The sequence below is a fragment of the Desmodus rotundus genome, unplaced genomic scaffold (assembly GCF_022682495.2).
Source record: "Desmodus rotundus isolate HL8 unplaced genomic scaffold, HLdesRot8A.1 manual_scaffold_15, whole genome shotgun sequence".
Lineage (NCBI taxonomy): Eukaryota > Metazoa > Chordata > Mammalia > Chiroptera > Phyllostomidae > Desmodus > Desmodus rotundus.
The window spans coordinates 1,216,549-1,360,727 of record NW_026527203.1 but is presented as its reverse complement, the minus strand read 5'-3'; positions in this window follow the sequence as shown (position 1 = coordinate 1,360,727).

Sequence of the window (144,179 nt, the reverse complement as noted above, 5' to 3'; positions counted from 1 at the left end):
ACACACGTCATTCTAGAATGCAGTATCCAAGGCAACCGTATACTTGGAAACCGTATCCTAGGAAACCGATTATCTCAGGAGGCCATTGTGCTCAGAACCCGCACCACAAGATTCTAGATCCCGACACACCGCATTCTAGAATGCAGTAACCAAGGCAACCGTATCCTTGGAAACCGTATCCTAGGAAACCGCTTATCTCAGGAGGCCATTGTGCTCAGAAGCCGCACCACAAGATTCTAGATCCCGACACACCGCATTCTAGAATGCAGTAACCAAGGCAACCGTATCCTTGGAAACCTTATCCTAGGAAACCGCTTATCTCAGGAGGCCGTTGTGCTCAGAACCAGCACCACAAGATTCTAGATCCCGACACACCGCATTCTAGAATGCAGTAACCAAGGCAACCGTATCCTTGGAAACCGTATCCTAGGAAACGGCTTACTCTGGAGGCTATTGTGCTCAGAACCCGCACCACAAGATTCTAGATCCTGACACACCGCATTCTAGAATGCAGTATCTAAGGCAACCGTATCCTTGGAAACGGTATCCTAGGAAACCGGTTATCTCTGGAGGCCATTGTGCTCAGAACCCGCACCACAAGATTCTAGATCCTGACACACCGCATTCTGGAATGCAGTAACCAAGGCAACCATATCCTTGTAAACCTTATCCTAGGAAACCGCTTATCTCAGGAGGCCATTGTGCTCAGAACCCGCACCACAAGATTCAGGATCCTAACACACGTCATTCTAGAATGCAGTATCCAAGGCAACCGTATCCTTGGAAACCGTATCCTAGGAAACCGCTTATCTCAGGAGGCCATTGTGCTCAGAACCCGCACCACAAGATTCTAGATCCCGACACACCGCATTCTAGAATGCAGTAACCAAGGCAACCGTATCCTTGGAAACCGTATCCTAGGAAACCGCTTATCTCAGGAGGCCATTGTGCTCAGAAGCCGCACCACAAGATTCTAGATCCCGACACACCGCATTCTAGAATGCAGTAACCAAGGCAACCGTATCCTTGGAAACCTTATCCTAGGAAACCGCTTATCTCAGGAGGCCGTTGTGCTCAGAACCAGCACCACAAGATTCTAGATCCCGACACACCGCATTCTAGAATGCAGTAACCAAGGCAACCGTATCCTTGGAAACCGTATCCTAGGAAACCGCTTATCTCAGGAGGCCGTTGTGCTCAGAACCCGCACCACAAGATTCTAGATCCCGACACACCGCATTCTAGAATGCAGTAACCAAGGCAACCGTATCCTTGGAAACCGTATCCTAGGAAACCGCTTATCTCAGGCGGCCATTGTGCTCAGAACCAGCACCATAAGATTGTAGATCCTGACACACCGCATTCTAGAATGCAGTAACCAAGGCAACCGTATCCTTGGAAACCGTATCCTAGGAAACAGCTTATCTCAGGAGGCCATTGTGCTCAGAACCCGCACCACAAGATTCTAGATCCCGACACACCGCATTCTAGAATGCAGTAACCAAGGCAACCGTATCCTTGGAAACCGTATCCTAGGAAACCGCTTATCTCAGGAGGCCATTGTGCTCAGAACCCGCACCACAAGATTCTAGATCCCGACACACCGCATTCTAGAATGCAGTAACCAAGGCAACCGTATCCTTGGAAACCGTATCCTAGAAAACCGCTTATCTCAGGAGGCCATTGTGCACAGAACCCGCACCACAAGATTCTAGATCCTGACACACCGCATTCTAGAATGCAGTATCCAAGGCAACCGTATCCTTGGAAACCTTATCCTAGGAAACCGCTTATCTCAGGAGGCCATTGTGCTCAGAACCCGCACCACAAGATTATAGATCCCGACACACCGCATTCTAGAATGCAGTATCCAAGGCAACCGTATCCTTGGAAACCGTATCCTAGGAAACCGCTTATCTCAGGAGGCCATAGTGCTCAGAACCCGCACCACAAGATTCTAGATCCCGACACACCGCATTCTAGAATGCAGTAACCAAGGCAACCGTATCCTTGGAAACCGTATCCTAGGAAACCGCTTATCTCAGGAGGCCATTGTGCTCAGAACCAGCACCACAAGATTCTAGATCCCGACACACCGCATTCTAGAATGCAGTAACCAAGGCAACCGTATCCTTGGAAACCGTATCCTAGGAAACCGCTTATCTCAGGAGGCCATTGTGCTCAGAACCCGCACCACAAGATTCTAGATCCCGACACACCGCATTCTAGAATGCAGTAACCAAGGCAACCGTATCCTTGGAAACCGTATCCTAGGAAACCGCTTATCTCAGGCGGCCATTGTGCTCAGAACCAGGACCATAAGATTGTAGATCCTGACACACCGCATTCTAGAATGCAGTAACCAAGGCAACCGTATCCTTGGAAACCGTATCCTAGGAAACAGCTTATCTCAGGAGGCCATTGTGCTCAGAACCCGCACCACAAGATTCTAGATCCCGACACACCGCATTCTAGAATGCAGTAACCAAGGCAACCGTATCCTTGGAAACCGTATCCTAGGAAACCGCTTATCTCAGGAGGCCATTGTGCTCAGAACCCGCACCACAAGATTCTAGATCCCGACACACCGCATTCTAGAATGCAGTAACCAAGGCAACCGTATCCTTGGAAACCGTATCCTAGGAAACCGCTTATCTCAGGAGGCCATTGTGCACAGAACCCGCACCACAAGATTCTAGATCCTGACACACCGCATTCTAGAATGCAGTAACCAAGGCAACCGTATCCTTGGAAACCGTATCCTAGGAAACCGCTTATCTCAGGGGGCCATTGTGCTCAGAACCCGCACCACAAGATTCTAGATCCCGACACACCGCATTCTAGAATGCAGTAACCAAGGCAACCGTATGCTTGGAAACCGTATCCTAGGAAACCGCTTATCTCAGGAGGCCATTGTGCTCAGAACCCGCACCACAAGATTCTAGATCCCGACACACCGCATTCTTGAATGTAGTAAACAAGGCAACCGTATCCTTGGAAACCGTATCCTAGGAAACCGCTTATCTCAGGAGGCCATTGTGCTCAGAACCCGCACCACAAGATTCTAGATCCCGACACACCGCATTCTAGAATGCAGTAACCAAGGCAACCGTATCCTTGGAAACCGTATCCTAGGAAACCGCTTATCTCAGGAGGCCATTGTGCTCAGAACCAGCACCACAAGATTCTACATCCTGACACACCGCATTCTAGAATGCAGTAACCAAGGCAACCGTATCCTTGGAAACCGTATCCTAGGAAACGGCTTACTCTGGAGGCCATTGTGCTCAGAACCCACACCACAAGGTTCTAGATCCTGACTCACCGCATTCTAGAATGCAGTAACCAAGGCAACCGTATCCTTGGAAACCGTATCCTAGGAAACCGCTTATCTCAGGAGGCCATTGTGCTCAGAACCAGCACCACAAGATTCTAGATCCCGACACACCGCATTCTAGAATGCAGTAACCAAGGCAACCGTATCCTTGGAAACCCTATCTAGGAAACCGCTTATCTCAGGAGGCCATTGTGCTCAGAACCCGCACCACAAGATTCTAGATCCCGACACACCGCATTCTAGAATGCAGTAACCAAGGCAACCGTATCCTTGGAAACCGTATCCTAGGAAACCGCTTATCTCAGGAGGCCATTGTGCTCAGAACCCGCACCACAAGATTCTAGATCCCGACACACCGCATTCTAGAATGCAGTATCCAAGGCAACCGTATCCTTGGAAACCTTATCCTAGGAAACCTCTTATCTCAGGAGGCTATTGTGCTCAGAACCCGCACCACAAGATTCTAGATCCCGACACACCGCATTCTAGAATGCAGTATCCAAGGCAACCGTATCCTTGGAAACCGTATACTAGGAAACCGCTTATCTCAGGAGGCCATTGTGCTCAGAACGCGAACCACAAGATTCTAGATCCCGACACACCGCATTCTAGAATGCAGTATCCAAGGCAACCGTATCCTTGGAAACCGTATCCTAGGAAACCGCTTATCTCAGGAGGCCATTGTGCTCAGAACCCGCACCACAAGATTCTAGATCCTGACACACCGCATTCTAGAATGCAGTAACCAAGGCAACCGTATCCTTGGAAACCGTATCCTAGGAAACCGCTTATCTCAGGAGGCCGTTGTGCTCAGAACCCGCACCACAAGATTCTAGATCCCGACACACCGCATTCTAGAATGCAGTAACCAAGGCAACCGTATCCTTGGAAACCGTATCCTAGGAAACCGCTTATCTCAGGAGGCCATTGTGCTCAGAACCCGCACCACAAGATTCTAGATCCCGACACACCGCATTCTAGAATGCAGTATCCAAGGCAACCGTATCCTTGGAAACCGTATCCTAGGAAACCGCTTATCTCAGGAGGCCATTGTGCTCAGTACCCGCACCACAAGATTCCAGATCCTGACACACCGCATTCTAGAATGCAGTAACCAAGGCAACCGTATCCTTGGAAACCGTATCATAGGAAACCGCTTATCTCAGGAGGCCATTGTGCTCAGAACCCGCAACACAAGATTCTAGATCCTGACACACCGCATTCTAGAATGCAGTATCGAAGGCAACCGTATCCTTGGAAACCGTATCCTAGGAAACCGCTTACTCTGGAGACGATTGTGCTCAGAACCAGTCCCACAAGATTCTAAATCCTGTTACACCATATTCTAGAACACCGTATCCAAGGCAACCGTATCCTTGGAAACCGCTTATCTCAGGAGGCTGATGTACTCAGAACCCGCACCACAAGATTCTAGATCCTGACACACCGCATTCTACAATGCAGTAACCAAGGCAACCGTATCCTTGGAAACCGTATCCTAGGAAACCGCTTATCTCAGGAGGCCGTTGTGCTCAGAACCCGCACCACAAGATTCTAGATCCTCACACACCGCATTCTAGAACGCCGTATCCAAGGCAACCGTATCCTTGGAAACCGTATCATAGGAACCGCTTATCTCAGGAGGCCATTGTGCTCAGAACCCGCACCACAAGATTCTAGATCCTGACACACCGAATTCTAGAATGCAGTATCCAAGGCAAACGTATCCTTGGAAAACGTATCCTAGGAAACCGCTTATCTCAGGAGGCCGTTGTGCTCAGAACCGGCACCACGAGATTCTAGATCCTGACACACCGCATTCTAGAATGCAGTAACCAAGGCAACCGTATCCTTGGAAACCTTATCCTAGGAAACCGCTTATCTCAGGAGGCCGTTGTGCTCAGAACCGGCACCACGAGATTCTAGATCTTGACACACCGCATTCTAGAATGCAGTAACCAAGGCAACCGTATCCTTGGAAACCTTATCCTAGGAAACCGCTTATCTCAGGAGGCCATTGTGCTCAGAACCCGCACCACAAGATTCTAGATCCTGACACACCGCATTCTAGAATGCAGTATCCAAGGCAACCGTATCCTTGGAAACCGTATCCTAGGAAACCGCTTATCTCAGTTGGCAGTTGTGCTCAGAACCCGCACCTCAAGATTCTAGATCCTGACACACCGCATTCTAGAATGCAGTAACCAAGGCAACCGTATCCTTGGAAACGGAATCCTAGGAACCCGCTTATATCTGTAGACCATTGTCCTTAGAACCCATCTCTCAAGATTCTAGATTCTGACACACCACATTCTAGAATGCAGTAACCAAGGCACCGTATCCTTGGAAACAGTATCCTAGGAAGCGGCTTACTCTGGAGGCCATTGTGCTCAGAACCCGCAACACAAGATTCTAGATCCTGACACACCGCATTCTAGAATGCAGTATCCAAGGCAACCGTATCCTTGGAAACCGTATCCTAGGAAACCGCTTATCTCAGGAGGCCGTTGTGCTCAGAACCCGCACCACAAGATTCTCGATCCTGACACACCGCATTCTAGAATGCAGTAACCAAGGCAACCGTATCCTTGGAAACCGTATCCTAGGAAACCGCTTATCTCAGGAGGCCATTGTGCTCAGAACCCGCACCACAGATTCTAGATCCTGACACACCGCATTCTAGAATGCAGTAACCAAGGCAACCGTATCCTTGGAAACCGTATCCTAGGAAACCGCTTATCTCAGGAGGCCGTTGTGCTCAGAACCCGCACCACAAGATTCTAGATCCTGACACAACGCATTCTAGAATGCAGTATCCAAGGCAACCGTATCCTTGGAAACCGTATCCTAGGAAACCGCTTATCTCAGGAGGCCGTTGTGCTCAGAACCCGCACCACAAGATTCTCGATCCTGACACACCGCATTCTAGAATGCAGTAACCAAGGCAACCGTATCCTTGGAAACCGTATCCTAGGAAACCGCTTATCTCAGGAGGCCATTGTGCTCAGAACCCGCACCACAGATTCTAGATCCTGACACACCGCATTCTTGAATGCAGTAACCAAGGCAACCGTATCATTGGAAACCGTATCCTAGGAAACCGCTTATCTCAGGAGGCCGTTGTGCTCAGAACCCGCACCACAAGATTCTAGATCCTGACACACCGCATTCTAGAATGCAGTATCCAAGGCAACCGTATCCTTGGAAACCGTATCCTAGTAAACCGCTTATCTCAGTTGGCAGTTGTGCTCAGAACCCGCACCTCAAGATTCTAGATCCTGACACACCGCATTCTAGAATGCAGTAACCAAGGCAACCGTATCCTTGGAAACGGAATCCTAGGAACCCGCTTATATCTGTAGACCTTTGTCCTTAGAACCCATCTCTCAATATTCTAGATTCTGACACACCACATTCTAGAATGCAGTAACCAAGGCACCGTATCCTTGGAAACAGTATCCTAGGAAGCGGCTTACTCTGGATGCCATTGTGCTCAGAAACCGCAACACAAGATTCTAGATCCCGACACACCGCATTCTAGAATGCAGTATCCAAGGCAACCGTATCCTTGGAAACCGTATCCTAGGAAACCGCTTATCTCAGGAGGCCATTGTGCTCAGAACCAGCACCACAAGATTCTAGATCCCGACACACCGCATTCTAGAATGCAGTAACCAAGGCAACCGTATCCTTGGAAACCGTATCCTAGGAAACCGCTTATCTCAGGAGGCCATTGTGCTCAGAACCAACAACACAAGATTCTAGATCCCGACACACCGCATTCTAGAATGCAGTAACCAAGGCAACCGTATCCTTGGAAACCGTATCCTAGGAAACCGCTTATCTCAGGAGGCCATTGTGCTCAGAACCAGCACCACAAGATTCTAGATCCCGACACACTGCATTCTAGAATGCAGTAACCAAGGCAACCGTATCCTTGGAAACCGTATCCTAGGAAACCGCTTATCTCAGGAGGCCATTGTGCTCAGAACCCGCACCACAAGATTCTAGATCCCGACACACCGCATTCTAGAATGCAGTAACCAAGGCAACCGTATCCTTGGAAACCGTATCCTAGGAAACCGCTTATCTCAGGAGGCCATTGTGCTCAGAACCCGCACCACAAGATTCTAGATCCCGACACACCGCATTCTAGAATGCAGTAACCAAGGCAACCGTATCCTTGGAAACCGTATCCTAGGAAACCGCTTATCTCAGGCGGCCATTGTGCTCAGAACCAGCACCATAAGATTGTAGATCCTGACACACCGCATTCTAGAATGCAGTAACCAAGGCAACCGTATCCTTGGAAACCGTATCCTAGGAAACCGCTTATCTCAGGAGGCCACTGTGCTCAGAACCCGCACCACAAGATTCTAGATCCCGACACACCGCATTCTAGAATGCAGTAACCAAGGCAACCGTATCCTTGGAAACCGTATCCTAGGAAACCGCTTATCTCAGGAGGCCATTGTGCTCAGAACCCGCACCACAAGATTCTAGATCCCGACACACCGCATTCTAGAATGCAGTAACCAAGGCAACCGTATCCTTGGAAACCGTATCCTAGGAAACCGCTTATCTCAGGAGGCCATTGTGCACAGAACCCGCACCACAAGATTCTAGATCCTGACACACCGCATTCTAGAATGCAGTAACCAAGGCAACCGTATCCTTGGAAACAGTATCCTAGGAAACCGCTTATCTCAGGGGGCCATTGTGCTCAGAACCCGCACCACAAGATTCTAGATCCCGACACACCGCATTCTAGAATGCAGTAACCAAGGCAACCGTATGCTTGGAAACCGTATCCTAGGAAACCGCTTATCTCAGGAGGCCATTGTGCTCAGAACCCGCACCACAAGATTCTAGATCCCGACACACCGCATTCTAGAATGTAGTAAACAAGGCAACCGTATCCTTGGAAACCGTATCCTAGGAAACCGCTTATCTCAGGAGGCCATTGTGCTCAGAACCCGCACCACAAGATTCTAGATCCAGACACACCGCATTCTAGAATGCAGTAACCAAGGCAACCGTATCCTTGGAAACCGTATCCTAGGAAACCGCTTATCTCAGGAGGCCATTGTGCTCAGAACCAGCACCACAAGATTCTACATCCTGACACACCGCATTCTAGAATGCAGTAACCAAGGCAACCGTATCCTTGGAAACCGTATCCTAGGAAACGGCTTACTCTGGAGGCCATTGTGCTCAGAACCCACACCACAAGGTTCTAGATCCTGACTCACCGCATTCTAGAATGCAGTAACCAAGGCAACCGTATCCTTGGAAACCGTATCCTAGGAAACCGCTTATCTCAGGAGGCCATTGTGCTCAGAACCAGCACCACAAGATTCTAGATCCCGACACACCGCATTCTAGAATGCAGTAACCAAGGCAACCGTATCCTTGGAAACCCTATCTAGGAAACCGCTTATCTCAGGAGGCCATTGTGCTCAGAACCCGCACCACAAGATTCTAGATCCCGACACACCGCATTCTAGAATGCAGTAACCAAGGCAACCGTATCCTTGGAAACCGTATCCTAGGAAACCGCTTATCTCAGGAGGCCATTGTGCTCAGCACCCGCACCACAAGATTCTAGATCCTGACACACCGCATTCTAGAACGCAGTATCCAAGGCAACCGTATCCTTGGAAACCGTATCCAGGGAACCGCTTATCTCAGGAGGCTATTGTGCTCAGAACCCGCACCACAAGATTCTAGATCCTGACACACCGAATTCTAGAATGCAGTAACCAAGGCACCGTATCCTTGGAAACCGTATCCTTGGAAACCGCTTATCTCAGGAGGCCATTGTGCTCAGAACCCGCACCACAAGATTCTAGATCCCGACACACCGCATTCTAGAATGCCGTATCCAAGGCAACCGTATCCTTGGAAACCTTATCCTAGGAAACCGCTTATCTCAGGAGGCCATTGTGCTCAGAACCCGCACCACAAGATTCTAGATCCCGACACACCGCATTCTAGAATGCAGTATCCAAGGCAACCATATCCTTGGAAACCGTATACTAGGAAACCGCTTATCTCAGGAGGTCATTGTGCTCAGCACCCGCACCACAAGATTCTAGATCCTGACACACCGCATTCTAGAACGCAGTATCCAAGGCAACCGTATCCTTGGAAACCGTATCCAGGGAACCGCTTATCTCAGGAGGCTATTGTGCTCAGAACCCGCACCACAAGATTCTAGATCCTGACACACCGAATTCTAGAATGCAGTAACCAAGGCACCGTATCCTTGGAAACCGTATCCTAGGAAACGGCTTACCCTGGAGGCCATTGTGCTCAGAACCCGCAACACAAGATTCTAGATCCTGACACACCGCATTCTAGAATGCAGTATCCAAGGCAACCGTATCCTTGGAAACCGTATCCTAGGAAACCGCATATCTCAGGAGGCCGTTGTGCTAAGAACCCGCACCACAAGATTCTAGATCCCGACACACCGCATTCTAGAATGCAGTATCCAAGGCAACCATATCCTTGGAAACCGTATACTAGGAAACCGCTTATCTCAGGAGGCCATTGTGCTCAGAACGCGAACCACAAGATTCTAGATCCCGACACACCGCATTCTAGAATGCAGTATCCAAGGCAACCGTATCCTTGGAAACCATATCCTAGGAAACCGCTTATCTCAGGAGGCCATTGTGCTCAGAACCCGCACCACAAGATTCTAGATCCCGACACACCGCATTCTAGAATGCAGTAACCAAGGCAACCGTATCCTTGGAAACCGTATCCTAGGAAACCGCTTATCTCAGGAGGCCATTGTGCTCAGAACCAGCACCACAAGATTCTAGATCCCGACAACCGCATTCTAGAATGCAGTAACCAAGGCAACCGTATCCTTGGAAACCGTATCCTAGGAAACCGCTTATCTCAGGAGGCCATTGTGCTCAGAACCCGCACCACAAGATTCTAGATCCCGACACACCGCATTCTAGAATGCAGTAACCAAGGCAACCGTATCCTTGGAAACCGTATCCTAGGAAACCGCTTATCTCAGGAGGCCATTGTGCTCAGAACCCGCACCACAAGATTCTAGATCCCGACACACCGCATTCTAGAATGCAGTAACCAAGGCAAACGTATCCTTGGAAACCGTATCCTAGGAAACCGCTTATCTCAGGAGGCCATTGTGCTCAGAACCCGCACCACAAGATTCTAGATCCCGACACACCGCATTCTAGAATGCAGTAACCAAGGCAACCGTATCCTTGGAAACCGTATCCTAGGAAACCGCTTATCTCAGGAGGCCATTGTGCTCAGAACCCGCACCACAAGATTCTAGATCCCGACACACCGCATTCTAGAATGCAGTAACCAAGGCAACCGTATCCTTGGAAACCGTATCCTAGGAAACCGCTTATCTCAGGAGGCCATTGTGCACAGAACCCGCACCACAAGATTCTAGATCCTGACACACCGCATTCTAGAATGCAGTAACCAAGGCAACCGTATCCTTGGAAACCGTATCCTAGGAAACCGCTTATCTCAGGAGGCCATTGTGCTCAGAACCCGCACCACAAGATTCAAGATCCCGACACACCGCATTCTAGAATGGTGTAACCAAGGCAACCGTATCCTTGGAAACCGTATCCTAGGAAACCGCTTATCTCAGGAGGCCATTGTGCTCAGAACCAGCACCACAAGATTCTAGATCCCGACACACCGCATTCTAGAATGCAGTAACCAAGGCAACCGTATGCTTGGAAACCGTATCCTAGGAAACCGCTTATCTCAGGAGGGCATTGTGCTCAGAACCCGCACCACAAGATTCTAGATCCCGACACACCGCATTCTAGAATGCAGTAAACAAGGCAACCGTATCCTTGGAAACCGTATCCTAGGAAACCGCTTATCTCAGGAGGCCATTGTGCTCAGAACCCGCACCACAAGATTCTAGATCCATACACACCGCATTCTAGAATGCAGTACCCACGGCAACCGTATCCTTGGAAACCGTATCCTAGGAAACCGCTTATCTCAGGAGGCCATTGTGCTCAGAACCAGCACCACAAGATTCTACATCCTGACACACCGCATTCTAGAATGCAGTAACCAAGGCAACCGTATCCTTGGAAACCGTATCCTAGGAAACGGCTTACTCTGGAGGCCATTGTGCTCAGAACCCACACCACAAGGTTCTAGATCCTGACTCACCGCATTCTAGAATACAGTAACCAAGGCAACCGTATCCTTGGAAACCGTATCCTAGGAAACCGCTTATCTCAGGAGGCCATTGTGCTCAGAACCAGCACCACAAGATTCTAGATCCCGACACACCGCATTCTAGAATGCAGTAACCAAGGCAACCGTATCCTTGGAAACCCTATCTAGGAAACCGCTTATCTCAGGAGGCCATTGTGCTCAGAACCCGCACCACAAGATTCTAGATCCCGACACACCGCATTCTAGAATGCAGTAACCAAGGCAACCGTATCCTTGGAAACCGTATCCTAGGAAACCGCTTATCTCAGGAGGCCGTTGTGCTCAGAACCCGCACCACAAGATTCTAGATCCTGACAAACCGCATTCTAGAATGCAGTAACCAAGGCAACCGTATCCTTGGAAACCGTATCCTAGGAAACGGCTTACTCTGTAGGCTATTGTGCTCAGAACCCGCACCACAAGATTCTAGATCCTGACACACCGCATTCTAGAATGCAGTATCTAAGGCAACCGTATCCTTGGAAACGGTATCCTAGGAAACCGGTTATCTCAGGAGGCCATTGTGCTCAGAACCCGCACCACAAGATTCTAGATCCTGACACACCGCATTCTGGAATGCAGTAACCAAGGCAACCGTATCCTTGGAAACCTTATCCTAGGAAACCGCTTATCTCATGAGGCCATTGTGCTCAGAACCCGCACCACAAGATTCAGGATCCTAACACACGTCATTCTAGAATGCAGTATCCAAGGCAACCGTATCCTTGGAAACCGTATCCTAGGAAACCGCTTATCTCAGGAGGCCATTGTGCTCAGAACCAGCACCACAAGATTCTAGATCCCGACACACCGCATTCTAGAATGCAGTAACCAAGGCAACCGTATCCTTGGAAACCCTATCTAGGAAACCGCTTATCTCAGGAGGCCATTGTGCTCAGAACCCGCACCACAAGATTCTAGATCCCGACACACCGCATTCTAGAATGCAGTAACCAAGGCAACCGTATCCTTGGAAACCGTATCCTAGGAAACCGCTTATCTCAGGAGGCCGTTGTGCTCAGAACCCGCACCACAAGATTCTAGATCCTGACAAACCGCATTCTAGAATGCAGTAACCAAGGCAACCGTATCCTTGGAAACCGTATCCTAGGAAACGGCTTACTCTGTAGGCTATTGTGCTCAGAACCCGCACCACAAGATTCTAGATCCTGACACACCGCATTCTAGAATGCAGTATCTAAGGCAACCGTATCCTTGGAAACGGTATCCTAGGACACCGGTTATCTCAGGAGGCCATTGTGCTCAGAACCCGCACCACAAGATTCTAGATCCTGACACACCGCATTCTGGAATGCAGTAACCAAGGCAACCGTATCCTTGGAAACCTTATCCTAGGAAACCGCTTATCTCATGAGGCCATTGTGCTCAGAACCCGCACCACAAGATTCAGGATCCTAACACACGTCATTCTAGAATGCAGTATCCAAGGCAACCGTATCCTTGGAAACCGTATCCTAGGAAACCGCTTATCTCAGGAGGCCATTGTGCTCAGAACCCGCACCACAAGATTCTAGATCCCGACACACCGCATTCTAGAATGCAGTAACCAAGGCAACCGTATCCTTGGAAACCGTATCCTAGGAAACCGCTTATCTCAGGAGGCCATTGTGCTCAGAAGCCGCACCACAAGATTCTAGATCCCGACACACCGCATTCTAGAATGCAGTAACCAAGGCAACCGTATCCTTGGAAACCGTATCCTAGGAAACCGCTTATCTCAGGAGGCCGTTGTGCTCAAACCCGCACCACAAGATTCTAGATCCCGACACACCGCATTCTAGAATGCAGTAACCAAGGCAACCGTATCCTTGGAAACCGTATCCTAGGAAACCGCTTATCTCAGGAGGCCATTGTGCTCAGAACCCGCACCACAAGATTCTAGATCCCGACACACCGCATTCTAGAATGCAGTATCCAAGGCAACCGTATCCTTGGAAACCTTATCCTAGGAATCCGCTTATCTCAGGAGGCCATTGTGCTCAGAACCCGCACCACAAGATTCTAGATCCCGACACACCGCATTCTAGAATGCAGTATCCAAGGCAACCGTATCCTTGGAAACCGTATACTAGGAAACCGCTTATCTCAGGAGGCCATTGTGCTCAGAACGCGAACCACAAGATTCTAGATCCCGACACACCGCATTCTAGAATGCAGTAACCAAGGCAACCGTATCCTTGGAAACCTTATCCTAGGAAACCGCTTATCTCAGGAGGCCATTGTGCTCAGAACCCGCACCACAAGATTCTAGATCCCGACACACCGCATTCTAGAATGCAGTATCCAAGGCAACCGTATCCTTGGAAACCTTATCCTAGGAAACCGCTTATCTCAGGAGGCCATTGTGCTCAGAACCCGCACCACAAGATTCTAGATCCCGACACACCGCATTCTAGAATGCAGTATCCAAGGCAACCGTATCCTTGGAAACCGTATCCTAGGAAACCGCTTATCTCAGGAGGCCATTGTGCTCAGAACCCGCACCACAAGATTCTAGATCCCGACACACCGCATTCTAGAATGCAGTAACCAAGGCAACCGTATCCTTGGAAACCGTAATCTAGGAAACCGCTTATCTCAGGAGGCCATTGTGCTCAGAACCAGCACCACAAGATTCTAGATCCCGACACACCGCATTCTAGAATGCAGTAACCAAGGCAACCGTATCCTTGGAAACCGTATCCTAGGAAACCGCTTATCTCAGGAGGCCATTGTGCTCAGAACCAGCACCACAAGATTCTAGATCCCGACACACCGCATTCTAGAATGCAGTAACCAAGGCAACCGTATCCTTGGAAACCGTATCCTAGGAAACCGCTTATCTCAGGAGGCCATTGTGCTCAGAACCAGCACCACAAGATTCTAGATCCCGACACACCGCATTCTAGAATGCAGTAACCAAGGCAACCGTATCCTTGGAAACCGTATCCTAGGAAACCGCTTATCTCAGGAGGCCATTGTGCTCAGAACCCGCACCACAAGATTCTAGATCCCGACACACCGCATTCTAGAATGCAGTAACCAAGGCAACCGTATCCTTGGAAACCGTATCCTAGGAAACCGCTTATCTCAGGAGGCCATTGTGCTCAGAACCCGCACCACAAGATTCTAGATCCCGACACACCGCATTCTAGAATGCAGTAACCAAGGCAACCGTATCCTTGGAAACCGTATCCTAGGAAACCGCTTATCTCAGGAGGCCATTGTGCTCAGAACCCGCACCACAAGATTCTAGATCCCGACACACCGCATTCTAGAATGCAGTAACCAAGGCAACCGTATCCTTGGAAACCGTATCCTAGGAAACCGCTTATCTCAGGAGGCCATTGTGCACAGAACCCGCACCACAAGATTCTAGATCCTGACACACCGCATTCTAGAATGCAGTAACCAAGGCAACCGTATCCTTGGAAACCGTATCCTAGGAAACCGCTTATCTCAGGGGGCCATTGTGCTCAGAACCCGCACCACAAGATTCTAGATCCCGACACACCGCATTCTAGAATGCAGTAACCAAGGCAACCGTATGCTTGGAAACCGTATCCTAGGAAACCGCTTATCTCAGGAGGCCATTGTGCTCAGAACCCGCACCACAAGATTCTAGATCCCGACACACCGCATTCTAGAATGTAGTAAACAAGGCAACCGTATCCTTGGTAACCGTATCCTAGGAAACCGCTTATCTCAGGAGGCCATTGTGCTCAGAACCCGCACCACAAGATTCTAGATCCAGACACACCGCATTCTAGAATGCAGTAACCAAGGCAACCGTATCCTTGGAAACCGTATCCTAGGAAACCGCTTATCTCAGGAGGCCATTGTGCTCAGAACCAGCACCACAAGATTCTACATCCTGACACACCGCATTCTAGAATGCAGTAACCAAGGCAACCGTATCCTTGGAAACCGTATCCTAGGAAACGGCTTACTCTGGAGGCCATTGTGCTCAGAACCCACACCACAAGGTTCTAGATCCTGACTCACCGCATTCTAGAATGCAGTAACCAAGGCAACCGTATCCTTGGAAACCGTATCCTAGGAAACCGCTTATCTCAGGAGGCCATTGTGCTCAGAACCAGCACCACAAGATTCTAGATCCCGACACACCGCATTCTAGAATGCAGAAACCAAGGCAACCGTATCCTTGGAAACCCTATCTAGGAAACCGCTTATCTCAGGAGGCCATTGTGCTCAGAACCCGCACCACAAGATTCTAGATCCCGACACACCGCATTCTAGAATGCAGTAACCAAGGCAACCGTATCCTTGGAAACCGTATCCTAGGAAACCGCTTATCTCAGGAGGCCATTGTGCTCAGAACCCGCACCACAAGATTCTAGATCCCGACACACCGCATTCTAGAATGCAGTATCCAAGGCAACCGTATCCTTGGAAACCTTATCCTAGGAAACCTCTTATCTCAGGAGGCTATTGTGCTCAGAACCCGCACCACAAGATTCTAGATCCCGACACACCGCATTCTAGAATGCAGTATCCAAGGCAACCGTATCCTTGGAAACCGTATACTAGGAAACCGCTTATCTCAGGAGGCCATTGTGCTCAGAACCCGCACCACAAGATTCTAGATCCCGACACACCGCATTCTAGAATGCAGTAACCAAGGCAACCGTATCCTTGGAAACCGTATCCTAGGAAACCGCTTATCTCAGGAGGCCATTGTGCTCAGAACCCGCACCACAAGATTCTAGATCCCGACACACCGCATTCTAGAATGCAGTAACCAAGGCAACCGTATCCTTGGAAACCGTATCCTAGGAAACCGCTTATCTCAGGAGGCCATTGTGCTCAGAACCAGCACCACAAGATTCTAGATCCCGACACACCGCATTCTAGAATGCAGTAACCAAGGCAACCGTATCCTTGGAAACCGTATCCTAGGAAACCGCTTATCTCAGGAGGCCATTGTGCTCAGAACCCGCACCACAAGATTCTAGATCCCGACACACCGCATTCTAGAATGCAGTATCCAAGGCAACCGTATCCTTGGAAACCGTATCCTAGGAAACCGCTTATCTCTGGAGGCCATTGTGCTCAGAACGCGAACCACAAGATTCTAGATCCCAACACACCGCATTCTAGAATGCAGTAACCAAGGCAACCGTATCCTTGGAAACCGTATCCTAGGAAACCGCTTATCTCAGGAGGCCATTGTGCTCAGAACCCGCACCACAAGATTCTAGATCCCGACACACCGCATTCTAGAATGCAGTAACCAAGGCAACCGTATCCTTGGAAACCGTATCCTAGGAAACCGCTTATCTCAGGAGGCCATTGTGCTCAGAACCCGCACCACAAGATTCTAGAGCCCGACACACCGCATTCTAGAATGCAGTAACCAAGGCAACCGTATCCTTGGAAACCGTATCCTAGGAAACCGCTTATCTCAGGAGGCCATTGTGCTCAGAACCCGCACCACAAGATTCTAGATCCCGACACACCGCATTCTAGAATGCAGTAACCAAGGCAACCGTATCCTTGGAAACCGTATCCTAAAACCGCTTATCTCAGGAGGCCATTGTGCTCAGAACCAGCACCACAAGATTCTAGATCCCGACACACCGCATTCTAGAATGCAGTAACCAAGGCAACCGTATGCTTGGAAACCGTATCCTAGGAAACCGCTTATCTCAGGAGGCCATTGTGCTCAGAACCCGCACCACAAGATTCTAGATCCCGACACACCGATTCTAGAATGCAGTAACCAAGGCAACCGTATCCTTGGAAACCGTATCCTAGGAAACCGCTTATCTCAGGAGGCCATTGTGCTCAGAACCCGCACCACAAGATTCTAGATCCCGACACACCGCATTCTAGAATGCAGTAACCAAGGCAACCGTATCCTTGGAAACCGTATCCTAGGAAACCGCTTATCTCAGGAGGCCATTGTGCTCAGAACCCGCACCACAAGATTCTAGATCCCGACACACCGCATTCTAGAATGCAGTAACCAAGGCAACCGTATCCTTGGAAACCGTATCCTAGGAAACCGCTTATCTCAGGAGGCCATTGTGCTCAGAACCAGCACCACAAAATTCTAGATCCCGACACACCGCATTCTAGAATGCAGTAACCAAGGCAACCGTATCCTTGGAAACCGTATCCTAGGAAACCGCTTATCTCAGGAGGCCATTGTGCTCAGAACCCGCACCACAAGATTCTAGATCCTGACACACCGCATTCTAGAATGCAGTATCCAAGGCAACCGTATCCTTGGAAACCGTATCCTGGGAAACCGCTTATCTCTGGAGGCCATTGTGCTCAGAACGCGAACCACAAGATTCTAGATCCTGACACACCGCATTCTAGAATGCAGTATCCAAGGCAACCGTATCCTTGGACACCGTATCCTAGGAAACCGCTTATCTCAGGAGGACATTGTGCTCAGAACCCGCACCACAAGATTCTAGATCCTGACACACCGCATTCTAGAATGCAGTAACCAAGGCAACCGTATCCTTGGAAACCTTATCCTAGGAAACCGCTTATCTCAGGAGGCCGTTGTGCTCAGAACCCGCACCACAAGATTCTAGATCCTGACAAACCGCATTCTAGAATGCAGTAACCAAGGCAACCGTATCCTTGGAAACCGTATCCTAGGCAACGGCTTACTCTGGAGGCTATTGTGCTCAGAACCGGCACCACAAGATTCTAGATCCTGACACACCGCATTCTAGAATGCAGTATCTAAGGCAACCGTATCCTTGGAAACGGTATCCTAGGAAACCGGTTATCTCAGGAGGCCATTTTGCTCAGAACCCGCACCACAAGATTCTAGATCCTGACACACCGCATTCTGGAATGCAGTAACCAAGGCAACCGTATCCTTGGAAACCTTATCCTAGGAAACCGCTTATCTCAGGAGGCCACTGTGCTCAGAACCCGCACCACAAGATTCAGGATCCTGACACACGTCATTCTAGAATGCAGTATCCAAGGCAACCGTATCCTTGGAAACCGTATCCTAGGACACCGCTTATCTCAGGAGGCCATTGTGCTCAGAACCCGCACCACAAGATTCTAGATCCTGACACACCGCATTCTAGAATGCAGTATCCAAGGCAACCGTATCCTTGGAAACCGTATCCTAGGAAACCGCTTATCTCTGGAGGCCATTGTGCTCAGAACGCGAACCACAAGATTCTAGATCCTGACACACCGCATTCTAGAATGCAGTATCCAAGGCAACCGTATCCTTGGACACCGTATCCTAGGAAACTGCTTATCTCAGGAGGACATTGTGCTCAGAACCCGCACCACAAGATTCTAGATCCTGACACACCGCATTCTAGAATGCAGTAACCAAGGCAACCGTATCCTTGGAAACCTTATCCTAGGAAACCGCTTATCTCAGGAGGCCGTTGTGCTCAGAACCCGCACCACAAGATTCTAGATCCTGACAAACCGCATTCTAGAATGCAGTAACCAAGGCAACCGTATCCTTGGAAACCGTATCCTAGGCAACGGCTTACTCTGGAGGCTATTGTGCTCAGAACCGGCACCACAAGATTCTAGATCCTGACACACCGCATTCTAGAATGCAGTATCTAAGGCAACCGTATCCTTGGAAACGGTATCCTAGGAAACCGGTTATCTCAGGAGGCCATTTTGCTCAGAACCCGCACCACAAGATTCTAGATCCTGACACACCGCATTCTGGAATGCAGTAACCAAGGCAACCGTATCCTTGGAAACCTTATCCTAGGAAACCGCTTATCTCAGGAGGCCACTGTGCTCAGAACCCGCACCACAAGATTCAGGATCCTGACACACGTCATTCTAGAATGCAGTATCCAAGGCAACCGTATCCTTGGAAACCGTATCCTAGGAAACCGCTTATCTCAGGAGGCCGTTGTGCTCAGAACCAGCACCACAAGATTCTAGATCCCGACACACCGCATTCTAGAATGCAGTAACCAAGGCAACCGTATCCTTGGAAACCGTATCCTAGGAAACCGCTTATCTCAGGAGGCCGTTGTGCTCAGAACCCGCACCACAAGATTCTAGATCCCGACACACCGCATTCTAGAATGCAGTAACCAAGGCAACCGTATCCTTGGAAACCGTATCCTTGGAAACCGCTTATCTCAGGAGGCCATTGTGCTCAGAACCCGCACCACAAGATTCTAGATCCCGACACACCGCATTCTAGAATGCCGTATCCAAGGCAACCGTATCCTTGGAAACCTTATCCTAGGAAACCGCTTATCTCAGGAGGCCATTGTGCTCAGAACCCGCACCACAAGATTCTAGATCCCGACACACCGCATTCTAGAATGCAGTATCCAAGGCAACCGTATCCTTGGAAACCGTATACTAGGAAACCGCTTATCTCAGGAGGCCATTGTGCTCAGAACGCGAACCACAAGATTCTAGATCCCGACACACCGCATTCTAGAATGCCGTATCCAAGGCAACCGTATCCTTGGAAACCGTATCCTAGGAAACCGCTTATCTCCGGAGGCCATTGTGCTCAGAACCCGCACCACAAGATTCTAGATCCCGACACACCGCATTCTAGAATGCAGTAACCAAGGCAACCGTATCCTTGGAAACCGTATCCTAGGAAACCGCTTATCTCAGGAGGCCATTGTGCTCAGAACCAGCACCACAAGATTCTAGATCCCGACACACCGCATTCTAGAATGCAGTAACCAAGGCAACCGTATCCTTGGAAACCGTATCCTAGGAAACCGCTTATCTCAGGAGGCCATTGTGCTCAGAACCCGCACCACAAGATTCTAGATCCCGACACACCGCATTCTAGAATGCAGTATCCAAGGCAACCGTATCCTTGGAAACCTTATCCTAGGAATCCGCTTATCTCAGGAGGCCATTGTGCTCAGAACCCGCACCACAAGATTCTAGATCCCGACACACCGCATTCTAGAATGCAGTATCCAAGGCAACCGTATCCTTGGAAACCGTATACTAGGAAACCGCTTATCTCAGGAGGCCATTGTGCTCAGAACGCGAACCACAAGATTCTAGATCCCGACACACCGCATTCTAGAATGCAGTAACCAAGGCAACCGTATCCTTGGAAACCTTATCCTAGGAAACCGCTTATCTCAGGAGGCCATTGTGCTCAGAACCCGCACCACAAGATTCTAGATCCCGACACACCGCATTCTAGAATGCAGTATCCAAGGCAACCGTATCCTTGGAAACCTTATCCTAGGAAACCGCTTATCTCAGGAGGCCATTGTGCTCAGAACCCGCACCACAAGATTCTAGATCCCGACACACCGCATTCTAGAATGCAGTATCCAAGGCAACCGTATCCTTGGAAACCGTATCCTAGGAAACCGCTTATCTCAGGAGGCCATTGTGCTCAGAACCCGCACCACAAGATTCTAGATCCCGACACACCGCATTCTAGAATGCAGTAACCAAGGCAACCGTATCCTTGGAAACCGTAATCTAGGAAACCGCTTATCTCAGGAGGCCATTGTGCTCAGAACCAGCACCACAAGATTCTAGATCCCGACACACCGCATTCTAGAATGCAGTAACCAAGGCAACCGTATCCTTGGAAACCGTATCCTAGGAAACCGCTTATCTCAGGAGGCCATTGTGCTCAGAACCAGCACCACAAGATTCTAGATCCCGACACACCGCATTCTAGAATGCAGTAACCAAGGCAACCGTATCCTTGGAAACCGTATCCTAGGAAACCGCTTATCTCAGGAGGCCATTGTGCTCAGAACCAGCACCACAAGATTCTAGATCCCGACACACCGCATTCTAGAATGCAGTAACCAAGGCAACCGTATCCTTGGAAACCGTATCCTAGGAAACCGCTTATCTCAGGAGGCCATTGTGCTCAGAACCCGCACCACAAGATTCTAGATCCCGACACACCGCATTCTAGAATGCAGTAACCAAGGCAACCGTATCCTTGGAAACCGTATCCTAGGAAACCGCTTATCTCAGGAGGCCATTGTGCTCAGAACCCGCACCACAAGATTCTAGATCCCGACACACCGCATTCTAGAATGCAGTAACCAAGGCAACCGTATCCTTGGAAACCGTATCCTAGGAAACCGCTTATCTCAGGAGGCCATTGTGCTCAGAACCCGCACCACAAGATTCTAGATCCCGACACACCGCATTCTAGAATGCAGTAACCAAGGCAACCGTATCCTTGGAAACCGTATCCTAGGAAACCGCTTATCTCAGGAGGCCATTGTGCACAGAACCCGCATCACAAGATTCTAGATCCTGACACACCGCATTCTAGAATGCAGTAACCAAGGCAACCGTATCCTTGGAAACCGTATCCTAGGAAACCGCTTATCTCAGGGGGCCATTGTGCTCAGAACCCGCACCACAAGATTCTAGATCCCGACACACCGCATTCTAGAATGCAGTAACCAAGGCAACCGTATGCTTGGAAACCGTATCCTAGGAAACCGCTTATCTCAGGAGGCCATTGTGCTCAGAACCCGCACCACAAGATTCTAGATCCCGACACACCGCATTCTAGAATGTAGTAAACAAGGCAACCGTATCCTTGGAAACCGTATCCTAGGAAACCGCTTATCTCAGGAGGCCATTGTGCTCAGAACCCGCACCACAAGAATCTAGATCCAGACACACCGCATTCTAGAATGCAGTAACCAAGGCAACCGTATCCTTGGAAACCGTATCCTAGGAAACGGCTTACTCTGGAGGCCATTGTGCTCAGAACCCACACCACAAGGTTCTAGATCCTGACTCACCGCATTCTAGAATGCAGTAACCAAGGCAACCGTATCCTTGGAAACCGTATCCTAGGAAACCGCTTATCTCAGGAGGCCATTGTGCTCAGAACCAGCACCACAAGATTCTAGATCCCGACACACCGCATTCTAGAATGCAGTAACCAAGGCAACCGTATCCTTGGAAACCCTATCTAGGAAACCGCTTATCTCAGGAGGCCATTGTGCTCAGAACCCGCACCACAAGATTCTAGATCCCGACACACCGCATTCTAGAATGCAGTAACCAAGGCAACCGTATCCTTGGAAACCGTATCCTAGGAAACCGCTTATCTCAGGAGGCCATTGTGCTCAGAACCCGCACCACAAGATTCTAGATCCCGACACACCGCATTCTAGAATGCAGTATCCAAGGCAACCGTATCCTTGGAAACCTTATCCTAGGAAACCTCTTATCTCAGGAGGCTATTGTGCTCAGAACCCGCACCACAAGATTCTAGATCCCGACACACCGCATTCTAGAATGCAGTATCCAAGGCAACCGTATCCTTGGAAACCGTATACTAGGAAACCGCTTATCTCAGGAGGCCATTGTGCTCAGAACCCGCACCACAAGATTCTAGATCCCGACACACCGCATTCTAGAATGCAGTAACCAAGGCAACCGTATCCTTGGAAACCGTATCCTAGGAAACCGCTTATCTCAGGAGGCCATTGTGCTCAGAACCCGCACCACAAGATTCTAGATCCCGACACACCGCATTCTAGAATGCAGTAACCAAGGCAACCGTATCCTTGGAAACCGTATCCTAGGAAACCGCTTATCTCAGGAGGCCATTGTGCTCAGAACCAGCACCACAAGATTCTAGATCCCGACACACCGCATTCTAGAATGCAGTAACCAAGGCAACCGTATCCTTGGAAACCGTATCCTAGGAAACCGCTTATCTCAGGAGGCCATTGTGCTCAGAACCCGCACCACAAGATTCTAGATCCCGACACACCGCATTCTAGAATGCAGTATCCAAGGCAACCGTATCCTTGGAAACCGTATCCTAGGAAACCGCTTATCTCTGGAGGCCATTGTGCTCAGAACGCGAACCACAAGATTCTAGATCCCGACACACCGCATTCTAGAATGCAGTAACCAAGGCAACCGTATCCTTGGAAACCGTATCCTAGGAAACCGCTTATCTCAGGAGGCCATTGTGCTCAGAACCCGCACCACAAGATTCTAGATCCCGACACACCGCATTCTAGAATGCAGTAACCAAGGCAACCGTATCCTTGGAAACCGTATCCTAGGAAACCGCTTATCTCAGGAGGCCATTGTGCTCAGAACCCGCACCACAAGATTCTAGAGCCCGACACACCGCATTCTAGAATGCAGTAACCAAGGCAACCGTATCCTTGGAAACCGTATCCTAGGAAACCGCTTATCTCAGGAGGCCATTGTGCTCAGAACCCGCACCACAAGATTCTAGATCCCGACACACCGCATTCTAGAATGCAGTAACCAAGGCAACCGTATCCTTGGAAACCGTATCCTAAAACCGCTTATCTCAGGAGGCCATTGTGCTCAGAACCAGCACCACAAGATTCTAGATCCCGACACACCGCATTCTAGAATGCAGTAACCAAGGCAACCGTATGCTTGGAAACCGTATCCTAGGAAACCGCTTATCTCAGGAGGCCATTGTGCTCAGAACCCGCACCACAAGATTCTAGATCCCGACACACCGCATTCTAGAATGCAGTAACCAAGGCAACCGTATCCTTGGAAACCGTATCCTAGGAAACCGCTTATCTCAGGAGGCCATTGTGCTCAGAACCCGCACCACAAGATTCTAGATCCCGACACACCGCATTCTAGAATGCAGTAACCAAGGCAACCGTATCCTTGGAAACCGTATCCTAGGAAACCGCTTATCTCAGGAGGCCATTGTGCTCAGAACCCGCACCACAAGATTCTAGATCCCGACACACCGCATTCTAGAATGCAGTAACCAAGGCAACCGTATCCTTGGAAACCGTATCCTAGGAAACCGCTTATCTCAGGAGGCCATTGGGCTCAGAACCAGCACCACAAGATTCTAGATCCCGACACACCGCATTCTAGAATGCAGTAACCAAGGCAACCGTATCCTTGGAAACCGTATCCTAGGAAACCGCTTATCTCAGGAGGCCATTGTGCTCAGAACCCGCACCACAAGATTCTAGATCCTGACACACCGCATTCTAGAATGCAGTATCCAAGGCAACCGTATCCTTGGAAACCGTATCCTGGGAAACCGCTTATCTCTGGAGGCCATTGTGCTCAGAACGCGAACCACAAGATTCTAGATCCTGACACACCGCATTCTAGAATGCAGTATCCAAGGCAACCGTATCCTTGGACACCGTATCCTAGGAAACCGCTTATCTCAGGAGGACATTGTGCTCAGAACCCGCACCACAAGATTCTAGATCCTGACACACCGCATTCTAGAATGCAGTAACCAAGGCAACCGTATCCTTGGAAACCTTATCCTAGGAAACCGCTTATCTCAGGAGGCCGTTGTGCTCAGAACCCGCACCACAAGATTCTAGATCCTGACAAACCGCATTCTAGAATGCAGTAACCAAGGCAACCGTATCCTTGGAAACCGTATCCTAGGCAACGGCTTACTCTGGAGGCTATTGTGCTCAGAACCGGCACCACAAGATTCTAGATCCTGACACACCGCATTCTAGAATGCAGTATCTAAGGCAACCGTATCCTTGGAAACGGTATCCTAGGAAACCGGTTATCTCAGGAGGCCATTTTGCTCAGAACCCGCACCACAAGATTCTAGATCCTGACACACCGCATTCTGGAATGCAGTAACCAAGGCAACCGTATCCTTGGAAACCTTATCCTAGGAAACCGCTTATCTCAGGAGGCCACTGTGCTCAGAACCCGCACCACAAGATTCAGGATCCTGACACACGTCATTCTAGAATGCAGTATCCAAGGCAACCGTATCCTTGGAAACCGTATCCTAGGACACCGCTTATCTCAGGAGGCCATTGTGCTCAGAACCCGCACCACAAGATTCTAGATCCTGACACACCGCATTCTAGAATGCAGTATCCAAGGCAACCGTATCCTTCGAAACCGTATCCTAGGAAACCGCTTATCTCTGGAGGCCATTGTGCTCAGAACGCGAACCACAAGATTCTAGATCCTGACACACCGCATTCTAGAATGCAGTATCCAAGGCAACCGTATCCTTGGACACCGTATCCTAGGAAACTGCTTATCTCAGGAGGACATTGTGCTCAGAACCCGCACCACAAGATTCTAGATCCTGACACACCGCATTCTAGAATGCAGTAACCAAGGCAACCGTATCCTTGGAAACCTTATCCTAGGAAACCGCTTATCTCAGGAGGCCGTTGTGCTCAGAACCCGCACCACAAGATTCTAGATCCTGACAAACCGCATTCTAGAATGCAGTAACCAAGGCAACCGTATCCTTGGAAACCGTATCCTAGGCAACGGCTTACTCTGGAGGCTATTGTGCTCAGAACCGGCACCACAAGATTCTAGATCCTGACACACCGCATTCTAGAATGCAGTATCTAAGGCAACCGTATCCTTGGAAACGGTATCCTAGGAAACCGGTTATCTCAGGAGGCCATTTTGCTCAGAACCCGCACCACAAGATTCTAGATCCTGACACACCGCATTCTGGAATGCAGTAACCAAGGCAACCGTATCCTTGGAAACCTTATCCTAGGAAACCGCTTATCTCAGGAGGCCACTGTGCTCAGAACCCGCACCACAAGATTCAGGATCCTGACACACGTCATTCTAGAATGCAGTATCCAAGGCAACCGTATCCTTGGAAACCGTATCCTAGGAAACCGCTTATCTCAGGAGGCCGTTGTGCTCAGAACCAGCACCACAAGATTCTAGATCCCGACACACCGCATTCTAGAATGCAGTAACCAAGGCAACCGTATCCTTGGAAACCGTATCCTAGGAAACCGCTTATCTCAGGAGGCCGTTGTGCTCAGAACCCGCACCACAAGATTCTAGATCCCGACACACCGCATTCTAGAATGCAGTAACGAAGGCAACCGTATCCTTGGAAACCGTATCCTTGGAAACCGCTTATCTCAGGAGGCCATTGTGCTCAGAACCCGCACCACAAGATTCTAGATCCCGACACACCGCATTCTAGAATGCCGTATCCAAGGCAACCGTATCCTTGGAAACCTTATCCTAGGAAACCGCTTATCTCAGGAGGCCATTGTGCTCAGAACCCGCACCACAAGATTCTAGATCCCGACACACCGCATTCTAGAATGCAGTATCCAAGGCAACCGTATCCTTGGAAACCGTATACTAGGAAACCGCTTATCTCAGGAGGCCATTGTGCTCAGAACGCGAACCACAAGATTCTAGATCCCGACACACCGCATTCTAGAATGCCGTATCCAAGGCAACCGTATCCTTGGAAACCGTATCCTAGGAAACCGCTTATCTCCGGAGGCCATTGTGCTCAGAACCCGCACCACAAGATTCTAGATCCCGACACACCGCATTCTAGAATGCAGTAACCAAGGCAACCGTATCCTTGGAAACCGTATCCTAGGAAACCGCTTATCTCAGGAGGCCATTGTGCTCAGAACCAGCACCACAAGATTCTAGATCCCGACACACCGCATTCTAGAATGCAGTAACCAAGGCAACCGTATCCTTGGAAACCGTATCCTAGGAAACCGCTTATCTCAGGAGGCCATTGTGCTCAGAACCCGCACCACAAGATTCTAGATCCCGACACACCGCATTCTAGAATGCAGTAACCAAGGCAACCGTATCCTTGGAAACCGTATCCTAGGAAACCGCTTATCTCAGGAGGCCATTGTGCTCAGAACCCGCACCACAAGATTCTAGATCCCGACACACCGCATTCTAGAATGCAGTAACCAAGGCAAACGTATCCTTGGAAACCGTATCCTAGGAAACCGCTTATCTCAGGAGGCCATTGTGCTCAGAACCAGCACCACAAGATTCTAGATCCCGACACACCGCATTCTAGAATGCAGTAACCAAGGCAACCGTATCCTTGGAAACCTTATCCTAGGAAACCGCTTATCTCAGGAGGCCGTTGTGCTCAGAACCCGCACCACAAGATTCTAGATCCTGACAAACCGCATTCTAGAATGCAGTAACCAAGGCAACCGTATCCTTGGAAACCGTATCCTAGGCAACGGCTTACTCTGGAGGCTATTGTGCTCAGAACCGGCACCACAAGATTCTAGATCCTGACACACCGCATTCTAGAATGCAGTATCTAAGGCAACCGTATCCTTGGAAACGGTATCCTAGGAAACCGGTTATCTCAGGAGGCCATTTTGCTCAGAACCCGCACCACAAGATTCTAGATCCTGACACACCGCATTCTGGAATGCAGTAACCAAGGCAACCGTATCCTTGGAAACCTTATCCTAGGAAACCGCTTATCTCAGGAGGCCACTGTGCTCAGAACCCGCACCACAAGATTCAGGATCCTGACACACGTCATTCTAGAATGCAGTATCCAAGGCAACCGTATCCTTGGAAACCGTATCCTAGGAAACCGCTTATCTCAGGAGGCCATTGTGCTCAGAACCCGCACCACAAGATTCTAGATCCTGACACACCGCATTCTAGAATGCAGTATCCAAGGCAACCGTATCCTTGGAAACCGTATCCTAGGAAACCGCTTATCTCTGGAGGCCATTGTGCTCAGAACGCGAACCACAAGATTCTAGATCCTGACACACCGCATTCTAGAATGCAGTATCCAAGGCAACCGTATCCTTGGACACCGTATCCTAGGAAACTGCTTATCTCAGGAGGACATTGTGCTCAGAACCCGCACCACAAGATTCTAGATCCTGACACACCGCATTCTAGAATGCAGTAACCAAGGCAACCGTATCCTTGGAAACCTTATCCTAGGAAACCGCTTATCTCAGGAGGCCGTTGTGCTCAGAACCCGCACCACAAGATTCTAGATCCTGACAAACCGCATTCTAGAATGCAGTAACCAAGGCAACCGTATCCTTGGAAACCGTATCCTAGGCAACGGCTTACTCTGGAGGCTATTGTGCTCAGAACCGGCACCACAAGATTCTAGATCCTGACACACCGCATTCTAGAATGCAGTATCTAAGGCAACCGTATCCTTGGAAACGGTATCCTAGGAAACCGGTTATCTCAGGAGGCCATTTTGCTCAGAACCCGCACCACAAGATTCTAGATCCTGACACACCGCATTCTGGAATGCAGTAACCAAGGCAACCGTATCCTTGGAAACCTTATCCTAGGAAACCGCTTATCTCAGGAGGCCACTGTGCTCAGAACCCGCACCACAAGATTCAGGATCCTGACACACGTCATTCTAGAATGCAGTATCCAAGGCAACCGTATCCTTGGAAACCGTATCCTAGGAAACCGCTTATCTCAGGAGGCCGTTGTGCTCAGAACCAGCACCACAAGATTCTAGATCCCGACACACCGCATTCTAGAATGCAGTAACCAAGGCAACCGTATCCTTGGAAACCGTATCCTAGGAAACCGCTTATCTCAGGAGGCCGTTGTGCTCAGAACCCGCACCACAAGATTCTAGATCCCGACACACCGCATTCTAGAATGCAGTAACCAAGGCAACCGTATCCTTGGAAACCGTATCCTTGGAAACCGCTTATCTCAGGAGGCCATTGTGCTCAGAACCCGCACCACAAGATTCTAGATCCCGACACACCGCATTCTAGAATGCCGTATCCAAGGCAACCGTATCCTTGGAAACCTTATCCTAGGAAACCGCTTATCTCAGGAGGCCATTGTGCTCAGAACCCGCACCACAAGATTCTAGATCCCGACACACCGCATTCTAGAATGCAGTATCCAAGGCAACCGTATCCTTGGAAACCGTATACTAGGAAACCGCTTATCTCAGGAGGCCATTGTGCTCAGAACGCGAACCACAAGATTCTAGATCCCGACACACCGCATTCTAGAATGCAGTATCCAAGGCAACCGTATCCTTGGAAACCGTATCCTAGGAAACCGCTTATCTCAGGAGGCCATTGTGCTCAGAACCCGCACCACAAGATTCTAGATCCCGACACACCGCATTCTAGAATGCAGTAACCAAGGCAACCGTATCCTTGGAAACCGTATCCTAGGAAACCGCTTATCTCAGGAGGCCATTGTGCTCAGAACCAGCACCACAAGATTCTAGATCCCGACACACCGCATTCTAGAATGCAGTAACCAAGGCAACCGTATCCTTGGAAACCGTATCCTAGGAAACCGCTTATCTCAGGAGGCCATTGTGCTCAGAACCCGCACCACAAGATTCTAGATCCCGACACACCGCATTCTAGAATGCAGTAACCAAGGCAACCGTATCCTTGGAAACCGTATCCTAGGAAACCGCTTATCTCAGGAGGCCATTGTGCTCCGAACCCGCACCACAAGATTCTAGATCCCGACACACCGCATTCTAGAATGCAGTAACCAAGGCAAACGTATCCTTGGAAACCGTATCCTAGGAAACCGCTTATCTCAGGAGGCCATAGTGCTCCGAACCAGCACCACAAGATTCTAGATCCCGACACACTGCATTCTAGAATGCAGTAACCAAGGCAACCGTATCCTTGGAAACCATATCCTAGGAAACCGCTTATCTCAGGAGGCCATTGTGCTCAGACCCCGCACCACAAGATTCTAGATCCCGACACACCGCATTCTAGAATGCAGTAACCAAGGCAACCGTATCCTTGGAAACCGTATCCTAGGAAACCGCTTATCTCAGGAGGCCATTGTGCTCAGAACCAGCACCACAAGATTCTAGATCCCGACACACCGCATTCTAGAATGCAGTAACCAAGGCAACCGTATCCTTGGAAACCGTATCCTAGGAAACCGCTTATCTCAGGAGGCCATTGTGCTCAGAACCAACACCACAAGATTGTAGATCCTGACACACCGCATTCTAGAATGCAGTAACCAAGGCAACCGTATCCTTGGAAACCGTATCCTAGGAAACCGCTTATCTCAGGAGGCCATTGTGCTCAGAACCCGCACCACAAGATTCTAGATCCCGACACACCGCATTCTAGAATGCAGTAACCAAGGCAACCGTATCCTTGGAAACCGTATCCTAGGAAACCGCTTATCTCAGGAGGCCATTGTGCACAGAACCCGCACCACAAGATTCTAGATCCTGACACACCGCATTCTAGAATGCAGTAACCAAGGCAACCGTATCCTTGGAAACCGTATCCTAGGAAACCGCTTATCTCAGGAGGCCATTGTGCTCAGAACCCGCACCACAAGATTCAAGATCCCGACACACCGCATTCTAGAATGCAGTAACCAAGGCAACCGTATCCTTGGAAACCGTATCCTAGGAAACCGCTTATCTCAGGAGGCCATTGTGCTCAGAACCAGCACCACAAGATTCTAGATCCCGACACACCGCATTCTAGAATGCAGTAACCAAGGCAACTGTATGCTTGGAAACCGTATCCTAGGAAACCGCTTATCTCAGGAGGCCATTGTGCTCAGAACCCGCACCACAAGATTCTAGATCCCGACACACCGCATTCTAGAATGCAGTAAACAAGGCAACCGTATCCTTGGAAACCGTATCCTAGGAAACCGCTTATCTCAGGAGGCCATTGTGCTCAGAACCCGCACCACAAGATTCTAGATCCAGACACACCGCATTCTAGAATGCAGTAACCACGGCAACCGTATCCTTGGAAACCGTATCCTAGGAAACCGCTTATCTCTGGAGGCCATTGTGCTCAGAACCAGCACCACAAGATTCTAGATCCCGACACACCGCATTCTAGAATGCAGTAACCACGGCAACCGTATCCTTGGAAACCGTATCCTAGGAAACCGCTTATCTCTGGAGGCCATTGTGCTCAGAACCAGCACCACAAGATTCTACATCCTGACACACCGCATTCTAGAATGCAGTAACCAAGGCAACCGTATCCTTGGAAACCGTATCCTAGGAAACGGCTTACTCTGGAGGCCATTGTGCTCAGAACCCACACCACAAGGTTCTAGATCCTGACTCACCGCATTCTAGAATGCAGTAAGCAAGGCAACCGTATCCTTGGAAACCGTATCCTAGGAAACCGATTATCTCAGGAGGCCATTGTGCTCAGAACCCGCACCACAAGATTCTAGATCCAGACACACCGCATTCTAGAATGCAGTAACCAAGGCAACCGTATCCTTGGAAACCCTATCTAGGAAACCGCTTATCTCAGGAGGCCATTGTGCTCAGAACCCGCACCACAAGATTCTAGATCCCGACACACCGCATTCTAGAATGCAGTAACCAAGGCAACCGTATCCTTGGAAACCGTATCCTAGGAAACCGCTTATCTCAGGAGGCCATTGTGCTCAGAACCCGCACCACAAGATTCAAGATCCCGACACACCGCATTCTAGAATGCAGTAACCAAGGCAACCGTATCCTTGGAAACCGTATCCTAGGAAACCGCTTATCTCAGGAGGCCATTGTGCTCAGAACCAGCACCACAAGATTCTAGATCCCGACACACCGCATTCTAGAATGCAGTAACCAAGGCAACTGTATGCTTGGAAACCGTATCCTAGGAAACCGCTTATCTCAGGAGGCCATTGTGCTCAGAACCCGCACCACAAGATTCTAGATCCAGACACACCGCATTCTAGAATGCAGTAACCACGGCAACCGTATCCTTGGAAACCGTATCCTAGGAAACCGCTTATCTCTGGAGGCCATTGTGCTCAGAACCCACACCACAAGGTTCTAGATCCTGACTCACCGCATTCTAGAATGCAGTAACCAAGGCAACCGTATCCTTGGAAACCGTATCCTAGGAAACCGCTTATCTCAGGAGGCCATTGTGCTCAGAACCAGCACCACAAGATTCTAGATCCCGACACACCGCATTCTAGAATGCAGTAACCAAGGCAACCGTATCCTTGGAAACCCTATCTAGGAAACCGCTTATCTCAGGAGGCCATTGTGCTCAGAACCCGCACCACAAGATTCTAGATCCCGACACACCGCATTCTAGAATGCAGTAACCAAGGCAACCGTATCCTTGGAAACCGTATCCTAGGAAACCGCTTATCTCAGGAGGCCGTTGTGCTCAGAACCCGCACCACAAGATTCTAGATCCTGACAAAACGCATTCTAGAATGCAGTAACCAAGGCAACCGTATCCTTGGAAACCGTATCCTAGGAAACGGCTTACTCTGGAGGCTATTGTGCTCAGAACCCGCACCACAAGATACTAGATCCTGACACACCGCATTCTGGAATGCAGTAACCAAGGCAACCGTATCCTTGTAAACCTTATCCTAGGAAACCGCTTATCTCAGGAGGCCATTGTGCTCAGAACCCGCACCACAAGATTCAGGATCCTAACACACGTCATTCTAGAATGCAGTATCCAAGGCAACCGTATCCTTGGAAACCGTATCCTAGGAAACCGCTTATCTCAGGAGGCCATTGTGCTCAGAACCCGCACCACAAGATTCTAGATCCCGACACACCGCATTCTAGAATGCAGTAACCAAGGCAACCGTATCCTTGGAAACCGTATCCTAGGAAACCGCTTATCTCAGGAGGCCATTGTGCTCAGAAGCCGCACCACAAGATTCTAGATCCCGACACACCGCATTCTAGAATGCAGTAACCAATGCAACCGTATCCTTGGAAACCTTATCCTAGGAAACCGCTTATCTCAGGAGGCCGTTGTGCTCAGAACCAGCACCACAAGATTCTAGATCCCGACACACCGCATTCTAGAATGCAGTAACCAAGGCAACCGTATCCTTGGAAACCGTATCCTAGGAAACCGCTTATCTCAGGAGGCCGTTGTGCTCAGAACCCGCACCACAAGATTCTAGATCCCGACACACCGCATTCTAGAATGCAGTAACCAAGGCAACCGTATCCTTGGAAACCGTATCCTAGGAAACCGCTTATCTCAGGAGGCCATTGTGCTCAGAACCCGCACCACAAGATTCTAGATCCCGACACACCGCATTCTAGAATGCAGTAACCAAGGCAACCGTATCCTTGGAAACCTTATCCTAGGAAACCGCTTATCTCAGGAGGCCATTGTGCTCAGAACCCGCACCACAAGATTCTAGATCCCGACACACCGCATTCTAGAAAGCAGTATCCAAGGCAACCGTATCATTGGAAACCGTATACTAGGAAACCGCTTATCTCAGGAGGCCATTGTGCTCAGAACGCGAACCACAAGATTCTAGATCCCGACACACCGCATTCTAGAATGCAGTAACCAAGGCAACCGTATCCTTGGAATCCGTATCCTAGGCAACGGCTTACTCTGGAGGCTATTGTGCTCAGAACCGGCACCACAAGATTCTAGATCCTGACACACCGCATTCTAGAATGCAGTATCTAAGGCAACCGTATCCTTGGAAACGGTATCCTAGGAAACCGCTTATCTCAGGAGGCCACTGTGCTCAGAACCCGCACCACAAGATTCAGGATCCTGACACACGTCATTCTAGAATGCAGTATCCAAGGCAACCGTATCCTTGGAAACCGTATCCTAGGAAACCGCTTATCTCAGGAGGCCATTGTGCTCAGAACCCGCACCACAAGATTCTAGATCCCGACACACCGCATTCTAGAATGCAGTAACCAAGGCAACCGTATCCTTGGAAACCGTATCCTAGGAAACCGCTTATCTCAGGAGGCCATTGTGCTCAGAAGCCGCACCACAAGATTCTAGACCCCGACACACCGCATTCTAGAATGCAGTAACCAAGGCAACCGTATCCTTGGAAACCGTATCCTAGAAAACCGCTTATCTCAGGAGGCCGTTGTGCTCAGAACCAGCACCACAAGATTCTAGATCCCGACACACCGCATTCTAGAATGCAGTAACCAAGGCAACCGTATCCTTGGAAACCGTATCCTAGGAAACCGCTTATCTCAGGAGGCCGTTGTGCTCAGAACCCGCACCACAAGATTCTAGATCCCCACACACCGCATTCTAGAATGCAGTAACCAAGGCAACCGTATCCTTGGAAACCGTATCCTTGGAAACCGCTTATCTCAGGAGGCCATTGTGCTCAGAACCCGCACCACAAGATTCTAGATCCCGACACACCGCATTCTAGAATGCCGTATCCAAGGCAACCGTATCCTTGGAAACCTTATCCTAGGAAACCGCTTATCTCAGGAGGCCATTGTGCTCAGAACCCGCACCACAAGATTCTAGATCCCGACACACCGCATTCTAGAATGCAGTAACCAAGGCAACCGTATCCTTGGAAACCGTATCCTAGGAAACCGCTTATCTCAGGAGGCCATTGTGCTCAGAACCAACACCACAAGATTGTAGATCCTGACACACCGCATTCTAGAATGCAGTAACCAAGGCAACCGTATCCTTGGAAACCGTATCCTAGGAAACCGCTTATCTCAGGAGGCCATTGTGCTCAGAACCCGCACCACAAGATTCTAGATCCCGACACACCGCATTCTAGAATGCAGTAACCAAGGCAACCGTATCCTTGGAAACCGTATCCTAGGAAACCGCTTATCTCAGGAGGCCATTGTGCACAGAACCCGCACCACAAGATTCTAGATCCTGACACACCGCATTCTAGAATGCAGTAACCAAGGCAACCGTATCCTTGGAAACCGTATCCTAGGAAACCGCTTATCTCAGGAGGCCATTGTGCTCAGAACCCGCACCACAAGATTCAAGATCCCGACACACCGCATTCTAGAATGCAGTAACCAAGGCAACCGTATCCTTGGAAACCGTATCCTAGGAAACCGCTTATCTCAGGAGGCCATTGTGCTCAGAACCAGCACCACAAGATTCTAGATCCCGACACACCGCATTCTAGAATGCAGTAACCAAGGCAACTGTATGCTTGGAAACCGTATCCTAGGAAACCGCTTATCTCAGGAGGCCATTGTGCTCAGAACCCGCACCACAAGATTCTAGATCCCGACACACCGCATTCTAGAATGCAGTAAACAAGGCAACCGTATCCTTGGAAACCGTATCCTAGGAAACCGCTTATCTCAGGAGGCCATTGTGCTCAGAACCCGCACCACAAGATTCTAGATCCAGACACACCGCATTCTAGAATGCAGTAACCACGGCAACCGTATCCTTGGAAACCGTATCCTAGGAAACCGCTTATCTCTGGAGGCCATTGTGCTCAGAACCAGCACCACAAGATTCTACATCCTGACACACCGCATTCTAGAATGCAGTAACCAAGGCAACCGTATCCTTGGAAACCGTATCCTAGGAAACGGCTTACTCTGGAGGCCATTGTGCTCAGAACCCACACCACAAGGTTCTAGATCCTGACTCACCGCATTCTAGAATGCAGTAACCAAGGCAACCGTATCCTTGGAAACCGTATCCTAGGAAACCGCTTATCTCAGGAGGCCATTGTGCTCAGAACCAGCACCACAAGATTCTAGATCCCGACACACCGCATTCTAGAATGCAGTAACCAAGGCAACCGTATCCTTGGAAACCCTATCTAGGAAACCGCTTATCTCAGGAGGCCATTGTGCTCAGAACCCGCACCACAAGATTCTAGATCCCGACACACCGCATTCTAGAATGCAGTAACCAAGGCAACCGTATCCTTGGAAACCGTATCCTAGGAAACCGCTTATCTCAGGAGGCCGTTGTGCTCAGAACCCGCACCACAAGATTCTAGATCCTGACAAACCGCATTCTAGAATGCAGTAACCAAGGCAACCGTATCCTTGGAAACCGTATCCTAGGAAACGGCTTACTCTGGAGGCTATTGTGCTCAGAACCCGCACCACAAGATTCTAGATCCTGACACACCGCATTCTAGAATGCAGTATCTAAGGCAACCGTATCCTTGGAAACGGTATCCTAGGAAACCGGTTATCTCAGGAGGCCATTGTGCTCAGAACCCGCACCACAAGATTCTAGATCCTGACACACCGCATTCTGGAATGCAGTAACCAAGGCAACCATATCCTTGTAAACCTTATCCTAGGAAACCGCTTAGCTCAGGAGGCCATTGTGCTCAGAACCCGCACCACAAGATTCAGGATCCTAACACACGTCATTCTAGAATGCAGTATCCAAGGCAACCGTATACTTGGAAACCGTATCCTAGGAAACCGATTATCTCAGGAGGCCATTGTGCTCAGAACCCGCACCACAAGATTCTAGATCCCGACACACCGCATTCTAGAATGCAGTAACCAAGGCAACCGTATCCTTGGAAACCGTATCCTAGGAAACCGCTTATCTCAGGAGGCCATTGTGCTCAGAAGCCGCACCACAAGATTCTAGATCCCGACACACCGCATTCTAGAATGCAGTAACCAAGGCAACCGTATCCTTGGAAACCTTATCCTAGGAAACCGCTTATCTCAGGAGGCCGTTGTGCTCAGAACCAGCACCACAAGATTCTAGATCCCGACACACCGCATTCTAGAATGCAGTAACCAAGGCAACCGTATCCTTGGAAACCGTATCCTAGGAAACGGCTTACTCTGGAGGCTATTGTGCTCAGAACCCGCACCACAAGATTCTAGATCCTGACACACCGCATTCTAGAATGCAGTATCTAAGGCAACCGTATCCTTGGAAACGGTATCCTAGGAAACCGGTTATCTCTGGAGGCCATTGTGCTCAGAACCCGCACCACAAGATTCTAGATCCTGACACACCGCATTCTGGAATGCAGTAACCAAGGCAACCATATCCTTGTAAACCTTATCCTAGGAAACCGCTTATCTCAGGAGGCCATTGTGCTCAGAACCCGCACCACAAGATTCAGGATCCTAACACACGTCATTCTAGAATGCAGTATCCAAGGCAACCGTATCCTTGGAAACCGTATCCTAGGAAACCGCTTATCTCAGGAGGCCATTGTGCTCAGAACCCGCACCACAAGATTCTAGATCCCGACACACCGCATTCTAGAATGCAGTAACCAAGGCAACCGTATCCTTGGAAACCGTATCCTAGGAAACCGCTTATCTCAGGAGGCCATTGTGCTCAGAAGCCGCACCACAAGATTCTAGATCCCGACACACCGCATTCTAGAATGCAGTAACCAAGGCAACCGTATCCTTGGAAACCTTATCCTAGGAAACCGCTTATCTCAGGAGGCCGTTGTGCTCAGAACCAGCACCACAAGATTCTAGATCCCGACACACCGCATTCTAGAATGCAGTAACCAAGGCAACCGTATCCTTGGAAACCGTATCCTAGGAAACCGCTTATCTCAGGAGGCCGTTGTGCTCAGAACCCGCACCACAAGATTCTAGATCCCGACACACCGCATTCTAGAATGCAGTAACCAAGGCAACCGTATCCTTGGAAACCGTATCCTAGGAAACCGCTTATCTCAGGCGGCCATTGTGCTCAGAACCAGCACCATAAGATTGTAGATCCTGACACACCGCATTCTAGAATGCAGTAACCAAGGCAACCGTATCCTTGGAAACCGTATCCTAGGAAACAGCTTATCTCAGGAGGCCATTGTGCTCAGAACCCGCACCACAAGATTCTAGATCCCGACACACCGCATTCTAGAATGCAGTAACCAAGGCAACCGTATCCTTGGAAACCGTATCCTAGGAAACCGCTTATCTCAGGAGGCCATTGTGCTCAGAACCCGCACCACAAGATTCTAGATCCCGACACACCGCATTCTAGAATGCAGTAACCAAGGCAACCGTATCCTTGGAAACCGTATCCTAGAAAACCGCTTATCTCAGGAGGCCATTGTGCACAGAACCCGCACCACAAGATTCTAGATCCTGACACACCGCATTCTAGAATGCAGTATCCAAGGCAACCGTATCCTTGGAAACCTTATCCTAGGAAACCGCTTATCTCAGGAGGCCATTGTGCTCAGAACCCGCACCACAAGATTATAGATCCCGACACACCGCATTCTAGAATGCAGTATCCAAGGCAACCGTATCCTTGGAAACCGTATCCTAGGAAACCGCTTATCTCAGGAGGCCATAGTGCTCAGAACCCGCACCACAAGATTCTAGATCCCGACACACCGCATTCTAGAATGCAGTAACCAAGGCAACCGTATCCTTGGAAACCGTATCCTAGGAAACCGCTTATCTCAGGAGGCCATTGTGCTCAGAACCAGCACCACAAGATTCTAGATCCCGACACACCGCATTCTAGAATGCAGTAACCAAGGCAACCGTATCCTTGGAAACCGTATCCTAGGAAACCGCTTATCTCAGGAGGCCATTGTGCTCAGAACCCGCACCACAAGATTCTAGATCCCGACACACCGCATTCTAGAATGCAGTAACCAAGGCAACCGTATCCTTGGAAACCGTATCCTAGGAAACCGCTTATCTCAGGAGGCCATTGTGCTCAGAACCAGCACCACAAGATTCTAGATCCCGACACACCGCATTCTAGAATGCAGTAACCAAGGCAACCGTATCCTTGGAAACCGTATCCTAGGAAACCGCTTATCTCAGGAGGCCATTGTGCTCAGAACCCGCACCACAAGATTCTAGATCCCGACACACCGCATTCTAGAATGCAGTAACCAAGGCAACCGTATCCTTGGAAACCGTATCCTAGGAAACCGCTTATCTCAGGAGGCCATTGTGCTCAGAACCCGCACCACAAGATTCTAGATCCCGACACACCGCATTCTAGAATGCAGTAACCAAGGCAACCGTATCCTTGGAAACCGTATCCTAGGAAACCGCTTATCTCAGGAGGCCATTGTGCACAGAACCCGCACCACAAGATTCTAGATCCTGACACACCGCATTCTAGAATGCAGTAACCAAGGCAACCGTATCCTTGGAAACCGTATCCTAGGAAACCGCTTATCTCAGGGGGCCATTGTGCTCAGAACCCGCACCACAAGATTCTAGATCCCGACACACCGCATTCTAGAATGCAGTAACCAAGGCAACCGTATGCTTGGAAACCGTATCCTAGGAAACCGCTTATCTCAGGAGGCCATTGTGCTCAGAACCCGCACCACAAGATTCTAGATCCCGACACACCGCATTCTTGAATGTAGTAAACAAGGCAACCGTATCCTTGGAAACCGTATCCTAGGAAACCGCTTATCTCAGGAGGCCATTGTGCTCAGAACCCGCACCACAAGATTCTAGATCCCGACACACCGCATTCTAGAATGCAGTAACCAAGGCAACCGTATCCTTGGAAACCGTATCCTAGGAAACCGCTTATCTCAGGAGGCCATTGTGCTCAGAACCAGCACCACAAGATTCTACATCCTGACACACCGCATTCTAGAATGCAGTAACCAAGGCAACCGTATCCTTGGAAACCGTATCCTAGGAAACGGCTTACTCTGGAGGCCATTGTGCTCAGAACCCACACCACAAGGTTCTAGATCCTGACTCACCGCATTCTAGAATGCAGTAACCAAGGCAACCGTATCCTTGGAAACCGTATCCTAGGAAACCGCTTATCTCAGGAGGCCATTGTGCTCAGAACCAGCACCACAAGATTCTAGATCCCGACACACCGCATTCTAGAATGCAGTAACCAAGGCAACCGTATCCTTGGAAACCCTATCTAGGAAACCGCTTATCTCAGGAGGCCATTGTGCTCAGAACCCGCACCACAAGATTCTAGATCCCGACACACCGCATTCTAGAATGCAGTAACCAAGGCAACCGTATCCTTGGAAACCGTATCCTAGGAAACCGCTTATCTCAGGAGGCCATTGTGCTCAGAACCCGCACCACAAGATTCTAGATCCCGACACACCGCATTCTAGAATGCAGTATCCAAGGCAACCGTATCCTTGGAAACCTTATCCTAGGAAACCTCTTATCTCAGGAGGCTATTGTGCTCAGAACCCGCACCACAAGATTCTAGATCCCGACACACCGCATTCTAGAATGCAGTATCCAAGGCAACCGTATCCTTGGAAACCGTATACTAGGAAACCGCTTATCTCAGGAGGCCATTGTGCTCAGAACGCGAACCACAAGATTCTAGATCCCGACACACCGCATTCTAGAATGCAGTATCCAAGGCAACCGTATCCTTGGAAACCGTATCCTAGGAAACCGCTTATCTCAGGAGGCCATTGTGCTCAGAACCCGCACCACAAGATTCTAGATCCTGACACACCGCATTCTAGAATGCAGTAACCAAGGCAACCGTATCCTTGGAAACCGTATCCTAGGAAACCGCTTATCTCAGGAGGCCGTTGTGCTCAGAACCCGCACCACAAGATTCTAGATCCCGACACACCGCATTCTAGAATGCAGTAACCAAGGCAACCGTATCCTTGGAAACCGTATCCTAGGAAACCGCTTATCTCAGGAGGCCATTGTGCTCAGAACCCGCACCACAAGATTCTAGATCCCGACACACCGCATTCTAGAATGCAGTATCCAAGGCAACCGTATCCTTGGAAACCGTATCCTAGGAAACCGCTTATCTCAGGAGGCCATTGTGCTCAGTACCCGCACCACAAGATTCCAGATCCTGACACACCGCATTCTAGAATGCAGTAACCAAGGCAACCGTATCCTTGGAAACCGTATCATAGGAAACCGCTTATCTCAGGAGGCCATTGTGCTCAGAACCCGCAACACAAGATTCTAGATCCTGACACACCGCATTCTAGAATGCAGTATCGAAGGCAACCGTATCCTTGGAAACCGTATCCTAGGAAACCGCTTACTCTGGAGACGATTGTGCTCAGAACCAGTCCTACAAGATTCTAAATCCTGTTACACCATATTCTAGAACACCGTATCCAAGGCAACCGTATCCTTGGAAACCGCTTATCTCAGGAGGCTGATGTACTCAGAACCCGCACCACAAGATTCTAGATCCTGACACACCGCATTCTACAATGCAGTAACCAAGGCAACCGTATCCTTGGAAACCGTATCCTAGGAAACCGCTTATCTCAGGAGGCCGTTGTGCTCAGAACCCGCACCACAAGATTCTAGATCCTCACACACCGCATTCTAGAACGCCGTATCCAAGGCAACCGTATCCTTGGAAACCGTATCATAGGAACCGCTTATCTCAGGAGGCCATTGTGCTCAGAACCCGCACCACAAGATTCTAGATCCTGACACACCGAATTCTAGAATGCAGTATCCAAGGCAAACGTATCCTTGGAAAACGTATCCTAGGAAACCGCTTATCTCAGGAGGCCGTTGTGCTCAGAACCGGCACCACGAGATTCTAGATCCTGACACACCGCATTCTAGAATGCAGTAACCAAGGCAACCGTATCCTTGGAAACCTTATCCTAGGAAACCGCTTATCTCAGGAGGCCGTTGTGCTCAGAACCGGCACCACGAGATTCTAGATCTTGACACACCGCATTCTAGAATGCAGTAACCAAGGCAACCGTATCCTTGGAAACCTTATCCTAGGAAACCGCTTATCTCAGGAGGCCATTGTGCTCAGAACCCGCACCACAAGATTCTAGATCCTGACACACCGCATTCTAGAATGCAGTATCCAAGGCAACCGTATCCTTGGAAACCGTATCCTAGGAAACCGCTTATCTCAGTTGGCAGTTGTGCTCAGAACCCGCACCTCAAGATTCTAGATCCTGACACACCGCATTCTAGAATGCAGTAACCAAGGCAACCGTATCCTTGGAAACGGAATCCTAGGAACCCGCTTATATCTGTAGACCATTGTCCTTAGAACCCATCTCTCAAGATTCTAGATTCTGACACACCACATTCTAGAATGCAGTAACCAAGGCACCGTATCCTTGGAAACAGTATCCTAGGAAGCGGCTTACTCTGGAGGCCATTGTGCTCAGAACCCGCAACACAAGATTCTAGATCCTGACACACCGCATTCTAGAATGCAGTATCCAAGGCAACCGTATCCTTGGAAACCGTATCCTAGGAAACCGCTTATCTCAGGAGGCCGTTGTGCTCAGAACCCGCACCACAAGATTCTCGATCCTGACACACCGCATTCTAGAATGCAGTAACCAAGGCAACCGTATCCTTGGAAACCGTATCCTAGGAAACCGCTTATCTCAGGAGGCCATTGTGCTCAGAACCCGCACCACAGATTCTAGATCCTGACACACCGCATTCTAGAATGCAGTAACCAAGGCAACCGTATCCTTGGAAACCGTATCCTAGGAAACCGCTTATCTCAGGAGGCCGTTGTGCTCAGAACCCGCACCACAAGATTCTAGATCCTGACACAACGCATTCTAGAATGCAGTATCCAAGGCAACCGTATCCTTGGAAACCGTATCCTAGGAAACCGCTTATCTCAGGAGGCCGTTGTGCTCAGAACCCGCACCACAAGATTCTCGATCCTGACACACCGCATTCTAGAATGCAGTAACCAAGGCAACCGTATCCTTGGAAACCGTATCCTAGGAAACCGCTTATCTCAGGAGGCCATTGTGCTCAGAACCCGCACCACAGATTCTAGATCCTGACACACCGCATTCTTGAATGCAGTAACCAAGGCAACCGTATCATTGGAAACCGTATCCTAGGAAACCGCTTATCTCAGGAGGCCGTTGTGCTCAGAACCCGCACCACAAGATTCTAGATCCTGACACACCGCATTCTAGAATGCAGTATCCAAGGCAACCGTATCCTTGGAAACCGTATCCTAGTAAACCGCTTATCTCAGTTGGCAGTTGTGCTCAGAACCCGCACCTCAAGATTCTAGATCCTGACACACCGCATTCTAGAATGCAGTAACCAAGGCAACCGTATCCTTGGAAACGGAATCCTAGGAACCCGCTTATATCTGTAGACCTTTGTCCTTAGAACCCATCTCTCAATATTCTAGATTCTGACACACCACATTCTAGAATGCAGTAACCAAGGCACCGTATCCTTGGAAACAGTATCCTAGGAAGCGGCTTACTCTGGATGCCATTGTGCTCAGAAACCGCAACACAAGATTCTAGATCCCGACACACCGCATTCTAGAATGCAGTATCCAAGGCAACCGTATCCTTGGAAACCGTATCCTAGGAAACCGCTTATCTCAGGAGGCCATTGTGCTCAGAACCAGCACCACAAGATTCTAGATCCCGACACACCGCATTCTAGAATGCAGTAACCAAGGCAACCGTATCCTTGGAAACCGTATCCTAGGAAACCGCTTATCTCAGGAGGCCATTGTGCTCAGAACCAACAACACAAGATTCTAGATCCCGACACACCGCATTCTAGAATGCAGTAACCAAGGCAACCGTATCCTTGGAAACCGTATCCTAGGAAACCGCTTATCTCAGGAGGCCATTGTGCTCAGAACCAGCACCACAAGATTCTAGATCCCGACACACTGCATTCTAGAATGCAGTAACCAAGGCAACCGTATCCTTGGAAACCGTATCCTAGGAAACCGCTTATCTCAGGAGGCCATTGTGCTCAGAACCCGCACCACAAGATTCTAGATCCCGACACACCGCATTCTAGAATGCAGTAACCAAGGCAACCGTATCCTTGGAAACCGTATCCTAGGAAACCGCTTATCTCAGGAGGCCATTGTGCTCAGAACCCGCACCACAAGATTCTAGATCCCGACACACCGCATTCTAGAATGCAGTAACCAAGGCAACCGTATCCTTGGAAACCGTATCCTAGGAAACCGCTTATCTCAGGCGGCCATTGTGCTCAGAACCAGCACCATAAGATTGTAGATCCTGACACACCGCATTCTAGAATGCAGTAACCAAGGCAACCGTATCCTTGGAAACCGTATCCTAGGAAACCGCTTATCTCAGGAGGCCACTGTGCTCAGAACCCGCACCACAAGATTCTAGATCCCGACACACCGCATTCTAGAATGCAGTAACCAAGGCAACCGTATCCTTGGAAACCGTATCCTAGGAAACCGCTTATCTCAGGAGGCCATTGTGCTCAGAACCCGCACCACAAGATTCTAGATCCCGACACACCGCATTCTAGAATGCAGTAACCAAGGCAACCGTATCCTTGGAAACCGTATCCTAGGAAACCGCTTATCTCAGGAGGCCATTGTGCACAGAACCCGCACCACAAGATTCTAGATCCTGACACACCGCATTCTAGAATGCAGTAACCAAGGCAACCGTATCCTTGGAAACAGTATCCTAGGAAACCGCTTATCTCAGGGGGCCATTGTGCTCAGAACCCGCACCACAAGATTCTAGATCCCGACACACCGCATTCTAGAATGCAGTAACCAAGGCAACCGTATGCTTGGAAACCGTATCCTAGGAAACCGCTTATCTCAGGAGGCCATTGTGCTCAGAACCCGCACCACAAGATTCTAGATCCCGACACACCGCATTCTAGAATGTAGTAAACAAGGCAACCGTATCCTTGGAAACCGTATCCTAGGAAACCGCTTATCTCAGGAGGCCATTGTGCTCAGAACCCGCACCACAAGATTCTAGATCCAGACACACCGCATTCTAGAATGCAGTAACCAAGGCAACCGTATCCTTGGAAACCGTATCCTAGGAAACCGCTTATCTCAGGAGGCCATTGTGCTCAGAACCAGCACCACAAGATTCTACATCCTGACACACCGCATTCTAGAATGCAGTAACCAAGGCAACCGTATCCTTGGAAACCGTATCCTAGGAAACGGCTTACTCTGGAGGCCATTGTGCTCAGAACCCACACCACAAGGTTCTAGATCCTGACTCACCGCATTCTAGAATGCAGTAACCAAGGCAACCGTATCCTTGGAAACCGTATCCTAGGAAACCGCTTATCTCAGGAGGCCATTGTGCTCAGAACCAGCACCACAAGATTCTAGATCCCGACACACCGCATTCTAGAATGCAGTAACCAAGGCAACCGTATCCTTGGAAACCCTATCTAGGAAACCGCTTATCTCAGGAGGCCATTGTGCTCAGAACCCGCACCACAAGATTCTAGATCCCGACACACCGCATTCTAGAATGCAGTAACCAAGGCAACCGTATCCTTGGAAACCGTATCCTAGGAAACCGCTTATCTCAGGAGGCCATTGTGCTCAGCACCCGCACCACAAGATTCTAGATCCTGACACACCGCATTCTAGAACGCAGTATCCAAGGCAACCGTATCCTTGGAAACCGTATCCAGGGAACCGCTTATCTCAGGAGGCTATTGTGCTCAGAACCCGCACCACAAGATTCTAGATCCTGACACACCGAATTCTAGAATGCAGTAACCAAGGCACCGTATCCTTGGAAACCGTATCCTTGGAAACCGCTTATCTCAGGAGGCCATTGTGCTCAGAACCCGCACCACAAGATTCTAGATCCCGACACACCGCATTCTAGAATGCCGTATCCAAGGCAACCGTATCCTTGGAAACCTTATCCTAGGAAACCGCTTATCTCAGGAGGCCATTGTGCTCAGAACCCGCACCACAAGATTCTAGATCCCGACACACCGCATTCTAGAATGCAGTATCCAAGGCAACCATATCCTTGGAAACCGTATACTAGGAAACCGCTTATCTCAGGAGGTCATTGTGCTCAGCACCCGCACCACAAGATTCTAGATCCTGACACACCGCATTCTAGAACGCAGTATCCAAGGCAACCGTATCCTTGGAAACCGTATCCAGGGAACCGCTTATCTCAGGAGGCTATTGTGCTCAGAACCCGCACCACAAGATTCTAGATCCTGACACACCGAATTCTAGAATGCAGTAACCAAGGCACCGTATCCTTGGAAACCGTATCCTAGGAAACGGCTTACCCTGGAGGCCATTGTGCTCAGAACCCGCAACACAAGATTCTAGATCCTGACACACCGCATTCTAGAATGCAGTATCCAAGGCAACCGTATCCTTGGAAACCGTATCCTAGGAAACCGCATATCTCAGGAGGCCGTTGTGCTAAGAACCCGCACCACAAGATTCTAGATCCCGACACACCGCATTCTAGAATGCAGTATCCAAGGCAACCATATCCTTGGAAACCGTATACTAGGAAACCGCTTATCTCAGGAGGCCATTGTGCTCAGAACGCGAACCACAAGATTCTAGATCCCGACACACCGCATTCTAGAATGCAGTATCCAAGGCAACCGTATCCTTGGAAACCATATCCTAGGAAACCGCTTATCTCAGGAGGCCATTGTGCTCAGAACCCGCACCACAAGATTCTAGATCCCGACACACCGCATTCTAGAATGCAGTAACCAAGGCAACCGTATCCTTGGAAACCGTATCCTAGGAAACCGCTTATCTCAGGAGGCCATTGTGCTCAGAACCAGCACCACAAGATTCTAGATCCCGACAACCGCATTCTAGAATGCAGTAACCAAGGCAACCGTATCCTTGGAAACCGTATCCTAGGAAACCGCTTATCTCAGGAGGCCATTGTGCTCAGAACCCGCACCACAAGATTCTAGATCCCGACACACCGCATTCTAGAATGCAGTAACCAAGGCAACCGTATCCTTGGAAACCGTATCCTAGGAAACCGCTTATCTCAGGAGGCCATTGTGCTCAGAACCCGCACCACAAGATTCTAGATCCCGACACACCGCATTCTAGAATGCAGTAACCAAGGCAAACGTATCCTTGGAAACCGTATCCTAGGAAACCGCTTATCTCAGGAGGCCATTGTGCTCAGAACCCGCACCACAAGATTCTAGATCCCGACACACCGCATTCTAGAATGCAGTAACCAAGGCAACCGTATCCTTGGAAACCGTATCCTAGGAAACCGCTTATCTCAGGAGGCCATTGTGCTCAGAACCCGCACCACAAGATTCTAGATCCCGACACACCGCATTCTAGAATGCAGTAACCAAGGCAACCGTATCCTTGGAAACCGTATCCTAGGAAACCGCTTATCTCAGGAGGCCATTGTGCACAGAACCCGCACCACAAGATTCTAGATCCTGACACACCGCATTCTAGAATGCAGTAACCAAGGCAACCGTATCCTTGGAAACCGTATCCTAGGAAACCGCTTATCTCAGGAGGCCATTGTGCTCAGAACCCGCACCACAAGATTCAAGATCCCGACACACCGCATTCTAGAATGGTGTAACCAAGGCAACCGTATCCTTGGAAACCGTATCCTAGGAAACCGCTTATCTCAGGAGGCCATTGTGCTCAGAACCAGCACCACAAGATTCTAGATCCCGACACACCGCATTCTAGAATGCAGTAACCAAGGCAACCGTATGCTTGGAAACCGTATCCTAGGAAACCGCTTATCTCAGGAGGGCATTGTGCTCAGAACCCGCACCACAAGATTCTAGATCCCGACACACCGCATTCTAGAATGCAGTAAACAAGGCAACCGTATCCTTGGAAACCGTATCCTAGGAAACCGCTTATCTCAGGAGGCCATTGTGCTCAGAACCCGCACCACAAGATTCTAGATCCATACACACCGCATTCTAGAATGCAGTACCCACGGCAACCGTATCCTTGGAAACCGTATCCTAGGAAACCGCTTATCTCAGGAGGCCATTGTGCTCAGAACCAGCACCACAAGATTCTACATCCTGACACACCGCATTCTAGAATGCAGTAACCAAGGCAACCGTATCCTTGGAAACCGTATCCTAGGAAACGGCTTACTCTGGAGGCCATTGTGCTCAGAACCCACACCACAAGGTTCTAGATCCTGACTCACCGCATTCTAGAATACAGTAACCAAGGCAACCGTATCCTTGGAAACCGTATCCTAGGAAACCGCTTATCTCAGGAGGCCATTGTGCTCAGAACCAGCACCACAAGATTCTAGATCCCGACACACCGCATTCTAGAATGCAGTAACCAAGGCAACCGTATCCTTGGAAACCCTATCTAGGAAACCGCTTATCTCAGGAGGCCATTGTGCTCAGAACCCGCACCACAAGATTCTAGATCCCGACACACCGCATTCTAGAATGCAGTAACCAAGGCAACCGTATCCTTGGAAACCGTATCCTAGGAAACCGCTTATCTCAGGAGGCCGTTGTGCTCAGAACCCGCACCACAAGATTCTAGATCCTGACAAACCGCATTCTAGAATGCAGTAACCAAGGCAACCGTATCCTTGGAAACCGTATCCTAGGAAACGGCTTACTCTGTAGGCTATTGTGCTCAGAACCCGCACCACAAGATTCTAGATCCTGACACACCGCATTCTAGAATGCAGTATCTAAGGCAACCGTATCCTTGGAAACGGTATCCTAGGAAACCGGTTATCTCAGGAGGCCATTGTGCTCAGAACCCGCACCACAAGATTCTAGATCCTGACACACCGCATTCTGGAATGCAGTAACCAAGGCAACCGTATCCTTGGAAACCTTATCCTAGGAAACCGCTTATCTCATGAGGCCATTGTGCTCAGAACCCGCACCACAAGATTCAGGATCCTAACACACGTCATTCTAGAATGCAGTATCCAAGGCAACCGTATCCTTGGAAACCGTATCCTAGGAAACCGCTTATCTCAGGAGGCCATTGTGCTCAGAACCAGCACCACAAGATTCTAGATCCCGACACACCGCATTCTAGAATGCAGTAACCAAGGCAACCGTATCCTTGGAAACCCTATCTAGGAAACCGCTTATCTCAGGAGGCCATTGTGCTCAGAACCCGCACCACAAGATTCTAGATCCCGACACACCGCATTCTAGAATGCAGTAACCAAGGCAACCGTATCCTTGGAAACCGTATCCTAGGAAACCGCTTATCTCAGGAGGCCGTTGTGCTCAGAACCCGCACCACAAGATTCTAGATCCTGACAAACCGCATTCTAGAATGCAGTAACCAAGGCAACCGTATCCTTGGAAACCGTATCCTAGGAAACGGCTTACTCTGTAGGCTATTGTGCTCAGAACCCGCACCACAAGATTCTAGATCCTGACACACCGCATTCTAGAATGCAGTATCTAAGGCAACCGTATCCTTGGAAACGGTATCCTAGGACACCGGTTATCTCAGGAGGCCATTGTGCTCAGAACCCGCACCACAAGATTCTAGATCCTGACACACCGCATTCTGGAATGCAGTAACCAAGGCAACCGTATCCTTGGAAACCTTATCCTAGGAAACCGCTTATCTCATGAGGCCATTGTGCTCAGAACCCGCACCACAAGATTCAGGATCCTAACACACGTCATTCTAGAATGCAGTATCCAAGGCAACCGTATCCTTGGAAACCGTATCCTAGGAAACCGCTTATCTCAGGAGGCCATTGTGCTCAGAACCCGCACCACAAGATTCTAGATCCCGACACACCGCATTCTAGAATGCAGTAACCAAGGCAACCGTATCCTTGGAAACCGTATCCTAGGAAACCGCTTATCTCAGGAGGCCATTGTGCTCAGAAGCCGCACCACAAGATTCTAGATCCCGACACACCGCATTCTAGAATGCAGTAACCAAGGCAACCGTATCCTTGGAAACCGTATCCTAGGAAACCGCTTATCTCAGGAGGCCGTTGTGCTCAAACCCGCACCACAAGATTCTAGATCCCGACACACCGCATTCTAGAATGCAGTAACCAAGGCAACCGTATCCTTGGAAACCGTATCCTAGGAAACCGCTTATCTCAGGAGGCCATTGTGCTCAGAACCCGCACCACAAGATTCTAGATCCCGACACACCGCATTCTAGAATGCAGTATCCAAGGCAACCGTATCCTTGGAAACCTTATCCTAGGAATCCGCTTATCTCAGGAGGCCATTGTGCTCAGAACCCGCACCACAAGATTCTAGATCCCGACACACCGCATTCTAGAATGCAGTATCCAAGGCAACCGTATCCTTGGAAACCGTATACTAGGAAACCGCTTATCTCAGGAGGCCATTGTGCTCAGAACGCGAACCACAAGATTCTAGATCCCGACACACCGCATTCTAGAATGCAGTAACCAAGGCAACCGTATCCTTGGAAACCTTATCCTAGGAAACCGCTTATCTCAGGAGGCCATTGTGCTCAGAACCCGCACCACAAGATTCTAGATCCCGACACACCGCATTCTAGAATGCAGTATCCAAGGCAACCGTATCCTTGGAAACCTTATCCTAGGAAACCGCTTATCTCAGGAGGCCATTGTGCTCAGAACCCGCACCACAAGATTCTAGATCCCGACACACCGCATTCTAGAATGCAGTATCCAAGGCAACCGTATCCTTGGAAACCGTATCCTAGGAAACCGCTTATCTCAGGAGGCCATTGTGCTCAGAACCCGCACCACAAGATTCTAGATCCCGACACACCGCATTCTAGAATGCAGTAACCAAGGCAACCGTATCCTTGGAAACCGTAATCTAGGAAACCGCTTATCTCAGGAGGCCATTGTGCTCAGAACCAGCACCACAAGATTCTAGATCCCGACACACCGCATTCTAGAATGCAGTAACCAAGGCAACCGTATCCTTGGAAACCGTATCCTAGGAAACCGCTTATCTCAGGAGGCCATTGTGCTCAGAACCAGCACCACAAGATTCTAGATCCCGACACACCGCATTCTAGAATGCAGTAACCAAGGCAACCGTATCCTTGGAAACCGTATCCTAGGAAACCGCTTATCTCAGGAGGCCATTGTGCTCAGAACCAGCACCACAAGATTCTAGATCCCGACACACCGCATTCTAGAATGCAGTAACCAAGGCAACCGTATCCTTGGAAACCGTATCCTAGGAAACCGCTTATCTCAGGAGGCCATTGTGCTCAGAACCCGCACCACAAGATTCTAGATCCCGACACACCGCATTCTAGAATGCAGTAACCAAGGCAACCGTATCCTTGGAAACCGTATCCTAGGAAACCGCTTATCTCAGGAGGCCATTGTGCTCAGAACCCGCACCACAAGATTCTAGATCCCGACACACCGCATTCTAGAATGCAGTAACCAAGGCAACCGTATCCTTGGAAACCGTATCCTAGGAAACCGCTTATCTCAGGAGGCCATTGTGCTCAGAACCCGCACCACAAGATTCTAGATCCCGACACACCGCATTCTAGAATGCAGTAACCAAGGCAACCGTATCCTTGGAAACCGTATCCTAGGAAACCGCTTATCTCAGGAGGCCATTGTGCACAGAACCCGCACCACAAGATTCTAGATCCTGACACACCGCATTCTAGAATGCAGTAACCAAGGCAACCGTATCCTTGGAAACCGTATCCTAGGAAACCGCTTATCTCAGGGGGCCATTGTGCTCAGAACCCGCACCACAAGATTCTAGATCCCGACACACCGCATTCTAGAATGCAGTAACCAAGGCAACCGTATGCTTGGAAACCGTATCCTAGGAAACCGCTTATCTCAGGAGGCCATTGTGCTCAGAACCCGCACCACAAGATTCTAGATCCCGACACACCGCATTCTAGAATGTAGTAAACAAGGCAACCGTATCCTTGGTAACCGTATCCTAGGAAACCGCTTATCTCAGGAGGCCATTGTGCTCAGAACCCGCACCACAAGATTCTAGATCCAGACACACCGCATTCTAGAATGCAGTAACCAAGGCAACCGTATCCTTGGAAACCGTATCCTAGGAAACCGCTTATCTCAGGAGGCCATTGTGCTCAGAACCAGCACCACAAGATTCTACATCCTGACACACCGCATTCTAGAATGCAGTAACCAAGGCAACCGTATCCTTGGAAACCGTATCCTAGGAAACGGCTTACTCTGGAGGCCATTGTGCTCAGAACCCACACCACAAGGTTCTAGATCCTGACTCACCGCATTCTAGAATGCAGTAACCAAGGCAACCGTATCCTTGGAAACCGTATCCTAGGAAACCGCTTATCTCAGGAGGCCATTGTGCTCAGAACCAGCACCACAAGATTCTAGATCCCGACACACCGCATTCTAGAATGCAGAAACCAAGGCAACCGTATCCTTGGAAACCCTATCTAGGAAACCGCTTATCTCAGGAGGCCATTGTGCTCAGAACCCGCACCACAAGATTCTAGATCCCGACACACCGCATTCTAGAATGCAGTAACCAAGGCAACCGTATCCTTGGAAACCGTATCCTAGGAAACCGCTTATCTCAGGAGGCCATTGTGCTCAGAACCCGCACCACAAGATTCTAGATCCCGACACACCGCATTCTAGAATGCAGTATCCAAGGCAACCGTATCCTTGGAAACCTTATCCTAGGAAACCTCTTATCTCAGGAGGCTATTGTGCTCAGAACCCGCACCACAAGATTCTAGATCCCGACACACCGCATTCTAGAATGCAGTATCCAAGGCAACCGTATCCTTGGAAACCGTATACTAGGAAACCGCTTATCTCAGGAGGCCATTGTGCTCAGAACCCGCACCACAAGATTCTAGATCCCGACACACCGCATTCTAGAATGCAGTAACCAAGGCAACCGTATCCTTGGAAACCGTATCCTAGGAAACCGCTTATCTCAGGAGGCCATTGTGCTCAGAACCCGCACCACAAGATTCTAGATCCCGACACACCGCATTCTAGAATGCAGTAACCAAGGCAACCGTATCCTTGGAAACCGTATCCTAGGAAACCGCTTATCTCAGGAGGCCATTGTGCTCAGAACCAGCACCACAAGATTCTAGATCCCGACACACCGCATTCTAGAATGCAGTAACCAAGGCAACCGTATCCTTGGAAACCGTATCCTAGGAAACCGCTTATCTCAGGAGGCCATTGTGCTCAGAACCCGCACCACAAGATTCTAGATCCCGACACACCGCATTCTAGAATGCAGTATCCAAGGCAACCGTATCCTTGGAAACCGTATCCTAGGAAACCGCTTATCTCTGGAGGCCATTGTGCTCAGAACGCGAACCACAAGATTCTAGATCCCAACACACCGCATTCTAGAATGCAGTAACCAAGGCAACCGTATCCTTGGAAACCGTATCCTAGGAAACCGCTTATCTCAGGAGGCCATTGTGCTCAGAACCCGCACCACAAGATTCTAGATCCCGACACACCGCATTCTAGAATGCAGTAACCAAGGCAACCGTATCCTTGGAAACCGTATCCTAGGAAACCGCTTATCTCAGGAGGCCATTGTGCTCAGAACCCGCACCACAAGATTCTAGAGCCCGACACACCGCATTCTAGAATGCAGTAACCAAGGCAACCGTATCCTTGGAAACCGTATCCTAGGAAACCGCTTATCTCAGGAGGCCATTGTGCTCAGAACCCGCACCACAAGATTCTAGATCCCGACACACCGCATTCTAGAATGCAGTAACCAAGGCAACCGTATCCTTGGAAACCGTATCCTAAAACCGCTTATCTCAGGAGGCCATTGTGCTCAGAACCAGCACCACAAGATTCTAGATCCCGACACACCGCATTCTAGAATGCAGTAACCAAGGCAACCGTATGCTTGGAAACCGTATCCTAGGAAACCGCTTATCTCAGGAGGCCATTGTGCTCAGAACCCGCACCACAAGATTCTAGATCCCGACACACCGATTCTAGAATGCAGTAACCAAGGCAACCGTATCCTTGGAAACCGTATCCTAGGAAACCGCTTATCTCAGGAGGCCATTGTGCTCAGAACCCGCACCACAAGATTCTAGATCCCGACACACCGCATTCTAGAATGCAGTAACCAAGGCAACCGTATCCTTGGAAACCGTATCCTAGGAAACCGCTTATCTCAGGAGGCCATTGTGCTCAGAACCCGCACCACAAGATTCTAGATCCCGACACACCGCATTCTAGAATGCAGTAACCAAGGCAACCGTATCCTTGGAAACCGTATCCTAGGAAACCGCTTATCTCAGGAGGCCATTGTGCTCAGAACCAGCACCACAAAATTCTAGATCCCGACACACCGCATTCTAGAATGCAGTAACCAAGGCAACCGTATCCTTGGAAACCGTATCCTAGGAAACCGCTTATCTCAGGAGGCCATTGTGCTCAGAACCCGCACCACAAGATTCTAGATCCTGACACACCGCATTCTAGAATGCAGTATCCAAGGCAACCGTATCCTTGGAAACCGTATCCTGGGAAACCGCTTATCTCTGGAGGCCATTGTGCTCAGAACGCGAACCACAAGATTCTAGATCCTGACACACCGCATTCTAGAATGCAGTATCCAAGGCAACCGTATCCTTGGACACCGTATCCTAGGAAACCGCTTATCTCAGGAGGACATTGTGCTCAGAACCCGCACCACAAGATTCTAGATCCTGACACACCGCATTCTAGAATGCAGTAACCAAGGCAACCGTATCCTTGGAAACCTTATCCTAGGAAACCGCTTATCTCAGGAGGCCGTTGTGCTCAGAACCCGCACCACAAGATTCTAGATCCTGACAAACCGCATTCTAGAATGCAGTAACCAAGGCAACCGTATCCTTGGAAACCGTATCCTAGGCAACGGCTTACTCTGGAGGCTATTGTGCTCAGAACCGGCACCACAAGATTCTAGATCCTGACACACCGCATTCTAGAATGCAGTATCTAAGGCAACCGTATCCTTGGAAACGGTATCCTAGGAAACCGGTTATCTCAGGAGGCCATTTTGCTCAGAACCCGCACCACAAGATTCTAGATCCTGACACACCGCATTCTGGAATGCAGTAACCAAGGCAACCGTATCCTTGGAAACCTTATCCTAGGAAACCGCTTATCTCAGGAGGCCACTGTGCTCAGAACCCGCACCACAAGATTCAGGATCCTGACACACGTCATTCTAGAATGCAGTATCCAAGGCAACCGTATCCTTGGAAACCGTATCCTAGGACACCGCTTATCTCAGGAGGCCATTGTGCTCAGAACCCGCACCACAAGATTCTAGATCCTGACACACCGCATTCTAGAATGCAGTATCCAAGGCAACCGTATCCTTGGAAACCGTATCCTAGGAAACCGCTTATCTCTGGAGGCCATTGTGCTCAGAACGCGAACCACAAGATTCTAGATCCTGACACACCGCATTCTAGAATGCAGTATCCAAGGCAACCGTATCCTTGGACACCGTATCCTAGGAAACTGCTTATCTCAGGAGGACATTGTGCTCAGAACCCGCACCACAAGATTCTAGATCCTGACACACCGCATTCTAGAATGCAGTAACCAAGGCAACCGTATCCTTGGAAACCTTATCCTAGGAAACCGCTTATCTCAGGAGGCCGTTGTGCTCAGAACCCGCACCACAAGATTCTAGATCCTGACAAACCGCATTCTAGAATGCAGTAACCAAGGCAACCGTATCCTTGGAAACCGTATCCTAGGCAACGGCTTACTCTGGAGGCTATTGTGCTCAGAACCGGCACCACAAGATTCTAGATCCTGACACACCGCATTCTAGAATGCAGTATCTAAGGCAACCGTATCCTTGGAAACGGTATCCTAGGAAACCGGTTATCTCAGGAGGCCATTTTGCTCAGAACCCGCACCACAAGATTCTAGATCCTGACACACCGCATTCTGGAATGCAGTAACCAAGGCAACCGTATCCTTGGAAACCTTATCCTAGGAAACCGCTTATCTCAGGAGGCCACTGTGCTCAGAACCCGCACCACAAGATTCAGGATCCTGACACACGTCATTCTAGAATGCAGTATCCAAGGCAACCGTATCCTTGGAAACCGTATCCTAGGAAACCGCTTATCTCAGGAGGCCGTTGTGCTCAGAACCAGCACCACAAGATTCTAGATCCCGACACACCGCATTCTAGAATGCAGTAACCAAGGCAACCGTATCCTTGGAAACCGTATCCTAGGAAACCGCTTATCTCAGGAGGCCGTTGTGCTCAGAACCCGCACCACAAGATTCTAGATCCCGACACACCGCATTCTAGAATGCAGTAACCAAGGCAACCGTATCCTTGGAAACCGTATCCTTGGAAACCGCTTATCTCAGGAGGCCATTGTGCTCAGAACCCGCACCACAAGATTCTAGATCCCGACACACCGCATTCTAGAATGCCGTATCCAAGGCAACCGTATCCTTGGAAACCTTATCCTAGGAAACCGCTTATCTCAGGAGGCCATTGTGCTCAGAACCCGCACCACAAGATTCTAGATCCCGACACACCGCATTCTAGAATGCAGTATCCAAGGCAACCGTATCCTTGGAAACCGTATACTAGGAAACCGCTTATCTCAGGAGGCCATTGTGCTCAGAACGCGAACCACAAGATTCTAGATCCCGACACACCGCATTCTAGAATGCCGTATCCAAGGCAACCGTATCCTTGGAAACCGTATCCTAGGAAACCGCTTATCTCCGGAGGCCATTGTGCTCAGAACCCGCACCACAAGATTCTAGATCCCGACACACCGCATTCTAGAATGCAGTAACCAAGGCAACCGTATCCTTGGAAACCGTATCCTAGGAAACCGCTTATCTCAGGAGGCCATTGTGCTCAGAACCAGCACCACAAGATTCTAGATCCCGACACACCGCATTCTAGAATGCAGTAACCAAGGCAACCGTATCCTTGGAAACCGTATCCTAGGAAACCGCTTATCTCAGGAGGCCATTGTGCTCAGAACCCGCACCACAAGATTCTAGATCCCGACACACCGCATTCTAGAATGCAGTATCCAAGGCAACCGTATCCTTGGAAACCTTATCCTAGGAATCCGCTTATCTCAGGAGGCCATTGTGCTCAGAACCCGCACCACAAGATTCTAGATCCCGACACACCGCATTCTAGAATGCAGTATCCAAGGCAACCGTATCCTTGGAAACCGTATACTAGGAAACCGCTTATCTCAGGAGGCCATTGTGCTCAGAACGCGAACCACAAGATTCTAGATCCCGACACACCGCATTCTAGAATGCAGTAACCAAGGCAACCGTATCCTTGGAAACCTTATCCTAGGAAACCGCTTATCTCAGGAGGCCATTGTGCTCAGAACCCGCACCACAAGATTCTAGATCCCGACACACCGCATTCTAGAATGCAGTATCCAAGGCAACCGTATCCTTGGAAACCTTATCCTAGGAAACCGCTTATCTCAGGAGGCCATTGTGCTCAGAACCCGCACCACAAGATTCTAGATCCCGACACACCGCATTCTAGAATGCAGTATCCAAGGCAACCGTATCCTTGGAAACCGTATCCTAGGAAACCGCTTATCTCAGGAGGCCATTGTGCTCAGAACCCGCACCACAAGATTCTAGATCCCGACACACCGCATTCTAGAATGCAGTAACCAAGGCAACCGTATCCTTGGAAACCGTAATCTAGGAAACCGCTTATCTCAGGAGGCCATTGTGCTCAGAACCAGCACCACAAGATTCTAGATCCCGACACACCGCATTCTAGAATGCAGTAACCAAGGCAACCGTATCCTTGGAAACCGTATCCTAGGAAACCGCTTATCTCAGGAGGCCATTGTGCTCAGAACCAGCACCACAAGATTCTAGATCCCGACACACCGCATTCTAGAATGCAGTAACCAAGGCAACCGTATCCTTGGAAACCGTATCCTAGGAAACCGCTTATCTCAGGAGGCCATTGTGCTCAGAACCAGCACCACAAGATTCTAGATCCCGACACACCGCATTCTAGAATGCAGTAACCAAGGCAACCGTATCCTTGGAAACCGTATCCTAGGAAACCGCTTATCTCAGGAGGCCATTGTGCTCAGAACCCGCACCACAAGATTCTAGATCCCGACACACCGCATTCTAGAATGCAGTAACCAAGGCAACCGTATCCTTGGAAACCGTATCCTAGGAAACCGCTTATCTCAGGAGGCCATTGTGCTCAGAACCCGCACCACAAGATTCTAGATCCCGACACACCGCATTCTAGAATGCAGTAACCAAGGCAACCGTATCCTTGGAAACCGTATCCTAGGAAACCGCTTATCTCAGGAGGCCATTGTGCTCAGAACCCGCACCACAAGATTCTAGATCCCGACACACCGCATTCTAGAATGCAGTAACCAAGGCAACCGTATCCTTGGAAACCGTATCCTAGGAAACCGCTTATCTCAGGAGGCCATTGTGCACAGAACCCGCATCACAAGATTCTAGATCCTGACACACCGCATTCTAGAATGCAGTAACCAAGGCAACCGTATCCTTGGAAACCGTATCCTAGGAAACCGCTTATCTCAGGGGGCCATTGTGCTCAGAACCCGCACCACAAGATTCTAGATCCCGACACACCGCATTCTAGAATGCAGTAACCAAGGCAACCGTATGCTTGGAAACCGTATCCTAGGAAACCGCTTATCTCAGGAGGCCATTGTGCTCAGAACCCGCACCACAAGATTCTAGATCCCGACACACCGCATTCTAGAATGTAGTAAACAAGGCAACCGTATCCTTGGAAACCGTATCCTAGGAAACCGCTTATCTCAGGAGGCCATTGTGCTCAGAACCCGCACCACAAGAATCTAGATCCAGACACACCGCATTCTAGAATGCAGTAACCAAGGCAACCGTATCCTTGGAAACCGTATCCTAGGAAACGGCTTACTCTGGAGGCCATTGTGCTCAGAACCCACACCACAAGGTTCTAGATCCTGACTCACCGCATTCTAGAATGCAGTAACCAAGGCAACCGTATCCTTGGAAACCGTATCCTAGGAAACCGCTTATCTCAGGAGGCCATTGTGCTCAGAACCAGCACCACAAGATTCTAGATCCCGACACACCGCATTCTAGAATGCAGTAACCAAGGCAACCGTATCCTTGGAAACCCTATCTAGGAAACCGCTTATCTCAGGAGGCCATTGTGCTCAGAACCCGCACCACAAGATTCTAGATCCCGACACACCGCATTCTAGAATGCAGTAACCAAGGCAACCGTATCCTTGGAAACCGTATCCTAGGAAACCGCTTATCTCAGGAGGCCATTGTGCTCAGAACCCGCACCACAAGATTCTAGATCCCGACACACCGCATTCTAGAATGCAGTATCCAAGGCAACCGTATCCTTGGAAACCTTATCCTAGGAAACCTCTTATCTCAGGAGGCTATTGTGCTCAGAACCCGCACCACAAGATTCTAGATCCCGACACACCGCATTCTAGAATGCAGTATCCAAGGCAACCGTATCCTTGGAAACCGTATACTAGGAAACCGCTTATCTCAGGAGGCCATTGTGCTCAGAACCCGCACCACAAGATTCTAGATCCCGACACACCGCATTCTAGAATGCAGTAACCAAGGCAACCGTATCCTTGGAAACCGTATCCTAGGAAACCGCTTATCTCAGGAGGCCATTGTGCTCAGAACCCGCACCACAAGATTCTAGATCCCGACACACCGCATTCTAGAATGCAGTAACCAAGGCAACCGTATCCTTGGAAACCGTATCCTAGGAAACCGCTTATCTCAGGAGGCCATTGTGCTCAGAACCAGCACCACAAGATTCTAGATCCCGACACACCGCATTCTAGAATGCAGTAACCAAGGCAACCGTATCCTTGGAAACCGTATCCTAGGAAACCGCTTATCTCAGGAGGCCATTGTGCTCAGAACCCGCACCACAAGATTCTAGATCCCGACACACCGCATTCTAGAATGCAGTATCCAAGGCAACCGTATCCTTGGAAACCGTATCCTAGGAAACCGCTTATCTCTGGAGGCCATTGTGCTCAGAACGCGAACCACAAGATTCTAGATCCCGACACACCGCATTCTAGAATGCAGTAACCAAGGCAACCGTATCCTTGGAAACCGTATCCTAGGAAACCGCTTATCTCAGGAGGCCATTGTGCTCAGAACCCGCACCACAAGATTCTAGATCCCGACACACCGCATTCTAGAATGCAGTAACCAAGGCAACCGTATCCTTGGAAACCGTATCCTAGGAAACCGCTTATCTCAGGAGGCCATTGTGCTCAGAACCCGCACCACAAGATTCTAGAGCCCGACACACCGCATTCTAGAATGCAGTAACCAAGGCAACCGTATCCTTGGAAACCGTATCCTAGGAAACCGCTTATCTCAGGAGGCCATTGTGCTCAGAACCCGCACCACAAGATTCTAGATCCCGACACACCGCATTCTAGAATGCAGTAACCAAGGCAACCGTATCCTTGGAAACCGTATCCTAAAACCGCTTATCTCAGGAGGCCATTGTGCTCAGAACCAGCACCACAAGATTCTAGATCCCGACACACCGCATTCTAGAATGCAGTAACCAAGGCAACCGTATGCTTGGAAACCGTATCCTAGGAAACCGCTTATCTCAGGAGGCCATTGTGCTCAGAACCCGCACCACAAGATTCTAGATCCCGACACACCGCATTCTAGAATGCAGTAACCAAGGCAACCGTATCCTTGGAAACCGTATCCTAGGAAACCGCTTATCTCAGGAGGCCATTGTGCTCAGAACCCGCACCACAAGATTCTAGATCCCGACACACCGCATTCTAGAATGCAGTAACCAAGGCAACCGTATCCTTGGAAACCGTATCCTAGGAAACCGCTTATCTCAGGAGGCCATTGTGCTCAGAACCCGCACCACAAGATTCTAGATCCCGACACACCGCATTCTAGAATGCAGTAACCAAGGCAACCGTATCCTTGGAAACCGTATCCTAGGAAACCGCTTATCTCAGGAGGCCATTGGGCTCAGAACCAGCACCACAAGATTCTAGATCCCGACACACCGCATTCTAGAATGCAGTAACCAAGGCAACCGTATCCTTGGAAACCGTATCCTAGGAAACCGCTTATCTCAGGAGGCCATTGTGCTCAGAACCCGCACCACAAGATTCTAGATCCTGACACACCGCATTCTAGAATGCAGTATCCAAGGCAACCGTATCCTTGGAAACCGTATCCTGGGAAACCGCTTATCTCTGGAGGCCATTGTGCTCAGAACGCGAACCACAAGATTCTAGATCCTGACACACCGCATTCTAGAATGCAGTATCCAAGGCAACCGTATCCTTGGACACCGTATCCTAGGAAACCGCTTATCTCAGGAGGACATTGTGCTCAGAACCCGCACCACAAGATTCTAGATCCTGACACACCGCATTCTAGAATGCAGTAACCAAGGCAACCGTATCCTTGGAAACCTTATCCTAGGAAACCGCTTATCTCAGGAGGCCGTTGTGCTCAGAACCCGCACCACAAGATTCTAGATCCTGACAAACCGCATTCTAGAATGCAGTAACCAAGGCAACCGTATCCTTGGAAACCGTATCCTAGGCAACGGCTTACTCTGGAGGCTATTGTGCTCAGAACCGGCACCACAAGATTCTAGATCCTGACACACCGCATTCTAGAATGCAGTATCTAAGGCAACCGTATCCTTGGAAACGGTATCCTAGGAAACCGGTTATCTCAGGAGGCCATTTTGCTCAGAACCCGCACCACAAGATTCTAGATCCTGACACACCGCATTCTGGAATGCAGTAACCAAGGCAACCGTATCCTTGGAAACCTTATCCTAGGAAACCGCTTATCTCAGGAGGCCACTGTGCTCAGAACCCGCACCACAAGATTCAGGATCCTGACACACGTCATTCTAGAATGCAGTATCCAAGGCAACCGTATCCTTGGAAACCGTATCCTAGGACACCGCTTATCTCAGGAGGCCATTGTGCTCAGAACCCGCACCACAAGATTCTAGATCCTGACACACCGCATTCTAGAATGCAGTATCCAAGGCAACCGTATCCTTCGAAACCGTATCCTAGGAAACCGCTTATCTCTGGAGGCCATTGTGCTCAGAACGCGAACCACAAGATTCTAGATCCTGACACACCGCATTCTAGAATGCAGTATCCAAGGCAACCGTATCCTTGGACACCGTATCCTAGGAAACTGCTTATCTCAGGAGGACATTGTGCTCAGAACCCGCACCACAAGATTCTAGATCCTGACACACCGCATTCTAGAATGCAGTAACCAAGGCAACCGTATCCTTGGAAACCTTATCCTAGGAAACCGCTTATCTCAGGAGGCCGTTGTGCTCAGAACCCGCACCACAAGATTCTAGATCCTGACAAACCGCATTCTAGAATGCAGTAACCAAGGCAACCGTATCCTTGGAAACCGTATCCTAGGCAACGGCTTACTCTGGAGGCTATTGTGCTCAGAACCGGCACCACAAGATTCTAGATCCTGACACACCGCATTCTAGAATGCAGTATCTAAGGCAACCGTATCCTTGGAAACGGTATCCTAGGAAACCGGTTATCTCAGGAGGCCATTTTGCTCAGAACCCGCACCACAAGATTCTAGATCCTGACACACCGCATTCTGGAATGCAGTAACCAAGGCAACCGTATCCTTGGAAACCTTATCCTAGGAAACCGCTTATCTCAGGAGGCCACTGTGCTCAGAACCCGCACCACAAGATTCAGGATCCTGACACACGTCATTCTAGAATGCAGTATCCAAGGCAACCGTATCCTTGGAAACCGTATCCTAGGAAACCGCTTATCTCAGGAGGCCGTTGTGCTCAGAACCAGCACCACAAGATTCTAGATCCCGACACACCGCATTCTAGAATGCAGTAACCAAGGCAACCGTATCCTTGGAAACCGTATCCTAGGAAACCGCTTATCTCAGGAGGCCGTTGTGCTCAGAACCCGCACCACAAGATTCTAGATCCCGACACACCGCATTCTAGAATGCAGTAACGAAGGCAACCGTATCCTTGGAAACCGTATCCTTGGAAACCGCTTATCTCAGGAGGCCATTGTGCTCAGAACCCGCACCACAAGATTCTAGATCCCGACACACCGCATTCTAGAATGCCGTATCCAAGGCAACCGTATCCTTGGAAACCTTATCCTAGGAAACCGCTTATCTCAGGAGGCCATTGTGCTCAGAACCCGCACCACAAGATTCTAGATCCCGACACACCGCATTCTAGAATGCAGTATCCAAGGCAACCGTATCCTTGGAAACCGTATACTAGGAAACCGCTTATCTCAGGAGGCCATTGTGCTCAGAACGCGAACCACAAGATTCTAGATCCCGACACACCGCATTCTAGAATGCCGTATCCAAGGCAACCGTATCCTTGGAAACCGTATCCTAGGAAACCGCTTATCTCCGGAGGCCATTGTGCTCAGAACCCGCACCACAAGATTCTAGATCCCGACACACCGCATTCTAGAATGCAGTAACCAAGGCAACCGTATCCTTGGAAACCGTATCCTAGGAAACCGCTTATCTCAGGAGGCCATTGTGCTCAGAACCAGCACCACAAGATTCTAGATCCCGACACACCGCATTCTAGAATGCAGTAACCAAGGCAACCGTATCCTTGGAAACCGTATCCTAGGAAACCGCTTATCTCAGGAGGCCATTGTGCTCAGAACCCGCACCACAAGATTCTAGATCCCGACACACCGCATTCTAGAATGCAGTAACCAAGGCAACCGTATCCTTGGAAACCGTATCCTAGGAAACCGCTTATCTCAGGAGGCCATTGTGCTCAGAACCCGCACCACAAGATTCTAGATCCCGACACACCGCATTCTAGAATGCAGTAACCAAGGCAAACGTATCCTTGGAAACCGTATCCTAGGAAACCGCTTATCTCAGGAGGCCATTGTGCTCAGAACCAGCACCACAAGATTCTAGATCCCGACACACCGCATTCTAGAATGCAGTAACCAAGGCAACCGTATCCTTGGAAACCTTATCCTAGGAAACCGCTTATCTCAGGAGGCCGTTGTGCTCAGAACCCGCACCACAAGATTCTAGATCCTGACAAACCGCATTCTAGAATGCAGTAACCAAGGCAACCGTATCCTTGGAAACCGTATCCTAGGCAACGGCTTACTCTGGAGGCTATTGTGCTCAGAACCGGCACCACAAGATTCTAGATCCTGACACACCGCATTCTAGAATGCAGTATCTAAGGCAACCGTATCCTTGGAAACGGTATCCTAGGAAACCGGTTATCTCAGGAGGCCATTTTGCTCAGAACCCGCACCACAAGATTCTAGATCCTGACACACCGCATTCTGGAATGCAGTAACCAAGGCAACCGTATCCTTGGAAACCTTATCCTAGGAAACCGCTTATCTCAGGAGGCCACTGTGCTCAGAACCCGCACCACAAGATTCAGGATCCTGACACACGTCATTCTAGAATGCAGTATCCAAGGCAACCGTATCCTTGGAAACCGTATCCTAGGAAACCGCTTATCTCAGGAGGCCATTGTGCTCAGAACCCGCACCACAAGATTCTAGATCCTGACACACCGCATTCTAGAATGCAGTATCCAAGGCAACCGTATCCTTGGAAACCGTATCCTAGGAAACCGCTTATCTCTGGAGGCCATTGTGCTCAGAACGCGAACCACAAGATTCTAGATCCTGACACACCGCATTCTAGAATGCAGTATCCAAGGCAACCGTATCCTTGGACACCGTATCCTAGGAAACTGCTTATCTCAGGAGGACATTGTGCTCAGAACCCGCACCACAAGATTCTAGATCCTGACACACCGCATTCTAGAATGCAGTAACCAAGGCAACCGTATCCTTGGAAACCTTATCCTAGGAAACCGCTTATCTCAGGAGGCCGTTGTGCTCAGAACCCGCACCACAAGATTCTAGATCCTGACAAACCGCATTCTAGAATGCAGTAACCAAGGCAACCGTATCCTTGGAAACCGTATCCTAGGCAACGGCTTACTCTGGAGGCTATTGTGCTCAGAACCGGCACCACAAGATTCTAGATCCTGACACACCGCATTCTAGAATGCAGTATCTAAGGCAACCGTATCCTTGGAAACGGTATCCTAGGAAACCGGTTATCTCAGGAGGCCATTTTGCTCAGAACCCGCACCACAAGATTCTAGATCCTGACACACCGCATTCTGGAATGCAGTAACCAAGGCAACCGTATCCTTGGAAACCTTATCCTAGGAAACCGCTTATCTCAGGAGGCCACTGTGCTCAGAACCCGCACCACAAGATTCAGGATCCTGACACACGTCATTCTAGAATGCAGTATCCAAGGCAACCGTATCCTTGGAAACCGTATCCTAGGAAACCGCTTATCTCAGGAGGCCGTTGTGCTCAGAACCAGCACCACAAGATTCTAGATCCCGACACACCGCATTCTAGAATGCAGTAACCAAGGCAACCGTATCCTTGGAAACCGTATCCTAGGAAACCGCTTATCTCAGGAGGCCGTTGTGCTCAGAACCCGCACCACAAGATTCTAGATCCCGACACACCGCATTCTAGAATGCAGTAACCAAGGCAACCGTATCCTTGGAAACCGTATCCTTGGAAACCGCTTATCTCAGGAGGCCATTGTGCTCAGAACCCGCACCACAAGATTCTAGATCCCGACACACCGCATTCTAGAATGCCGTATCCAAGGCAACCGTATCCTTGGAAACCTTATCCTAGGAAACCGCTTATCTCAGGAGGCCATTGTGCTCAGAACCCGCACCACAAGATTCTAGATCCCGACACACCGCATTCTAGAATGCAGTATCCAAGGCAACCGTATCCTTGGAAACCGTATACTAGGAAACCGCTTATCTCAGGAGGCCATTGTGCTCAGAACGCGAACCACAAGATTCTAGATCCCGACACACCGCATTCTAGAATGCAGTATCCAAGGCAACCGTATCCTTGGAAACCGTATCCTAGGAAACCGCTTATCTCAGGAGGCCATTGTGCTCAGAACCCGCACCACAAGATTCTAGATCCCGACACACCGCATTCTAGAATGCAGTAACCAAGGCAACCGTATCCTTGGAAACCGTATCCTAGGAAACCGCTTATCTCAGGAGGCCATTGTGCTCAGAACCAGCACCACAAGATTCTAGATCCCGACACACCGCATTCTAGAATGCAGTAACCAAGGCAACCGTATCCTTGGAAACCGTATCCTAGGAAACCGCTTATCTCAGGAGGCCATTGTGCTCAGAACCCGCACCACAAGATTCTAGATCCCGACACACCGCATTCTAGAATGCAGTAACCAAGGCAACCGTATCCTTGGAAACCGTATCCTAGGAAACCGCTTATCTCAGGAGGCCATTGTGCTCCGAACCCGCACCACAAGATTCTAGATCCCGACACACCGCATTCTAGAATGCAGTAACCAAGGCAAACGTATCCTTGGAAACCGTATCCTAGGAAACCGCTTATCTCAGGAGGCCATAGTGCTCCGAACCAGCACCACAAGATTCTAGATCCCGACACACTGCATTCTAGAATGCAGTAACCAAGGCAACCGTATCCTTGGAAACCATATCCTAGGAAACCGCTTATCTCAGGAGGCCATTGTGCTCAGACCCCGCACCACAAGATTCTAGATCCCGACACACCGCATTCTAGAATGCAGTAACCAAGGCAACCGTATCCTTGGAAACCGTATCCTAGGAAACCGCTTATCTCAGGAGGCCATTGTGCTCAGAACCAGCACCACAAGATTCTAGATCCCGACACACCGCATTCTAGAATGCAGTAACCAAGGCAACCGTATCCTTGGAAACCGTATCCTAGGAAACCGCTTATCTCAGGAGGCCATTGTGCTCAGAACCAACACCACAAGATTGTAGATCCTGACACACCGCATTCTAGAATGCAGTAACCAAGGCAACCGTATCCTTGGAAACCGTATCCTAGGAAACCGCTTATCTCAGGAGGCCATTGTGCTCAGAACCCGCACCACAAGATTCTAGATCCCGACACACCGCATTCTAGAATGCAGTAACCAAGGCAACCGTATCCTTGGAAACCGTATCCTAGGAAACCGCTTATCTCAGGAGGCCATTGTGCACAGAACCCGCACCACAAGATTCTAGATCCTGACACACCGCATTCTAGAATGCAGTAACCAAGGCAACCGTATCCTTGGAAACCGTATCCTAGGAAACCGCTTATCTCAGGAGGCCATTGTGCTCAGAACCCGCACCACAAGATTCAAGATCCCGACACACCGCATTCTAGAATGCAGTAACCAAGGCAACCGTATCCTTGGAAACCGTATCCTAGGAAACCGCTTATCTCAGGAGGCCATTGTGCTCAGAACCAGCACCACAAGATTCTAGATCCCGACACACCGCATTCTAGAATGCAGTAACCAAGGCAACTGTATGCTTGGAAACCGTATCCTAGGAAACCGCTTATCTCAGGAGGCCATTGTGCTCAGAACCCGCACCACAAGATTCTAGATCCCGACACACCGCATTCTAGAATGCAGTAAACAAGGCAACCGTATCCTTGGAAACCGTATCCTAGGAAACCGCTTATCTCAGGAGGCCATTGTGCTCAGAACCCGCACCACAAGATTCTAGATCCAGACACACCGCATTCTAGAATGCAGTAACCACGGCAACCGTATCCTTGGAAACCGTATCCTAGGAAACCGCTTATCTCTGGAGGCCATTGTGCTCAGAACCAGCACCACAAGATTCTAGATCCCGACACACCGCATTCTAGAATGCAGTAACCACGGCAACCGTATCCTTGGAAACCGTATCCTAGGAAACCGCTTATCTCTGGAGGCCATTGTGCTCAGAACCAGCACCACAAGATTCTACATCCTGACACACCGCATTCTAGAATGCAGTAACCAAGGCAACCGTATCCTTGGAAACCGTATCCTAGGAAACGGCTTACTCTGGAGGCCATTGTGCTCAGAACCCACACCACAAGGTTCTAGATCCTGACTCACCGCATTCTAGAATGCAGTAAGCAAGGCAACCGTATCCTTGGAAACCGTATCCTAGGAAACCGATTATCTCAGGAGGCCATTGTGCTCAGAACCCGCACCACAAGATTCTAGATCCAGACACACCGCATTCTAGAATGCAGTAACCAAGGCAACCGTATCCTTGGAAACCCTATCTAGGAAACCGCTTATCTCAGGAGGCCATTGTGCTCAGAACCCGCACCACAAGATTCTAGATCCCGACACACCGCATTCTAGAATGCAGTAACCAAGGCAACCGTATCCTTGGAAACCGTATCCTAGGAAACCGCTTATCTCAGGAGGCCATTGTGCTCAGAACCCGCACCACAAGATTCAAGATCCCGACACACCGCATTCTAGAATGCAGTAACCAAGGCAACCGTATCCTTGGAAACCGTATCCTAGGAAACCGCTTATCTCAGGAGGCCATTGTGCTCAGAACCAGCACCACAAGATTCTAGATCCCGACACACCGCATTCTAGAATGCAGTAACCAAGGCAACTGTATGCTTGGAAACCGTATCCTAGGAAACCGCTTATCTCAGGAGGCCATTGTGCTCAGAACCCGCACCACAAGATTCTAGATCCAGACACACCGCATTCTAGAATGCAGTAACCACGGCAACCGTATCCTTGGAAACCGTATCCTAGGAAACCGCTTATCTCTGGAGGCCATTGTGCTCAGAACCCACACCACAAGGTTCTAGATCCTGACTCACCGCATTCTAGAATGCAGTAACCAAGGCAACCGTATCCTTGGAAACCGTATCCTAGGAAACCGCTTATCTCAGGAGGCCATTGTGCTCAGAACCAGCACCACAAGATTCTAGATCCCGACACACCGCATTCTAGAATGCAGTAACCAAGGCAACCGTATCCTTGGAAACCCTATCTAGGAAACCGCTTATCTCAGGAGGCCATTGTGCTCAGAACCCGCACCACAAGATTCTAGATCCCGACACACCGCATTCTAGAATGCAGTAACCAAGGCAACCGTATCCTTGGAAACCGTATCCTAGGAAACCGCTTATCTCAGGAGGCTGTTGTGCTCAGAACCCGCACCACAAGATTCTAGATCCTGACAAAACGCATTCTAGAATGCAGTAACCAAGGCAACCGTATCCTTGGAAACCGTATCCTAGGAAACGGCTTACTCTGGAGGCTATTGTGCTCAGAACCCGCACCACAAGATACTAGATCCTGACACACCGCATTCTGGAATGCAGTAACCAAGGCAACCGTATCCTTGTAAACCTTATCCTAGGAAACCGCTTATCTCAGGAGGCCATTGTGCTCAGAACCCGCACCACAAGATTCAGGATCCTAACACACGTCATTCTAGAATGCAGTATCCAAGGCAACCGTATCCTTGGAAACCGTATCCTAGGAAACCGCTTATCTCAGGAGGCCATTGTGCTCAGAACCCGCACCACAAGATTCTAGATCCCGACACACCGCATTCTAGAATGCAGTAACCAAGGCAACCGTATCCTTGGAAACCGTATCCTAGGAAACCGCTTATCTCAGGAGGCCATTGTGCTCAGAAGCCGCACCACAAGATTCTAGATCCCGACACACCGCATTCTAGAATGCAGTAACCAAGGCAACCGTATCCTTGGAAACCTTATCCTAGGAAACCGCTTATCTCAGGAGGCCGTTGTGCTCAGAACCAGCACCACAAGATTCTAGATCCCGACACACCGCATTCTAGAATGCAGTAACCAAGGCAACCGTATCCTTGGAAACCGTATCCTAGGAAACCGCTTATCTCAGGAGGCCGTTGTGCTCAGAACCCGCACCACAAGATTCTAGATCCCGACACACCGCATTCTAGAATGCAGTAACCAAGGCAACCGTATCCTTGGAAACCGTATCCTAGGAAACCGCTTATCTCAGGAGGCCATTGTGCTCAGAACCCGCACCACAAGATTCTAGATCCCGACACACCGCATTCTAGAATGCAGTAACCAAGGCAACCGTATCCTTGGAAACCTTATCCTAGGAAACCGCTTATCTCAGGAGGCCATTGTGCTCAGAACCCGCACCACAAGATTCTAGATCCCGACACACCGCATTCTAGAAAGCAGTATCCAAGGCAACCGTATCATTGGAAACCGTATACTAGGAAACCGCTTATCTCAGGAGGCCATTGTGCTCAGAACGCGAACCACAAGATTCTAGATCCCGACACACCGCATTCTAGAATGCAGTAACCAAGGCAACCGTATCCTTGGAATCCGTATCCTAGGCAACGGCTTACTCTGGAGGCTATTGTGCTCAGAACCGGCACCACAAGATTCTAGATCCTGACACACCGCATTCTAGAATGCAGTATCTAAGGCAACCGTATCCTTGGAAACGGTATCCTAGGAAACCGCTTATCTCAGGAGGCCACTGTGCTCAGAACCCGCACCACAAGATTCAGGATCCTGACACACGTCATTCTAGAATGCAGTATCCAAGGCAACCGTATCCTTGGAAACCGTATCCTAGGAAACCGCTTATCTCAGGAGGCCATTGTGCTCAGAACCCGCACCACAAGATTCTAGATCCCGACACACCGCATTCTAGAATGCAGTAACCAAGGCAACCGTATCCTTGGAAACCGTATCCTAGGAAACCGCTTATCTCAGGAGGCCATTGTGCTCAGAAGCCGCACCACAAGATTCTAGACCCCGACACACCGCATTCTAGAATGCAGTAACCAAGGCAACCGTATCCTTGGAAACCGTATCCTAGAAAACCGCTTATCTCAGGAGGCCGTTGTGCTCAGAACCAGCACCACAAGATTCTAGATCCCGACACACCGCATTCTAGAATGCAGTAACCAAGGAAACCGTATCCTTGGAAACCGTATCCTAGGAAACCGCTTATCTCAGGATGCCGTTGTGCTCAGAACCCGCACCACAAGATTCTAGATCCCCACACACCGCATTCTAGAATGCAGTAACCAAGGCAACCGTATCCTTGGAAACCGTATCCTTGGAAACCGCTTATCTCAGGAGGCCATTGTGCTCAGAACCCGCACCACAAGATTCTAGATCCCGACACACCGCATTCTAGAATGCCGTATCCAAGGCAACCGTATCCTTGGAAACCTTATCCTAGGAAACCGCTTATCTCAGGAGGCCATTGTGCTCAGAACCCGCACCACAAGATTCTAGATCCCGACACACCGCATTCTAGAATGCAGTAACCAAGGCAACCGTATCCTTGGAAACCGTATCCTAGGAAACCGCTTATCTCAGGAGGCCATTGTGCTCAGAACCAACACCACAAGATTGTAGATCCTGACACACCGCATTCTAGAATGCAGTAACCAAGGCAACCGTATCCTTGGAAACCGTATCCTAGGAAACCGCTTATCTCAGGAGGCCGTTGTGCTCAGAACCCGCACCACAAGATTCTAGATCCCGACACACCGCATTCTAGAATGCAGTAACCAAGGCAACCGTATCCTTGGAAACCGTATCCTAGGAAACCGCTTATCTCAGGCGGCCATTGTGCTCAGAACCAGCACCATAAGATTGTAGATCCTGACACACCGCATTCTAGAATGCAGTAACCAAGGCAACCGTATCCTTGGAAACCGTATCCTAGGAAACCGCTTATCTCAGGAGGCCATTGTGCTCAGAACCCGCACCACAAGATTCTAGATCCCGACACACCGCATTCTAGAATGCAGTAACCAAGGCAACCGTATCCTTGGAAACCGTATCCTAGGAAACCGCTTATCTCAGGAGGCCATTGTGCTCAGAACCCGCACCACAAGATTCTAGATCCCGACACACCGCATTCTAGAATGCAGTAACCAAGGCAACCGTATCCTTGGAAACCGTATCCTAGAAAACCGCTTATCTCAGGAGGCCGTTGTGCTCAGAACCAGCACCACAAGATTCTAGATCCCGACACACCGCATTCTAGAATGCAGTAACCAAGGAAACCGTATCCTTGGAAACCTTATCCTAGGAAACCGCTTATCTCAGGAGGCCATTGTGCTCAGAACCCGCACCACAAGATTCTAGATCCCGACACACCGCATTCTAGAAAGCAGTATCCAAGGCAACCGTATCATTGGAAACCGTATACTAGGAAACCGCTTATCTCAGGAGGCCATTGTGCTCAGAACGCGAACCACAAGATTCTAGATCCCGACACACCGCATTCTAGAATGCAGTAACCAAGGCAACCGTATCCTTGGAATCCGTATCCTAGGCAACGGCTTACTCTGGAGGCTATTGTGCTCAGAACCGGCACCACAAGATTCTAGATCCTGACACACCGCATTCTAGAATGCAGTATCTAAGGCAACCGTATCCTTGGAAACGGTATCCTAGGAAACCGCTTATCTCAGGAGGCCACTGTGCTCAGAACCCGCACCACAAGATTCAGGATCCTGACACACGTCATTCTAGAATGCAGTATCCAAGGCAACCGTATCCTTGGAAACCGTATCCTAGGAAACCGCTTATCTCAGGAGGCCATTGTGCTCAGAACCCGCACCACAAGATTCTAGATCCCGACACACCGCATTCTAGAATGCAGTAACCAAGGCAACCGTATCCTTGGAAACCGTATCCTAGGAAACCGCTTATCTCAGGAGGCCATTGTGCTCAGAAGCCGCACCACAAGATTCTAGACCCCGACACACCGCATTCTAGAATGCAGTAACCAAGGCAACCGTATCCTTGGAAACCGTATCCTAGAAAACCGCTTATCTCAGGAGGCCGTTGTGCTCAGAACCAGCACCACAAGATTCTAGATCCCGACACACCGCATTCTAGAATGCAGTAACCAAGGAAACCGTATCCTTGGAAACCGTATCCTAGGAAACCGCTTATCTCAGGATGCCGTTGTGCTCAGAACCCGCACCACAAGATTCTAGATCCCCACACACCGCATTCTAGAATGCAGTAACCAAGGCAACCGTATCCTTGGAAACCGTATCCTTGGAAACCGCTTATCTCAGGAGGCCATTGTGCTCAGAACCCGCACCACAAGATTCTAGATCCCGACACACCGCATTCTAGAATGCCGTATCCAAGGCAACCGTATCCTTGGAAACCTTATCCTAGGAAACCGCTTATCTCAGGAGGCCATTGTGCTCAGAACCCGCACCACAAGATTCTAGATCCCGACACACCGCATTCTAGAATGCAGTAACCAAGGCAACCGTATCCTTGGAAACCGTATCCTAGGAAACCGCTTATCTCAGGAGGCCATTGTGCTCAGAACCAACACCACAAGATTGTAGATCCTGACACACCGCATTCTAGAATGCAGTAACCAAGGCAACCGTATCCTTGGAAACCGTATCCTAGGAAACCGCTTATCTCAGGAGGCCGTTGTGCTCAGAACCCGCACCACAAGATTCTAGATCCCGACACACCGCATTCTAGAATGCAGTAACCAAGGCAACCGTATCCTTGGAAACCGTATCCTAGGAAACCGCTTATCTCAGGCGGCCATTGTGCTCAGAACCAGCACCATAAGATTGTAGATCCTGACACACCGCATTCTAGAATGCAGTAACCAAGGCAACCGTATCCTTGGAAACCGTATCCTAGGAAACCGCTTATCTCAGGAGGCCATTGTGCTCAGAACCCGCACCACAAGATTCTAGATCCCGACACACCGCATTCTAGAATGCAGTAACCAAGGCAACCGTATCCTTGGAAACCGTATCCTAGGAAACCGCTTATCTCAGGAGGCCATTGTGCTCAGAACCCGCACCACAAGATTCTAGATCCCGACACACCGCATTCTAGAATGCAGTAACCAAGGCAACCGTATCCTTGGAAACCGTATCCTAGAAAACCGCTTATCTCAGGAGGCCATTGTGCACAGAACCCGCACCACAAGATTCTAGATCCTGACACACCGCATTCTAGAATGCAGTATCCAAGGCAACCGTATCCTTGGAAACCTTATCCTAGGAAACCGCTTATCTCAGGAGGCCATTGTGCTCAGAACCCGCACCACAAGATTATAGATCCCGACACACCGCATTCTAGAATGCAGTATCCAAGGCAACCGTATCCTTGGAAACCGTATCCTAGGAAACCGCTTATCTCAGGAGGCCATTGTGCTCAGAACCCGCACCACAAGATTCTAGATCCCGACACACCGCATTCTAGAATGCAGTAACCAAGGCAACCGTATCCTTGGAAACCGTATCCTAGGAAACCGCTTATCTCAGGAGGCCATTGTGCTCAGAACCAGCACCACAAGATTCTAGATCCCGACACACCGCATTCTAGAATGCAGTAACCAAGGCAACCGTATCCTTGGAAACCGTATCCTAGGAAACCGCTTATCTCAGGAGGCCATTGTGCTCAGAACCCGCACCACAAGATTCTAGATCCCGACACACCGCATTCTAGAATGCAGTAACCAAGGCAACCGTATCCTTGGAAACCGTATCCTAGGAAACCGCTTATCTCAGGCGGCCATTGTGCTCAGAACCAGGACCATAAGATTGTAGATCCTGACACACCGCATTCTAGAATGCAGTAACCAAGGCAACCGTATCCTTGGAAACCGTATCCTAGGAAACAGCTTATCTCAGGAGGCCATTGTGCTCAGAACCCGCACCACAAGATTCTAGATCCCGACACACCGCATTCTAGAATGCAGTAACCAAGGCAACCGTATCCTTGGAAACCGTATCCTAGGAAACCGCTTATCTCAGGAGGCCATTGTGCTCAGAACCCGCACCACAAGATTCTAGATCCCGACACACCGCATTCTAGAATGCAGTAACCAAGGCAACCGTATCCTTGGAAACCGTATCCTAGGAAACCGCTTATCTCAGGAGGCCATTGTGCACAGAACCCGCACCACAAGATTCTAGATCCTGACACACCGCATTCTAGAATGCAGTAACCAAGGCAACCGTATCCTTGGAAACCGTATCCTAGGAAACCGCTTATCTCAGGGGGCCATTGTGCTCAGAACCCGCACCACAAGATTCTAGATCCCGACACACCGCATTCTAGAATGCAGTAACCAAGGCAACCGTATGCTTGGAAACCGTATCCTAGGAAACCGCTTATCTCAGGAGGCCATTGTGCTCAGAACCCGCACCACAAGATTCTAGATCCCGACACACCGCATTCTAGAATGTAGTAAACAAGGCAACCGTATCCTTGGAAACCGTATCCTAGGAAACCGCTTATCTCAGGAGGCCATTGTGCTCAGAACCCGCACCACAAGATTCTAGATCCCGACACACCGCATTCTAGAATGCAGTAACCAAGGCAACCGTATCCTTGGAAACCGTATCCTAGGAAACCGCTTATCTCAGGAGGCCATTGTGCTCAGAACCAGCACCACAAGATTCTACATCCTGACACACCGCATTCTAGAATGCAGTAACCAAGGCAACCGTATCCTTGGAAACCGTATCCTAGGAAACGGCTTACTCTGGAGGCCATTGTGCTCAGAACCCACACCACAAGGTTCTAGATCCTGACTCACCGCATTCTAGAATGCAGTAACCAAGGCAACCGTATCCTTGGAAACCGTATCCTAGGAAACCGCTTATCTCAGGAGGCCATTGTGCTCAGAACCAGCACCACAAGATTCTAGATCCCGACACACCGCATTCTAGAATGCAGTAACCAAGGCAACCGTATCCTTGGAAACCCTATCTAGGAAACCGCTTATCTCAGGAGGCCATTGTGCTCAGAACCCGCACCACAAGATTCTAGATCCCGACACACCGCATTCTAGAATGCAGTAACCAAGGCAACCGTATCCTTGGAAACCGTATCCTAGGAAACCGCTTATCTCAGGAGGCCATTGTGCTCAGAACCCGCACCACAAGATTCTAGATCCCGACACACCGCATTCTAGAATGCAGTATCCAAGGCAACCGTATCCTTGGAAACCTTATCCTAGGAAACCTCTTATCTCAGGAGGCTATTGTGCTCAGAACCCGCACCACAAGATTCTAGATCCCGACACACCGCATTCTAGAATGCAGTATCCAAGGCAACCGTATCCTTGGAAACCGTATACTAGGAAACCGCTTATCTCAGGAGGCCATTGTGCTCAGAACGCGAACCACAAGATTCTAGATCCCGACACACCGCATTCTAGAATGCAGTATCCAAGGCAACCGTATCCTTGGAAACCGTATCCTAGGAAACCGCTTATCTCAGGAGGCCATTGTGCTCAGAACCCGCACCACAAGATTCTAGATCCTGACACACCGCATTCTAGAATGCAGTAACCAAGGCAACCGTATCCTTGGAAACCGTATCCTAGGAAACCGCTTATCTCAGGAGGCCGTTGTGCTCAGAACCCGCACCACAAGATTCTAGATCCCGACACACCGCATTCTAGAATGCAGTAACCAAGGCAACCGTATCCTTGGAAACCGTATCCTAGGAAACCGCTTATCTCAGGAGGCCATTGTGCTCAGAACCCGCACCACAAGATTCTAGATCCCGACACACCGCATTCTAGAATGCAGTATCCAAGGCAACCGTATCCTTGGAAACCGTATCCTAGGAAACCGCTTATCTCAGGAGGCCATTGTGCTCAGTACCCGCACCACAAGATTCCAGATCCTGACACACCGCATTCTAGAATGCAGTAACCAAGGCAACCGTATCCTTGGAAACCGTATCATAGGAAACCGCTTATCTCAGGAGGCCATTGTGCTCAGAACCCGCAACACAAGATTCTAGATCCTGACACACCGCATTCTAGAATGCAGTATCGAAGGCAACCGTATCCTTGGAAACCGTATCCTAGGAAACCGCTTACTCTGGAGACGATTGTGCTCAGAACCAGTCCCACAAGATTCTAAATCCTGTTACACCATATTCTAGAACACCGTATCCAAGGCAACCGTATCCTTGGAAACCGCTTATCTCAGGAGGCTGATGTACTCAGAACCCGCACCACAAGATTCTAGATCCTGACACACCGCATTCTACAATGCAGTAACCAAGGCAACCGTATCCTTGGAAACCGTATCCTAGGAAACCGCTTATCTCAGGAGGCCGTTGTGCTCAGAACCCGCACCACAAGATTCTAGATCCTCACACACCGCATTCTAGAACGCCGTATCCAAGGCAACCGTATCCTTGGAAACCGTATCATAGGAACCGCTTATCTCAGGAGGCCATTGTGCTCAGAACCCGCACCACAAGATTCTAGATCCTGACACACCGAATTCTAGAATGCAGTATCCAAGGCAAACGTATCCTTGGAAAACGTATCCTAGGAAACCGCTTATCTCAGGAGGCCGTTGTGCTCAGAACCGGCACCACGAGATTCTAGATCCTGACACACCGCATTCTAGAATGCAGTAACCAAGGCAACCGTATCCTTGGAAACCTTATCCTAGGAAACCGCTTATCTCAGGAGGCCGTTGTGCTCAGAACCGGCACCACGAGATTCTAGATCTTGACACACCGCATTCTAGAATGCAGTAACCAAGGCAACCGTATCCTTGGAAACCTTATCCTAGGAAACCGCTTATCTCAGGAGGCCATTGTGCTCAGAACCCGCACCACAAGATTCTAGATCCTGACACACCGCATTCTAGAATGCAGTATCCAAGGCAACCGTATCCTTGGAAACCGTATCCTAGGAAACCGCTTATCTCAGTTGGCAGTTGTGCTCAGAACCCGCACCTCAAGATTCTAGATCCTGACACACCGCATTCTAGAATGCAGTAACCAAGGCAACCGTATCCTTGGAAACGGAATCCTAGGAACCCGCTTATATCTGTAGACCATTGTCCTTAGAACCCATCTCTCAAGATTCTAGATTCTGACACACCACATTCTAGAATGCAGTAACCAAGGCACCGTATCCTTGGAAACAGTATCCTAGGAAGCGGCTTACTCTGGAGGCCATTGTGCTCAGAACCCGCAACACAAGATTCTAGATCCTGACACACCGCATTCTAGAATGCAGTATCCAAGGCAACCGTATCCTTGGAAACCGTATCCTAGGAAACCGCTTATCTCAGGAGGCCGTTGTGCTCAGAACCCGCACCACAAGATTCTCGATCCTGACACACCGCATTCTAGAATGCAGTAACCAAGGCAACCGTATCCTTGGAAACCGTATCCTAGGAAACCGCTTATCTCAGGAGGCCATTGTGCTCAGAACCCGCACCACAGATTCTAGATCCTGACACACCGCATTCTAGAATGCAGTAACCAAGGCAACCGTATCCTTGGAAACCGTATCCTAGGAAACCCCTTATCTCAGGAGGCCGTTGTGCTCAGAACCCGCACCACAAGATTCTAGATCCTGACACAACGCATTCTAGAATGCAGTATCCAAGGCAACCGTATCCTTGGATACCGTATCCTAGGAAACCGCTTATCTCAGGAGGCCGTTGTGCTCAGAACCCGCACCACAAGATTCTCGATCCTGACACACCGCATTCTAGAATGCAGTAACCAAGGCAACCGTATCCTTGGAAACCGTATCCTAGGAAACCGCTTATCTCAGGAGGCCATTGTGCTCAGAACCCGCACCACAGATTCTAGATCCTGACACACCGCATTCTTGAATGCAGTAACCAAGGCAACCGTATCATTGGAAACCGTATCCTAGGAAACCGCTTATCTCAGGAGGCCGTTGTGCTCAGAACCCGCACCACAAGATTCTAGATCCTGACACACCGCATTCTAGAATGCAGTATCCAAGGCAACCGTATCCTTGGAAACCGTATCCTAGGAAACCGCTTATCTCAGTTGGCAGTTGTGCTCAGAACCCGCACCTCAAGATTCTAGATCCTGACACACCGCATTCTAGAATGCAGTAACCAAGGCAACCGTATCCTTGGAAACGGAATCCTAGGAACCCGCTTATATCTGTAGACCTTTGTCCTTAGAACCCATCTCTCAAGATTCTAGATTCTGACACACCACATTCTAGAATGCAGTAACCAAGGCACCGTATCCTTGGAAACAGTATCCTAGGAAGCGGCTTACTCTGGATGCCATTGTGCTCAGAAACCGCAACACAAGATTCTAGATCCCGACACACCGCATTCTAGAATGCAGTATCCAAGGCAACCGTATCCTTGGAAACCGTATCCTAGGAAACCGCTTATCTCAGGAGGCCATTGTGCTCAGAACCAGCACCACAAGATTCTAGATCCCGACACACCGCATTCTAGAATGCAGTAACCAAGGCAACCGTATCCTTGGAAACCGTATCCTAGGAAACCGCTTATCTCAGGAGTCCATTGTGCTCAGAACCAACAACACAAGATTCTAGATCCCGACACACCGCATTCTAGAATGCAGTAACCAAGGCAACCGTATCCTTGGAAACCGTATCCTAGGAAACCGCTTATCTCAGGAGGCCATTGTGCTCAGAACCAGCACCACAAGATTCTAGATCCCGACACACTGCATTCTAGAATGCAGTAACCAAGGCAACCGTATCCTTGGAAACCGTATCCTAGGAAACCGCTTATCTCAGGAGGCCATTGTGCTCAGAACCCGCACCACAAGATTCTAGATCCCGACACACCGCATTCTAGAATGCAGTAACCAAGGCAACCGTATCCTTGGAAACCGTATCCTAGGAAACCGCTTATCTCAGGAGGCCATTGTGCTCAGAACCCGCACCACAAGATTCTAGATCCCGACACACCGCATTCTAGAATGCAGTAACCAAGGCAACCGTATCCTTGGAAACCGTATCCTAGGAAACCGCTTATCTCAGGCGGCCATTGTGCTCAGAACCAGCACCATAAGATTGTAGATCCTGACACACCGCATTCTAGAATGCAGTAACCAAGGCAACCGTATCCTTGGAAACCGTATCCTAGGAAACCGCTTATCTCAGGAGGCCACTGTGCTCAGAACCCGCACCACAAGATTCTAGATCCCGACACACCGCATTCTAGAATGCAGTAACCAAGGCAACCGTATCCTTGGAAACCGTATCCTAGGAAACCGCTTATCTCAGGAGGCCATTGTGCTCAGAACCCGCACCACAAGATTCTAGATCCCGACACACCGCATTCTAGAATGCAGTAACCAAGGCAACCGTATCCTTGGAAACCGTATCCTAGGAAACCGCTTATCTCAGGAGGCCATTGTGCACAGAACCCGCACCACAAGATTCTAGATCCTGACACACCGCATTCTAGAATGCAGTAACCAAGGCAACCGTATCCTTGGAAACAGTATCCTAGGAAACCGCTTATCTCAGGGGGCCATTGTGCTCAGAACCCGCACCACAAGATTCTAGATCCCGACACACCGCATTCTAGAATGCAGTAACCAAGGCAACCGTATGCTTGGAAACCGTATCCTAGGAAACCGCTTATCTCAGGAGGCCATTGTGCTCAGAACCCGCACCACAAGATTCTAGATCCCGACACACCGCATTCTAGAATGTAGTAAACAAGGCAACCGTATCCTTGGAAACCGTATCCTAGGAAACCGCTTATCTCAGGAGGCCATTGTGCTCAGAACCCGCACCACAAGATTCTAGATCCAGACACACCGCATTCTAGAATGCAGTAACCAAGGCAACCGTATCCTTGGAAACCGTATCCTAGGAAACCGCTTATCTCAGGAGGCCATTGTGCTCAGAACCAGCACCACAAGATTCTACATCCTGACACACCGCATTCTAGAATGCAGTAACCAAGGCAACCGTATCCTTGGAAACCGTATCCTAGGAAACGGCTTACTCTGGAGGCCATTGTGCTCAGAACCCACACCACAAGGTTCTAGATCCTGACTCACCGCATTCTAGAATGCAGTAACCAAGGCAACCGTATCCTTGGAAACCGTATCCTAGGAAACCGCTTATCTCAGGAGGCCATTGTGCTCAGAACCAGCACCACAAGATTCTAGATCCCGACACACCGCATTCTAGAATGCAGTAACCAAGGCAACCGTATCCTTGGAAACCCTATCTAGGAAACCGCTTATCTCAGGAGGCCATTGTGCTCAGAACCCGCACCACAAGATTCTAGATCCCGACACACCGCATTCTAGAATGCAGTAACCAAGGCAACGGTATCCTTGGAAACCGTATCCTAGGAAACCGCTTATCTCAGGAGGCCATTGTGCTCAGAACCCGCACCACAAGATTCTAGATCCCGACACACCGCATTCTAGAATGCAGTATCCAAGGCAACCGTATCCTTGGAAACCTTATCCTAGGAAACCTCTTATCTCAGGAGGCTATTGTGCTCAGAACCCGCACCACAAGATTCTAGATCCCGACACACCGCATTCTAGAATGCAGTATCCAAGGCAACCGTATCCTTGGAAACCGTATACTAGGAAACCGCTTATCTCAGGAGGCCATTGTGCTCAGAACGCGAACCACAAGATTCTAGATCCCGACACACCGCATTCTAGAATGCAGTATCCAAGGCAACCGTATCCTTGGAAACCGTATCCTAGGAAACCGCTTATCTCAGGAGGCCATTGTGCTCAGAACCCGCACCACAAGATTCTAGATCCTGACACACCGCATTCTAGAATGCAGTAACCAAGGCAACCGTATCCTTGGAAACCGTATCCTAGGAAACCGCTTATCTCAGGAGGCCGTTGTGCTCAGAACCCGCACCACAAGATTCTAGATCCCGACACACCGCATTCTAGAATGCAGTATCCAAGGCAACCGTATCCTTGGAAACCTTATCCTAGGAAACCGCTTATCTCAGGAGGCCATTGTGCTCAGAACCCGCACCACAAGATTCTAGATCCCGACACACCGCATTCTAGAATGCAGTAACCAAGGCAACCGTATCCTTGGAAACCGTATCCTAGGAAACCGCTTATCTCAGGAGGCCATTGTGCTCAGAACCCGCACCACAAGATTCTAGATCCCGACACACCGCATTCTAGAATGCAGTAACCAAGGCAACCGTATCCTTGGAAACCGTATCCTAGGAAACCGCTTATCTCAGGAGGCCATTGTGCTCAGAACCCGCACCACAAGATTCTAGATCCCGACACACCGCATTCTAGAATGCAGTAACCAAGGCAACCGTATCCTTGGAAACCGTATCCTAGGAAACCGCTTATCTCAGGCGGCCATTGTGCTCAGAACCAGCACCATAAGATTGTAGATCCTGACACACCGCATTCTAGAATGCAGTAACCAAGGCAACCGTATCCTTGGAAACCGTATCCTAGGAAACCGCTTATCTCAGGAGGCCATTGTGCTCAGAACCCGCACCACAAGATTCTAGATCCCGACACACCGCATTCTAGAATGCAGTAACCAAGGCAACCGTATCCTTGGAAACCGTATCCTAGGAAACCGCTTATCTCAGGAGGCCATTGTGCTCAGAACCCGCACCACAAGATTCTAGATCCCGACACACCGCATTCTAGAATGCAGTAACCAAGGCAACCGTATGCTTGGAAACCGTATCCTAGGAAACCGCTTATCTCAGGAGGCCATTGTGCTCAGAACCCGCACCACAAGATTCTAGATCCCGACACACCGCATTCTAGAATGCAGTAACCAAGGCAACCGTATCCTTGGAAACCGTATCCTAAAACCGCTTATCTCAGGAGGCCATTGTGCTCAGAACCAGCACCACAAGATTCTAGATCCCGACACACCGCATTCTAGAATGCAGTAACCAAGGCAACCGTATGCTTGGAAACCGTATCCTAGGAAACCGCTTATCTCAGGAGGCCATTGTGCTCAGAACCCGCACCACAAGATTCTAGATCCCGACACACCGCATTCTAGAATGCAGTAACCAAGGCAACCGTATCCTTGGAAACCGTATCCTAGGAAACCGCTTATCTCAGGAGGCCATTGTGCTCAGAACCCGCACCACAAGATTCTAGATCCCGACACACCGCATTCTAGAATGCAGTAACCAAGGCAACCGTATCCTTGGAAACCGTATCCTAGGAAACCGCTTATCTCAGGAGGCCATTGTGCTCAGAACCCGCACCACAAGATTCTAGATCCCGACACACCGCATTCTAGAATGCAGTAACCAAGGCAACCGTATCCTTGGAAACCGTATCCTAGGAAACCGCTTATCTCAGGAGGCCATTGTGCTCAGAACCAGCACCACAAGATTCTAGATCCCGACACACCGCATTCTAGAATGCAGTAACCAAGGCAACCGTATCCTTGGAAACCGTATCCTAGGAAACCGCTTATCTCAGGAGGCCATTGTGCTCAGAACCCGCACCACAAGATTCTAGATCCTGACACACCGCATTCTAGAATGCAGTATCCAAGGCAACCGTATCCTTGGAAACCGTATCCTAGGAAACCGCTTATCTCTGGAGGCCATTGTGCTCAGAACGCGAACCACAAGATTCTAGATCCTGACACACCGCATTCTATAATGCAGTATCCAAGGCAACCGTATCCTTGGACACCGTATCCTAGGAAACCGCTTATCTCAGGAGGACATTGTGCTCAGAACCCGCACCACAAGATTCTAGATCCTGACACACCGCATTCTAGAATGCAGTAACCAAGGCAACCGTATCCTTGGAAACCTTATCCTAGGAAACCGCTTATCTCAGGAGGCCGTTGTGCTCAGAACCCGCACCACAAGATTCTTGATCCTGACAAACCGCATTCTAGAATGCAGTAACCAAGGCAACCGTATCCTTGGAGACCGTATCCTAGGAAACGGCTTACTCTGGAGGCTATTGTGCTCAGAACCCGCACCACAAGATTCTAGATCCTGACACACCGCATTCTAGAATGCAGTATCCAAGGCAACCGTATCCTTGGAAACCGTATCCTAGGAAACCGCTTATCTTTGGAGACGAATGTACTCACACCCGTCCAACAAGTTTCTAGATCCTGACACACAACATTCTAGAATGCAGTATCCAAGGCAAACGTATCCTTGGAAAAGGTTTCCTAGGAAACCGCGTATCCCTGGAGACCATTGTGCTAAGAACCCGCCTTACAAGATTCTACATCCTGACACACCACTTTCTAGAACGCCGTATCTAAGGCAAATGTGTCCTTTGAAAACGTATACTAGGAAACCGCTTATCTCCGGAGATCATTGTGCTCAGAACCCATCCCACAAGATTCTAGATGCTGACACCACATTCTAAAACGCAGGATATTAGGCAAACGTATCCTTGGAAAACGTTTCCTAGGAAACCGCTTATCTCTGGAGTCCATTGTGCCAAGAACTCGACCCACAATATTCTAGATGCTGACACACCACTTTCAAGAACGCCGTATCCAAGGCAAATGTATCCTTGGAAACCGTATCCTAGGAAACCCCTTATCACTGGAGACCAATGTGCTCAGAACCCATCACACAAGATTCTAGATCCTCACAAACCACATTCTACTAAGCCGTATCCAAGGATACCGTATACTTGGAAACCGCATCCTAGGAACCCGCTTATCTCAGGAGACCATTGTGCTCAGAACCTGCCCCACCAGATTCTAGATGCTGACACACCACTTTCTAGAACACCGTAAAAAGGCAAATGTATCCTTTGAAACCGTAAGCTAGGAAACCGCTTATATCTGCAGACCAATGTACTCAGAACCGGCACCACAAAATTGTAGATCCTGACACACCACATTCTAGAACGCCGTATCCAAGCCAACCGTATACTTGGAAACCGTATCCTAGGAAACCGCATATATATGGAGACCATTATGCTCAGAATCCGCCCCACAAGATTGTAGATCCTGACACACCGCATTCTACAACGCCGTATCCAAGGAAACTGTATCCTTGGAAACCGTATCCTCGGAAATCGCTTACGTGCAGACCATTGTGCTAAGAACCCGCCCCACAAGATTCTATATGATGACACACCACTTTCTAGAACGCCGTATCCAAGGCAAATGTATCCTTGGAAACCGTATCATAGGAAACCACTTACCTCTGGAGAACAATGTGCTCAGAACCCGTCCCACAAGATTCTAGATCGTGACACATCACATTTTTGAACTCCGTATCCAAGACAACCGTATCCTTGGAGAACGTATCCTAGGAAACCACTTATCTCTGGAGACCATTGTGCGCAGAACCCGCCCCACAAGATTCTAGATCCTGACACACCATATTCTAGAATGCCTTATCCAAGGCTACCGTATCCTTGGAAAATGTATTATAGGAAACCGCTTATATCTGATGCCCATTGTGCTTAGAACCCGTCCACCATGATACTAGATCGTAACACACCTCATTCTGGATCGCCGTATCCAAGGCAACATATCCTTGTAAACTGTATCCTAAGAAATCGCTTATCTCTGGAGACCATTGTGCTCAGGTCTCGTCCCACAAGATTCTAGATCCTGACACACCTCCTTCTGGAACGCCTTATGCAAGGCAAGCATATCCTTGGAAACCGTATACTAGGAAACGGCTTACCTCTGGAGAACAATGTGCTCAGAATTCCTCCTACAAGATTCCAGATCCTGACACACCACATTCTAGAAGGCCGTATCCAAGGCAAATGTATCCTTAGAAACGGTATCCTAGGAAACCGCTTATCTCAGGAGGCCATTGTGCACAGAACCCGCACCACAACATTCTAGATCCTGACACACCACATTCTAGAATGCAGTATCCAAGGCACCATATCCTTGAAAACCGTATCCTACGAACCCGCTTATCTCAGGAGGCCATTGTGCTCAGAACCCGCACCACAACATTCTAGATCCTGACACACCACATTCTAGAAAGCCATATCCAAGGCAACCGTATCCTTGGAAACCGTATCATAGGAAACCGCTTATCTCAGGAGGCCATGGTGCTCAGAACCCGCACCACAAGATTCTAGATCCTGACACACCTCCTTCTGGAACGCCTTATGCAAGGCAAGCATATCCTTGGAAACCGTATACTAGGAAACGGCTTACCTCTGGAGAACAATGTGCTCAGAATTCCTCCTACAAGATTCCACGTCCTGACACACCACATTCTAGAAGGCCGTATCCAAGGCAACCGTATCCTTGGAAAAGGTATCCTAGGAAACGGGGTATCCCTGGAGACAATAGTGCTCATAACCCCCACTACAGATTCTAGATCCTGACACACCACATTCTAGAACACCGTATCAAAGGCAAATGTATCCTTAGAAACGGTATCCTAGGAAACCGATTATCTCAGGAGGCCATTGTGCTCAGAACCCGCACCACAAGATTCTAGATCCTGACATACCACATTCTAGAACGCTGTATCCAAGGCAACCGTATCCTTGGAAACCGTATCCTAGGAAACCGCTTATCTCAGTAGGCCATTGTGCTCAGAACCCGCACCACAAAATTCTAGATCCTGACACACCGCATTCTAGAACGCCGTATCCAAGGCAACCGTATCCTGGGAAACCGTATCTGAGGCACCCGCTTATCTCAGGAGGCCATTGTGCTCAGAATCCGCACCACAACATTCTAGATCCTGACTCACCACACTCAAGAACGCCGTATTTATGTCAACAATATCCTTGGAATCAGTATCCTGGGAAACCATGAAACCTTAGAGACCGTTGTGCTCAGAACACCTCACCCAAAAATCTGCATCCTCGACACCACATTTTTGAATACGTTAATCAAGGCAATCTTATTCTTGGGAACCATATCCTAGGAAACCGCTTATCTTTGGGGACCAAGTGCTCACACCAGTCCAACAAGATTCTAGATCCTCACACACCACATTCTAGAATGCCGTATCCAAGGCAAACGTATCCTTGGAAAAGGTATCCTAGGAAACAGCGTATCCCTGGAGACCATTGTGCTCAGAACCCGCCCCACAAGATTCTACATCCTGACACACCACGTTCTAGAAATCAGTATCCAAGGCAACCTTAAACATGGAAACCGTATCCTAGGAAACCGCTTATCACTGGAGACCAATGTGCTCAGAACCCGTCACACAAGATTCTAGATCCTCACAAACCACATTCTACAAAGCCGTATCCAAGGATACCGTATCCTTGGAAACCGCATCCTAGGAACCCGCTTATCTCTGGAGACCATTGTGCTCAGAACCGGCCCCACCAGATTCTAGATGCTGACACACCACTTGCTAGAACACGGTACCCAGGCAAATGTATCCTTTGAAACCGCAACCTAGGAAACCGCTTATCTCTGCAGACCAATGTGATCAGAACCGACACCACAAGATTCTAGATCCTGACACACCACATTCCAGAATGCAGGATCCAAGGCAACCGTATCCTTGGAACCGTATCCTAGCAAACCGCTTATCTTTGGAGACCAATGTGCTCACACCCGTCCAACAAGGTTCTAGATCCTGACACACCACATTCTAGAATGCAGTATCCAAGGCAAACGTATCCTTGGAAAAGGTATCGTAGGAAACCGCGTATCCCTGGAGACCATTGTGCTCAGAACCCGCCCCACAAGATTCTACATCCTGACACACCACGTTCTAGAACGCCATATCCAAGACAACCTTATACTTGGAAACTGTATCGTAGGAAACCGCTTATCTCTGGAGTCCATTCTGCTAAGAACCCGCCCTGCAAGTTTCTACATCCTGACACACCACTTTCTAGAACGCCGTATCTAAGGCAAATGTATCCTTGGAAACCGTATCCTAGGAAACCCCTTATCACTGGAGACCAATGTGCTCAGAATCCATCCCACAAGATTCTAGATGCTGACACCACATTCTAAAACGCAGGATATTCGGCAAATGTATCCTTGGAAAAGGTTTCCTAGGAAACCGCTTATCTCTGGAGTCCATTGTGCCAAGAACTCGACCCACAATATTCTAGATGCTGACACACCACTTTCAAGAACGCCGTATCCAAGGCAAATGTATCCTTGGAAACCGTATCCTAGGAAAACCCTTATCACTGGAGACCAATGTGCTCAGAACCCATCACACAAGATTCTAGATCCTCACAAACCACATTCTACAAAGCCGTATCCAAGGATACCGTATCCTTGGAAACCGCATCCTAGGAACCCGCTTATCTCAGGAGAACATTGTGCTCAGAACCTGCCCCACCAGATTCTAGATGCTGACACACCACTTTCTAGACCACCGTACCCAGGCAAATGTATCCTTTGAAACTGTAAGCTAGGAAACCGCTTATATCTGCAGACCAATGTACTCAGAACCGGCACCACAAAATTGTAGATCGTGACACACCACATTCTAGAACGCCGTATCCAAGCCAACCGTATACTTGGAAACCGTATCCTAGGAAACCGCATATATCTGGAGACCATTATGCTCAGAACCCGCCCCACAAGATTGTAGATCCTGACACACCGCATTCTACAAAGCCGTATCCAAGGATACCGTATCCTTGGAAACCGCATCCTAGGAACCCGCTTATCTCAGGAGACCATTGTGCTCAGAACCTGCCCCACCAGATTCTAGATGCACACACCACTTTCTAGAACACCGTACCCAGGCAAATGTATCCTTTGAAACCGCAACCTAGGAAACCGCTTATCTCTGCAGACCAATGTGCTCAGAACCGGCACCACAAAATTGTAGATCCTGACACACGACATTCTAGAACGCCGTATCCAAGCCAACCGTATACTTGGAAACCGTATCATAGGAAACCGCTTATCTCAGGGGGCCATTGTGCTCAGAACCCGCACCAGAAGATTCTAGATCCTGACACACAGCATTCTAGAATGCAGTATCCAAGGCAACCGTATCCTTGGAAACCATATCCTAGGAAACCGCTTATCTTTGGAGACCAATGTGCTCAGAACCCGCCCCACAAGATTGTAGATCCTGACACACCGCATTCTACAACGCCGTATCCAAGGAAACTGTATCCTTGGAAACCGTATCCTAGGAAACCGCTTACGTGGAGACCATTGTGCTAAGAACCCGCCCGACAAGATTCTATATGATGACACACCACTTTCTAGAACGCCGTATCCAAGGCAAATGTATCCTTGGAAACCGTATCATAGGAAACCACTTACCTCTGGAGAACAATGTGCTCAGAACCCGTCCCACAAGATTCTAGATCGTGACACATCACATTTTTGAACTCCGTATCCAAGACAACCGTATCCTTGGAAAACGTATCCTAGGAAACCACTTATCTCTGGAGACCATTGTGCGCAGAACCCGCCCCACAAGATTCTAGATCCTGACACACCATATTCTAGAACGCCTTATCCAAGGCTACCGTATCCTTGGAAAATGTATTATAGGAAACCGCTTATATCTGATGCCCATTGTGCTTAGAACCCGTCCACCAAGATACTAGATCGTAACACACCTCATTCTGGATCGCCGTATCCAAGGCAACATATCCTTGTAAACTGTATCCTAAGAAATCGCTTATCTCTGGAGACCATTGTGCTCAGGTCTCGTCCCACAAGATTCTAGATCCTGACACACCTCCTTCTGGAACGCCTTATGCAAGGCAAGCATATCCTTGGAAACCGTATACTAGGAAACGGCTTACCTCTGGAGAACAATGTGCTCAGAATTCCTCCTACAAGATTCCAGATCCTGACACACCACATTCTAGAAGGCCGTATCCAAGGCAAATGTATCCTTAGAAACGGTATCCTAGGAAACCGCTTATCTCAGGAGGCCATTGTGCTCAGAACCCGCACCACAACATTCTAGATCCTGACACACCACATTCTAGAATGCAGTATCCAAGGCACCATATCCTTGAAAACCGTATCCTACGAACCCGCTTATCTCAGGAGGCCATTGTGCTCAGGACCCGCACCACAACATTCTAGATCCTGACACACCGCATTCTAGAATGCAGTATCCAAGGCAACCGTATCCTTGGAGTCCGGCTCCTAGGAAACCGCGTATCCCTGGAGACTATTGTTCTCAGAACCCGGCCTACAAAATTCTAGATACTGAACTCCACATTCTAAAACGCCGTTGCAAGGCAATTGTATCCATGGATAGCGTATCCTAGGAAACCGCGTATCCCTGGAGACCATTGTGCTCAGAACCCGCCCCACAAGATTCTACATCCTGACAAACCACGTTCTAGGACGCCATATCCAAGGAAACCTTATACTTGGAAATCGTATCGTAGGAAACCGATTATATCTGGAGGCCATTGAGCTCAGAACCCGCACCACAACATTCTAGATCCTGACTCACCACATTCTAGAACGCCATATTTATGTCAACAATATCCTTGGAATCAGTATCCTAGGAAACCATGAAACCTTAGAGACCGTTGTGCTCAGAACACCTCTCCCAAAAATCTGCATCCTGGCACACCACATTTTTGAATGCAGTAATCAAGGCAACCTTATTCTTGGGAACCGTATCCTAGGAAACCGTTTATCTTTGGAGACCAATGTGCTCACACCCGTCCAACAAGATTATAGATCCTGACACACCACATTCTAGAACGCCGTATCCAAGGCAAACGTATCCTTGGAAAAGGTATCCTAGGCAACCGCGTATCCCTGGAGACCATTGTGCTCAGAAACCGCCCCACAAGATTCTACATCCTGACACACCACGTTCTAGAAGGCCGTATCCAAGGCAACCTTAAACTTGGAAACCGTATCGTAGGAAACCGCTTATCTCCGGAGACCATTGTGCTCAGAACCCATCCCACAAGATTCTAGATCCTGACACCACATTCTAAAACGCAGGTTAAAAGGCAAACGTATCCTTGGAAAAGGTATCCTAGGAAACCGCTTATCTCTGGAGTCCATTGTGCTAAGAACCCGCCCCACAATATTCTAGATGCTGACACACCAATTTCTAGAACGCCGTATTCAAAGCAAATGTATCCTTGGAAACCGTATCGTAGGAAACCGCTTATCACTGGAGACGAATGTGCTCAGAACCCGTCACACAAGATTCTTGATCCTCACACACCACATTCTACAAAGACGTATCCAAGTATACCGTATCCTTGGAAACCGCATCCTAGGAACCCGATTATCTCTGGAGACCATTGTGCTCAGAACCGGACCCACCAGATTCTAGATCCTGACACACCATTTCTAGAACACCGTACCCAGGCAAATGTATCCTTTGAAACCGCAACCTAGGAAACCGCTTATCTCTGCAGACCCATGTGCTCAGAACCGGCACCACAAAATTGTAGATCCTGACACACCACATTCTAGAACGCCGTATCCAAGCCAACCGTATACTTGGAAACCGTATCATAGGAAACCGCTTATCTCAGGAGGCCATTGTGCTCAGAATCCGCACCAGAAGATTCTAGATCCTGACAACATCATTATAGAATGCAGTATCCAAGGCAACCGTATTCTTGGAAACCGTATCCTAGGAAACCGCTTATCTTTGGAGACCAATGTGCTCACACCCGTCCAACAAGGTTCTAGATCCTGACACACCACATTCTAGAACGCCATATCCAAGGCAAACGTATCCTTGAAAAAGGTATCCTAGGAAACCGCGTATCCATGTAGACCATTGTGCTCAGAATCCGCCCCACAAGGTTCTACATCCTGACACACCACGTTCTAGAACGCCGTATCCAAGACAACTTTATACTTGTAAACCGTATCTTAGGAAACCGCTTATCTCTGGAGTCCATTGTGCTAAGATCCCGCCCTACAAGATTCTACATCCTGACACACCACTTTCTAGAACGCCGTATCTAAAGCAAATGTGTCCTTGGAAAACGTATCCTAGGAAACCGCTTATCTCCGGAGACCATTGTGCTCAGAACCCATCCCACAAGATTCTAGATGCTGACACCACATTCTAAAACGCAGGATAAAAGGCAAACGTATCCTTGGAAAAGGTATCCTAGGAAACCGCTTATCTCTGGAGTCCATTGTGCCAAGAACTCAACCCACAATATTCTAGATGCTGACACACCACTTTCAAGAACGCCGTATCCAAGGCAAATGTATCCTTGGAAACCGTATCCTAGGAAACCCCTTATCACTGGAGACCAATGTGCTCAGAACCCATCACACAAGATTCTAGATCCTCACAAACCACATTCTACAAAGCCGTATCCAAGGATACCGTATCCTTGGAAACCGCATCCTAGGAACCCGCTTATCTCAGGAGACCATTGTGCTCAGAACCTGCCCCACCAGATTCTAGAGGCTGACACGCCACTTTCTAGAACACCGTACCCAGGCTAATGTATCCTTTGAAACCGTAAGCTAGGAAACCACTTATATCTGCAGACCAATGTACTCAGAACCGGCACCACAAAATTGTAGATCCTGACACACCACATTCTAGAACGCCGTATCCAAGCCAACCGTATAATTGGAAACCGTATCCTAGGAAACCGCATATATCTGGAGACCATTATGCTCAGAACACGCCCCACAAGATTGTAGATCCTGACACACCGCATTCTACAACGCCGTATCCAAGGAAACTGTATCCTTGGAAACCGTATCCTAGGAAACCGCTTACGTGGAGACGACTGTGCTAAGAACCCGCCCCACAAGATTCTATATGATGACACACCACTTTCTAGAATGCCGTATCCAAGGCAAATGTATCCTTGGAAACCGTATCATAGGAAACCACCTACCTCTGGAGAACAATGTGCTCAGAACCCGTCCCACAAGATTCTAGATTGTGACACATCACATTTTTGAACTCCGTATCCAAGACAACCGTATCCTTGGAAAACGTATCCTAGGAAACCACTTATCTCTGGAGACCATTGTGCGCAGAACCCGCCCCACAAGATTCTAGATCCTGACACACCATATTCTAGAACGCCTTATCCAAGGCTACCGTATCCTTGGAAAATGTATTATAGGAAACCGCTTATATCTGATGCCCATTGTACTTAGAACTCGTCCACCAAGATACTAGATCGTAACACACCTCATTCTGGATCGCCGTATCCAAGGCAACATATCCTTGTAAACTGTATCCTAAGAAATCGCCTATCTCTGGAGACCATTGTGCTCAGGTCTCGTCCCACAAGATTCTAGATCCTGACACACCTCCTTCTGGAACGCCTTATGCAAGGCAAGCATATCCTTGGAAAACGTATACTAGGAAACGGCTTACCTCTGGAAAACAATGTGCTCAGAATCCCTCCTACAAGATTCCAGATCCTAACACACCACATTCTAGAAGGCCGTATCCAAGGCAACCGTATCCTTGGAAAAGGTATCCTAGAAAACCAGGTATCCCTGGAGACAATAGTGCTCATAACCCGCACCACAGATTCTAGATCCTGACACACCACATTCTAGAACACCATATCAAAGGCAAATGTATCCTTAGAAAGGGTATCCTAGGAAACCGCTTATCTCAGGAGGCCATTGTGCTCAGTACCCGCACCACAAGATTCTAGATCCGGACACACCACATTCTAGAACGCTGTATCCAAGGCAATCGTATCCTAGGAAATCGTATCATAGGAAACCGCTTATCTCAGTAGGCCATTGTGCTCAGAACCCGCAGCACAAGATTCTAGATCCTGACACACCGCATTCTAGAACACCGTATACAAGGCAACCATATCCTGGGAAACCGTATCCAGGGAAACTGCTTATCTCAGGAGGCCATTGTGCTCAGAACCCGCATCACAAGATTCTAGATCCTGACGCACCACTTTCAAGAACGCCGTATCCAAGACAAATGTATCCTTGAAAACCGTATCCTAGGAAACCCCTTATCACTGGAGACCAATGTGCTCAGAACCCATCACACAAGATTCTAGATCCTCACAAACCACATTCTACAGAGTCGTATCCAAGGATACGGTATCCTTGGAAACCGCATCCTAGGAACCCGCTTATCTCAGGAGACCATTGTGCTCAGAACCTGCCCCACCAGATTCTAGATGCTGACACACCACTTTCTAGAACACCGTACCCAGGCAAATGTATCCTTTGAAACCGTAAGCTAGGAAACCGCTTATATCTGCAGACCAATGTACTCAGAACCGGCACCACAAAATTGTAGATCGTGACACACCACAATCTAGAACGCCGTATCCAAGCCAACCGTATACTTGGAAACCGTGTCCTAGGAAACCGCATATATCTGGAGACCATTATGCTCAGAACCCGCCCCACAAGATTGTAGATCCTGACACACCGCATTCTACAACGCCGTATCAAAGGCAAATGTATCCTTAGAAACCGTATCATAGGAAACCGATTATCTCAGTAGGCCATTGTGCTCAGAACCCGCACCACAAGATTCTAGATCCTGACACACCGCATTCTAGAACGCTGTATGCAAGGCAACCATATCCTGGGAAACCGTATCCTAGGAAACCGCTTATCTCAGGAGGCCATTGTGCTCAGAACCCACACCACAACATTCTAGATCCTGACACACCACATTCTAGAATGCAGTATCCAAGGCACCGTACCCTTGAAAACCATACCTAGGCCCCGCTTATCTCAGGAGGCCATTGTGCTCAGAACCCGCACCACAATATTCTAGATACTGACACACCAGTTTCTAGAACGTCTTATCCAAGGCAAATGTATCCTTGGAAACCGTATCCTTGGAAACCGCTTATCAATGGAGACCAATGTTGTCAGAACCTGTCACACAAGATTCTAGATCCTCACAAACCACATTCTACCAAGCCGTATCCAAGGATACCGTATCCTTGGAAACCGCATCGTAGGAACCCAATTATCTCTGGAGACCATTGTGCTCAGAACCTGCCCCACCAGATTCTAGATGCTGACACACCACTTTCTAGAACACCGTACCCAAGGCAAATGTATCCTTTGAAACCGTAACCTAGAAACCGCTTATCTCTGCAGACCCATGTGCTCAGGACCGGCAACACAAAATTGTAGATCCTGACACACCACATTCTAGAACGCCGTATCCAAGCCAACCGTATACTTGGAAACCATATCCTAGGAAACCGCATATATCTGGAGACTATTATGCTCAGAACCCGCCTCAAAAGATTCTATATACTGACACACCACTTTCCCGAATGCCGTATCCAAGGCAAATGTAAGCTTGGAAACCGTATCCTAGGAAACCCCTTATCACTGGAGACCAATGTGCTCAGAACCCATCACACAAGATTCTAGATCCTCACAAACCACATTCTACAAAGCCGTATCCAAGGATACCGTATCCTTGGAAACCGCATCCTAGGAACCCGCTTATCTCAGGAGAACATTGTGCTCAGAACCTGCCCCACCAGATTCTAGATGCTGACACACCACTTTCTAGACCACCGTACCCAGGCAAATGTATCCTTTGAAACTGTAAGCTAGGAAACCGCTTATATCTGCAGACCAATGTACTCAGAACCGGCACCACAAAATTGTAGATCGTGACACACCACATTCTAGAACGCCGTATCCAAGCCAACCGTATACTTGGAAACCGTATCCTAGGAAACCGCATATATCTGGAGACCATTATGCTCAGAACCCGCCCCACAAGATTGTAGATCCTGACACACCGCATTCTACAAAGCCGTATCCAAGGATACCGTATCCTTGGAAACCGCATCCTAGGAACCCGCTTATCTCAGGAGACCATTGTGCTCAGAACCTGCCCCACCAGATTCTAGATGCACACACCACTTTCTAGAACACCGTACCCAGGCAAATGTATCCTTTGAAACCGCAACCTAGGAAACCGCTTATCTCTGCAGACCAATGTGCTCAGAACCGGCACCACAAAATTGTAGATCCTGACACACGACATTCTAGAACGCCGTATCCAAGCCAACCGTATGCTTGGAAACCGTATCATAGGAAACCGCTTATCTCAGGGGGCCATTGTGCTCAGAACCCGCACCAGAAGATTCTAGATCCTGACACACAGCATTCTAGAATGCAGTATCCAAGGCAACCGTATCCTTGGAAACCATATCCTAGGAAACCGCTTATCTTTGGAGACCAATGTGCTCAGAACCCGCCCCACAAGATTGTAGATCCTGACACACCGCATTCTACAACGCCGTATCCAAGGAAACTGTATCCTTGGAAACCGTATCCTAGGAAACCGCTTACGTGGAGACCATTGTGCTAAGAACCCGCCCGACAAGATTCTATATGATGACACACCACTTTCTAGAACGCCGTATCCAAGGCAAATGTATCCTTGGAAACCGTATCATAGGAAACCACTTACCTCTGGAGAACAATGTGCTCAGAACCCGTCCCACAAGATTCTAGATCGTGACACATCACATTTTTGAACTCCGTATCCAAGACAACCGTATCCTTGGAAAACGTATCCTAGGAAACCACTTATCTCTGGAGACCATTGTGCGCAGAACCCGCCCCACAAGATTCTAGATCCTGACACACCATATTCTAGAACGCCTTATCCAAGGCTACCGTATCCTTGGAAAATGTATTATAGGAAACCGCTTATATCTGATGCCCATTGTGCTTAGAACCCGTCCACCAAGATACTAGATCGTAACACACCTCATTCTGGATCGCCGTATCCAAGGCAACATATCCTTGTAAACTGTATCCTAAGAAATCGCTTATCTCTGGAGACCATTGTGCTCAGGTCTCGTCCCACAAGATTCTAGATCCTGACACACCTCCTTCTGGAACGCCTTATGCAAGGCAAGCATATCCTTGGAAACCGTATACTAGGAAACGGCTTACCTCTGGAGAACAATGTGCTCAGAATTCCTCCTACAAGATTCCAGATCCTGACACACCACATTCTAGAAGGCCGTATCCAAGGCAAATGTATCCTTAGAAACGGTATCCTAGGAAACCGCTTATCTCAGGAGGCCATTGTGCTCAGAACCCGCACCACAACATTCTAGATCCTGACACACCACATTCTAGAATGCAGTATCCAAGGCACCATATCCTTGAAAACCGTATCCTACGAACCCGCTTATCTCAGGAGGCCATTGTGCTCAGGACCCGCACCACAACATTCTAGATCCTGACACACCGCATTCTAGAATGCAGTATCCAAGGCAACCGTATCCTTGGAGTCCGGCTCCTAGGAAACCGCGTATCCCTGGAGACTATTGTTCTCAGAACCCGGCCTACAAAATTCTAGATACTGAACTCCACATTCTAAAACGCCGTTGCAAGGCAATTGTATCCATGGATAGCGTATCCTAGGAAACCGCGTATCCCTGGAGACCATTGTGCTCAGAACCCGCCCCACAAGATTCTACATCCTGACAAACCACGTTCTAGGACGCCATATCCAAGGAAACCTTATACTTGGAAATCGTATCGTAGGAAACCGATTATATCTGGAGGCCATTGAGCTCAGAACCCGCACCACAACATTCTAGATCCTGACTCACCACATTCTAGAACGCCATATTTATGTCAACAATATCCTTGGAATCAGTATCCTAGGAAACCATGAAACCTTAGAGACCGTTGTGCTCAGAACACCTCTCCCAAAAATCTGCATCCTGGCACACCACATTTTTGAATGCAGTAATCAAGGCAACCTTATTCTTGGGAACCGTATCCTAGGAAACCGTTTATCTTTGGAGACCAATGTGCTCACACCCGTCCAACAAGATTATAGATCCTGACACACCACATTCTAGAACGCCGTATCCAAGGCAAACGTATCCTTGGAAAAGGTATCCTAGGCAACCGCGTATCCCTGGAGACCATTGTGCTCAGAAACCGCCCCACAAGATTCTACATCCTGACACACCACGTTCTAGAAGGCCGTATCCAAGGCAACCTTAAACTTGGAAACCGTATCGTAGGAAACCGCTTATCTCCGGAGACCATTGTGCTCAGAACCCATCCCACAAGATTCTAGATCCTGACACCACATTCTAAAACGCAGGTTAAAAGGCAAACGTATCCTTGGAAAAGGTATCCTAGGAAACCGCTTATCTCTGGAGTCCATTGTGCTAAGAACCCGCCCCACAATATTCTAGATGCTGACACACCAATTTCTAGAACGCCGTATTCAAAGCAAATGTATCCTTGGAAACCGTATCGTAGGAAACCGCTTATCACTGGAGACGAATGTGCTCAGAACCCGTCACACAAGATTCTTGATCCTCACACACCACATTCTACAAAGACGTATCCAAGTATACCGTATCCTTGGAAACCGCATCCTAGGAACCCGATTATCTCTGGAGACCATTGTGCTCAGAACCGGACCCACCAGATTCTAGATCCTGACACACCATTTCTAGAACACCGTACCCAGGCAAATGTATCCTTTGAAACCGCAACCTAGGAAACTGCTTATCTCTGCAGACCCATGTGCTCAGAACCGGCACCACAAAATTGTAGATCCTGACACACCACATTCTAGAACGCCGTATCCAAGCCAACCGTATACTTGGAAACCGTATCATAGGAAACCGCTTATCTCAGGAGGCCATTGTGCTCAGAATCCGCACCAGAAGATTCTAGATCCTGACAACATCATTATAGAATGCAGTATCCAAGGCAACCGTATCCTTGGAAACCGTATCCTAGGAAACCGCTTATCTTTGGAGACCAATGTGCTCACACCCGTCCAACAAGGTTCTAGATCCTGACACACCACATTCTAGAACGCCATATCCAAGGCAAACGTATCCTTGAAAAAGGTATCCTAGGAAACCGCGTATCCATGTAGACCATTGTGCTCAGAATCCGCCCCACAAGGTTCTACATCCTGACACACCACGTTCTAGAACGCCGTATCCAAGACAACTTTATACTTGTAAACCGTATCTTAGGAAACCGCTTATCTCTGGAGTCCATTGTGCTAAGATCCCGCCCTACAAGATTCTACATCCTGACACACCACTTTCTAGAACGCCGTATCTAAAGCAAATGTGTCCTTGGAAAACGTATCCTAGGAAACCGCTTATCTCCGGAGACCATTGTGCTCAGAACCCATCCCACAAGATTCTAGATGCTGACACCACATTCTAAAACGCAGGATAAAAGGCAAACGTATCCTTGGAAAAGGTATCCTAGGAAACCGCTTATCTCTGGAGTCCATTGTGCCAAGAACTCAACCCACAATATTCTAGATGCTGACACACCACTTTCAAGAACGCCGTATCCAAGGCAAATGTATCCTTGGAAACCGTATCCTAGGAAACCCCTTATCACTGGAGACCAATGTGCTCAGAACCCATCACACAAGATTCTAGATCCTCACAAACCACATTCTACAAAGCCGTATCCAAGGATACCGTATCCTTGGAAACCGCATCCTAGGAACCCGCTTATCTCAGGAGACCATTGTGCTCAGAACCTGCCCCACCAGATTCTAGATGCTGACACGCCACTTTCTAGAACACCGTACCCAGGCTAATGTATCCTTTGAAACCGTAAGCTAGGAAACCACTTATATCTGCAGACCAATGTACTCAGAACCGGCACCACAAAATTGTAGATCCTGACACACCACATTCTAGAACGCCGTATCCAAGCCAACCGTATAATTGGAAACCGTATCCTAGGAAACCGCATATATCTGGAGACCATTATGCTCAGAACCCGCCCCACAAGATTGTAGATCCTGACACACCGCATTCTACAACGCCGTATCCAAGGAAACTGTATCCTTGGAAACCGTATCCTAGGAAACCGCTTACGTGGAGACGACTGTGCTAAGAACCCGCCCCACAAGATTCTATATGATGACACACCACTTTCTAGAACGCCGTATCCAAGGCAAATGTATCCTTGGAAACCGTATCATAGGAAACCACCTACCTCTGGAGAACAATGTGCTCAGAACCCGTCCCACAAGATTCTAGATTGTGACACATCACATTTTTGAACTCCGTATCCAAGACAACCGTATCCTTGGAAAACGTATCCTAGGAAACCACTTATCTCTGGAGACCATTGTGCGCAGAACCCGCCCCACAAGATTCTAGATCCTGACACACCATATTCTAGAACGCCTTATCCAAGGCTACCGTATCCTTGGAAAATGTATTATAGGAAACCGCTTATATCTGATGCCCATTGTACTTAGAACTCGTCCACCAAGATACTAGATCGTAACACACCTCATTCTGGATCGCCGTATCCAAGGCAACATATCCTTGTAAACTGTATCCTAAGAAATCGCCTATCTCTGGAGACCATTGTGCTCAGGTCTCGTCCCACAAGATTCTAGATCCTGACACACCTCCTTCTGGAACGCCTTATGCAAGGCAAGCATATCCTTGGAAAACGTATACTAGGAAACGGCTTACCTCTGGAAAACAATGTGCTCAGAATCCCTCCTACAAGATTCCAGATCCTAACACACCACATTCTAGAAGGCCGTATCCAAGGCAACCGTATCCTTGGAAAAGGTATCCTAGAAAACCAGGTATCCCTGGAGACAATAGTGCTCATAACCCGCACCACAGATTCTAGATCCTGACACACCACATTCTAGAACACCATATCAAAGGCAAATGTATCCTTAGAAAGGGTATCCTAGGAAACCGCTTATCTCAGGAGGCCATTGTGCTCAGTACCCGCACCACAAGATTCTAGATCCGGACACACCACATTCTAGAACGCTGTATCCAAGGCAATCGTATCCTAGGAAATCGTATCATAGGAAACCGCTTATCTCAGTAGGCCATTGTGCTCAGAACCCGCAGCACAAGATTCTAGATCCTGACACACCGCATTCTAGAACACCGTATACAAGGCAACCATATCCTGGGAAACCGTATCCAGGGAAACTGCTTATCTCAGGAGGCCATTGTGCTCAGAACCCGCATCACAAGATTCTAGATCCTGACGCACCACTTTCAAGAACGCCGTATCCAAGACAAATGTATCCTTGAAAACCGTATCCTAGGAAACCCCTTATCACTGGAGACCAATGTGCTCAGAACCCATCACACAAGATTCTAGATCCTCACAAACCACATTCTACAGAGTCGTATCCAAGGATACGGTATCCTTGGAAACCGCATCCTAGGAACCCGCTTATCTCAGGAGACCATTGTGCTCAGAACCTGCCCCACCAGATTCTAGATGCTGACACACCACTTTCTAGAACACCGTACCCAGGCAAATGTATCCTTTGAAACCGTAAGCTAGGAAACCGCTTATATCTGCAGACCAATGTACTCAGAACCGGCACCACAAAATTGTAGATCGTGACACACCACAATCTAGAACGCCGTATCCAAGCCAACCGTATACTTGGAAACCGTGTCCTAGGAAACCGCATATATCTGGAGACCATTATGCTCAGAACCCGCCCCACAAGATTGTAGATCCTGACACACCGCATTCTACAACGCCGTATCAAAGGCAAATGTATCCTTAGAAACCGTATCATAGGAAACCGATTATCTCAGTAGGCCATTGTGCTCAGAACCCGCACCACAAGATTCTAGATCCTGACACACCGCATTCTAGAACGCTGTATGCAAGGCAACCATATCCTGGGAAACCGTATCCTAGGAAACCGCTTATCTCAGGAGGCCATTGTGCTCAGAACCCACACCACAACATTCTAGATCCTGACACACCACATTCTAGAATGCAGTATCCAAGGCACCGTACCCTTGAAAACCATACCTAGGCCCCGCTTATCTCAGGAGGCCATTGTGCTCAGAACCCGCACCACAATATTCTAGATACTGACACACCAGTTTCTAGAACGTCTTATCCAAGGCAAATGTATCCTTGGAAACCGTATCCTTGGAAACCGCTTATCAATGGAGACCAATGTTGTCAGAACCTGTCACACAAGATTCTAGATCCTCACAAACCACATTCTACCAAGCCGTATCCAAGGATACCGTATCCTTGGAAACCGCATCGTAGGAACCCAATTATCTCTGGAGACCATTGTGCTCAGAACCTGCCCCACCAGATTCTAGATGCTGACACACCACTTTCTAGAACACCTTACCCAAGGCAAATGTATCCTTTGAAACCGTAACCTAGAAACCGCTTATCTCTGCAGACCCATGTGCTCAGGACCGGCAACACAAAATTGTAGATGCTGACACACCACATTCTAGAACGCCGTATCCAAGCCAACCGTATACTTGGAAACCATATCCTAGGAAACCGCATATATCTGGAGACTATTATGCTCAGAACCCGCCTCAAAAGATTCTATATGCTGACACACCACTTTCCCGAATGCCGTATCCAAGGCAAATGTAAGCTTGGAAACCGTATCCTAGGAAACCCCTTATCACTGGAGACCAATGTGCTCAGAACCCATCACACAAGATTCTAGATCCTCACAAACCACATTCTACAAAGCCGTATCCAAGGATACCGTATCCTTGGAAACCGCATCCTAGGAACCCGCTTATCTCAGGAGAACATTGTGCTCAGAACCTGCCCCACCAGATTCTAGATGCTGACACACCACTTTCTAGAACACCGTACCCAGGCAAATGTATCCTTTGAAACTGTAAGCTAGGAAACCGCTTATATCTGCAGACCAATGTACTCAGAACCGGCACCACAAAATTGTAGATCGTGACACACCACATTCTAGAACGCCGTATCCAAGCCAACCGTATACTTGGAAACCGTATCCTAGGAAACCGCATATATCTGGAGACCATTATGCTCAGAACCCGCCCCACAAGATTGTAGATCCTGACACACCGCATTCTACAAAGCCGTATACAAGGATACCGTATCCTTGGAAACCGCATCCTAGGAACCAGCTTATCTCAGGAGACCATTGTGCTCAGAACCTGCCCCACCAGATTCTAGATGCACACACCTCTTTCTAGAACACCGTACCCAGGCAAATGTATCCTTTGAAACCGCAACCTAGGAAACCGCTTATCTCTGCAGACCAATGTGCTCAGAACCGGCACCACAAAATTGTAGATCCTGACACACGACATTCTAGAATGCCGTATCCAAGCCAACCGTATACTTGGAAACTGTATCATAGGAAACCGCTTATCTCAGGGGGCCATTGTGCTCAGAACCCGCACCAGAAGATTCTAGATCCTGACACACAGCATTCTAGAATGCAGTATCCAAGGCAACCGTATCCTTGGAAACCATATCCTAGGAAACCGCTTATCTTTGGAGACCAATGTGCTCAGAACCCGCCCCACAAGATTGTAGATCCTGACACACCGCATTCTACAACGCCGTATCCAAGGAAACTGTATCCTTGGAAACCGTATCCTAGGAAACCGCTTACGTGGAGACCATTGTGCTAAGAACCCGCTCGACAAGATTCTATATGATGACACACCACTTTCTAGAACGCCGTATCCAAGGCAAATGTATCCTTGGAAACCGTATCATAGGAAACCACTTACCTCTGGAGAACAATGTGCTCAGAACCCGTCCCACAAGATTCTAGATCGTGACACATCACATTTTTGAACTCCGTATCCAAGACAACCGTATCCTTGGAAAACGTATCCTAGGAAACCACTTATCTCTGGAGACCATTGTGCGCAGAACCCGCCCCACAAGATTCTAGATCCTGACACACCATATTCTAGAACGCCTTATCCAAGGCTACCGTATCCTTGGAAAATGTATTATAGGAAACCGCTTATATCTGATGCCCATTGTGCTTAGAACCCGTCCACCAAGATACTAGATCGTAACACACCTCATTATGGATCGCCGTATCCAAGGCAACATATCCTTGTAAACTGTATCCTAAGAAATCGCTTATCTCTGGAGACCATTGTGCTCAGGTCTCGTCCCACAAGATTCTAGATCCTGACACACCTCCTTCTGGAACGCCTTATGCAAGGCAAGCATATCCTTGGAAACTGTATACTAAGAAACGGCTTACCTCTGGAGAACAATGTGCTCAGAATTCCTCCTACAAGATTCCAGATCCTGACACACCACATTCTAGAAGGCCGTATCCAAGGCAACAGTATCCTTGGAAAAGGTATCCTAGGAAACAGGGTATCCCTGGAGACAATAGTGCTCATAACCCGCACTACAGATTCTAGATCCTGACACACCACATTCTAGAACACCGTATCAAAGGTAAATGTATCCTTAGAAACGGTATCCTAGGAAACCGCTTATCTCAGGAGGCCATTGGGCTCAGAACCCGCAACACAAGATTCTAGATGCTGACACACCACATTCTAGAACGCTGTATCCAAGGCAACCGTATCCTTGGAAACCGTATCCTAGGAAACCGCTTATCTAAGTGGGCCATTGTGCTCAGAACCCGCACCACAAGATTCTAGATCCTGACACACCACATTCTAGAACGCCGTATCCAAGGCAACCGTATCCTTGGAAACCGTATCCTAGGAAACCGCTTATCTCAGGAGGCCATTGTGCTCAGAACCCGCACCACAACATTCTAGATCCTGACACACCACATTCTAGAATGCAGTATCCAAGGAACCGTATCCTTGAAAACCCTATCCTAGGTACCCGCTTATCTCAGGAGGCCATTGTGCTCAGAACCCGCACCACAACATTCTAGATTCTGACACACCACATTCTAGAACGACATATCCAATGCCACCGTATCCTTGGAAAACGTATCATAGGAAACAGCTTATCTCAGGAGGCCATTGTGCTCAGAACCCTCACCACAAGATTCTAGATCCTGACACACCGCATTCTAGAATGCAGTATCCAAGGCCACCGTATCCTTGGAAACCGTATCCTAGGAAACCGCTTATCTCAGGAGGCCATTGTGCTCAGAACCGTCCCCACAAGATTCTAGATCCTGACACACCACGTTCTAGAACCCTGTATAAAAGGCAACAGTATCCTTGGAAACCATATCCTGGGAAACCGCTTATCTCTAGAGACCCTGGTGGTAAAAACCCGCCCCACAAGATTCTAGATCCTGACACACCGCATTCTAGAATGCAGTATCCAAGCCAACCGTATACTTGGAAACCATATCCTAGGAAACCGCATATATCTGGAGACTATTATGCTCAGAACCCGCCTCAAAAGATTCTATATGCTGACACACCACTTTCCCGAATGCCGTATCCAAGGCAAATGTAAGCTTGGAAACCGTATCCTAGGAAACCCCTTATCACTGGAGACCAATGTGCTCAGAACCCATCACACAAGATTCTAGATCCTCACAAACCACATTCTACAAAGCCGTATCCAAGGATACCGTATCCTTGGAAACCGCATCCTAGGAACCCGCTTATCTCAGGAGAACATTGTGCTCAGAACCTGCCCCACCAGATTCTAGATGCTGACACACCACTTTCTAGAACACCGTACCCAGGCAAATGTATCCTTTGAAACTGTAAGCTAGGAAACCGCTTATATCTGCAGACCAATGTACTCAGAACCGGCACCACAAAATTGTAGATCGTGACACACCACATTCTAGAACGCCGTATCCAAGCCAACCGTATACTTGGAAACCGTATCCTAGGAAACCGCATATATCTGGAGACCATTATGCTCAGAACCCGCCCCACAAGATTGTAGATCCTGACACACCGCATTCTACAAAGCCGTATACAAGGATACCGTATCCTTGGAAACCGCATCCTAGGAACCAGCTTATCTCAGGAGACCATTGTGCTCAGAACCTGCCCCACCAGATTCTAGATGCACACACCTCTTTCTAGAACACCGTACCCAGGCAAATGTATCCTTTGAAACCGCAACCTAGGAAACCGCTTATCTCTGCAGACCAATGTGCTCAGAACCGGCACCACAAAATTGTAGATCCTGACACACGACATTCTAGAATGCCGTATCCAAGCCAACCGTATACTTGGAAACCGTATCATAGGAAACCGCTTATCTCAGGGGGCCATTGTGCTCAGAACCCGCACCAGAAGATTCTAGATCCTGACACACAGCATTCTAGAATGCAGTATCCAAGGCAACCGTATCCTTGGAAACCATATCCTAGGAAACCGCTTATCTTTGGAGACCAATGTGCTCAGAACCCGCCCCACAAGATTGTAGATCCTGACACACCGCATTCTACAACGCCGTATCCAAGGAAACTGTATCCTTGGAAACCGTATCCTAGGAAACCGCTTACGTGGAGACCATTGTGCTAAGAACCCGCTCGACAAGATTCTATATGATGACACACCACTTTCTAGAACGCCGTATCCAAGGCAAATGTATCCTTGGAAACCGTATCATAGGAAACCACTTACCTCTGGAGAACAATGTGCTCAGAACCCGTCCCACAAGATTCTAGATCGTGACACATCACATTTTTGAACTCCGTATCCAAGACAACCGTATCCTTGGAAAACGTATCCTAGGAAACCACTTATCTCTGGAGACCATTGTGCGCAGAACCCGCCCCACAAGATTCTAGATCCTGACACACCATATTCTAGAACGCCTTATCCAAGGCTACCGTATCCTTGGAAAATGTATTATAGGAAACCGCTTATATCTGATGCCCATTGTGCTTAGAACCCGTCCACCAAGATACTAGATCGTAACACACCTCATTATGGATCGCCGTATCCAAGGCAACATATCCTTGTAAACTGTATCCTAAGAAATCGCTTATCTCTGGAGACCATTGTGCTCAGGTCTCGTCCCACAAGATTCTAGATCCTGACACACCTCCTTCTGGAACGCCTTATGCAAGGCAAGCATATCCTTGGAAACCGTATACTAAGAAACGGCTTACCTCTGGAGAACAATGTGCTCAGAATTCCTCCTACAAGATTCCAGATCCTGACACACCACATTCTAGAAGGCCGTATCCAAGGCAACAGTATCCTTGGAAAAGGTATCCTAGGAAACAGGGTATCCCTGGAGACAATAGTGCTCATAACCCGCACTACAGATTCTAGATCCTGACACACCACATTCTAGAACACCGTATCAAAGGTAAATGTATCCTTAGAAACGGTATCCTAGGAAACCGCTTATCTCAGGAGGCCATTGGGCTCAGAACCCGCAACACAAGATTCTAGATGCTGACACACCACATTCTAGAACGCTGTATCCAAGGCAACCGTATCCTTGGAAACCGTATCCTAGGAAACCGCTTATCTAAGTGGGCCATTGTGCTCAGAACCCGCACCACAAGATTCTAGATCCTGACACACCACATTCTAGAACGCCGTATCCAAGGCAACCGTATCCTTGGAAACCGTATCCTAGGAAACCGCTTATCTCAGGAGGCCATTGTGCTCAGAACCCGCACCACAACATTCTAGATCCTGACACACCACATTCTAGAATGCAGTATCCAAGGAACCGTATCCTTGAAAACCCTATCCTAGGTACCCGCTTATCTCAGGAGGCCATTGTGCTCAGAACCCGCACCACAACATTCTAGATTCTGACACACCACATTCTAGAACGACATATCCAATGCCACCGTATCCTTGGAAAACGTATCATAGGAAACAGCTTATCTCAGGAGGCCATTGTGCTCAGAACCCTCACCACAAGATTCTAGATCCTGACACACCGCATTCTAGAATGCAGTATCCAAGGCCACCGTATCCTTGGAAACCGTATCCTAGGAAACCGCTTATCTCAGGAGGCCATTGTGCTCAGAACCGTCCCCACAAGATTCTAGATCCTGACACACCACGTTCTAGAACCCTGTATAAAAGGCAACAGTATCCTTGGAAACCATATCCTGGGAAACCGCTTATCTCTAGAGACCCTGGTGGTAAAAACCCGCCCCACAAGATTCTAGATCCTGACACACCGCATTCTAGAATGCAGTATCCAAGCCAACCGTATACTTGGAAACCATATCCTAGGAAACCGCATATATCTGGAGACTATTATGCTCAGAACCCGCCTCAAAAGATTCTATATGCTGACACACCACTTTCCCGAATGCCGTATCCAAGGCAAATGTAAGCTTGGAAACCGTATCCTAGGAAACCCCTTATCACTGGAGACCAATGTGCTCAGAACCCATCACACAAGATTCTAGATCCTCACAAACCACATTCTACAAAGCCGTATCCAAGGATACCGTATCCTTGGAAACCGCATCCTAGGAACCCGCTTATCTCAGGAGAACATTGTGCTCAGAACCTGCCCCACCAGATTCTAGATGCTGACACACCACTTTCTAGAACACCGTACCCAGGCAAATGTATCCTTTGAAACTGTAAGCTAGGAAACCGCTTATATCTGCAGACCAATGTACTCAGAACCGGCACCACAAAATTGTAGATCGTGACACACCACATTCTAGAACGCCGTATCCAAGCCAACCGTATACTTGGAAACCGTATCCTAGGAAACCGCATATATCTGGAGACCATTATGCTCAGAACCCGCCCCACAAGATTGTAGATCCTGACACACCGCATTCTACAAAGCCGTATACAAGGATACCGTATCCTTGGAAACCGCATCCTAGGAACCAGCTTATCTCAGGAGACCATTGTGCTCAGAACCTGCCCCACCAGATTCTAGATGCACACACCTCTTTCTAGAACACCGTACCCAGGCAAATGTATCCTTTGAAACCGCAACCTAGGAAACCGCTTATCTCTGCAGACCAATGTGCTCAGAACCGGCACCACAAAATTGTAGATCCTGACACACGACATTCTAGAATGCCGTATCCAAGCCAACCGTATACTTGGAAACCGTATCATAGGAAACCGCTTATCTCAGGGGGCCATTGTGCTCAGAACCCGCACCAGAAGATTCTAGATCCTGACACACAGCATTCTAGAATGCAGTATCCAAGGCAACCGTATCCTTGGAAACCATATCCTAGGAAACCGCTTATCTTTGGAGACCAATGTGCTCAGAACCCGCCCCACAAGATTGTAGATCCTGACACACCGCATTCTACAACGCCGTATCCAAGGAAACTGTATCCTTGGAAACCGTATCCTAGGAAACCGCTTACGTGGAGACCATTGTGCTAAGAACCCGCTCGACAAGATTCTATATGATGACACACCACTTTCTAGAACGCCGTATCCAAGGCAAATGTATCCTTGGAAACCGTATCATAGGAAACCACTTACCTCTGGAGAACAATGTGCTCAGAACCCGTCCCACAAGATTCTAGATCGTGACACATCACATTTTTGAACTCCGTATCCAAGACAACCGTATCCTTGGAAAACGTATCCTAGGAAACCACTTATCTCTGGAGACCATTGTGCGCAGAACCCGCCCCACAAGATTCTAGATCCTGACACACCATATTCTAGAACGCCTTATCCAAGGCTACCGTATCCTTGGAAAATGTATTATAGGAAACCGCTTATATCTGATGCCCATTGTGCTTAGAACCCGTCCACCAAGATACTAGATCGTAACACACCTCATTATGGATCGCCGTATCCAAGGCAACATATCCTTGTAAACTGTATCCTAAGAAATCGCTTATCTCTGGAGACCATTGTGCTCAGGTCTCGTCCCACAAGATTCTAGATCCTGACACACCTCCTTCTGGAACGCCTTATGCAAGGCAAGCATATCCTTGGAAACCGTATACTAAGAAACGGCTTACCTCTGGAGAACAATGTGCTCAGAATTCCTCCTACAAGATTCCAGATCCTGACACACCACATTCTAGAAGGCCGTATCCAAGGCAACAGTATCCTTGGAAAAGGTATCCTAGGAAACAGGGTATCCCTGGAGACAATAGTGCTCATAACCCGCACTACAGATTCTAGATCCTGACACACCACATTCTAGAACACCGTATCAAAGGTAAATGTATCCTTAGAAACGGTATCCTAGGAAACCGCTTATCTCAGGAGGCCATTGGGCTCAGAACCCGCAACACAAGATTCTAGATGCTGACACACCACATTCTAGAACGCTGTATCCAAGGCAACCGTATCCTTGGAAACCGTATCCTAGGAAACCGCTTATCTAAGTGGGCCATTGTGCTCAGAACCCGCACCACAAGATTCTAGATCCTGACACACCACATTCTAGAACGCCGTATCCAAGGCAACCGTATCCTTGGAAACCGTATCCTAGGAAACCGCTTATCTCAGGAGGCCATTGTGCTCAGAACCCGCACCACAACATTCTAGATCCTGACACACCACATTCTAGAATGCAGTATCCAAGGAACCGTATCCTTGAAAACCCTATCCTAGGTACCCGCTTATCTCAGGAGGCCATTGTGCTCAGAACCCGCACCACAACATTCTAGATTCTGACACACCACATTCTAGAACGACATATCCAATGCCACCGTATCCTTGGAAAACGTATCATAGGAAACAGCTTATCTCAGGAGGCCATTGTGCTCAGAACCCTCACCACAAGATTCTAGATCCTGACACACCGCATTCTAGAATGCAGTATCCAAGGCCACCGTATCCTTGGAAACCGTATCCTAGGAAACCGCTTATCTCAGGAGGCCATTGTGCTCAGAACCGTCCCCACAAGATTCTAGATCCTGACACACCACGTTCTAGAACCCTGTATAAAAGGCAACAGTATCCTTGGAAACCATATCCTGGGAAACCGCTTATCTCTAGAGACCCTGGTGGTAAAAACCCGCCCCACAAGATTCTAGATCCTGACACACCGCATTCTAGAATGCAGTATCCAAGGCAACCATATCCTTGGAGTCCGGCTCCTAGGAAACCGCGTATCCCTGGAGACTATTGTTCTCACAACCCGGCCTACAAGATTCTAGATACTGAACTCCACATTCTAAAACGCCGTTGCAAGGCAATTGTATCCATGGATAGCGTATCCTAGGAAACCGCGTATCCCTGGAGACCATTGTGCTCAGAACCCGCCCCACAAGATTCTACATCCTGACAAACCACGTTCTAGGACGCCATATCCAAGGAAACCTTATACTTGGAAACCGTATCGTAGGAAACCGCTTATATCTGGAGGCCATTGTGCTCAGAACCCGCACCACAATATTCTAGATCCTGACTCACCACATTCAAGAACGCCGTATTTATGTCAACAATATCCTTGGAATCAGTATCCTAGGAAACCATGAAACCTTAGAGACCGTTGTGCTCAGAACACCTCTCCCAAGTATCTGCATCCTGGCACACCACATTTTTGAATGCAGTAATCAAGGCAACCTTATTCTTGGGAACCGTATCCTAGGAAACCGTTTATCTTTGGAGACCAATGTGCTCACACCCGTCCAACAAGATTATAGATCCTGACACACCACATTCTAGAACGCCGTATCCAAGGCAAACGTATCCTTGGAAAAGATATCCTAGGCAACCGCGTATCCCTGGAGACCATTGTGCTCAGAAACCGCCCCACAAGATTCTACATCCTGACACACCACGTTCTAGAAAGCCGTATCCAAGGCAACCTTAAACTTGGAAACCGTATCGTAGGAAACCGCTTATCTCCGGAGACCATTGTGCTCAGAACCTGCCCCACCAGATTCTAGATGCTGACACACCACTTTCTAGAACACCGTACCCAAGGCAAATGTATCCTTTGAAACCGTAACCTAGAAACCGCTTATCTCTGCAGACCCATGTGCTCAGGACCGGCAACACAAAATTGTAGATCCTGACACACCACATTCTAGAACGCCGTATCCAAGCCAACCGTATACTTGGAAACCATATCCTAGGAAACCGCATATATCTGGAGACTATTATGCTCAGAACCCGCCTCACAAGATTCTATATGCTGACACACCACTTTCCAGAATGCCGTATCCAAGGCAAATGTATCCTTGGAAACCGTATCATAGGAAACCACTTACCTCTGGAGAACAATGTGCTCAGAACCCGTCCCACAAGATTCTAGATCGTGACACATCACATTTTTGAACTCCGTATCCAACGAACAGTATCCTTGGAAAACGTATCCTAGGAAACCACTTATCTCTGGAGACCATTGTGCACAGAACCTGCCCCTCAAGATTCTAGATCCTGACACACCACATTCTAGAATGCCTTATCCAAGACTACCGTATCTTTGGAAACCGTATTATAGAAAACCGCTTATATCTGGTACCATTGTGCTTAGAACCCGTCCACCAAGATACTAGATCGTAACACACCTCATTCTGGAACGCTGTATGCAAGGCAACAGTATCCTTGTAAACTGTATCCTAAGAAATCGCTTATCTCTGGATACCATTGTGCTCAGGACCTGTTTCACAAGATTCTAGATCCTGACACACCTCATTCTGGAACACCTTATCCAAACCAAGCATATCCTTGGAAACCGTATACTAGGAAACAGCTTACCTCATGAGAACAATGTGATCAGAACCCCTCCCACAAGATTCTAGATACTGACACACCACATTCTAGAACGCCGTATCCAAGGCAACCGTATCCTTGGAAAAGATATCCTAGGAAACCGGGTATACCTGGAGACAATAGTGCTCATAACCCGCACCACAAGATTCTAGATCCTGACACACCACATTCTAGAACACCGTATACAAGGCAAATGTATCCTTAGAAACCGTATCCTAGGAAACCCGTTATCTCTGGAGACCATTGTGCTCAGAACTCACCCAACAAGAATCTAGATCCTGACAAACCGCATTCTAGAACGCCGTATTCAAGACAACCGTATCCTTGGAAAAGGTATCCTGGGAAACCAAGTGTCCCTGGATACCATTGTGCTCAGAACCCGTGCCACAAGATTCAAGATCCTGACACACCGCATTCTAGAATGCAGTATCCAAGGCAACCGTATACTTGGAAACCGTATCCTAGGAAACCGCTTATCTCAGGAGGCCATTGTGCTCAGAACCCGCACCACAAGATTCTTGATCCTGACACACCGCATTCTAGAATGCAGTATCCAAGGCAACCGTATCCTTGGAAACCGTATCCTAGGAAACCGCTTATCTCAGGAGGCCGTTGTGCTCATAACCGGCACCACGAGATTCTAGATCCTGACACACCGCATTCTAGAATGCAGTAACCAAGGCAACCGTATCCTTGGAAACCGCTTATCTCAGGAGGCCGTGGTGCTCAGAACACGCACCACAAGATTCTAGATCCTGACACACGGCATTCTAGAATGCAGTAACCAAGGCAACCGTATCCTTGGAAACCGTATCCTAGGAAACCGCTTATCTCAGGAGGCCGTTGTGCTCAGAACCCGCACCACAAGATTCTAGATCCTGACACACCGCATTCTAGAATGCAGTAACCAAGGCAACCGTATCCTTGGAAACCGTATCCTAGGAAACCGCTTATCTCAGGAGGCCGTTGTGCTCAGAACCCGCACCACAAGATTCTAGATCCTGACACACCACATTCTAGAATGCAGTAACCAAGGCACCGTATCCTTGGAAACCGTATCCTAGGAAGCGGCTTACTCTGGAGGCCATTGTGCTCAGAACCCGCAACACAAGATTCTAGATCCTGACACACCGCATTCTAGAATGCAGTATCCAAGGCAACCGTATCCTTGGAAACCGTATCCTAGGAAACCGCTTATCTCAGGAGGCCATTGTTCTCAGAACCCGCACCACAAGATTCCAGATCCTGACACACCGCATTCTAGAACGCAGTATCGAAGGCAACCGTATCCTTGGAAACCGTATCCTAGGAAACCGCTTATCTCAGGAGGCCATTGTGCTCAGAACCCGCACCACAAGATTCTAGATCCCGACACACCGCATTCTAGAATGCAGTATCCAAGGCAACCGTATCCTTGGAAACCTTATCCTAGGAAACCGCTTATCTCAGGAGGCCATTGTGCTCAGAACCCGCACCACAAGATTCTAGATCCCGACACACCGCATTCTAGAATGCAGTAACCAAGGCAACCGTATCCTTGGAAACCGTATCCTAGGAAACCGCTTATCTCAGGAGGCCATTGTGCTCAGAACCCGCACCACAAGATTCTAGATCCCGACACACCGCATTCTAGAATGCAGTAACCAAGGCAACCGTATCCTTGGAAACCGTATCCTAGGAAACCGCTTATCTCAGGAGGCCATTGTGCTCAGAACCCGCACCACAAGATTCTAGATCCCGACACACCGCATTCTAGAATGCAGTAACCAAGGCAACCGTATCCTTGGAAACCGTATCCTAGGAAACCGCTTATCTCAGGCGGCCATTGTGCTCAGAACCAGCACCATAAGATTGTAGATCCTGACACACCGCATTCTAGAATGCAGTAACCAAGGCAACCGTATCCTTGGAAACCGTATCCTAGGAAACCGCTTATCTCAGGAGGCCATTGTGCTCAGAACCCGCACCACAAGATTCTAGATCCCGACACACCGCATTCTAGAATGCAGTAACCAAGGCAACCGTATCCTTGGAAACCGTATCCTAGGAAACCGCTTATCTCAGGAGGCCATTGTGCTCAGAACCCGCACCACAAGATTCTAGATCCCGACACACCGCATTCTAGAATGCAGTAACCAAGGCAACCGTATGCTTGGAAACCGTATCCTAGGAAACCGCTTATCTCAGGAGGCCATTGTGCTCAGAACCCGCACCACAAGATTCTAGATCCCGACACACCGCATTCTAGAATGCAGTAACCAAGGCAACCGTATCCTTGGAAACCGTATCCTAAAACCGCTTATCTCAGGAGGCCATTGTGCTCAGAACCAGCACCACAAGATTCTAGATCCCGACACACCGCATTCTAGAATGCAGTAACCAAGGCAACCGTATGCTTGGAAACCGTATCCTAGGAAACCGCTTATCTCAGGAGGCCATTGTGCTCAGAACCCGCACCACAAGATTCTAGATCCCGACACACCACATTCTAGAATGCAGTAACCAAGGCAACCGTATCCTTGGAAACCGTATCCTAGGAAACCGCTTATCTCAGGAGGCCATTGTGCTCAGAACCCGCACCACAAGATTCTAGATCCCGACACACCGCATTCTAGAATGCAGTAACCAAGGCAACCGTATCCTTGGAAACCGTATCCTAGGAAACCGCTTATCTCAGGAGGCCATTGTGCTCAGAACCCGCACCACAAGATTCTAGATCCCGACACACCGCATTCTAGAATGCAGTAACCAAGGCAACCGTATCCTTGGAAACCGTATCCTAGGAAACCGCTTATCTCAGGAGGCCATTGTGCTCAGAACCAGCACCACAAGATTCTAGATCCCGACACACCGCATTCTAGAATGCAGTAACCAAGGCAACCGTATCCTTGGAAACCGTATCCTAGGAAACCGCTTATCTCAGGAGGCCATTGTGCTCAGAACCCGCACCACAAGATTCTAGATCCTGACACACCGCATTCTAGAATGCAGTATCCAAGGCAACCGTATCCTTGGAAACCGTATCCTAGGAAACCGCTTATCTCTGGAGTCCATTGTGCTCAGAACGCGAACCACAAGATTCTAGATCCTGACACACCGCATTCTATAATGCAGTATCCAAGGCAACCGTATCCTTGGACACCGTATCCTAGGAAACCGCTTATCTCAGGAGGACATTGTGCTCAGAACCCGCACCACAAGATTCTGGATCCTGACACACCGCATTCTAGAATGCAGTAACCAAGGCAACCGTATCCTTGGAAACCTTATCCTAGGAAACCGCTTATCTCAGGAGGCCGTTGTGCTCAGAACCCGCACCACAAGATTCTAGATCCTGACAAACCGCATTCTAGAATGCAGTAACCAAGGCAACCGTATCCTTGGAAACCGTATCCTAGGAAACGGCTTACTCTGGAGGCTATTGTGCTCAGAACCCGCACCACAAGATTCTAGATCCTGACACACCGCATTCTAGAATGCAGTATCCAAGGCAACCGTATCCTTGGAAACCGTATCCTAGGAAACCGCTTATCTTTGGAGACGAATGTACTCACACCCGTCCAACAAGTTTCTAGATCCTGACACACAACATTCTAGAATGCAGTATCCAAGGCAAACGTATCCTTGGAAAAGGTTTCCTAGGAAACCGCGTATCCCTGGAGACCATTGTGCTAAGAACCCGCCTTACAAGATTCTACATCCTGACACACCACTTTCTAGAACGCCGTATCTAAGGCAAATGTGTCCTTTGAAAACGTATACTAGGAAACCGCTTATCTCCGGAGATCATTGTGCTCAGAACCCATCCCACAAGATTCTAGATGCTGACACCACATTCTAAAACGCAGGATATTAGGCAAACGTATCCTTGGAAAACTTTTCCTAGGAAACCGCTTATCTCTGGAGTCCATTGTGCCAAGAACTCGACCCACAATATTCTAGATGCTGACACACCACTTTCAAGAACGCCGTATCCAAGGCAAATGTATCCTTGGAAACCGTATCCTAGGAAACCCCTTATCACTGGAGACCGATGTGCTCAGAACCCATCACACAAGATTCTAGATCCTCACAAACCACATTCTACTAAGCCGTATCCAAGGATACCGTATACTTGGAAACCGCATCCTAGGAACCCGCTTATCTCAGGAGACCATTGTGCTCAGAACCTGCCCCACCAGATTCTAGATGCTGACACACCACTTTCTAGAACACCGTAAAAAAGGCAAATGTATCCTTTGAAACCGTAAGCTAGGAAACCGCTTATATCTGCAGACCAATGTACTCAGAACCGGCACCACAAAATTGTAGATCCTGACACACCACATTCTAGAACGCCGTATCCAAGCCAACCGTATACTTGGAAACCGTATCCTAGGAAACCGCATATATATGGAGACCATTATGCTCAGAATCCGCCCCACAAGATTGTAGATCCTGACACACCGCATTCTACAACGCCGTATCCAAGGAAACTGTATCCTTGGAAACCGTATCCTCGGAAATCGCTTACGTGCAGACCATTGTGCTAAGAACCCGCCCCACAAGATTCTATATGATGACACACCACTTTCTAGAACGCCGTATCCAAGGCAAATGTATCCTTGGAAACCGTATCATAGGAAACCACTTACCTCTGGAGAACAATGTGCTCAGAACCCGTCCCACAAGATTCTAGATCGTGACACATCACATTTTTGAACTCCGTATCCAAGACAACCGTATCCTTGGAGAACGTATCCTAGGAAACCACTTATCTCTGGAGACCATTGTGCGCAGAACCCGCCCCACAAGATTCTAGATCCTGACACACCATATTCTAGAATGCCTTATCCAAGGCTACCGTATCCTTGGAAAATGTATTATAGGAAACCGCTTATATCTGATGCCCATTGTGCTTAGAACCCGTCCACCATGATACTAGATCGTAACACACCTCATTCTGGATCGCCGTATCCAAGGCAACATATCCTTGTAAACTGTATCCTAAGAAATCGCTTATCTCTGGAGACCATTGTGCTCAGGTCTCGTCCCACAAGATTCTAGATCCTGACACACCTCCTTCTGGAACGCCTTATGCAAGGCAAGCATATCCTTGGAAACCGTATACTAGGAAACGGCTTACCTCTGGAGAACAATGTGCTCAGAATTCCTCCTACAAGATTCCAGATCCTGACACACCACATTCTAGAAGGCCGTATCCAAGGCAAATGTATCCTTAGAAACGGTATCCTAGGAAACCGCTTATCTCAGGAGGCCATTGTGCACAGAACCCGCACCACAACATTCTAGATCCTGACACACCACATTCTAGAATGCAGTATCCAAGGCACCATATCCTTGAAAACCGTATCCTACGAACCCGCTTATCTCAGGAGGCCATTGTGCTCAGAACCCGCACCACAACATTCTAGATCCTGACACACCACATTCTAGATAGCCATATCCAAGGCAACCGTATCCTTGGAAACCGTATCATAGGAAACCGCTTATCTCAGGAGGCCATGGTGCTCAGAACCCGCACCACAAGATTCTAGATCCTGACACACCTCCTTCTGGAACGCCTTATGCAAGGCAAGCATATCCTTGGAAACCGTATACTAGGAAACGGCTTACCTCTGGAGAACAATGTGCTCAGAATTCCTCCTACAAGATTCCACGTCCTGACACACCACATTCTAGAAGGCCGTATCCAAGGCAACCGTATCCTTGGAAAAGGTATCCTAGGAAACGGGGTATCCCTGGAGACAATAGTGCTCATAACCCCCACTACAGATTCTAGATCCTGACACACCACATTCTAGAACACCGTATCAAAGGCAAATGTATCCTTAGAAACGGTATCCTAGGAAACCGATTATCTCAGGAGGCCATTGTGCTCAGAACCCGCACCACAAGATTCTAGATCCTGACATACCACATTCTAGAACGCTGTATCCAAGGCAACCGTATCCTTGGAAACCGTATCCTAGGAAACCGCTTATCTCAGTAGGCCATTGTGCTCAGAACCCGCACCACAAAATTCTAGATCCTGACACACCGCATTCTAGAACGCCGTATCCAAGGCAACCGTATCCTGGGAAACCGTATCTGAGGCACCCGCTTATCTCAGGAGGCCATTGTGCTCAGAATCCGCACCACAACATTCTAGATCCTGACTCACCACACTCAAGAACGCCGTATTTATGTCAACAATATCCTTGGAATCAGTATCCTGGGAAACCATGAAACCTTAGAGACCGTTGTGCTCAGAACACCTCACCCAAAAATCTGCATCCTCGACACCACATTTTTGAATACGTTAATCAAGGCAATCTTATTCTTGGGAACCATATCCTAGGAAACCGCTTATCTTTGGGGACCAAGTGCTCACACCAGTCCAACAAGATTCTAGATCCTCACACACCACATTCTAGAATGCCGTATCCAAGGCAAACGTATCCTTGGAAAAGGTATCCTAGGAAACAGCGTATCCCTGGAGACCATTGTGCTCAGAACCCGCCCCACAAGATTCTACATCCTGACACACCACGTTCTAGAAATCAGTATCCAAGGCAACCTTAAACATGGAAACCGTATCCTAGGAAACCGCTTATCACTGGAGACCAATGTGCTCAGAACCCGTCACACAAGATTCTAGATCCTCACAAACCACATTCTACAAAGCCGTATCCAAGGATACCGTATCCTTGGAAACCGCATCCTAGGAACCCGCTTATCTCTGGAGACCATTGTGCTCAGAACCGGCCCCACCAGATTCTAGATGCTGACACACCACTTGCTAGAACACGGTACCCAGGCAAATGTATCCTTTGAAACCGCAACCTAGGAAACCGCTTATCTCTGCAGACCAATGTGATCAGAACCGACACCACAAGATTCTAGATCCTGACACACCACATTCCAGAATGCAGGATCCAAGGCAACCGTATCCTTGGAACCGTATCCTAGCAAACCGCTTATCTTTGGAGACCAATGTGCTCACACCCGTCCAACAAGGTTCTAGATCCTGACACACCACATTCTAGAATGCAGTATCCAAGGCAAACGTATCCTTGGAAAAGGTATCGTAGGAAACCGCGTATCCCTGGAGACCATTGTGCTCAGAACCCGCCCCACAAGATTCTACATCCTGACACACCACGTTCTAGAACGCCATATCCAAGACAACCTTATACTTGGAAACTGTATCGTAGGAAACCGCTTATCTCTGGAGTCCATTCTGCTAAGAACCCGCCCTGCAAGTTTCTACATCCTGACACACCACTTTCTAGAACGCCGTATCTAAGGCAAATGTATCCTTGGAAACCGTATCCTAGGAAACCCCTTATCACTGGAGACCAATGTGCTCAGAATCCATCCCACAAGATTCTAGATGCTGACACCACATTCTAAAACGCAGGATATTCGGCAAATGTATCCTTGGAAAAGGTTTCCTAGGAAACCGCTTATCTCTGGAGTCCATTGTGCCAAGAACTCGACCCACAATATTCTAGATGCTGACACACCACTTTCAAGAACGCCGTATCCAAGGCAAATGTATCCTTGGAAACCGTATCCTAGGAAACCCCTTATCACTGGAGACCAATGTGCTCAGAACCCATCACACAAGATTCTAGATCCTCACAAACCACATTCTACAAAGCCGTATCCAAGGATACCGTATCCTTGGAAACCGCATCCTAGGAACCCGCTTATCTCAGGAGAACATTGTGCTCAGAACCTGCCCCACCAGATTCTAGATGCTGACACACCACTTTCTAGACCACCGTACCCAGGCAAATGTATCCTTTGAAACTGTAAGCTAGGAAACCGCTTATATCTGCAGACCAATGTACTCAGAACCGGCACCACAAAATTGTAGATCGTGACACACCACATTCTAGAACGCCGTATCCAAGCCAACCGTATACTTGGAAACCGTATCCTAGGAAACCGCATATATCTGGAGACCATTATGCTCAGAACCCGCCCCACAAGATTGTAGATCCTGACACACCGCATTCTACAAAGCCGTATCCAAGGATACCGTATCCTTGGAAACCGCATCCTAGGAACCCGCTTATCTCAGGAGACCATTGTGCTCAGAACCTGCCCCACCAGATTCTAGATGCACACACCACTTTCTAGAACACCGTACCCAGGCAAATGTATCCTTTGAAACCGCAACCTAGGAAACCGCTTATCTCTGCAGACCAATGTGCTCAGAACCGGCACCACAAAATTGTAGATCCTGACACACGACATTCTAGAACGCCGTATCCAAGCCAACCGTATACTTGGAAACCGTATCATAGGAAACCGCTTATCTCAGGGGGCCATTGTGCTCAGAACCCGCACCAGAAGATTCTAGATCCTGACACACAGCATTCTAGAATGCAGTATCCAAGGCAACCGTATCCTTGGAAACCATATCCTAGGAAACCGCTTATCTTTGGAGACCAATGTGCTCAGAACCCGCCCCACAAGATTGTAGATCCTGACACACCGCATTCTACAACGCCGTATCCTAGGAAACTGTATCCTTGGAAACCGTATCCTAGGAAACCGCTTACGTGGAGACCATTGTGCTAAGAACCCGCCCGACAAGATTCTATATGATGACACACCACTTTCTAGAACGCCGTATCCAAGGCAAATGTATCCTTGGAAACCGTATCATAGGAAACCACTTACCTCTGGAGAACAATGTGCTCAGAACCCATCCCACAAGATTCTAGATCGTGACACATCACATTTTTGAACTCCGTATCCAAGACAACCGTATCCTTGGAAAACGTATCCTAGGAAACCACTTATCTCTGGAGACCATTGTGCGCAGAACCCGCCCCACAAGATTCTAGATCCTGACACACCATATTCTAGAACGCCTTATCCAAGGCTACCGTATCCTTGGAAAATGTATTATAGGAAACCGCTTATATCTGATGCCCATTGTGCTTAGAACCCGTCCACCAAGATACTAGATCGTAACACACCTCATTCTGGATCGCCGTATCCAAGGCAACATATCCTTGTAAACTGTATCCTAAGAAATCGCTTATCTCTGGAGACCATTGTGCTCAGGTCTCGTCCCACAAGATTCTAGATCCTGACACACCTCCTTCTGGAACGCCTTATGCAAGGCAAGCATATCCTTGGAAACCGTATACTAGGAAACGGCTTACCTCTGGAGAACAATGTGCTCAGAATTCCTCCTACAAGATTCCAGATCCTGACACACCACATTCTAGAAGGCCGTATCCAAGGCAAATGTATCCTTAGAAACGGTATCCTAGGAAACCGCTTATCTCAGGAGGCCATTGTGCTCAGAACCCGCACCACAACATTCTAGATCCTGACACACCACATTCTAGAATGCAGTATCCAAGGCACCATATCCTTGAAAACCGTATCCTACGAACCCGCTTATCTCAGGAGGCCATTGTGCTCAGGACCCGCACCACAACATTCTAGATCCTGACACACCGCATTCTAGAATGCAGTATCCAAGGCAACCGTATCCTTGGAGTCCGGCTCCTAGGAAACCGCGTATCCCTGGAGACTATTGTTCTCAGAACCCGGCCTACAAAATTCTAGATACTGAACTCCACATTCTAAAACGCCGTTGCAAGGCAATTGTATCCATGGATAGCGTATCCTAGGAAACCGCGTATCCCTGGAGACCATTGTGCTCAGAACCCGCCCCACAAGATTCTACATCCTGACAAACCACGTTCTAGGACGCCATATCCAAGGAAACCTTATACTTGGAAATCGTATCGTAGGAAACCGATTATATCTGGAGGCCATTGAGCTCAGAACCCGCACCACAACATTCTAGATCCTGACTCACCACATTCTAGAACGCCATATTTATGTCAACAATATCCTTGGAATCAGTATCCTAGGAAACCATGAAACCTTAGAGACCGTTGTGCTCAGAACACCTCTCCCAAAAATCTGCATCCTGGCACACCACATTTTTGAATGCAGTAATCAAGGCAACCTTATTCTTGGGAACCGTATCCTAGGAAACCGTTTATCTTTGGAGACCAATGTGCTCACACCCGTCCAACAAGATTATAGATCCTGACACACCACATTCTAGAACGCCGTATCCAAGGCAAACGTATCCTTGGAAAAGGTATCCTAGGCAACCGCGTATCCCTGGAGACCATTGTGCTCAGAAACCGCCCCACAAGATTCTACATCCTGACACACCACGTTCTAGAAGGCCGTATCCAAGGCAACCTTAAACTTGGAAACCGTATCGTAGGAAACCGCTTATCTCCGGAGACCATTGTGCTCAGAACCCATCCCACAAGATTCTAGATCCTGACACCACATTCTAAAACGCAGGTTAAAAGGCAAACGTATCCTTGGAAAAGGTATCCTAGGAAACCGCTTATCTCTGGAGTCCATTGTGCTAAGAACCCGCCCCACAATATTCTAGATGCTGACACACCAATTTCTAGAACGCCGTATTCAAAGCAAATGTATCCTTGGAAACCGTATCGTAGGAAACCGCTTATCACTGGAGACGAATGTGCTCAGAACCCGTCACACAAGATTCTTGATCCTCACACACCACATTCTACAAAGACGTATCCAAGTATACCGTATCCTTGGAAACCGCATCCTAGGAACCCGATTATCTCTGGAGACCATTGTGCTCAGAACCGGACCCACCAGATTCTAGATCCTGACACACCATTTCTAGAACACCGTACCCAGGCAAATGTATCCTTTGAAACCGCAACCTAGGAAACCGCTTATCTCTGCAGACCCATGTGCTCAGAACCGGCACCACAAAATTGTAGATCCTGACACACCACATTCTAGAACGCCGTATCCAAGCCAACCGTATACTTGGAAACCGTATCATAGGAAACCGCTTATCTCAGGAGGCCATTGTGCTCAGAATCCGCACCAGAAGATTCTAGATCCTGACAACATCATTATAGAATGCAGTATCCAAGGCAACCGTATCCTTGGAAACCGTATCCTAGGAAACCGCTTATCTTTGGAGACCAATGTGCTCACACCCGTCCAACAAGGTTCTAGATCCTGACACACCACATTCTAGAACGCCATATCCAAGGCAAACGTATCCTTGAAAAAGGTATCCTAGGAAACCGCGTATCCATGTAGACCATTGTGCTCAGAATCCGCCCCACAAGGTTCTACATCCTGACACACCACGTTCTAGAACGCCGTATCCAAGACAACTTTATACTTGTAAACCGTATCTTAGGAAACCGCTTATCTCTGGAGTCCATTGTGCTAAGATCCCGCCCTACAAGATTCTACATCCTGACACACCACTTTCTAGAACGCCGTATCTAAAGCAAATGTGTCCTTGGAAAACGTATCCTAGGAAACCGCTTATCTCCGGAGACCATTGTGCTCAGAACCCATCCCACAAGATTCTAGATGCTGACACCACATTCTAAAACGCAGGATAAAAGGCAAACGTATCCTTGGAAAAGGTATCCTAGGAAACCGCTTATCTCTGGAGTCCATTGTGCCAAGAACTCAACCCACAATATTCTAGATGCTGACACACCACTTTCAAGAACGCCGTATCCAAGGCAAATGTATCCTTGGAAACCGTATCCTAGGAAACCCCTTATCACTGGAGACCAATGTGCTCAGAACCCATCACACAAGATTCTAGATCCTCACAAACCACATTCTACAAAGCCGTATCCAAGGATACCGTATCCTTGGAAACCGCATCCTAGGAACCCGCTTATCTCAGGAGACCATTGTGCTCAGAACCTGCCCCACCAGATTCTAGATGCTGACACGCCACTTTCTAGAACACCGTACCCAGGCTAATGTATCCTTTGAAACCGTAAGCTAGGAAACCACTTATATCTGCAGACCAATGTACTCAGAACCGGCACCACAAAATTGTAGATCCTGACACACCACATTCTAGAACGCCGTATCCAAGCCAACCGTATAATTGGAAACCGTATCCTAGGAAACCGCATATATCTGGAGACCATTATGCTCAGAACACGCCCCACAAGATTGTAGATCCTGACACACCGCATTCTACAACGCCGTATCCAAGGAAACTGTATCCTTGGAAACCGTATCCTAGGAAACCGCTTACGTGGAGACGACTGTGCTAAGAACCCGCCCCACAAGATTCTATATGATGACACACCACTTTCTAGAACGCCGTATCCAAGGCAAATGTATCCTTGGAAACCGTATCATAGGAAACCACCTACCTCTGGAGAACAATGTGCTCAGAACCCGTCCCACAAGATTCTAGATTGTGACACATCACATTTTTGAACTCCGTATCCAAGACAACCGTATCCTTGGAAAACGTATCCTAGGAAACCACTTATCTCTGGAGACCATTGTGCGCAGAACCCGCCCCACAAGATTCTAGATCCTGACACACCATATTCTAGAACGCCTTATCCAAGGCTACCGTATCCTTGGAAAATGTATTATAGGAAACCGCTTATATCTGATGCCCATTGTACTTAGAACTCGTCCACCAAGATACTAGATCGTAACACACCTCATTCTGGATCGCCGTATCCAAGGCAACATATCCTTGTAAACTGTATCCTAAGAAATCGCCTATCTCTGGAGACCATTGTGCTCAGGTCTCGTCCCACAAGATTCTAGATCCTGACACACCTCCTTCTGGAACGCCTTATGCAAGGCAAGCATATCCTTGGAAACCGTATACTAAGAAACGGCTTACCTCTGGAGAACAATGTGCTCAGAATTCCTCCTACAAGATTCCAGATCCTGACACACCACATTCTAGAAGGCCGTATCCAAGGCAACAGTATCCTTGGAAAAGGTATCCTAGGAAACAGGGTATCCCTGGAGACAATAGTGCTCATAACCCGCACTACAGATTCTAGATCCTGACACACCACATTCTAGAACACCGTATCAAAGGTAAATGTATCCTTAGAAACGGTATCCTAGGAAACCGCTTATCTCAGGAGGCCATTGGGCTCAGAACCCGCAACACAAGATTCTAGATGCTGACACACCACATTCTAGAACGCTGTATCCAAGGCAACCGTATCCTTGGAAACCGTATCCTAGGAAACCGCTTATCTAAGTGGGCCATTGTGCTCAGAACCCGCACCACAAGATTCTAGATCCTGACACACCACATTCTAGAACGCCGTATCCAAGGCAACCGTATCCTTGGAAACCGTATCCTAGGAAACCGCTTATCTCAGGAGGCCATTGTGCTCAGAACCCGCACCACAACATTCTAGATCCTGACACACCACATTCTAGAATGCAGTATCCAAGGAACCGTATCCTTGAAAACCCTATCCTAGGTACCCGCTTATCTCAGGAGGCCATTGTGCTCAGAACCCGCACCACAACATTCTAGATTCTGACACACCACATTCTAGAACGACATATCCAATGCCACCGTATCCTTGGAAAACTTATCATAGGAAACAGCTTATCTCAGGAGGCCATTGTGCTCAGAACCCTCACCACAAGATTCTAGATCCTGACACACCGCATTCTAGAATGCAGTATCCAAGGCCACCGTATCCTTGGAAACCGTATCCTAGGAAACCGCTTATCTCAGGAGGCCATTGTGCTCAGAACCGTCCCCACAAGATTCTAGATCCTGACACACCACGTTCTAGAACCCTGTATAAAAGGCAACAGTATCCTTGGAAACCATATCCTGGGAAACCGCTTATCTCTAGAGACCCTGGTGGTAAAAACCCGCCCCACAAGATTCTAGATCCTGACACACCGCATTCTAGAATGCAGTATCCAAGGCAACCATATCCTTGGAGTCCGGCTCCTAGGAAACCGCGTATCCCTGGAGACTATTGTTCTCACAACCCGGCCTACAAGATTCTAGATACTGAACTCCACATTCTAAAACGCCGTTGCAAGGCAATTGTATCCATGGATAGCGTATCCTAGGAAACCGCGTATCCCTGGAGACCATTGTGCTCAGAACCCGCCCCACAAGATTCTACATCCTGACAAACCACGTTCTAGGACGCCATATCCAAGGAAACCTTATACTTGGAAACCGTATCGTAGGAAACCGCTTATATCTGGAGGCCATTGTGCTCAGAACCCGCACCACAATATTCTAGATCCTGACTCACCACATTCAAGAACGCCGTATTTATGTCAACAATATCCTTGGAATCAGTATCCTAGGAAACCATGAAACCTTAGAGACCGTTGTGCTCAGAACACCTCTCCCAAGTATCTGCATCCTGGCACACCACATTTTTGAATGCAGTAATCAAGGCAACCTTATTCTTGGGAACCGTATCCTAGGAAACCGTTTATCTTTGGAGACCAATGTGCTCACACCCGTCCAACAAGATTATAGATCCTGACACACCACATTCTAGAACGCCGTATCCAAGGCAAACGTATCCTTGGAAAAGATATCCTAGGCAACCGCGTATCCCTGGAGACCATTGTGCTCAGAAACCGCCCCACAAGATTCTACATCCTGACACACCACGTTCTAGAAAGCCGTATCCAAGGCAACCTTAAACTTGGAAACCGTATCGTAGGAAACCGCTTATCTCCGGAGACCATTGTGCTCAGAACCTGCCCCACCAGATTCTAGATGCTGACACACCACTTTCTAGAACACCGTACCCAAGGCAAATGTATCCTTTGAAACCGTAACCTAGAAACCGCTTATCTCTGCAGACCCATGTGCTCAGGACCGGCAACACAAAATTGTAGATCCTGACACACCACATTCTAGAACGCCGTATCCAAGCCAACCGTATACTTGGAAACCATATCCTAGGAAACCGCATATATCTGGAGACTATTATGCTCAGAACCCGCCTCACAAGATTCTATATGCTGACACACCACTTTCCAGAATGCCGTATCCAAGGCAAATGTATCCTTGGAAACCGTATCATAGGAAACCACTTACCTCTGGAGAACAATGTGCTCAGAACCCGTCCCACAAGATTCTAGATCGTGACACATCACATTTTTGAACTCCGTATCCAACGAACAGTATCCTTGGAAAACGTATCCTAGGAAACCACTTATCTCTGGAGACCATTGTGCACAGAACCCGCCCCTCAAGATTCTAGATCCTGACACACCACATTCTAGAATGCCTTATCCAAGACTACCGTATCTTTGGAAACCGTATTATAGAAAACCGCTTATATCTGGTACCATTGTGCTTAGAACCCGTCCACCAAGATACTAGATCGTAACACACCTCATTCTGGAACGCTGTATGCAAGGCAACAGTATCCTTGTAAACTGTATCCTAAGAAATCGCTTATCTCTGGATACCATTGTGCTCAGGACCTGTTTCACAAGATTCTAGATCCTGACACACCTCATTCTGGAACACCTTATCCAAACCAAGCATATCCTTGGAAACCGTATACTAGGAAACAGCTTACCTCATGAGAACAATGTGATCAGAACCCCTCCCACAAGATTCTAGATACTGACACACCACATTCTAGAACGCCGTATCCAAGGCAACCGTATCCTTGGAAAAGATATCCTAGGAAACCGGGTATACCTGGAGACAATAGTGCTCATAACCCGCACCACAAGATTCTAGATCCTGACACACCACATTCTAGTACACCGTATACAAGGCAAATGTATCCTTAGAAACCGTATCCTAGGAAACCCGTTATCTCTGGAGACCATTGTGCTCAGAACTCACCCAACAAGAATCTAGATCCTGACAAACCGCATTCTAGAACGCCGTATTCAAGACAACCGTATCCTTGGAAAAGGTATCCTGGGAAACCAAGTGTCCCTGGATACCATTGTGCTCAGAACCCGTGCCACAAGATTCAAGATCCTGACACACCGCATTCTAGAATGCAGTATCCAAGGCAACCGTATACTTGGAAACCGTATCCTAGGAAACCGCTTATCTCAGGAGGCCATTGTGCTCAGAACCCGCACCACAAGATTCTTGATCCTGACACACCGCATTCTAGAATGCAGTATCCAAGGCAACCGTATCCTTGGAAACCGTATCCTAGGAAACCGCTTATCTCAGGAGGCCGTTGTGCTCATAACCGGCACCACGAGATTCTAGATCCTGACACACCGCATTCTAGAATGCAGTAACCAAGGCAACCGTATCCTTGGAAACCGTATCCTAGGAAACCGCTTATCTCAGGAGGCCGTTGTGCTCAGAACCCGCACCACAAGATTCTAGATCCTGACACACCGCATTCTAGAATGCAGTAACCAAGGCAACCGTATCCTTGGAAACCGTATCCTAGTAAACCGCTTATCTCAGGAGGCCGTGGTGCTCAGAACACGCACCACAAGATTCTAGATCCTGACACACGGCATTCTAGAATGCAGTAACCAAGGCAACCGTATCCTTGGAAACCGTATCCTAGGAAACCGCTTATCTCAGGAGGCCGTTGTGCTCAGAACCCGCACCACAAGATTCTAGATCCTGACACACCGCATTCTAGAATGCAGTAACCAAGGCAACCGTATCCTTGGAAACCGTATCCTAGGAAACCGCTTATCTCAGGAGGCCGTTGTGCTCAGAACCCGCACCACAAGATTCTAGATCCTGACACACCACATTCTAGAATGCAGTAACCAAGGCACCGTATCCTTGGAAACCGTATCCTAGGAAGCGGCTTACTCTGGAGGCCATTGTGCTCAGAACCCGCAACACAAGATTCTAGATCCTGACACACCGCATTCTAGAATGCAGTATCCAAGGCAACCGTATCCTTGGAAACCGTATCCTAGGAAACCGCTTATCTCAGGAGGCCATTGTTCTCAAAACCCGCACCAGAAGATTCCAGATCCTGACACACCGCATTCTAGAACGCAGTATCGAAGGCAACCGTATCCTTGGAAACCGTATCCTAGGAAACCGCTTATCTCAGGAGGCCATTGTGCTCAGAACCCGCACCACAAGATTCTAGATCCCGACACACCGCATTCTAGAATGCAGTATCCAAGGCAACCGTATCCTTGGAAACCTTATCCTAGGAAACCGCTTATCTCAGGAGGCCATTGTGCTCAGAACCCGCACCACAAGATTCTAGATCCCGACACACCGCATTCTAGAATGCAGTAACCAAGGCAACCGTATCCTTGGAAACCGTATCCTAGGAAACCGCTTATCTCAGGAGGCCATTGTGCTCAGAACCCGCACCACAAGATTCTAGATCCCGACACACCGCATTCTAGAATGCAGTACCCAAGGCAACCGTATCCTTGGAAACCGTATCCTAGGAAACCGCTTATCTCAGGAGGCCATTGTGCTCAGAACCCGCACCACAAGATTCTAGATCCCGACACACCGCATTCTAGAATGCAGTAACCAAGGCAACCGTATCCTTGGAAACCGTATCCTAGGAAACCGCTTATCTCAGGCGGCCATTGTGCTCAGAACCAGCACCATAAGATTGTAGATCCTGACACACCGCATTCTAGAATGCAGTAACCAAGGCAACCGTATCCTTGGAAACCGTATCCTAGGAAACCGCTTATCTCAGGAGGCCATTGTGCTCAGAACCCGCACCACAAGATTCTAGATCCCGACACACCGCATTCTAGAATGCAGTAACCAAGGCAACCGTATCCTTGGAAACCGTATCCTAGGAAACCGCTTATCTCAGGAGGCCATTGTGCTCAGAACCCGCACCACAAGATTCTAGATCCCGACACACCGCATTCTAGAATGCAGTAACCAAGGCAACCGTATGCTTGGAAACCGTATCCTAGGAAACCGCTTATCTCAGGAGGCCATTGTGCTCAGAACCCGCACCACAAGATTCTAGATCCCGACACACCGCATTCTAGAATGCAGTAACCAAGGCAACCGTATCCTTGGAAACCGTATCCTAAAACCGCTTATCTCAGGAGGCCATTGTGCTCAGAACCAGCACCACAAGATTCTAGATCCCGACACACCGCATTCTAGAATGCAGTAACCAAGGCAACCGTATGCTTGGAAACCGTATCCTAGGAAACCGCTTATCTCAGGAGGCCATTGTGCTCAGAACCCGCACCACAAGATTCTAGATCCCGACACACCACATTCTAGAATGCAGTAACCAAGGCAACCGTATCCTTGGAAACCGTATCCTAGGAAACCGCTTATCTCAGGAGGCCATTGTGCTCAGAACCCGCACCACAAGATTCTAGATCCCGACACACCGCATTCTAGAATGCAGTAACCAAGGCAACCGTATCCTTGGAAACCGTATCCTAGGAAACCGCTTATCTCAGGAGGCCATTGTGCTCAGAACCCGCACCACAAGATTCTAGATCCCGACACACCGCATTCTAGAATGCAGTAACCAAGGCAACCGTATCCTTGGAAACCGTATCCTAGGAAACCGCTTATCTCAGGAGGCCATTGTGCTCAGAACCAGCACCACAAGATTCTAGATCCCGACACACCGCATTCTAGAATGCAGTAACCAAGGCAACCGTATCCTTGGAAACCGTATCCTAGGAAACCGCTTATCTCAGGAGGCCATTGTGCTCAGAACCCGCACCACAAGATTCTAGATCCTGACACACCGCATTCTAGAATGCAGTATCCAAGGCAACCGTATCCTTGGAAACCGTATCCTAGGAAACCGCTTATCTCTGGAGTCCATTGTGCTCAGAACGCGAACCACAAGATTCTAGATCCTGACACACCGCATTCTATAATGCAGTATCCAAGGCAACCGTATCCTTGGACACCGTATCCTAGGAAACCGCTTATCTCAGGAGGACATTGTGCTCAGAACCCGCACCACAAGATTCTGGATCCTGACACACCGCATTCTAGAATGCAGTAACCAAGGCAACCGTATCCTTGGAAACCTTATCCTAGGAAACCGCTTATCTCAGGAGGCCGTTGTGCTCAGAACCCGCACCACAAGATTCTAGATCCTGACAAACCGCATTCTAGAATGCAGTAACCAAGGCAACCGTATCCTTGGAAACCGTATCCTAGGAAACGGCTTACTCTGGAGGCTATTGTGCTCAGAACCCGCACCACAAGATTCTAGATCCTGACACACCGCATTCTAGAACGCCGTATCCAAGCCAACCGTATACTTGGAAACCGTATCCTAGGAAACCGCATATATATGGAGACCATTATGCTCAGAATCCGCCCCACAAGATTGTAGATCCTGACACACCGCATTCTACAACGCCGTATCCAAGGAAACTGTATCCTTGGAAACCGTATCCTCGGAAATCGCTTACGTGCAGACCATTGTGCTAAGAACCCGCCCCACAAGATTCTATATGATGACACACCACTTTCTAGAACGCCGTATCCAAGGCAAATGTATCCTTGGAAACCGTATCATAGGAAACCACTTACCTCTGGAGAACAATGTGCTCAGAACCCGTCCCACAAGATTCTAGATCGTGACACATCACATTTTTGAACTCCGTATCCAAGACAACCGTATCCTTGGAGAACGTATCCTAGGAAACCACTTATCTCTGGAGACCATTGTGCGCAGAACCCGCCCCACAAGATTCTAGATCCTGACACACCATATTCTAGAATGCCTTATCCAAGGCTACCGTATCCTTGGAAAATGTATTATAGGAAACCGCTTATATCTGATGCCCATTGTGCTTAGAACCCGTCCACCATGATACTAGATCGTAACACACCTCATTCTGGATCGCCGTATCCAAGGCAACATATCCTTGTAAACTGTATCCTAAGAAATCGCTTATATCTGGAGACCATTGTGCTCAGGTCTCGTCCCACAAGATTCTAGATCCTGACACACCTCCTTCTGGAACGCCTTATGCAAGGCAAGCATATCCTTGGAAACCGTATACTAGGAAACGGCTTACCTCTGGAGAACAATGTGCTCAGAATTCCTCCTACAAGATTCCAGATCCTGACACACCACATTCTAGAAGGCCGTATCCAAGGCAAATGTATCCTTAGAAACGGTATCCTAGGAAACCGCTTATCTCAGGAGGCCATTGTGCACAGAACCCGCACCACAACATTCTAGATCCTGACACACCACATTCTAGAATGCAGTATCCAAGGCACCATATCCTTGAAAACCGTATCCTACGAACCCGCTTATCTCAGGAGGCCATTGTGCTCAGAACCCGCACCACAACATTCTAGATCCTGACACACCACATTCTAGATAGCCATATCCAAGGCAACCGTATCCTTGGAAACCGTATCATAGGAAACCGCTTATCTCAGGAGGCCATGGTGCTCAGAACCCGCACCACAAGATTCTAGATCCTGACACACCTCCTTCTGGAACGCCTTATGCAAGGCAAGCATATCCTTGGAAACCGTATACTAGGAAACGGCTTACCTCTGGAGAACAATGTGCTCAGAATTCCTCCTACAAGATTCCACGTCCTGACACACCACATTCTAGAAGGCCGTATCCAAGGCAACCGTATCCTTGGAAAAGGTATCCTAGGAAACGGGGTATCCCTGGAGACAATAGTGCTCATAACCCCCACTACAGATTCTAGATCCTGACACACCACATTCTAGAACACCGTATCAAAGGCAAATGTATCCTTAGAAACGGTATCCTAGGAAACCGATTATCTCCGGAGGCCATTGTGCTCAGAACCCGCACCACAAGATTCTAGATCCTGACATACCACATTCTAGAACGCTGTATCCAAGGCAACCGTATCCTTGGAAACCGTATCCTAGGAAACCGCTTATCTCAGTAGGCCATTGTGCTCAGAACCAGCACCACAAAATTCTAGATCCTGACACACCGCATTCTAGAACGCCGTATCCAAGGCAACCGTATCCTGGGAAACCGTATCTGAGGCACCCGCTTATCTCAGGAGGCCATTGTGCTCAGAATCCGCACCACAACATTCTAGATCCTGACTCACCACACTCAAGAACGCCGTATTTATGTCAACAATATCCTTGGAATCAGTATCCTGGGAAACCATGAAACCTTAGAGACCGTTGTGCTCAGAACACCTCACCCAAAAATCTGCATCCTCGACACCACATTTTTGAATACGTTAATCAAGGCAATCTTATTCTTGGGAACCATATCCTAGGAAACCGCTTATCTTTGGGGACCAAGTGCTCACACCAGTCCAACAAGATTCTAGATCCTCACACACCACATTCTAGAATGCCGTATCCAAGGCAAACGTATCCTTGGAAAAGGTATCCTAGGAAACAGCGTATCCCTGGAGACCATTGTGCTCAGAACCCGCCCCACAAGATTCTACATCCTGACACACCACGTTCTAGAAATCAGTATCCAAGGCAACCTTAAACATGGAAACCGTATCCTAGGAAACCGCTTATCACTGGAGACCAATGTGCTCAGAACCCGTCACACAAGATTCTAGATCCTCACAAACCACATTCTACAAAGCCGTATCCAAGGATACCGTATCCTTGGAAACCGCATCCTAGGAACCCGCTTATCTCTGGAGACCATTGTGCTCAGAACCGGCCCCACCAGATTCTAGATGCTGACACACCACTTGCTAGAACACGGTACCCAGGCAAATGTATCCTTTGAAACCGCAACCTAGGAAACCGCTTATCTCTGCAGACCAATGTGATCAGAACCGACACCACAAGATTCTAGATCCTGACACACCACATTCCAGAATGCAGGATCCAAGGCAACCGTATCCTTGGAACCGTATCCTAGCAAACCGCTTATCTTTGGAGACCAATGTGCTCACACCCGTCCAACAAGGTTCTAGATCCTGACACACCACATTCTAGAATGCAGTATCCAAGGCAAACGTATCCTTGGAAAAGGTATCGTAGGAAACCGCGTATCCCTGGAGACCATTGTGCTCAGAACCCGCCCCACAAGATTCTACATCCTGACACACCACGTTCTAGAACGCCATATCCAAGACAACCTTATACTTGGAAACTGTATCGTAGGAAACCGCTTATCTCTGGAGTCCATTCTGCTAAGAACCCGCCCTGCAAGTTTCTACATCCTGACACACCACTTTCTAGAACGCCGTATCTAAGGCAAATGTATCCTTGGAAACCGTATCCTAGGAAACCCCTTATCACTGGAGACCAATGTGCTCAGAATCCATCCCACAAGATTCTAGATGCTGACACCACATTCTAAAACGCAGGATATTCGGCAAATGTATCCTTGGAAAAGGTTTCCTAGGAAACCGCTTATCTCTGGAGTCCATTGTGCCAAGAACTCGACCCACAATATTCTAGATGCTGACACACCACTTTCAAGAACGCCGTATCCAAGGCAAATGTATCCTTGGAAACCGTATCCTAGGAAACCCCTTATCACTGGAGACCAATGTGCTCAGAACCCATCACACAAGATTCTAGATCCTCACAAACCACATTCTACAAAGCCGTATCCAAGGATACCGTATCCTTGGAAACCGCATCCTAGGAACCCGCTTATCTCAGGAGAACATTGTGCTCAGAACCTGCCCCACCAGATTCTAGATGCTGACACACCACTTTCTAGACCACCGTACCCAGGCAAATGTATCCTTTGAAACTGTAAGCTAGGAAACCGCTTATATCTGCAGACCAATGTACTCAGAACCGGCACCACAAAATTGTAGATCGTGACACACCACATTCTAGAACGCCGTATCCAAGCCAACCGTATACTTGGAAACCGTATCCTAGGAAACCGCATATATCTGGAGACCATTATGCTCAGAACCCGCCCCACAAGATTGTAGATCCTGACACACCGCATTCTACAAAGCCGTATCCAAGGATACCGTATCCTTGGAAACCGCATCCTAGGAACCCGCTTATCTCAGGAGACCATTGTGCTCAGAACCTGCCCCACCAGATTCTAGATGCACACACCACTTTCTAGAACACCGTACCCAGGCAAATGTATCCTTTGAAACCGCAACCTAGGAAACCGCTTATCTCTGCAGACCAATGTGCTCAGAACCGGCACCACAAAATTGTAGATCCTGACACACGACATTCTAGAACGCCGTATCCAAGCCAACCGTATACTTGGAAACCGTATCATAGGAAACCGCTTATCTCAGGGGGCCATTGTGCTCAGAACCCGCACCAGAAGATTCTAGATCCTGACACACAGCATTCTAGAATGCAGTATCCAAGGCAACCGTATCCTTGGAAACCATATCCTAGGAAACCGCTTATCTTTGGAGACCAATGTGCTCAGAACCCGCCCCACAAGATTGTAGATCCTGACACACCGCATTCTACAACGCCGTATCCTAGGAAACTGTATCCTTGGAAACCGTATCCTAGGAAACCGCTTACGTGGAGACCATTGTGCTAAGAACCCGCCCGACAAGATTCTATATGATGACACACCACTTTCTAGAACGCCGTATCCAAGGCAAATGTATCCTTGGAAACCGTATCATAGGAAACCACTTACCTCTGGAGAACAATGTGCTCAGAACCCGTCCCACAAGATTCTAGATCGTGACACATCACATTTTTGAACTCCGTATCCAAGACAACCGTATCCTTGGAAAACGTATCCTAGGAAACCACTTATCTCTGGAGACCATTGTGCGCAGAACCCGCCCCACAAGATTCTAGATCCTGACACACCATATTCTAGAACGCCTTATCCAAGGCTACCGTATCCTTGGAAAATGTATTATAGGAAACCGCTTATATCTGATGCCCATTGTGCTTAGAACCCGTCCACCAAGATACTAGATCGTAACACACCTCATTCTGGATCGCCGTATCCAAGGCAACATATCCTTGTAAACTGTATCCTAAGAAATCGCTTATCTCTGGAGACCATTGTGCTCAGGTCTCGTCCCACAAGATTCTAGATCCTGACACACCTCCTTCTGGAACGCCTTATGCAAGGCAAGCATATCCTTGGAAACCGTATACTAGGAAACGGCTTACCTCTGGAGAACAATGTGCTCAGAATTCCTCCTACAAGATTCCAGATCCTGACACACCACATTCTAGAAGGCCGTATCCAAGGCAAATGTATCCTTAGAAACGGTATCCTAGGAAACCGCTTATCTCAGGAGGCCATTGTGCTCAGAACCCGCACCACAACATTCTAGATCCTGACACACCACATTCTAGAATGCAGTATCCAAGGCACCATATCCTTGAAAACCGTATCCTACGAACCCGCTTATCTCAGGAGGCCATTGTGCTCAGGACCCGCACCACAACATTCTAGATCCTGACACACCGCATTCTAGAATGCAGTATCCAAGGCAACCGTATCCTTGGAGTCCGGCTCCTAGGAAACCGCGTATCCCTGGAGACTATTGTTCTCAGAACCCGGCCTACAAAATTCTAGATACTGAACTCCACATTCTAAAACGCCGTTGCAAGGCAATTGTATCCATGGATAGCGTATCCTAGGAAACCGCGTATCCCTGGAGACCATTGTGCTCAGAACCCGCCCCACAAGATTCTACATCCTGACAAACCACGTTCTAGGACGCCATATCCAAGGAAACCTTATACTTGGAAATCGTATCGTAGGAAACCGATTATATCTGGAGGCCATTGAGCTCAGAACCCGCACCACAACATTCTAGATCCTGACTCACCACATTCTAGAACGCCATATTTATGTCAACAATATCCTTGGAATCAGTATCCTAGGAAACCATGAAACCTTAGAGACCGTTGTGCTCAGAACACCTCTCCCAAAAATCTGCATCCTGGCACACCACATTTTTGAATGCAGTAATCAAGGCAACCTTATTCTTGGGAACCGTATCCTAGGAAACCGTTTATCTTTGGAGACCAATGTGCTCACACCCGTCCAACAAGATTATAGATCCTGACACACCACATTCTAGAACGCCGTATCCAAGGCAAACGTATCCTTGGAAAAGGTATCCTAGGCAACCGCGTATCCCTGGAGACCATTGTGCTCAGAAACCGCCCCACAAGATTCTACATCCTGACACACCACGTTCTAGAAGGCCGTATCCAAGGCAACCTTAAACTTGGAAACCGTATCGTAGGAAACCGCTTATCTCCGGAGACCATTGTGCTCAGAACCCATCCCACAAGATTCTAGATCCTGACACCACATTCTAAAACGCAGGTTAAAAGGCAAACGTATCCTTGGAAAAGGTATCCTAGGAAACCGCTTATCTCTGGAGTCCATTGTGCTAAGAACCCGCCCCACAATATTCTAGATGCTGACACACCAATTTCTAGAACGCCGTATTCAAAGCAAATGTATCCTTGGAAACCGTATCGTAGGAAACCGCTTATCACTGGAGACGAATGTGCTCAGAACCCGTCACACAAGATTCTTGATCCTCACACACCACATTCTACAAAGACGTATCCAAGTATACCGTATCCTTGGAAACCGCATCCTAGGAACCCGATTATCTCTGGAGACCATTGTGCTCAGAACCGGACCCACCAGATTCTAGATCCTGACACACCATTTCTAGAACACCGTACCCAGGCAAATGTATCCTTTGAAACCGCAACCTAGGAAACCGCTTATCTCTGCAGACCCATGTGCTCAGAACCGGCACCACAAAATTGTAGATCCTGACACACCACATTCTAGAACGCCGTATCCAAGCCAACCGTATACTTGGAAACCGTATCATAGGAAACCGCTTATCTCAGGAGGCCATTGTGCTCAGAATCCGCACCAGAAGATTCTAGATCCTGACAACATCATTATAGAATGCAGTATCCAAGGCAACCGTATCCTTGGAAACCGTATCCTAGGAAACCGCTTATCTTTGGAGACCAATGTGCTCACACCCGTCCAACAAGGTTCTAGATCCTGACACACCACATTCTAGAACGCCATATCCAAGGCAAACGTATCCTTGAAAAAGGTATCCTAGGAAACCGCGTATCCATGTAGACCATTGTGCTCAGAATCCGCCCCACAAGGTTCTACATCCTGACACACCACGTTCTAGAACGCCGTATCCAAGACAACTTTATACTTGTAAACCGTATCTTAGGAAACCGCTTATCTCTGGAGTCCATTGTGCTAAGATCCCGCCCTACAAGATTCTACATCCTGACACACCACTTTCTAGAACGCCGTATCTAAAGCAAATGTGTCCTTGGAAAACGTATCCTAGGAAACCGCTTATCTCCGGAGACCATTGTGCTCAGAACCCATCCCACAAGATTCTAGATGCTGACACCACATTCTAAAACGCAGGATAAAAGGCAAACGTATCCTTGGAAAAGGTATCCTAGGAAACCGCTTATCTCTGGAGTCCATTGTGCCAAGAACTCAACCCACAATATTCTAGATGCTGACACACCACTTTCAAGAACGCCGTATCCAAGGCAAATGTATCCTTGGAAACCGTATCCTAGGAAACCCCTTATCACTGGAGACCAATGTGCTCAGAACCCATCACACAAGATTCTAGATCCTCACAAACCACATTCTACAAAGCCGTATCCAAGGATACCGTATCCTTGGAAACCGCATCCTAGGAACCCGCTTATCTCAGGAGACCATTGTGCTCAGAACCTGCCCCACCAGATTCTAGATGCTGACACGCCACTTTCTAGAACACCGTACCCAGGCTAATGTATCCTTTGAAACCGTAAGCTAGGAAACCACTTATATCTGCAGACCAATGTACTCAGAACCGGCACCACAAAATTGTAGATCCTGACACACCACATTCTAGAACGCCGTATCCAAGCCAACCGTATAATTGGAAACCGTATCCTAGGAAACCGCATATATCTGGAGACCATTATGCTCAGAACCCGCCCCACAAGATTGTAGATCCTGACACACCGCATTCTACAACGCCGTATCCAAGGCAAATGTATCCTTGGAAACCGTATCATAGGAAACCACCTACCTCTGGAGAACAATGTGCTCAGAACCCGTCCCACAAGATTCTAGATTGTGACACATCACATTTTTGAACTCCGTATCCAAGACAACCGTATCCTTGGAAAACGTATCCTAGGAAACCACTTATCTCTGGAGACCATTGTGCGCAGAACCCGCCCCACAAGATTCTAGATCCTGACACACCATATTCTAGAACGCCTTATCCAAGGCTACCGTATCCTTGGAAAATGTATTATAGGAAACCGCTTATATCTGATGCCCATTGTACTTAGAACTCGTCCACCAAGATACTAGATCGTAACACACCTCATTCTGGATCGCCGTATCCAAGGCAACATATCCTTGTAAACTGTATCCTAAGAAATCGCCTATCTCTGGAGACCATTGTGCTCAGGTCTCGTCCCACAAGATTCTAGATCCTGACACACCTCCTTCTGGAACGCCTTATGCAAGGCAAGCATATCCTTGGAAAACGTATACTAGGAAACGGCTTACCTCTGGAAAACAATGTGCTCAGAATCCCTCCTACAAGATTCCAGATCCTAACACACCACATTCTAGAAGGCCGTATCCAAGGCAACCGTATCCTTGGAAAAGGTATCCTAGAAAACCAGGTATCCCTGGAGACAATAGTGCTCATAACCCGCACCACAGATTCTAGATCCTGACACACCACATTCTAGAACACCATATCAAAGGCAAATGTATCCTTAGAAAGGGTATCCTAGGAAACCGCTTATCTCAGGAGGCCATTGTGCTCAGTACCCGCACCACAAGATTCTAGATCCGGACACACCACATTCTAGAACGCTGTATCCAAGGCAATCGTATCCTAGGAAATCGTATCATAGGAAACCGCTTATCTCAGTAGGCCATTGTGCTCAGAACCCGCAGCACAAGATTCTAGATCCTGACACACCGCATTCTAGAACACCGTATACAAGGCAACCATATCCTGGGAAACCGTATCCAGGGAAACTGCTTATCTCAGGAGGCCATTGTGCTCAGAACCCGCATCACAAGATTCTAGATCCTGACACACCACTTTCAAGAACGCCGTATCCAAGACAAATGTATCCTTGAAAACCGTATCCTAGGAAACCCCTTATCACTGGAGACCAATGTGCTCAGAACCCATCACACAAGATTCTAGATCCTCACAAACCACATTCTACAGAGTCGTATCCAAGGATACGGTATCCTTGGAAACCGCATCCTAGGAACCCGCTTATCTCAGGAGACCATTGTGCTCAGAACCTGCCCCACCAGATTCTAGATGCTGACACACCACTTTCTAGAACACCGTACCCAGGCAAATGTATCCTTTGAAACCGTAAGCTAGGAAACCGCTTATATCTGCAGACCAATGTACTCAGAACCGGCACCACAAAATTGTAGATCGTGACACACCACAATCTAGAACGCCGTATCCAAGCCAACCGTATACTTGGAAACCGTGTCCTAGGAAACCGCATATATCTGGAGACCATTATGCTCAGAACCCGCCCCACAAGATTGTAGATCCTGACACACCGCATTCTACAACGCCGTATCAAAGGCAAATGTATCCTTAGAAACCGTATCATAGGAAACCGATTATCTCAGTAGGCCATTGTGCTCAGAACCCGCACCACAAGATTCTAGATCCTGACACACCGCATTCTAGAACGCTGTATGCAAGGCAACCATATCCTGGGAAACCGTACCCTAGGAAACCGCTTATCTCAGGAGGCCATTGTGCTCAGAACCCACACCACAACATTCTAGATCCTGACACACCACATTCTAGAATGCAGTATCCAAGGCACCGTACCCTTGAAAACCATACCTAGGCCCCGCTTATCTCAGGAGGCCATTGTGCTCAGAACCCGCACCACAATATTCTAGATAATGACACACCAGTTTCTAGAACGTCTTATCCAAGGCAAATGTATCCTTGGAAACCGTATCCTTGGAAACCGCTTATCAATGGAGACCAATGTTGTCAGAACCTGTCACACAAGATTCTAGATCCTCACAAACCACATTCTACCAAGCCGTATCCAAGGATACCGTATCCTTGGAAACCGCATCGTAGGAACCCAATTATCTCTGGAGACCATTGTGCTCAGAACCTGCCCCACCAGATTCTAGATGCTGACACACCACTTTCTAGAACACCGTACCCAAGGCAAATGTATCCTTTGAAACCGTAACCTAGAAACCGCTTATCTCTGCAGACCCATGTGCTCAGGACCGGCAACACAAAATTGTAGATGCTGACACACCACATTCTAGAACGCCGTATCCAAGCCAACCGTATACTTGGAAACCATATCCTAGGAAACCGCATATATCTGGAGACTATTATGCTCAGAACCCGCCTCAAAAGATTCTATATGCTGACACACCACTTTCCCGAATGCCGTATCCAAGGCAAATGTAAGCTTGGAAACCGTATCCTAGGAAACCCCTTATCACTGGAGACCAATGTGCTCAGAACCCATCACACAAGATTCTAGATCCTCACAAACCACATTCTACAAAGCCGTATCCAAGGATACCGTATCCTTGGAAACCGCATCCTAGGAACCCGCTTATCTCAGGAGAACATTGTGCTCAGAACCTGCCCCACCAGATTCTAGATGCTGACACACCACTTTCTAGAACACCGTACCCAGGCAAATGTATCCTTTGAAACTGTAAGCTAGGAAACCGCTTATATCTGCAGACCAATGTACTCAGAACCGGCACCACAAAATTGTAGATCGTGACACACCACATTCTAGAACGCCGTATCCAAGCCAACCGTATACTTGGAAACCGTATCCTAGGAAACCGCATATATCTGGAGACCATTATGCTCAGAACCCGCCCCACAAGATTGTAGATCCTGACACACCGCATTCTACAAAGCCGTATACAAGGATACCGTATCCTTGGAAACCGCATCCTAGGAACCAGCTTATCTCAGGAGACCATTGTGCTCAGAACCTGCCCCACCAGATTCTAGATGCACACACCTCTTTCTAGAACACCGTACCCAGGCAAATGTATCCTTTGAAACCGCAACCTAGGAAACCGCTTATCTCTGCAGACCAATGTGCTCAGAACCGGCACCACAAAATTGTAGATCCTGACACACGACAATCTAGAATGCCGTATCCAAGCCAACCGTATACTTGGAAACCGTATCATAGGAAACCGCTTATCTCAGGGGGCCATTGTGCTCAGAACCCGCACCAGAAGATTCTAGATCCTGACACACAGCATTCTAGAATGCAGTATCCAAGGCAACCGTATCCTTGGAAACCATATCCTAGGAAACCGCTTATCTTTGGAGACCAATGTGCTCAGAACCCGCCCCACAAGATTGTAGATCCTGACACACCGCATTCTACAACGCCGTATCCAAGGAAACTGTATCCTTGGAAACCGTATCCTAGGAAACCGCTTACGTGGAGACCATTGTGCTAAGAACCCGCTCGACAAGATTCTATATGATGACACACCACTTTCTAGAACGCCGTATCCAAGGCAAATGTATCCTTGGAAACCGTATCATAGGAAACCACTTACCTCTGGAGAACAATGTGCTCAGAACCCGTCCCACAAGATTCTAGATCGTGACACATCACATTTTTGAACTCCGTATCCAAGACAACCGTATCCTTGGAAAACGTATCCTAGGAAACCACTTATCTCTGGAGACCATTGTGCGCAGAACCCGCCCCACAAGATTCTAGATCCTGACACACCATATTCTAGAACGCCTTATCCAAGGCTACCGTATCCTTGGAAAATGTATTATAGGAAACCGCTTATATCTGATGCCCATTGTGCTTAGAACCCGTCCACCAAGATACTAGATCGTAACACACCTCATTATGGATCGCCGTATCCAAGGCAACATATCCTTGTAAACTGTATCCTAAGAAATCGCTTATCTCTGGAGACCATTGTGCTCAGGTCTCGTCCCACAAGATTCTAGATCCTGACACACCTCCTTCTGGAACGCCTTATGCAAGGCAAGCATATCCTTGGAAACCGTATACTAAGAAACGGCTTACCTCTGGAGAACAATGTGCTCAGAATTCCTCCTACAAGATTCCAGATCCTGACACACCACATTCTAGAAGGCCGTATCCAAGGCAACAGCATCCTTGGAAAAGGTATCCTAGGAAACAGGGTATCCCTGGAGACAATAGTGCTCATAACCCGCACTACAGATTCTAGATCCTGACACACCACATTCTAGAACACCGTATCAAAGGTAAATGTATCCGTAGAAACGGTATCCTAGGAAACCGCTTATCTCAGGAGGCCATTGGGCTCAGAACCCGCAACACAAGATTCTAGATGCTGACACACCACATTCTAGAACGCTGTATCCAAGGCAACCGTATCCTTGGAAACCGTATCCTAGGAAACCGCTTATCTAAGTGGGCCATTGTGCTCAGAACCCGCACCACAAGATTCTAGATCCTGACACACCACATTCTAGAACGCCGTATCCAAGGCAACCGTATCCTTGGAAACCGTATCCTAGGAAACCGCTTATCTCAGGAGGCCATTGTGCTCAGAACCCGCACCACAACATTCTAGATCCTGACACACCACATTCTAGAATGCAGTATCCAAGGAACCGTATCCTTGAAAACCCTATCCTAGGTACCCGCTTATCTCAGGAGGCCATTGTGCTCAGAACCCGCACCACAACATTCTAGATTCTGACACACCACATTCTAGAACGACATATCCAATGCCACCGTATCCTTGGAAAACTTATCATAGGAAACAGCTTATCTCAGGAGGCCATTGTGCTCAGAACCCTCACCACAAGATTCTAGATCCTGACACACCGCATTCTAGAATGCAGTATCCAAGGCCACCGTATCCTTGGAAACCGTATCCTAGGAAACCGCTTATCTCAGGAGGCCATTGTGCTCAGAACCGTCCCCACAAGATTCTAGATCCTGACACACCACGTTCTAGAACCCTGTATAAAAGGCAACAGTATCCTTGGAAACCATATCCTGGGAAACCGCTTATCTCTAGAGACCCTGGTGGTAAAAACCCGCCCCACAAGATTCTAGATCCTGACACACCGCATTCTAGAATGCAGTATCCAAGGCAACCATATCCTTGGAGTCCGGCTCCTAGGAAACCGCGTATCCCTGGAGACTATTGTTCTCACAACCCGGCCTACAAGATTCTAGATACTGAACTCCACATTCTAAAACGCCGTTGCAAGGCAATTGTATCCATGGATAGCGTATCCTAGGAAACCGCGTATCCCTGGAGACCATTGTGCTCAGAACCCGCCCCACAAGATTCTACATCCTGACAAACCACGTTCTAGGACGCCATATCCAAGGAAACCTTATACTTGGAAACCGTATCGTAGGAAACCGCTTATATCTGGAGGCCATTGTGCTCAGAACCCGCACCACAATATTCTAGATCCTGACTCACCACATTCAAGAACGCCGTATTTATGTCAACAAT